This window comes from Anabas testudineus, chromosome 12, assembly GCF_900324465.2.
Source record: "Anabas testudineus chromosome 12, fAnaTes1.2, whole genome shotgun sequence".
In the NCBI taxonomy this organism is placed as follows: domain Eukaryota; kingdom Metazoa; phylum Chordata; class Actinopteri; order Anabantiformes; family Anabantidae; genus Anabas; species Anabas testudineus.
The window spans coordinates 10,252,406-10,395,508 of record NC_046621.1 but is presented as its reverse complement, the minus strand read 5'-3'; the positions used below and the strand labels follow the sequence as shown (position 1 = coordinate 10,395,508).

At 41.8% G+C, this 143,103-nt stretch overlaps 6 protein-coding genes and 1 long non-coding RNA gene across 17 annotated transcripts in view; 4 read left to right on the top strand and 3 right to left on the bottom strand.

The window, feature by feature from the left end:
* ktn1 (kinectin 1) overlaps positions 1-18,604 on the bottom strand; it is an 18,680-nt gene extending 76 nt beyond the window's left edge. Inside the window, exons 1-36 of one of the 4 annotated variants that reach the window (XM_026354584.1) lie at positions 18,448-18,604; positions 13,493-14,175; positions 13,126-13,284; positions 12,891-13,007; positions 12,661-12,791; positions 12,446-12,550; positions 12,171-12,311; positions 11,948-12,054; positions 11,571-11,715; positions 10,335-10,431; positions 10,039-10,223; positions 9,742-9,810; positions 9,622-9,659; positions 9,444-9,534; positions 9,199-9,267; positions 9,045-9,082; positions 8,821-8,911; positions 8,560-8,628; positions 8,423-8,460; positions 8,032-8,122; positions 7,790-7,902; positions 7,611-7,707; positions 7,246-7,286; positions 7,043-7,133; positions 6,194-6,280; positions 4,602-4,691; positions 4,382-4,468; positions 4,204-4,293; positions 3,983-4,075; positions 3,802-3,870; positions 3,592-3,675; positions 3,042-3,125; positions 1,442-1,525; positions 1,261-1,353; positions 1,039-1,149; positions 1-938 (exon numbers count right to left, since the gene is read on the bottom strand). The exon at positions 1-938 is cut by the window's left edge and continues 76 nt beyond it. In XM_026354584.1, coding sequence (XP_026210369.1) covers positions 909-938; positions 1,039-1,149; positions 1,261-1,353; positions 1,442-1,525; positions 3,042-3,125; positions 3,592-3,675; positions 3,802-3,870; positions 3,983-4,075; positions 4,204-4,293; positions 4,382-4,468; positions 4,602-4,691; positions 6,194-6,280; positions 7,043-7,133; positions 7,246-7,286; positions 7,611-7,707; positions 7,790-7,902; positions 8,032-8,122; positions 8,423-8,460; positions 8,560-8,628; positions 8,821-8,911; positions 9,045-9,082; positions 9,199-9,267; positions 9,444-9,534; positions 9,622-9,659; positions 9,742-9,810; positions 10,039-10,223; positions 10,335-10,431; positions 11,571-11,715; positions 11,948-12,054; positions 12,171-12,311; positions 12,446-12,550; positions 12,661-12,791; positions 12,891-13,007; positions 13,126-13,284; positions 13,493-14,174 — 3,807 coding nt within the window. In that variant the 5' untranslated portion in view covers position 14,175; positions 18,448-18,604 and the 3' untranslated portion in view covers positions 1-908. The remainder of the gene's footprint in view (positions 939-1,038; positions 1,150-1,260; positions 1,354-1,441; positions 1,526-3,041; positions 3,126-3,591; positions 3,676-3,801; positions 3,871-3,982; positions 4,076-4,203; positions 4,294-4,381; positions 4,469-4,601; positions 4,692-6,193; positions 6,281-7,042; positions 7,134-7,245; positions 7,287-7,610; positions 7,708-7,789; positions 7,903-8,031; positions 8,123-8,422; positions 8,461-8,559; positions 8,629-8,820; positions 8,912-9,044; positions 9,083-9,198; positions 9,268-9,443; positions 9,535-9,621; positions 9,660-9,741; positions 9,811-10,038; positions 10,224-10,334; positions 10,432-11,570; positions 11,716-11,947; positions 12,055-12,170; positions 12,312-12,445; positions 12,551-12,660; positions 12,792-12,890; positions 13,008-13,125; positions 13,285-13,492; positions 14,176-18,447) is intronic. The other 3 variants (XM_026354585.1, XM_026354586.1, XM_026354587.1) reach the window with 3 other exon arrangements.
* Positions 18,605-18,987: 383 nt separating this feature from the next.
* On the bottom strand, positions 18,988-25,158 carry msh4 (mutS homolog 4). Of its 4 annotated transcripts, none has more exons than XM_026355351.2 (20): positions 24,756-25,158; positions 24,439-24,585; positions 24,194-24,357; positions 23,997-24,107; positions 23,685-23,800; positions 23,423-23,596; positions 23,141-23,313; positions 22,961-23,028; positions 22,713-22,787; positions 22,498-22,562; positions 22,237-22,406; positions 22,010-22,146; positions 21,789-21,892; positions 21,458-21,582; positions 20,567-20,767; positions 20,341-20,459; positions 20,126-20,254; positions 19,754-19,928; positions 19,590-19,678; positions 18,988-19,396 (listed from the first exon to the last, which is right to left on the bottom strand). In XM_026355351.2, the coding sequence occupies exons 1-20, from the start codon at positions 24,811-24,813 to the stop codon at positions 19,199-19,201; spliced, it is 2,598 nt and encodes an 865-aa protein (XP_026211136.1). In that variant the 5' UTR covers positions 24,814-25,158; the 3' UTR covers positions 18,988-19,198. The 4 variants fall into 4 exon arrangements, with proteins under 4 accessions (XP_026211136.1, XP_026211137.1, XP_026211138.1 ...); XM_026355352.2 differs by having other exon boundaries at positions 24,835-25,158; XM_026355353.2 differs by lacking the exons at positions 23,997-24,107; positions 24,194-24,357 and having other exon boundaries at positions 24,410-24,585.
* A 397-nt stretch (positions 25,159-25,555) lies between these two features.
* vcpkmt (valosin containing protein lysine (K) methyltransferase) lies at positions 25,556-27,807 on the top strand. Its single transcript, XM_026353907.1, has 5 exons — positions 25,556-25,815; positions 25,912-26,025; positions 26,154-26,226; positions 26,325-26,444; positions 26,524-27,807. Exons 1-5 carry the CDS (start codon positions 25,559-25,561, stop codon positions 26,626-26,628), a joined length of 669 nt encoding a protein of 222 aa, XP_026209692.1. The 5' UTR covers positions 25,556-25,558; the 3' UTR covers positions 26,629-27,807.
* A 6,110-nt stretch (positions 27,808-33,917) lies between these two features.
* Positions 33,918-36,545, bottom strand: arf6b (ADP-ribosylation factor 6b). Its single transcript, XM_026356354.2, has 2 exons — positions 36,394-36,545; positions 33,918-36,136 (listed from the first exon to the last, which is right to left on the bottom strand). The coding sequence occupies exon 2, from the start codon at positions 35,469-35,471 to the stop codon at positions 34,944-34,946; it is 528 nt and encodes a 175-aa protein (XP_026212139.1). The 5' UTR covers positions 35,472-36,136; positions 36,394-36,545; the 3' UTR covers positions 33,918-34,943.
* A 1,320-nt stretch (positions 36,546-37,865) lies between these two features.
* Positions 37,866-52,163, top strand: aspg (asparaginase homolog (S. cerevisiae)). Of its 5 annotated transcripts, none has more exons than XM_026355378.1 (17): positions 37,866-38,070; positions 38,357-38,472; positions 38,595-38,927; positions 40,246-40,372; positions 43,473-43,584; positions 43,869-43,994; positions 44,112-44,195; positions 44,805-44,931; positions 45,022-45,134; positions 46,310-46,495; positions 46,592-46,705; positions 46,860-46,979; positions 47,139-47,234; positions 48,086-48,249; positions 49,620-49,706; positions 50,203-50,302; positions 50,394-50,654. In XM_026355378.1, the coding sequence occupies exons 3-17, from the start codon at positions 38,681-38,683 to the stop codon at positions 50,556-50,558; spliced, it is 1,968 nt and encodes a 655-aa protein (XP_026211163.1). In that variant the 5' UTR covers positions 37,866-38,070; positions 38,357-38,472; positions 38,595-38,680; the 3' UTR covers positions 50,559-50,654. The 5 variants fall into 5 exon arrangements, with proteins under 5 accessions (XP_026211163.1, XP_026211162.1, XP_026211161.1 ...); XM_026355380.1 differs by lacking the exon at positions 37,866-38,070 and adding an exon at positions 51,487-52,163 and having other exon boundaries at positions 38,269-38,927; positions 50,394-50,459; positions 50,609-50,656; XM_026355377.1 differs by having other exon boundaries at positions 38,357-38,927.
* Positions 52,164-54,099: 1,936 nt separating this feature from the next.
* On the top strand, positions 54,100-54,785 carry LOC113159358. The gene is made up of 2 exons (XR_003298617.1): positions 54,100-54,140; positions 54,302-54,785. It is a non-coding gene; the product is annotated as an uncharacterized LOC113159358 (long non-coding RNA).
* A 1,937-nt stretch (positions 54,786-56,722) lies between these two features.
* Positions 56,723-120,344, top strand: kif26ab (kinesin family member 26Ab). The gene is given in 17 exon segments (XM_026355501.1): positions 56,723-57,155; positions 59,062-59,145; positions 59,147-59,281; positions 82,200-82,664; positions 86,673-86,899; positions 103,995-104,178; positions 106,698-106,910; positions 107,905-107,998; positions 108,593-108,855; positions 109,737-109,920; positions 111,049-111,208; positions 111,539-111,701; positions 112,528-115,798; positions 116,455-116,648; positions 117,604-117,627; positions 117,816-117,966; positions 118,309-120,344. Coding segments are annotated over 17 exon segments (6,129 nt in total). The 5' UTR covers positions 56,723-57,020; the 3' UTR covers positions 118,491-120,344.
* The last annotated feature ends 22,759 nt before the right edge of the window (positions 120,345-143,103 follow it).

The following is a 143,103-nucleotide window of genomic DNA, read 5'->3' as shown; positions in this document are numbered from 1 at the left end:
CAACAATATAGCGAGTGTTGATTACAGATGATATAGGACGCTTATTCCTAGTAGTTGCAGTAGGATTAAAAGTCTCTACACTGTTGACCTCGCCTCAATGCACAGCCAGGGTCACAGACTCCTTTCTTTCTGGAGCTGCAGTGCAAACTTGACTACAGTATGTCCATTCATCTCCATAGTTAGTCACGTAGTGACCCTTCTGATACTCTGAGACCCCTTCTGATCTCCCTTCTCACACCCAATACTAAGCCACGGTATACATGGAGCTATGAATTCATGTGATGCACAGTTTGTGATAGTTTTCTGGTCAGGAGGCGAACAAATCAACAACATAGTGTATTTCAGCAGGACGTAACTCGTACATTTAAACAATACATATCTTTAAGTTATGAAAAAAAAAGGCTGAAAACCCCAAGTTTCTTTAGTCAAGTCGGAAATTTGTATCACTGCCCTCTTGAGACAAATAAAAACTACTGAAGTATTCAAAGAGGATATCAATGAAAAATACAGGTGTTTTAAACAGAGGAATGGTTGCCACACAGTTTTGATTAAACTGGATGTAATCTTTAAGTTTAGAATAAAAAATAACTGGTGATGCTGCTGAAGGTGAGGAATGTGGTGGGAGTGGAGCAGTATGTATTTTGGTACAGTGACTGGAGTGTTTGGAATTAACAGTAACCTCTGCCTACTCCCTTGTGTCCTATTGAGAGACAGGGAGTGGTTTGCCAGTGCCTCTGCCACAGTTAGTTAGAGGCTGCTTACAGCACAGGTGATGTGAGGGAGGTAAAGAGGAAGGAGGTGGCTGGGTGTGACAGTATGGTGTAATGGTGGTAGGGATGACACCAAAGGTCAAATGTAGTCTCTGTAGTGCAGCCGGGGTGGCTGCGTGGGAGTCCATCTACCTCTCACTATACCCTGGGCAGATCTTTGTCAGCCTCCTGGAGAAAATAACAAAGGTGCCATTTCCAGAGTTTACACACAAAGCACTTTGGTTCTATGTGATAGTACTTGGTGGCAAGAACAGCACTCCAGCCTTACCGCTTCCTGTGCCTTGGTGAGTTGCCGGCTGACGGCTTGTAGCAGCTGCTGCAGTTCTCTAACAGTTTGGTTCAGTCCTGCCGTAACTTTCTCCTTCCTGTCAATCTCCTCCTGTCTCAGACAAAATGTCTGGTTCAGAGCTCAGCGTAAGCACCTAATTACCATGCATGCAAAGCTGTACATTACAAATGTGACAACACCCATATTGCTCCAGACGCTTACCCTCTGTGACGATAGGCTGCTATTTTCTATCAGGTCATCAGTGTTGGTGACTTTTGAGAGCTCCCCCTGGATCAGATCAAGGGACTGTTGGGCCTGTTGAAGGAGCAATTACAATTGTTAACAGTGTGGCCTGAAGTTGGACTTGTGTCAACAGTAATAAAATGTAAAAAATCACACTTACTTTGTACAAGTCACCAGCCACGTTTTGCCTCTCGTTCTCTTCTGCCTCCAGCTTGGACAAAGTCTCAGTGAGCTGAGTTTTCAGCTGAAATCAGAACAAGCATTCAGCACATGCTCTACATCATATGACAGCTTTCCAAGGACACATTCCTGCTGATAATTCACTGGCATTATTTGGAAGTTATGCATGTCATGTTGCAAAAGGACATTTGTTCAAAGTCTCCTTCCAACATTGCTTACATTAAATTCCTTCAGAGAATCAGCAGTTTTTGCTTGTCCTACTATGGTCATGATCAAATTGAAAAGGGTGTTTTGTAGGGTGCAAATGGCTGCACATATTTAGAGGCTTATCCAACAAACTGACACTGATACTTCTGAAAACATGGTTTAACAACTGTGGCATCTCTGCTGCAGTCATTTTTCCATAAACAATATAATTTAGTCACCCAGTCAGTTGCAGCAAAAGCTTGACAACTATGAGGTTGCCTGGGTGAAGTTACTGTAATTAAGCAGGAGGCCATGTTTTTGATGGTGCTGTCTGAACTAGTGGCTAAAATGTGCATGAAAGAAGTTTTCTCCAGTGACTTTATGGCAAGACAGAGACAATGAGAAAAAACAAACAAGGTTTGGATGAGGCTTAAGAGAGACTCTAGGTGTAGATAGGTATAGGTAGGTAGCTAGGTAGGCTTCTACAGAAGGAGTGCATGTTGACTATTAAGCCATTTGTTAGATGCCAGAAAACGACGAAGTGGAGTGCCAGTGCTGAGAGAGAATCATTAGTTCTGTAAGTACCCGTGAGTGTGAAGCAAGTCATCATTCACAACATCGGATTTTTGCTAGTAACCAGCCAAATGATTGGTTGATTAATTGGGCTGATGTTTGACATCTCAAATTAATTGGCATTGGACGATGTCTGTGCTAATGCAGGTCAATTAACTAAAGAATGTATGTAGATGAATCTACAGTCTACTTTGGGAGAACTTCACGTGCCTGAAAATTACTGCACATGAATGTGAAATTTTCTTTTGATCACATCAGTGCGAGTGACTCACTGGGATGCATTTTATTAGCACTTTAAAAGAGCAGTGAGTGAGATTAACAGTTTCAGTGTCTATGCTGCAGCCTCTCCCCTTTGTGAGTGTGGGCAGGGCTCAACTCCTCCACATAGAGGACAGCAGCAAAGGGAAAAGATAGAGAAAAATAATTGATTTTTAGTCACGGAGTACACCCATGAATGACCATTTCTCACAGCTGCAGGAATGGGGAGGTCTTCAGGGACAGTAGAATGTAGACAGCTGTGTTTCAAAAACTTATTTTTTTATTTTCACTCAACACTTAAAATAATTAAAGGGGAGTCAAACCACCAATCTAGGGTTGGTAGACAAGTGCCCTACTAACTGCTACTTGACAAAGTCACAGTTCTAGGTTGTAAATCTGGGAAATTAGAGGTTGAAAAAGTATGTTGACTAGGTTATGGATGATGACCCACAGTTGCAGAAGGTGGAGAACCCTGTCCTTTGGTATTAAATGTAGACCCACTGCCGAGTGCGATAATGACAGGTTTCAAAAGGAGCTCTAGCTAGAGGGTTAGCAGCTCTTACCAAATTCAGCTCCTCATTCTGTCTGATAGCCTCTGTATATGAGCCATCAAGCCTGGTCTGCAATTCAGTCAACAGATCTTTGAGCTGAAATTAAGTTCGAGATCATGTGTTTAATTGGAGTCTGGAAGTTTATTCAAGACAACATCACTAACACAAGGTCTATGGTGAGCAGTTCAAGCAGTAAGGCCTCTATAAAAGGTGAATTTGTACTATTCAGCAGATCAATTTAGTTATAAATAAGGCATAGGATCTGCAGTGCATAACTGTAAATTACCAAAGGCAGTTTATTAAGTTAGTCTTGACTAAGTAATTGCTAGAGCAATGTGAAGCATGGGTATAACTAGTTCACCAAAATGTAAGGTCTGTGATATGTGGATTTAATATGCCCCAAATAAATAGTGTAGAGGATGTCAAATATCTTAACAGAAAAAACACAGCATGAACAAAAATTGACATAACAGAGCTCATCCTTTTACCACAGGAGGAGGAGCACTATGAAATGTCTGAGGATCCAAGTAAGACGGTAGGAAGTCGATCAGTTTCTGCTCACCTCTCTGACCTCCGTCACATAGGTGGCACTCTCGCGCTCCGCCCTCTCCAACTCAGACTCCAAGTGCTGCTTTTCTCTTTTCAGCTACAGTACAAAACAGAGTCAGATATATTTATCTCTGAGATAAACCTAGGTTAAACATGGTAGAATGTTTGAGATTTGAAGGACAAATCTAAGTGTTAATTAGGGATGTGTTTCAAGAGGACTAACATTTTCCAACTCTGCTCCATCAGTTAGTCTCTCAACCTCCTGCTCCAGAGCTGTGACTTTCTGGCTCATCTAATAAAAAGAGGGAGTTAAATGATGCAATTAATGAAGCACAGGTGCATTGAGATAGCACTTCACTGATATAAAGTCTTGGAGTGGTTTCCTGATAAACCAAAATACGTACTTCTCTGAGCTCTCCCTGTGATACCTCCAGCTTCACCCTCCAACGAGACTCCTCCTGCTCCACGCTGCTTTGAAGGCGCTGCAAGATGCCCTCCTGTGGACACAGTGGGAATGTCAGTCCAGTTCTGACATACTTTAAAACAGTGCAACTATAAATACACACAGACAAAAAAACAAAACAAAACCCCAAAACAAAACAAAAAAAAAAAAACACTATCTCACCGTCTCTGCCAAAACCTTCTTGTACGTCTCACAGTCTTTCTGTAGAATCCTTTGAGTTTCCTCCGCATCTTTCAGCTTATCAGCCAATTCCTGTTAAGAACAGCATTTGATGTTGACCTCGGTTTAAAATAACAAAAACAAAAACATAATATTCAATTTAACATTTAGATATATTTACCTCAGAGTCCCCTGATGCAGGGGTGGATTGCACAGCTGCATTTTCAGCTACTGACCTCTCAAATCTGTGAAGCCACTCTTGATGGTTCTAGTAGGAAGGGGAGGTGGTAAAGATTATAGAGAAACTTTAGTGAAGCAATATGACCCATGAGATGAGTGTGATGGAGTAATGGTATTTAAAAACAATTTGCATGGAGGTAAAAACTCTGTATCGTCCTTACCTGTTCAGCAGGCAGAGGCACATGGGGCAAAAGTCTGTGCAGAACATCTCGACACTCAGCCTGACACACTGCCAGTGCTGTCTGATTCTCCTAAAAGGTAAGTGGAAGACAGTGATGGAAAAGATTGAGAACCGACTCAAATAAGAATATGTCAATTCGAAGACATGACCCAGTAGTCATGTCAGAGGATACAGTATGACCACAACCTTTTCATCTTCCTCGTACTAACATACAGTTTTTCCACTTTAAACCGGTAATCACTTCATTTGTCAAGTCACAGGAATGATTCTTTGAGCATTTAAAACTCATACCTGTAGGGCATCAGAGATAAACACATAGTTTACACAAACAGTCAGCATCTTAAAACAGGCCACACCTACACCAAGTGTCAGTCACAGTAACACATGCTAAAATCCTTCTAAAGCCACAAATACATCAATCTGCATTTCATGAAATTGTATAAAATACCTTAAAACTACTCAAATGAAAAGGTAGCATTCAGCCTTCCCACAATAGGACACCATCACACAACTGTCATTCTGAGGCCTGAAGGGAGAATGTATGCCAAGTACTAGCCAGCTGGCACTGTAAGCACTATTCATATTAACGCACTGTGTCACAAGGCAGCTCTGAAATTAGTTGAATATAACCAGCATGCATTGACAGTGCACAACAACTGCCAAGGAACTCCCTGGCTCAGCTCTGAGAAGGTGCTTTCTACTGTACTCATATGGCAGAAGAGCAGCTGCTGTGCTGATGGTTCAGCATGTAACCTTCTCTACTGTAGGGGCGAGACAGCAAAAATACACTCATGTCACTGGAACTGTGACTACAACAGCTATCTGGTAGCCCACTATATCTACACAAAATTACCTGCAAGTGCATCCAATATACTGTGTATTTGGCTTTACATTAAGTTACACATGTTCTTCTTGGTGATGCACAAATATGTTTTAATTGTAAATACAGAGCACTGAGAAACATGGAAACAAGGAGAGCTGTATATTCATTACGAGTTTAGACTGATCACACCTACTTGCAAAGAATATATTGGATTCAAATCAGAGTGAATTTTTTATGATTTTCACTGAACTGATCATATTGACAGTATGGATGTCACAAAGCTGAATGAAGGGAAAAACATGCTAGAAATGAGTCACATGACAGAAAGACAGGAAACTGCAAAATGATTACCATGAATCTCAATCTAATGACGTCTAGTGAAATCATTTCTAGGTCACTGCACACTCATTTCCAAGCATCAAGCCGAGTTTTAAGCAAGGAGAATTCTTTCATATCTCAGAGTTTAAAGCAAAACTGAATCTGCCAAAGAAACCAATATTTGTTAAACTAACAAAGTCTGTGAGTCCCAAAGGGAGTAGCATAGTTCAGCAGCTCAGCACGCAGCCAATTTAAAGCTTGAGGCCAAACAAACAGGAAAGGGGCAAGAGTGAGGTAAATGAGTATGCAGCTTGTTATGGATGATGGTGGAAAAGAAATCTCACTGGGTCAATTATGGCAGCATTTTTTTGGGAGGGGTGGGTGCATCAGATTGGAACTAGAGTGAAGCAGACTGAGGTGGGGTGTCGAACCTTGACAGCTTTGCTGAGTTTCCCTTGAAGCATGGACTCGGTGGCTGACAAAGCTTCCATTGCACTCCAGTTTTTCTCCCGAAGCTCCTGTTTTGGTCAGTTCCAGAGAGATACTACTTTCAGTTCGGCCTCAGGGATAATGCATTCATGACCCTCAAATACAAACTGGTAGAGTAAAAACAAACCGAATGCATTTCTCATTTTAAAATTACTACACTCTGCTTTTAACCCATGCTCCAATCGCTAAAAATAAATATGTGCCTACTGCCTTCAGAGTTTCTGGCTTGCACATTGTGTAGGTAAAAGCAAATTCAAATTAAGGTAATACTGTTTTGAGACATTTAATTAATGTATAGAAGTGAAAATTGTCCAAATCCATATGCTTTTTGAATCAAATAGTCCTCACTCGAAAATAAAAGCTAGGTGAGTTTTTTTTTTTTTTTACTCTGAATCAAGACCACAAGCTTGCTGAAACAGTCATGGCCAACAGCGAGCATAACAAGAGTAGGCTGGAAGCCCTGTTATGCAATGCTCAGCTTAAGCAATCCAAATCAAAACAGACATCTGTACTGATGTGTATAAACACAACCTTAGCTAGAGAAAAATGTCTCTCTCTCTTTTTTTTTTTTTTTATTAATCTGCTTTGTTAAAGGGCAAAAAGCAAAGCAAGTGAGGCTAAGTGGAAGTGGGCAACAGGGAATATGGAGTATGCAGTGTGTGACTCCAGTGTGAGGGGAGCGTTTTTGTGTGCCACACAAGGGAGGTGGAGAGGGAGATGATGTCTCGCAGGGCTAGATCAGAGCAGTTACTGGAATTATATAGTTCAGTTCATCACTGTAGAAAACCTACATTGTTCTTCTTCCTATGAAGATCCAGGGAGTCCCTCAGCTCAGCCAGCTCACCCTGCAGATCTGAGACCTGCCTCTCCTTCTCAGACAACCTGACAGATAAAAACACTTGTTATGACCATAACTATGTATTTAAGGGGGCTGTAAAAAGGAATTGTGTGCAAAAAATATGCATATTATGATAAAGCATGCAACACTACTCACGCTGTAAGCAGCTCTGGGCTTGGCACTGCTGTGTGCAACTGCTATGTGAGCAGGGGAAAGAAAGACAATTGAAATTGGGACTCAGTAATATGAATTTAATCTCTTATTAATCTACCAACAAGACAAAGATTTAAATTTACATACTTTTTAAATTAAAGTTCAGTATCAGCCAATTCAATATATCAGACATTATGTGTACAGCTCATACATTACATACATAAATACACAATTTAAGCGTTACAATATCACCCTGTCATTTAAATAATAAATTTATAGTTCAAATTATTTATATTAATTTTAAATAATAATTTGGACAAAATATTACATTTATTTAATTTATCCTTCCTTCCCATTTAGATCCTCACCTGTTGCTGAGCCTGCACCATCTTTTCATTCAGTTCTTTACTCTTTGTCTCCAACTCAGCCCGCAGTGTCTGAATCTCCTGTTTTTTTGTCGCCAGCCTGTAGGTCAGATATGCTCATCATTAGCCTGAAAAAAAGGGCTAAGCTGGAGAAATGTATAAAGACATGTTAGCTCACTCACTGAGCCTGGAGTTCTTGGAGCTGGGCAGCAGAACGGGTCAACTCTTCAGGGTTTTCCTTCTGCTTCAGGTGCTCCATGTCTGCCTTCATGGCAGCCAATTGCAGTTCCAGAGCCTTTGAAACAAAAACTGCTTTAGCCAAGAGTTCAAAGTAGGACAGTACAATGTTAAAAAGGCAAGTAAAGCATCTGAGCTCTTGTGAAATGTGCAACTCAGTAATTCATTGATTCAGAAAAGCCCAGACCTCAACTGTCTTCTCTTTGGCAGAGCTGCTGTCTTGTGCAGCCTGTAAACTCTGTTCCATTGATTTGAGCTTCACATCCTTCTCCTGGATTCTACAGTACAGAGAAACAAGGGTTTATTACTCAGAACTGCATAAAGTCACACAAATGTGTTGTTATTGACAGTTACAAATAAGTAGTAACCTTTGTTTCCATAACATGTAATTATGACTTGCATTTTTTATTTTCCCATATCAGATAGATGACAAAACTGCTGCCATTTATGAGTAGAGTTAGAGAAACTGAAGTCAAGTGACTACGATTTCTAATGGACATTAAAAAATCCTTAGTGTGTTGTGAACTATGAACATTATCATAATCTATAAATGGCAAAGTCAAGTTGACTGATCTTACTTGCTCTGGAGTTCCTCCACTATTGATGCTGATGTTGCCTGTAATGAGAAAATAAAATAAATGAAAACAAATGAACACAGAATAAAATGCAAAACTCAGGGGACTTTTGTTTTAAAACAAATATTGGACCAACTCACCTGTTCTGCTTCTTTTCTCTTAAGATCCACCATTTCTTGTTTTAGTGCCTCGTTCTCTCGTCTTACAGCCTGGATAAGGGAAATAAATGACTTCAACACTTTAGTCCAGTAGGGATTGTGATTACACAGACAGTGAAATGCCGAGTCACTGAGAGGATGCTGATATCAGTCAAATGTGTGCGAGTGTCTGAGAGAGAGTGTTTTTTTCCCCCAGCATTTGCTACCCTTGCTTGTCTTTTTCAAATCAGAGAAAGCAGATACCTTGAGTTCCTCTTCCTTGTTGGCCACCTCAATCAACCCCTTCTCCAACAGACCTTCTACTGTTTTCATATTCTCCTCTTTCTCTTGAACACTGACAGGGAAGAAAGCAATGTTTAATAAATGTTAGTGACACTTACTGTTTACGGACTATTAGTATTGTGGACATGGTGTAACAAGCCTAACCGGCAGATGTATTCAAACTATGTTCCAGCTTTCACACCCACCTCTTCTGGTACTGGTCCAAAGCCAGCTGAGAGGCAGTCTGCATGGGAGAGTCAAAGGCAGATAGTAAGAGACAGCGAGCAGTCAAACCGAAAAACACACAAATACATAGAAGCCTTTTTTGTGGAAAACCAGCTTAAAAGGAACACAGCTAACCTGATCAGAAATCTGTGCCTGCAGTTTCTGAACATCTGCCTTCAGTGACAAATTATCATTGTGCAAGGCCTGCAGTGGAGAAAAGACAGGAATAATGTCATAATATTGACATGAATTATATTCATTTAGTATTTGACCCCAAGGTATCTGCACATGTATCATGTTTCTCTTTATGGGAGAATTGCTGTCAATCCATATTGAAGCACAATGAGTTGTTGTATTGCAGATAAAACATGTGACTATACCTGCATGTTAGTTTCTCTACTGGCCCCGCTACTCCTCTCAGCATTTAAAGAATCCTCCAGACTCTTCCTCTGCAATTCCTTTTCAGACAATCTGGACGGGACAGGGGAGAGTTGTGAGTTGTATTGTCAGCAATTTACAAATTACATTTTGTGAATAGGTAAAAAAAATATTTCTTACAGCTTCTGAAGCTCTTCTATGTGGGAGACATGATTGGCCTAAATGGGAAGACAAGAAATGTCATTAGCCTACAGTGACACTTATTCTGCATCTTATTCCGAGTGAGGTTGACCCATATACCTGTGAAGAGATCTGGCCTTGCAGTTTGTCATTCTGGACCTGAAGACTTTTATTTTCATTCATAAGTTCCTGTTAAAAACAAACAGTTAGTGAATCCAAGAGGTGTGTGTTGCTCTGTTTCAGAGAAATTGATTTTGCAACATGAAATCAACACTACAGTACTAAAATGTGTTTTAAGAAGTCCATCCATTTAATATAATCCACCCAATCCAGCTACATTTCTGAATCAAGAGGAGATACACATTGTCATGGACTCTCATTCGTGATTCTCAACTACTTTAAGTAGTTGTGCCTCACCTGAACCTGGGCCTGCAGTGAGTCATCAGGCATACTGTGCTTGGACATCTCCATAAGCTCCAATACTCTCTGCTCCAGACGCTCCTTAGAGACCACGGTTTCAGCCAGGCTGCTGTGTAGTGTCTGAATCTCCTTATTCTTGTTGTTCATCTCAGTCTCTATCGCCAGCAGCTGGCTGTGAAGCTCTACACCCACACATACACAAATATTAATTTGTTGAAGATTTTAAAAACAAACACCTTTATTTTGTTAGGATCTACAAGATAATGTTTCAGTTTTATCTTATCTTTCTTTACCTTGCTTTGAGGCTTGCATCTTCTCCCTCTCAGTGTTGACACTGTGGATATAGCTCTGCAGTTCTTCCCAGCGTCGCTTAGCATCCTGCAGTTGGGCCTTAGGATTCAGAGGTACAGGCAACTTTGTGAACGCACTTCTCCCACACATGATACTAGTACAGAAGGTTTATAACATTTTAGCATATATTGTCTGAAAGGGAATTAGAACACCCTAAGCCCAGTAGTGTTAAATAAAACCACTACTTCACTAGTACTTGAGCTTGAGCTTCTAGAAACGACAAACAAATCACTTCCCCCAGAATTCACCCAGCTATAAGCAGGGCGAGTCTAAAGTGCTAAAGCTGCTAAAGCTTTTCTAGACTGTACATCTCTAAAGCCCCCCGCCCCCGGCAGCAATAACCTCAACCAGGTGCTTTGTGTAGCTGTGGATTAGACCAGCACATCGTTCAGGAGGAATTTTAGCCCATTCTTCCAGGCAAAACTGCTTTAGCTCTGCCATATTCTTTGGACGTCTCGTGTGTGTGGCTCTCTTAAAGGCATTCACTAGCATCTTTATTGGGTTGAGGTCTGGGCTCTGACTTGACTCCAAAAGGCAAAAGGATTTTTTTCTGAAGCCATTCTATTGTGTGTTTTGGGTCATTGTCCTGTTGCACCACCCAACTTCTAGTCCACTCCTCCAAACTAATTTTCTTATCTAATGCTAACACCTGACTTCAAGCTTAGCTTCCTTAGCTTTTTGAGGTCATTAATAAAAGGGTTCACACTCTTTTTCCAGTTTCAATGTGAGGTTTTTACTTTAGGCACATTATATTGGTTAATACTCTTGACTTAGATAAAGATCAGAGCACATTTTGTGACAAATGAACCCAAAAACCTGAAATTCCAAAAAGGTTCACATAAATTTCTTGGCACTGTATTTCCATCGCTGATTGTGGTCAATGAAAAGACAGGAAAGGCTGATCTGAGTGTCTAAGTATTGTTTATACACAGCACAAAGCCTCAAACATTCCAACCTCCCAAGCCAATACAGTCCTCCCAGCCCAGTTTCTATTCTCCACAATCCTCTCTAGGCAATACAATATATTATCACTTCCTTAGTAATGCTGCCACACCCACTAACCAGATTTGAAGCTGTGTGGAATGTCCAGGTTTTGTAGAGCTCAGTTAATTTTTGTTTCAGCTGGGGAAACCCAGGCATAGCCTAAATAAACACATTGTGCATCTGGATTAGCGTACCTCCAGCTGGGACACGTTCTGCTTGTAGCTGACCTCCAGTGACTTCCTCTGGTGCTCCTCCTGCTGCAGCTTGCTGTTGTTATCTGCCAGCTCTTTCATCAGACCGGCGTACTCAGACCGCAGTTTGTTTAGCTCTGCTGAATTCCTATCAAAAGACACATGCACATGAGCACAAATGAGTGATGCGAGAGAGGTTGACAGAAGATTATTGTGGGAAATGTTAATAAATTAAACTACAAGTAGCTTTTACAGGGCATTTCACATTGCACAAAGAGCTGCATCTCTCCTTTACTGTGGACCACAAATGCAGAAATACAGAATAATGTCATAATTGGGAAGTCTGAGTAAAAATGACAGTAAACTGAAATAGCACTGACTTGCTCTCCATCTGGTTGGTGGCAGAGCTGACCGCGTCCCTTAAAATGCTGTTCTCCTGCTGCAGTCGACTGACCTGGGCATCATGCTGCTCCCTCACTTGTTGAAACTATATAAAAACGATAGGATTAAGTATCAGGGCAGCCTTGAGAAGAGCTCTTAATTTTTTCATTTCAATTCATCATCATCATCATCAGTACTTAGGTAAGAAATAGAAGCCCACACCTTTATCTGCATGTTCTGGAGCTCCTGGAAGCTGCCTTGTGCTTTGGCTTGCATGTTCCCCAGTTCTTTCTCCATGGCTCCACGTTGCTCTCTCATCATGGCCTCCACTCGGCCTGTCTTTTGCTTCTCAACCTGAAGCTCCTAAAACACAAGTTCACACAAAAACACAAGGCAGGTAAGACCTTTGCTGTAGCAAAAAGATTAGCACCTGAGGTATGGAGAATAAGATGTAAACAAAGCTTATTAATAATTAGGCAAAACACTGAAATTCAGACCTGGCTGAGCTGTTTCACTTTGTCTTTAGCAATGGAGGCCTCTTCCTGAAGAGTTGTAAGAAGTCGTTCACGTTCCTGGGCAGCTGGGTCAGGGCTGGCTGCAGACTGGTGGTGAAACATATATTAAGAACTACAACTACAAATAACAGGTTTCCTATATAACAGTGTGATATACCACTTGTAACACCTTATTCAGAATATGAGTAATCTCTTACTTTGTGCCAGGAATCCAAGACATTAGGACTTTTCTGTCGGAGGAGGGACATCACACTGACAGCCTCAGCATCTGACAGAGGAAGGGTGGACAGTCCGGACAAGAGCTCCTTCAGTTTCACCTCAGTATTCTCTGTTAAAACAAGATCAGAGATGCAACCTAACATGTTACTATATTGTTATACAATAGATATAGGAAGACTGGATCAAGCAATGCTACATGCAGCTATACCTTTGTCAGTCTCATTCTTCTGTTTCTTGCCAGACCCTTTGGATGGTACACCATCGTTATGAGCTGCCTGGTGGTTGGCAGAAGCTGCTGAGTCAGCTACAACTCGGGCTTCATCTACTGGATAAAAAAAAAAAAAAAAGGTGATTAAAAAGTGCAAGGCTTGGTATGGGCACATAATCTGATATAAAGAAATCAAGTTAAAATTTAGCATGTGGGATAATTATATTATTAATACCAGGCTCCGTCTTCTGCTTCTTGGCAGAGTTCTTCTTTTTGCCACTGGTAACAACTGGGGTTGCACCATCCAGAACTTTGGTTTCAGCCACAACAGGAGCTTCCTTTTTAACTGGTGCAGGAGCCTGCACTGCTTTAACCTCTGGCTGCTGGTCATCCACTGGAAAGGAACATGTAACGTGAGAACATCAGTTTCAGCCAGCCTGCCTTGTGAGTGATGAAAATATTGTATTCAATCATCATTCAGACTATTGGGCTACATTTCTAAGCTTCATGCAACATCTGATCTCACTGTAAGTAAGTATTTTCATTGCTGAAGCAAACACAAAGCAACATACCCATTTTAAACTGTACACTAGGTTACTCACCGGAATCTGCTTTTTGTTTCCTTTTCTCTTTTTTCTTCCCAGAGATCTGAGGAGGTGCCTGGGGTGGTGCCTGGAGAGGAGCCTGGGAGACTTGGACCTGGACTTGAACCTCAAGTTGTGGAGAGGGCAGACTGGACTGTTTGCTCACAGAGAGAGCTGGCTCTGCCTTGTGGCTGACTGGCTTGGAACCATTTACTTCTGGTTCCTCAGAGAGGCTAGAGATAGCTGTAGCTGTAGCGGCAGCAGCCTTGGTGGCCTTTTTCTCCTTCTTCTTTCTCTCCCTCAGACTGGTGGGAGCCTCAGTTGACACTAAAACAGGTACATAAGGAGTAGGCGTAGATGGAGCAGGATCTGATGTAGCCACTGGTGCAGGTTCCTCCTCTACCTCCAGAGCGGAGCTGTTGGCAACATCGGCCAAATCAAATTCCCTTAGGTCCTCTTCAGACTCTGCACCACCTCCACCTCCACTGACACTCTCTTTCTTCTTGCTTTTCTTCTTTTCATTCTTCTTACGAGTGTCTGGCTTGGATGATGGCAGCTTAAGGTCACGTTTCTGCCTGGCCAAGACTTCATCATAGGAGGTTTCCTTCATGAAAAGCCAGAAGAAGAGGAACATAAGGGCGATGACCAGGGAAGGGGCCAGGATGAGCAGGTACTGAGAGTCATAGATATCCATTGCCATTCTGAAACACATAAGAAAGATGTATCAAGCACTTAGCATACAGTTAACAGCAACAGCTAGAAACCAGACATTCCTGATTTCACATCATAAGATATATCTGCCAACATTTTTTTACAACATGCCAACACTGTATATGTGAGACTTTATGATAACTTATTAATACTAATGTAGACAACTGGCAAAAGCTACTCAAATCCAGAGCTCACGAGGATATAAGAGCTTCAACTGTTATTTCGGCTTGTGGCTCATATCTATACAGTAAAAGTCCTTCTGATCACCCTTGGGCTCCAAAGACAATAGTAATGTGCAGGTCAACGACTGCTCTTAACCATGAGTGCTACAGTGTAATGTGTAAACTGGTGAAAGTATAAAATATGGGTGGTGGAGGTGTTAGTACATCAATAGTGCTGAGAGTGCATTTGTAGGAGGACTCCTGCTAACACCCTGTTCTCTCTTAGTAATATGATCCAATTAGACAACTCTACCCCAGCTGCATCAGCTTATCATCTTCTTTACATCTAGATACGTTCATGGAGGATAAGACACAACTACTTGAAACATGGTGTGGTAAGAACCAAAATAAAGAATAAAAAGTCATCAAATATTTTCACATCAGTTTAAAGTGGCAAAAATTACAGAAGGTAAAGGCCATCAGAGAAATGACTGGGCAAAAAAAAAAAAAAAAAAGTCTCATCTGATCACTTCCTTCCCTCAGCCCCCACAAGGAGGTGGTGTTCTGAACTCATATCAGGATGGATTTGCAAGAGGCAAAAATACACCCACATGAAGTGCCACCTGCTGAGGTCTGCTGCAGCTGCAGTTTGGCCCCTATCTGCTTCAAGCCAAGAGATAAGACAAGAGATCCCAAGTTAAGTTTATCGAGTCAAGCGGTTTTGAGACTTCAGTTTAACATCTGGTAAACATATTCTTAGAAACTACAGTATGTTTCTCCTCTATACTATATGAATGAAGTGCTGAATCAATGGAAATAGAGCCATAATAATTTTAATCTCAAATTAAACTATCTTTAGGGACTAGTCATCAAATGTAATTATAAATTCTATCCTAGCTGTTTGATACAAGGAGCTTTTCCATTCTACTTTGTATGTATGCATTAACAGTATTTTTATTATAAATCCTTATAAAGTTAATATCTAGGATGTGTGCGATAATGACTCGAGTGCGGAAAAATCAGTTAATCTAGAGACTATGTCTTGCAAACTAACACACAACAATCCCTTATTAGATCTATTACAAAACCTGAGGACCTCTTAGTACTAAATAACAGTAATAATGTGTTGCCAACAATAAGGAGTACTGAGGGGCAGTGAGTGGCATCAAGTTCAGCAATACCCAAGATCTGTGTCAGTAATGTAGTGTAGTACTCAGCGTCGTAGATCAGACCTCTTTAGTAATTTAGATTAAAGAGATTACCCATGATAATACATTCAAGAATAACTTTCCACTGCAGAGCTTCCTGGGGATTGGCAAGTAGTGTAAAATTGTCGCTGTACTACTGCCACCTCAAAAACCTCTCATCACATCTTCCACTGCCCACAAAATATAAACCAAACTGGTTTTGATTGTTAATAACTGACAAATTATCTTAAAAAATGTTGCCCTTTAAGCACCAAGATTTCCCTCTGAGAATAAATTTAAAGGTCTGGATTGTATAACATTTTGAAACTATTTTACTGGAGTTTATTATATAAACATTTTCAAAGAGCTTTCACAATTTTAGCTGATCTTACTAGTAGATTCAAGAATTCTTCTCTAAAACATATATCCACTACAATTCTAGGCGTTTAACAAAAGTCATGAGAAACACACTTAAAAAATCAGACCCTAATTTAAAAACTATAGTTATAGTGGTATAGTTTTCATATTTTTCTATGCTTCATATCAGATAGCCTCATGCTGTATCTGTGCAAAAACCACGTCTGAGCAAAAACATGTAAAATATACAGGCTAGTTCGAGATTTTATAAAACAATCCCACAGATTGAAAGAAATTACCATCAACAAACAGCAAAGACATAAAGAAACTATGGTGCACTAAGGACTACATAGTCACACCATGTGTGCAATGAGTAACAAGTGGTTAAGAAATCAGAAAATTATTTTTATGTCACATTCATTGCATGTTACAGGAAACTCTGGTGTCAGGCCAAATAAAGCTGCGAAATAAAGCAACATTGCTTCTTGGCATATAAAGCATGGGTGGAGTAGGTGGTGTAAAAACCTGAGGCCTGTTTGCTTTTTTTTTTTTTTTTTTTTTTTTTAAACTTTCAGGCCTCAGAATGGAAGGTGCATGAATTTTCTTGTGCAGCAAGAGCCTGTCCCAGCATCAAAATAATCCTGGAGGACAAAGCCTTTTCGGGCAGTTGGCTCCCAGGAATCTAGTCACTTGGCTGGGCAGGCCTGCTGATTTGGCAGACATGGACAGAGATGGAGCTCTTGATAACTATCAGACCCCAAAAGCAGCGAGACAGTTGCTGAAACCAGGTCATGCAGCACTCAAGACTTAAGATTTTTTTTTACTTGCCAATGTGCTAAAAACACAGCCATGTCCCAGGAAAGCACAGATGCATGTGCACAATCTCTCCAGTAAATAGGATCAGTTGTAATTTGTAAGGTGTTTGTAACAAACACATCGTAGGAACAGTTTTACACACAAATTAAGAAAGCAGTAATAAATGCAAAGATGACAGTCACTCTATGCCTATACTGGGACAACTGGGAGATCAGATTATGGAGCAACTATTACTTACTAATGGCATCATATTTGATAAAGAAAGATTTATTTGTTGTAAATAAAAATAATGTAGTTCAGAGCAATTCAAATGGATGATGGCTCTTTCAACAGAAGAGCTACATTGTAAAGGTAACAAAATCATAATTCACCATTATCAGTACTTGGGAATGTATCAAAGTGCACAGTAGTGCATGGGCAGCTGGAAAACATTAACAAATAGGATCCTGGTCAGATTGTAACAAGCCCAGAAAGAAACTCGAGAGAGAATGTTACATATAATATACCAGGTAAAACCAAGATGGCCTTGATAAGAGCTTATCTACAAATATACTTAGCAGGGCTTGGCTCAAATCATGGTAGCAGCTGTCTCTCAACATACTTCAAGGAAGTAGGCAACCCTGACAGAACAGAACTGACATCTTGACATGACAGAGGGTCTCAGGGGTACCTTTCTGGACTTCAACCTATAGTTTCTCTATTGGTTGCACCTCGACTTGAGATTGTTTGATTGAAAAATACATTCTTAGGTTGACTTTAAAGACAGTTTAGCAAACTAAATGAGACAGTTATACATGCAGTCACATATTTAGTCACTCCCTTACTGCAGTTGTCAAGACACGTGTTTATTTTAAGTATCAGTAATAAGAAACAGACTTTCTACTTATTTTTGAGATACAGGGATATTCATCAAGTCACTTCACTATTTATTAAGTGCATTCACTAAATAGCTGGGTACTACATGTCCCAGCAGGCTAGGTCATGTCTAATCGTGGGCCTTGAACCAAAATACGCAATGGCAGCTGATATTACAGCAAGAAAGGGTTGTTTGCAGATACACCCTGTAATCACAGAAAAAGCAGATGTGATCTAATCATCCACGCTAAGTTAGTCCGTCTTCATGCTAAGTCACACGTTATAATGACATCAACCATGAAAGCGAAAGAAGAGGAACACATGTCGACGTCAAGCTCACTTCACCGACATCACTAGAAAAAAATGTTTCACCATGAGGTTCAACTGTGGTCTGGATGTGTCTACAACAGCTGAAACAATACAGAAAACGGCACGGTTGTCTGTCTGAGTGGCTACAGTCCGGGCTCTGACACAGATATATACACGTGTAACTATATATGTAAGGGGCTTTGTGAATGAGCTAGCTAACACAAACGTTAGCCAACTGCCGTTAGCCGGCCGATCCAACTGTTCGCACAGACGAAGTCCTCAGCCGTACAAGTGACCCACACACATGCGGACTGTAACGCCCAAGTTTGCGGCTCTTTCGCGGACTCTCAGCGCATTTGGAGGCGTGGACGTCCGACCCAACGAGCCTCGGTCTCGCTGATGACCCGGCCTCCCTCTCTCCTGAAATCTCGACTCGGTCTGTCGCTCCGTTCTTCCGGTTAGTCCGGAGGGCCGTTCCCAGGCCCGGGTAAAGAGCTTAGCTACTCTAACAGCGGGACAAGCAGCTTTGGACAAGAAATAAACACAATATTAGCGAAAACCGTAGCTTGCAACATACCTGTAGCTTCACTTTGATGTTTCCTCAGCTATTAATGAAATGGCGTTGTTCTGCGTTGACTCTGGCAGACTCCCGACTTCCCAGGGAAGCTCCAACCCGCTGTCTTCTGCGCTATCCGTCAGACTATCTGCTGTTTCTGGTTCGCGGGGGCGGGTCATAGTGAGGCTGCTGAGGGACGCTTGTTTTGCGTCACCAGACACTCCGAGTGGCACGGTCGTCACGCCACACCCGACAACAAGCAGCCCCGCCTTTTCGAGACATCCTTGGTGAATTAATCTGTAAACTGTAGAGAAAAGCAACCAGGGGAGTGGTCACTGCACTTCCCCAAAGTCCTTAGCTACAGGACATGAGTACGAGCAATTTTTATTTCTGAGGGGAGTTCCAGTGTATATATATATGTATGTATATATATATATATATATATATATATATATATATATGGTTTATAATGACCTAACCATCATCTATGGTATCAGGCTAATATTCTTTTCAGTGGTAAAAAAAAATCTGTTACCATTTACATAGACTCATTTTATAAAATCAATGTTGTATTAGAATGTTTTTAATTGTAAGATAAGCCAAAAGACATGAACATCAGGAATCAAGCAATACAATTCTATAACAATAAGTGTAAACGCAATAGAAGAAGAAGTCAAGCCAATCTATAAACACAGTATGCCCAGTAATAGTCATCAGTTTCTGATCCTTCGTTGTTGAATTACTGTCCATCCCCACTGTGAGGCTGAGTCAGTTATTCCTCCTCTGTGTCCATTGACGTTTGCTGGCCTATGGCCTGCAGTGCTGCCTCATACTGCTTCCTCAGGCCTTTCAGATACATACGCAAGCTGTCTGGGTCCAGTCTGGAGTTCCTGGCGGTCTGCAGGAGACGAGTGGCCAGGTGATACACAGCTCTCTGTCTTTGATTTTCTGGATCACTGTGATGTTTGGCCTGAAAGAATAATAAAACCCAGAGCCTTGGCTTTTTATCCAGCTCTTCTCTTACATAAACCTGGATTATTTATGGGACAAAAATATATGTGCTATCTCTGTCTAAGCAATTTAATGGTAACAGGAGGTAAACACAGATGTTCAAGGGGGGAAAACAGTTGGAAAAGGCTAAATCATATATTTATGAAACATACCAAAAGCTGCTGGCTAACTTTGGAGGCAACTGTCTTTGCCTCCTGTATTATTGTTGAAGGTAGGGAAGTCATTTCTGCTGCTCTCAGACCTAAAAGACAAGCATTGTAACCACTTTCACAGCCAATTTCAACAGGACTGTACTTAGATTTCACTGACTCTGTACCATAGTTTCTATCCTCAGAGCATCCCCGTTTCAGCAAGTATGTATACACCACACTCTCAGCACCAGTGTCATTGCTGCGTGTATGTTGAACCTCCAGGTGCTGGTTCTCCACATTGGGATAAAGAGACTCTAGTTGGCACAGTTCAAGAAAGTGTGTTGCAAATAGGGTGAATGCCTGCATACAAAAGGCGAACAATACACACCTTAGCAATTAAAAGACTGGAAAGCATGTGCTATATTATTATACAGCTTTAACCTTGACCTTAAAGGTGTACCACAACCACAAACAACTAATGCAATGTAGGAATCTTATTTATCTTGAATATTAGAGAGAGGAGTGGCGGTGCATGATCCTATTGGTGTATCCTTTACCTGTAGGCTAAGGAGGAATTCACAAACAGAATGGCAGATGCCGATGCCTTCCTCAGCACTGGTTCCACGCCCAAGCTCATCTATGATGATTAGGGACCTATCACTCACATTGTGGATTATGTAAGAGATCTTTAGGGAAGAAATATAATCAATAATAATTTAATGTTCTTTCCACAAGACAAAAATAGTTAAATACAAACAGATAGAAAACATACCTCTTTCATTTCCAGCATGAAGGTTGAAGAGTTAGTTTCAAAATCATCATCCACACCAATTCTGGTGAAAATCTGATCAGCCACACGGAAAGAGGCATACTCAGCAGGGACAAAAGAGCCTGAAATAATAATGCAGGGTTTTACTCAAAAATCAAGGCAAATCAAGGCAGAGCTCTGCACAGCTTGCACTTCAAATTCATGTAGGGCTGAAAGGTTTGCTGCTGACCTATCTGACCCATGATCTGACACATTGCCACCTGTTTGAGGTAGGTTGACTTGCCGCTCATATTGGGTCCAGTGATGATGACAAAGTTGCTACCCTCGGAAATGTAGGCATTGTTTGATATAGGCTGCTGTCCAGACATTCGCTCCAGAATGGGGTGGCGACCCTGCTTGATGGCCAGTGTGTCTGTAAACTCAGGACGCACTAACAGATACAGCAGAAAAGGCAACAGAGACAATAAAAAAATACCTTGATTTGTTAGTATTTTGTGTATAGAATAACTCATTCACACGACAATCCCAAAGTAATAAATTATGGCTACATAGTATGAGGAAGTGCTTGGCAAATTGGTGAGTCATTGTTACCAATGCTTTGTACATTTCATATCAAATGTATTGTATAGTTAATTATATAATTAAATTCTTATGTAACTAATTACTAGTTTGTTGGCAGAAAGGGATGGTATAATCTAATACAGATTTTTGAAAAAGGTTTTGTGCAGTGGTTAAAGGCAACTAGCTCCTCTGGTAGAGAGATCTGTCTCAGTAAATACAGCGCACCAGTGCACACTTATGTAACAAGGGTAATCTGAGTACAAGCCGGCAGGGATAGAACAGGGCAGGCAGTCAGCACGTGTCTATGGAGAGACACTTTCAGACAGCTGAGGGCCATTGCCCACGTGGCTGATTGTTCTGGTGCTGCCCACCACCCACACAAAAAGAACTGAGGCCAGCAGATCTGCCACCTCAGTAGAGCTTTCTGGCTGTAATGTGTGACGTTGACTGGGTACTGCCTTCTGTGTATACAGCACTCCCTCAGACAACAGATCACACCTCATCAGTATTAATTTGACAGTCTCACAGACGGGGAAGTGACAGTGTTGTTCATATTTACCATAGTCTGAGATAGTGCATGCATTTGCAAGTGACAGCAGCATGTCCAGCATCGATACAGCATCAGACAGCTTATAAAGGCAGTGGATGTGCTCATGGATAGTGCGCAGCAGTTGACATATCACCCTGTTTGCGGATGCAAGAGAAAAAGACTGGAGGAAAATTATGGCTATTAAATACCACCATCTAGTGGAAAAAAGGGTGAAAATGCTGTAGATCTTTTGGTCTAAATCAGCTGTACAGATTTTCAAGTCAACACAATAATCACATTCATCCATGCAAGGAAAATAACAGCACACAAATAAACGATGAGAGGATTATAATCTCCTCACACATAGGACATGTGAAAGATCTCCCTCAGGGCCTCATCACAGCGGTCATTCATCTTTACCAGGTCTGCCGTTGTGAAGCCATAGTTGTTCTTGTACTTGGTTACCTGAGGTGACAGATGTTTACACACAGTTTTTCTTTTCATTCAGCAATTCAAACATTATTGTAGGTAGGCAATTTAGCTTCCTTCATTCAAATCTGATTTGATTCCAGTGGACCACACCTTAATGAACTCTGAGGGGAGTTTCCCTTCAGGTAAGACCACACCTTCAAGTTTCAACTGGATAAAGAAACCTCTAGCTGTGCTGAAGCTGGTACGCATTGGCAAGCCATATTTCTCTCCCATCTGGTTTACTAGCCCTGTGCAACACAAAAGCATTCAGCAAGTCTTGCTATATTAACACAACAGCTGTAAGCTAGAAACATTTATTCAACAGCCGCAATTGCCACCTGCAATGTCGTCCACTATCTCAGTGTAAGCTCTCCGGGCAATGTCGAGGAACTCATTGATGTTGGGGCGCACGGCATAACACTTCTGGGTGCGCATGTTCAGGCTCCCCTTCAGGTAGGTAGTGTCATCATTAATTACTGTCTTGATCTGCTCCAGAATCATGTCAAACCTGAAGTGGACACGAATACACAATAGAAGAAAACTGCACACAGCAAAAATAGTAAATTTGCTTAATCCATCATAGACACTCGGCTAAGTACCTCTTATCTTCCAGTGAAGCACTGTATGCCTTGAGCAGTGCTGTGTTGCAGTTAGTCAATACCATCTGTTTATAAATTGTAATGTTTGAAAGATTTAACATTTTCACTAAATAACACTTAGAACAGTGCTCCTGCAAAGTCAAATACTATTATTGTTTTATCCATGACTACAGGATGATTCTGAATTAATGTAATGCATATCTCCAGACACAGACCCTCAACCTTGGCACCAAATCCAATGTGTGTTTTAGCTGAATGACACGTGTGATCTTTGCTTCAGCAACTTGAACCTATAAAAAAAACATACAGTAAATACAGAGTTGAAAGGTGGTCAGAAAACTAGTAAGAACAATATTTCACATGGCATTTAACCATAGTTAAACACATGAATTCACTTAATGTCAAGACATTCCACTGGAATAAATTTTTATACAATTACAAATAGTAAAAGAACTGTACACACTGTTTCCAGCTTTGGGATTTGGACAAGAACAGAGAGCAGCTGGTCAATGTCAAGAAAATGACCTATGGCTAACGAGGGAAAAAGAACAGATATTCAAATACATGCAGTGTGTCATGGTCTGATCATTAGTTCATGCAATATTGAATGTGTTGTTAAAAAGTGTGTGTGCTTTCTCGTCACCATTCTTCAGGCCAAAGAAGAGCTCCTCGTCCTGTAGCAGCTCTTGTATGGTGTCCAAGCGTATGTTGATGGTGTCCACGTCAAGCAGGGGCTCCAGAATATTGGAACGCAACCTTCTAGCACCACCAGGTGTCTTTGTGTGGTTAAGTACCCCTAACAGAGTATGTTCACTCCTATACGAAGAAAAGCAGCAACAAAGGCAGACTGGACACATCTATCACTCTACAAGCACAACATACAAAGGTGATGCTTTCATGGTCTTGCCCTTGCGTTCCCCCTTACCTATGGTCTCTATTATTTACCACCAACTCCAAGTTAGTGGCTGATGCTGAGTCAATCATAGCTGTCTGTTCACTCCCTTTAAAAATCACTTTAAGAGACTTGGCAGCGTAGACAGAGTTCTGGATGAACTCTAGGTACTTCAGCAAAGCAGCTGCTGTAGCCAGGCAATAATATCTGAGCAAATTGTGCCATTAGATTATAAAAATGCACTATGGTGCTTCGGAATATCTATTTCTATACATCATTGCACTCAGTGGCATACTTAGCTTGTACTTCCATGAGAACAGTGCCAAATTCCGGAGCACACAGCTGCTGAATGTACTCCAGTCCTTTCCTCTCATTAAAGTACTTCCTTTGGATCTTAGTGAAAGCTACACCCTAACAACAAATAAACCAAGCAAACAAACCAAATATTACCTCACACTAACAGTTAAAAAAGACACAAGATGTCAACATTTTCCCAGATAAGATTTCTAACCAAGACATAAAAATGAATGAAAAAGTAGAAGTGTGCTACATTGTGCTTTACAATTGGTACTCGTTTGGAAGAACTGTGTTTATTCTGCACTGGTACCGGGAAATTCTCAGTGATGAGGTTGAACAACTTTGTTCCTTTCCCCTTCTCGCTGGATGTGTCTGGCATCAGTATTTCCAGAGGCACCAAGATGTGAATCTTGGTTATAACCTTTAGAACAGTAATATATAACTGAGACATGTGTTTCCTGCATTTCACTATTTCTTCTGAGTGACTTCGTAAAATGGATTAGCTACCTTGGCATAAGTCCCAGTGTCTGCAAACTGTGACAGTACAAGCTCTGGACATTTCAAGTTGATACTAGCCATGCCAATCTCTCCCCTGGCCAAACCGCGCCCCTCAACTACTGCCACAATCACAGAGGCACCCGAGGTTGTATGTGCAGAGGAGGAACTTGTTGCTGCACAAAAGAGAAACCTAAATGAGAAATTCTGCCTCAGCTGTTTTTATACCTTATTTACATTATTTGAGGTTGAAGTACCAATGTGATCCGTCAGAGGCATCCGTGCGGACCCTGGGGTCTTCCTGGGTCCTGGTGTTCCTCTATGGCTGGGGATGAAGGAACTATCTGAACCAGATGCAAGTAATGGTAGATTCGTCCTGCCTAACATGACGTTGTGGAACTGACCTTCAACACAAACATGACAAGATTTAATACCACTGCAGTGCCCCGCCCTGACATAAGCTCTGTAAATATTATATATATATATATAAATATATATCTTCTATTATACACTTTCAAAACAAACTGATACAGTTGAGAATATTTGAAATGTCATCGTTATTATTGTCTCTAACCTTTTTGTGTATAACCCCATCCCTTCAGGAGACCCAATGCTAGTGTTAGCTGTAACATTTCTAGCTATCCTAACATCACCTGAGGCGGCTCGGGGTAATACCGGACCATGGCTGGATTTCCTACCGCCTTCATCTACACTTAGGTGGGATGACCGGGAGGAGGCTGAACCGTACGAGGTCGTTTGGTTTTGTCCACTTCCGGTCCACTGGGGACACCTCCCAGGTTGGTCCACATTCGGAGGTTTTACTGCTGGTTGTTAATACTTCTGTGCTGCTATGAAACATATTAAAACCGCCAAACCCAGGTGCACATCTGTAAAATTCAGTAGATTTTCTTAACAAAGTGAAGTCTGATGTCTACAGGACAGAGGTGGAAGACAGGAAGTGGGTCAGGAAAACAAACTCAGCTGGCTGCTGCTGTCTGCGCATGTCTAAAATTGTAGTTTTCACTACAGGAGGATGACACCTTATCTATTTAGAAATGGTTAATAAAGCATCTTCTAAACCTTTAAATAGCGGTTACATATATTTAAAAAGTACAACTTTTGTGTTTCCATATATATATATTTAACTCTTTAAATGTCTAAAATCTATCATTTTAATAGGGAATAGCACTGAACAATAAAGCTGCGTGAGGTTTTCTACTCAATATGTAATTTGTTTATAATCTGTCATAAAACAGACTCTACATTGACTATAAAATCTAATATCTATGGTTATATCTAAGGTAATAGCCCTTACTTGTAGAGGTCAGGCTTTTATTCTGAAAAACAATAAGCGCTCTTCTTCCGGTCGGGGCCAAGATGGCGGCTGACGCAGATGAGAGTAAATATTTTGTGAGAGGAATTGAGAAAAACAGCGGCTGCGTCTTAAAAATGAATCAGTGCTATTTGGGAGACGTTGGTTGTGTGGTTTGGGATGCAGCTATCGTTCTTGCTAAATATTTAGAGACGAAAACGTTTTATGATCCGTCCACGGGAGTGAACATGTGGGCTGGCAGGAGAGTGTTGGAGTTAGGAGCTGGGACAGGAGTTGTTGGTCTGATGGCAGCAACACTGGGGTGAGATGAGTAGTTACTACATCCGTGTAGATAGTTAGCTATATTTATATAGTTTTTAATTAAGTAGTTTTCATTTTTGTGTAATATTTACCACAGAGCTGAAGTTACTGTGACAGACCTGGAGAATCTGCAGACCCTCCTTAAAGTGAACATCCAGGACAATCAGGCACTTATAAACAGTGGATCTATAACTGCCAAGGTACTGAAATGGTTTGTACCTAAATTACTTACTTTTTATATATTGTTGAATTGAGTTCAGTTGCATATTCCAGCTGCATGATCAGCATGTAGCAAAACATGTTGAAATGACACCTGATTGATTTCCCCTCTTCTTAAAGGGGCGAGGATGTGTCAGAGTTCTTGCCTCCTCCACATTTTGTTCTCATGGCAGACTGCATCTATTATGAGCAGGTATTTCACTGTATTTCTCTACTTACACTTCCAATCAGACATGCCTATTTGAGTGTTGATGTATTTCTCATTATGCGTCATCACATATTTCCACACAGTCAATTGTTCCACTTTTGGAAACCTTGAAGCTGCTCTCTGGGCCAGAGACCTGCATTATTTGCTGCTACGAGCAGCGCACTGAGGGCGTCAACCCTAAAGTAGAAAAGCAGTTTTTTGAGGTTAGATTCCAACCTTTTATCTAGTTGCACGACCTCTCAACCGTCACTTATTCGCTATGATCTGTCTGGTTTCTTTTAGTTGCTGCAGGAAAACTTCAACTGTGAGAAGATCCCTGAAGAAAAACAAGACCCAGAATTTAGAAGTCCAGACATCCACATCCTGCACATCCGAAGAAAACCCTGAGTTTGTGTAATCAAAAAATATTTTGAAGTCTGTAATTTTGTGTGTAGAAAAGTCAATCTTTCTTTACTTCAGCACTTTTATACATTGGAAAAATAAATAAATATATTTTGTAGTATATCAATAAGACTGAGAAAAGTGATGCTTAAAAAGTAAACTACCGGTACTCACTTTTTTGCTCATGTATTGAAAATGTTGAAAATGTGCAAAGCAGTCAAGCAAATGTGGAAATCCAGAGTTTACACCTCAGTTAACGTCAGAAACTACAAACATTGTACATTGCACATATTTTTTTAACACAACAATAAGTTTTGCAGTAGTATAACAGGATTTCTAGTAATTGTGAATGAGGTATGTAAATTCAGACATTGCACGTTTAGAGCACTAGAGGGCAACAGTTGCTTAAAATACAAAGAAGTGTTAAACTGTGTGTTAGTGTTAAATCTGTTTAGCACTACTACAATTATTTTATTAAACTGGAGCCAAACTAGTTATGTCAGAACTGCATTTTAAATTGTAGTGAACTACAAACCTTTCTGCACTTAAATTCTTTATGTAGTTTACTCTGTTTTTTACATAAAAACCAACATAATGTATGCCATCTTTTGCCCCCCACGGAAGGGGAATTCCACCCCAAGCCTCAGATTAGCAGGAAGATTACGGCTCTTTATCAAGCATAAACCACGAGGTACGCCCCATACTCCCACAGGCATGCAGGGGCCCCTCACAGCCTTTCATGCTGCTTACTGTTTACACAGTGGTGCTTGAGTGTAGTAAGCAGGGTGGCCTCCAGTGCTCAGACCAAATAAAAATGTTTATGCCAATAACACTGAAGGCTCCACTGAATACTTAAATAACTTTTAAAGAAGAATACAATGGGAAGCGAGTTTGATTATTATTAGTAAGATGCTCATGCTGTTAGTTCTCTATAGGGACTCAGGAGAAGCTAGCTGGCTTCCCTGAAATCTGCTGATGTTGCACAGCAGAAACATCTGTGATAGCATTCTGCCTCAGACCCATACATTTTCCTAAATTTAATAGGATCAAGTATCTTTTTATAATCCAAAGGTATTGCAGAAAGTTTGGATTTGTTTATAGAGTCGCATAATTCAAAATCACCAGTCAGATACACTGTAAGAGCTTTTGTCACATGTTAATTCTTTTAAAAATACATAAACATTAATTATCAACCAATGTAAAATGTTTCAATGTGTGTATAGTGGAAAAAGAAGTGTATTTAGATTGTATCATACTTCAACAATCTGACCCTGTAGACCTTGGGTGATGATAATACCTATCATAGGAGCAATAGAGTGGGATTAATCACCTTTTTTGTTATTCAATTGCTATAAATAACTACCTCGGCTCATTTAAGATAATAGCCTCTCGTGGCCTGCTTCGGCCCTCTCACTGCTGCCTGGGGCAGCTGGATAGTGAGATTCAGATTCAGCCTACTACTTAGATCTACTTTGACCAGAACATGTCCAGCTAATTTACTTCGCTGGTATTAAGCCTGTGACCCCCATTGTAGTGGGGACCCGCAGGGGTTATTGGGATGATTAGGAAGGAGCTCCACCGTTTTATGTCAACATTTTATCCCCCTGCCTCCCCATAGTTTTCCAGTCAAATCATTTTGAATATGTTTTGCTGTGTCTCTGTTCTCTTTTTCTTAAATGTTAACCACAAATTTAAAAAGTGCAGTCATAGCCTTTTTGTGGTTGGCTAATTAGGAGAATACGTGGAGTTTCACAGTAAATGAGGACAGCCCACAGTGGAGCGGTGGTGCCACTGTACTCTGTTATCATATACACATTACTGTTTATTCTGGTGACAGTAAACATTCATTACTAAACATGTGATACACATGCTGCATGCAAGAAGACAGAACGTGTTCTGCCAACAGATGGTGCTATTACTGGAAGTAACTCTTCACTGTCTGGAAAACCTGCAGTAGGAATAAAATAATTCAAACCTCATAACGAACCGAATAATAATTCAAGCTGCACTGCTGGAACACTGTGCATGATGTTACACTTGCCTTCTTTGCGTTTGATAATTAAATTTATGTGCAATTCAACCCCCCAGGCCAGTCTTCCCTTTTTACCTATAAAATATATTTAAAAACATCTGCACTCGCAAATCCCCCTGGTTCTTTTACAAGAACATAACACGAGGGAGCAGAGCAGGGCTCCTCCAAACCAGATGGATGGAGGAGAGGCTGACTCCAGCAGCCAGTGTGCCGTGCTCCACTCTGCTGCATCACAGCCAAGTGACACAGAGGATCCTTTGTGTCACCATCATCATGCTGCCTGGAGCCAAGAGACACTGTTCCAGAAAAGAAGACTCATTTTCTCACTAACTATTAGGGAGTGGCTCAAGAATAGACATCAAACTGGGCTGATTAAAAATAGAAGAATGGCTGCATGAATGTGTGACTCCTCTGATTCTGCTTCCAAACACACACACACACACACACACACACACAGACAGACAGGTCACCTTTCTTTCTTTCACATGACAAACCGGGCCTACTGAACTTTCAACTCCACAAAGAGACAATAGGCCAGATCTCCATTCTAAAACACACCACGTGTCTAGTCTTGCTTTTCAGCTCCACACTAATAATTTGTGTTGCTCTTGTTCGGTGGTTTTGAGAGCAAGAGGCGGTGTGTATATGGTGGCAGTGTAGCAAAGCCTGACAGGACAACTATTTTATAGAAACACAATGCCGACTCCACCCTCCACCCCAACCGCCGCCGCCACCTCCTGCAGGGAACTGGAGGAGGGCGGGATGTTGTTAAGACAGCTGTGCTGCAGTTGAGAGGGGACACAAACCTAGTACTGTGGGAATATTGCGCACACTTGCCCCCTTTTTCCATTCCAGTATTCCAGTTAATACAACCATGTCAGCACCGTCTGTAATTATCTGCAACAAATCAAAGCTTTTAAAAGAAAGTTATAAGAAAGTATTGCATGCATGGTGTGTCTGTCAGTGAGGGGTGAACTCCAACATCACAGTAAGAATGTGATATAATAGTCTATTGATCCCTTTTCCTGAAATACCACAGATTTTGTGAAGGCTTGACTCTCTGCGATTGTTGTCTCTGTGGTATATAGTGCTATGATGTATTTGTCATCATCAGGATGTGTGGCGGTCCAGCACTGAAGGGGAGAACTGAGGAGGGAAGGGGCATATGTGTATGTATGTAGTGTTTCCCTGAGTCATTACCTCCCAGCAGTCTGAATCTGGACTGTGTATGTGAGCAGCAGCGTCTATGATTTGCCATAGATCTGATATCTCCTCGCGGCCCCAAAACTGTTGTCTAATCCAAACTAGCTGTCACTCAAAACACTGACTCTTCTGTAATTACAGTGATCTTGTCAGACACACAGATGTAGTCAGTCATGGAGTGTGACAGTGTGGTGGAAAGCTGCTGGAGGAAGCCTTTGAGCTTGCTTTGTGCGGATCTTCATCATTCTGTCAGTGAGTGAGTGGAAGCTGTGAGTAAATCCATGTGGCTGGTGAATACTGCTCCTGTCTACACTGCTGTACAGCTTGATATAAAAATCACCCGTAGGTGTTGAAGAGGTTATGTAAAACCAAATTACAGATGCCACATGTCATAGGTCAGTGCTGTGTATTATAAGAATAAGCGTTTGGCATTCAATGATTTCATTTAGCTTCAGAAACAGATTCACGATTGTTTTTCCTTCGTGCCAAGATAGCACATGCTGCAGTGCCATCCATAATGCCTGCCCCTCTGTCTCTAAACCGTAGCACTGCTTAAAGCTAAAGGAAAGATGCTTAACACTCAGCTAGGAACCTTTTTACTCCTTGTGCGTTGCAGCTGGAAAAACGCAGCATATGATTCCAGGGACAAACTGGTTCACACTCTCACACAGCTGCGTTAGACATCTGCAATCCTCAAGTCCAAATGTGGACAAATTTCAGGTTTTTTTCGCATAATGGAAATTAAATAGAGGCTCTGATGCTTGAAAATGTAATGGGACTTAGATTAAAGTGGAAAAACAAACATGATTATAGGCCAGTGAAACTGTAGCAACAAAACATAATTAGTGGCTTAAATTATGTAGTTAATGCTTGTATGAGCACTGTAAGAATCCTTTAGAAATGGGTAATGCTATATGAAAGTATAACACTTATAATAACAATTTTCTGGTTCCTGAATTTGTAATTTCACCACTACAACTAACCTTCAGTTGCAGATATGACTGGAATGTGTTTTGGACCAATGCCCAGAGTGCACCTAGGACTTCACAGCCTGACATTTTCAACCTTGTTTAGCTGCTTTACACCACAGCATGACCTCTATTAAAACCACAACACTTTATTAGACCGTTTGTTGTTTATTGTCAAACAATCTCAAGTCATACATACAGTATAGACAGGAAAGAGCACATGTCTGTAAAGACAAGCAGGGGTGTGCATTTTTCTATGGCGCTGAAGACCGTTAACCTTGGCAGGAAACCTGAAACAACTTTCTGCCACTTCCGGACCTGTTTCAAACTGAGCTCAGTGTGAATTCATTATTAACAGCTCACTCAAGGAGAGATATTGTAAGCAAAGATGCAGTTTTACTATCTTTGAGGAGAAGCAGTCACTGAAACAAGCTGAACTGCGGCTTGAACTAGGGGTTTCCTGTTACCATTTGCCAGATGAATAAACTGCTTTAATAACGGTGTTCACCGAGGTTCACAGCTAAGTCTGTGTCGGCATGCATCGCAAATCCTACAGTGATTATTCAGCTGGGTGTGCCTGTCGAACTCGAGGCCGACATTAAGCTGACAATGACTATATTCACAACCCACAGCCAGATATTTATGTTATCTTACAGCTACCTGCGCAAATGTGACTTTGTAGCTCAAGTTAAGAGGAAGTTAAAACAAGTGAGATACCACACCTCTGTGAACCACAAACACAATTCTGGTTTGAGGGCCCGTCAGGAGTGCAGCTGTGTTATCACTCACAGCTGTTACTTCTGAGCTGTTTCCGAGCAAAATCTAGTTGACTAATAAAGGGCAAGCTGCCATTCTGGCAATGGGAAAACAAGTGTACCTTCCAATATTGCAGAGCTTTGGTCACAGGGGAGTGGGGTCTCTTTCGATTTCTTCCCACTCTTCCTCTTTCCATGCAGAATAGGGAAACCGAATGGAAAGTTGCAGCACGGTCAGCCACCTAACTGATACCAAAAACACCAGGCACACTTGCAGAGATCCCATCAGGCCGTCGTCATAGGAACTATCCCAACAAACACGCATTCTGGCCGCCTAAGACGAATCTGTCATACACATTCTTGTGCAAACCACTGAAAGTATTTAAGCAGTTTGCCTTCAAATTTGGAGAATTATGAAACGACTGGAGTCTGTGAAACAAGTGCTCAATGTCCCATCCGCTTCACTGGTGAGATGCTTTACGTAGCTATTACTAAACTTTTCTTTGCTCCCTAAAAACCTATTGCTAACTTTTCCTCACAGTGAGTGTAAGGAATTTCAGCTGGGCACAGATAGAGCTGACATAAGGGCCAGGAGGTCTCATCTTTAAAGAGGAGAGGTCATAAAAACTTGCTTACAGTCTCTGTCCTCGCCCCAAGGGCCTCAGTGTTTCACCAATAAAGCTGTGAGGATCACATGGTTGTAATGAAGTGGTGAGAACTGAAGTGGCCATTACAGCCCAATTAAACTGCCATCAGTGTCTAATGGAGGCCCCTCGACTGCTGCTTGAAGCAAGAAATTGCAAATAGCCTCAAAGGATCGGATATGCGTATGATCAGCAGTGTTAGAGCTGATCATTTCAATGAATACCTCTGTTTTTAATGGAACATTTAAAATCACAGCTGCATGAGATGTGTGGGTTTGTGCGAAACATGTTCTGTAGCAGTCATGTAGGAGTCATATCTGTCTGTGTCACCTGACCTGTCTGACGGAAACCTCTGTGGTGCTAAAGCAAACATCCTGAGGCCTCTGTAGCTACAATTTGCTAAGTACCAGATTTTCCACACAGCAAATGCCACCATCATTCAAAAGCAAAACATTTGAGGATGCAGACATGTGTATGTGAGAAAACAGAGTTTGGTTGTAAGGGATTGCTACAAACAATCTGCTTCTACTCTGCTTGGGAGACAAAGAAAGTGCACCCCATTCTTAAAGGCCAAAAAAAAAAAAAGAAAAAAAAAAGAAGCAAACTCTGCAAGTTATTTATGTGGATGTGTAAAACAGAAAAAAACTCAGCACCCTCCAGTATGCTGAGCAAAAGAATCCTTGGAAATCTGTGGAGTAATACTAACTAATCTTTTGTAGCCCTATACACAGTAGTCAGACCATTTGTCGCCATCAATCCTGTCTTTGTCAGGAGTGAAAACACTCGTTAATCAGCTTTTATGGAAACTGAAACATTCTTCCCCTGTGACTCAGTGTACTGTCTCTGAGACATGTAGTAGCAGTGAATAGACATATTCAAATACTAAAATACTTAATATATAAACCTTGAACTTGTTTTTTGCAGTGAACTGTGATGCAGTTACTGCATTTAGGACCAAACTAGAAATATATGACTAGCAGCAATAGTACAGAGAGGTAGACAGGAGAAATTAAAGATGAATAATCAGTCTCACTTTTGGGAGATTTACACAAAGACTATTAATATAAGAACTATGCTTTGTACACATTTATTAGGAGCATTATTATGTGGGCAGGTTGCTTTTATTTTCACAGTCGTGAATGGCTCGTTTTTTAGAGCAGAGGTTTATTACACACAGAAGGATTTTTTTAAATTGATGCATTTTCTGCACACCAGCAGCCCATTAGTCAACTTGAACAGACTCTAGTTTCTTCAAATAAAAGCTAACGAGACTTGCTTTTTAATTCCAGTCCCGACCAAAAGAAAGCTAAGCCAACTGCTCACAACTGCCACGCAACATTCAAAGAGAATTCACAATTCAGCTGTATGTCGCCACTGCCCCTTGAACTTTTATGCAAACGATCATGTGGCTCTTGTTGTTCCTAAAAGACCAGAAGTTGGACTTCCTGTTTTGTACATTTTCCCATTTACTGGCAGAGGAACTGAGGCTAGCAACTTAGTCTGACTGTGGACATAAATCCTTTTATAAGGATTCTGGCCAATGGGACTAAAACCTATGAACTATGTGCATTCTTAAGTCTATCCTATGGTTAAAAAATCTAAGCTAAATAAATACTACTTTTTACAGTCAATGATTTCATGACTTACAGGCCTAAGCACAAACTTACTTTAATCCTTAAAAAAAGAGACATACCAAGATTTAAAATCACTTTTTTAATAAGACATTACAATGACATTGTTCTGTACATGGTTCCCCCAGTCAAAATAGGAGTAAGAGCTGCACCACAAGATGTCTTTCAACACTTCATCAGTAAACAGCTCCCTCTGACTGCCCAACAGATGGACTCTGATGTAGGGTTACTGTTCTTTCGTACTCATGCTACAGATATAGGCTATCATATAATGTCCCAATACTGAGACTAATCAACTGTGGTATCAGATTGAGAGAACTCAGAGCTGAATGACATTCCTTTGGAAAGACTGAGTTGACAGACTACGTTACCCGAAATTAAAAATGCATCCCGACAAGCATCTGTAGGCCTATTTTGTTGAATATTCAGCACATTTAAGAATCAAGACATGACACAAAAGGTCAATTGCTTATCTATATAGCCCACATAAGGGTATTGGGAGAGTCACTTTTTCTCTGGTGTCAAGACTGTTGACAATGAAATGTAAGTAATGGTGATTTTTTTTTTTTTTCGTTTTCTTTTTTCTTGCAGCAGTCAATATCTTTGAGAAGAAACACTTTTCATCACAGTACTGTGTTAAAAGGTCCAAGTCCTTCCAAGTAGGCTACATGACATTAAAACTGTCCCCTTAGAGAAAAAAAGATCCAAGTTCAATGCAACTGAGACAGATAAACATTGAAACAAGCTTCAGTCCAAAAATGAAGATAAAAACCTCAGCTTCATTAGAAAAAAATTATATAAAACAGGAAAAATAACAGGCAAAGGCGGTGATCTCTGTGGCTTTAACATTAGGACTAATTCAATATTCATCAAGCCCCAAAGTAAAGCATGTGACACGGGCCTGCTACAGAGTACAAGCAAACTGTAAGCCAGCAAACCCAGTTAAAGATAAATTAGTCATGGGGTAAACGTAGTATTAAAAATAAATGGGAGATAATCAACTTTTTCTTAACCATATTCATTTTGAGAAATTATTTGTTACTTGCAACTTTATTATAGTTTGACCTAGAACAGTCAGCAATCAATCATTAAGATTTGTAATTTGAGGTTAGCCATGTCAAGCCTTCATACAGTCCATCACCTGTGGTCGCACAAGAGGGCTGAACATACCAATTCCTATCTCTGATGCGGGTCAATCCGAGCTTCTCTTGGATTTCATGTGGCTTCATGGCATCCGGAAGGTCTTGCTTATTGGCGAATATTAAGATGATGGCATCCCTCATCTCTCGGTCATTAATGATGCGGTGAAGTTCCTGCCTTGCCTCGTCGATGCGATCCCTGTCCGCGCAATCCACCACGAAAATTAACCCTTGGGTGCCTGTGTAATAGTGTCGCCACAGAGGACGAATCTTATCCTGGCCTCCGACATCCCACACGTTGAACTTCACATTTTTGTAGGTGACAGTTTCCACATTGAAACCGACTGTGGGGATTGTGGTGACAGACTGTCCGAGTTTCAGTTTGTAAAGGATTGTTGTCTTCCCTGCAGCATCAAGTCCAAGCATCAGTATCCTCATCTCCTTGTTGCCAAATATTTTTGATAGCATTTTCCCCATTTTGAACTCTTGTGCATAAATACTTTGCTCCTAGCGAGAAATTGCCCGACACAGTGGCGATGATTATTCACTTTGACTACAAATTCTGTTTTCTTATGGGCTTACCTGTGAAAACATGACTCAACAAGGAGCATATATTAAAGAAAAAGTCAAAACTGCCCCCTCATGTTTAAAATGCAAAAAATAAAAAACAACAGCACTTAGTGGCTTTTTACTTCAGAGTCTTTGCGTCAGGATCCTGTCATATACAGGGACATTTATGTTCAGAGTATCACAACGTTTTCTGGGCCTATGCACAACATGGCACGGTTAAACTTGGCAGCAGTTGTTGCAGGACGTGCATTGTGTTGCCCAAGTCAGCAAAGAGCTGTGGGACAGAACGGGCTGTAGAAAATGCACAGAGCAGACACGTTGTATTTATAAGGAGCCGAAAAAGCCGCGGCACTTCTAAGTTCCTGCTGGTGTTTGTGTCTGGCAGCCCTCCTCGCCGGGTGCGCCCTTGTTCTCTTCGCCGCTACCAGGGCAGAAAGGCGGCTTTCTGCGGCTATTCCATCAAGTGTTCCGCCGGGTAACTTCACAGTCCTGGAACGGACCACTTCGAAATAACAATCCTTTGTGATGCAGCAACACATGCATCCACTCACGAAACTCCACTTCTTGTCCCCCTGAAACGAGATTTCGGAGGAGGGTCAGACATGCCAAGTTAGCAAGCTACCGCTCACGGCTGCTAACGACAGCTAGTAAGCTAGCATTAGCTCGTTTGTTGCATAGTAAGCTAACTGTTAGCCTTAAGCTAACTGGCTAACGGCAATTAGCTTGTGCAAACTAATCATACGTGAATGTAAACCGCGTGAAAAAATGACAAATTGTTTGTGTCAAATCTCGCGGAGATGAATAGTCATATTAAATATAAGCAATTTACCTCCTATCTCCCCCTCCTGTCTCGATAAATACACCCAGTTCTCGCCTTTCTCCTTTAAGTCGAGCTGATCGCAATGCTGCTACACCGGAAAGGTGTGGAGCTGCATTAACCGCCACTTCCTCCCGTCGACTTGATTCAACTTCTGCTGTCGAGTGCGGCTCTTACTGTCTGGAGCATGAACGACTCAGGTTCAACAGTTAACCCCCACACCCCCGAACTGTCACCACACACCGTGTAGCATATTTCTGCACCATGGAGCCAGTTTTAGTTTATCATTACACATTATAGCTGTTAAAACATATCATTACGTTTTATTATATATATATATATATGTATATAACGCACCGACGACACAAGCAGGCCACGTTTTCTTTTAGATCTATTAGACACGACATGAGAACTTTTTGATTTACATATTGATATGAATAAATAAAATAGATAATGTGTATAATACAGTCTATCTCATAGTCTCATCTGTCTAGTACTCAGAAGGTTAATAACACCCCCTTGTGGTGTTTGTTGTGCATCGGCTGTTTTGTTGAACGGCATTAAAATACTACACAAACTCAGAATAAGTACTAAAACTACAAAAGTACAAGTATTCCACTAAGAAAACAATGTATTTTAGACATTTTGATGATTTTGATGCTGTTGATAATATGATTTGTTAATGGCAAAGACATTTTCTAGTAGCCTATTTAAGAAATCTATGTTACAATAGAGAAACAAAAACAGCATCTGGTAGACGTGCAGACAGAAGATTAATTAATTCATCATTTAATATCATTATATGTTTTTATTAAGAATCTTCATCTTCATCTTCATCATCAACAAAAAACAACTAAAACTAAATCTGTTAAATAAAGGTAGTGGAGTAAACAAACAATATGTCCCTCTGAATTGTGATGGAGTAAAAGTATTAGCCTATACAACAGACATACTCCAGTAAAGTGCCTCAAGCTTGTGCTTAGTAGAATGGGGAGAATACAGACCCCAGAAAATGTGGACCACACATCTCCATTGGATATGTTCCTTCCTGCTACTGTCTCTCTTCTTGACTGAACAAAGTGTATATCTGCCTTAGCTACTAAAACAAAATAAGGTGGCCAAAAAAACTCAGCACATTTAGGTTTTATTTATAGTACAAATCTAACTGTATCATAATTGAGGAATTGTTATTTTGTGTTGCATCATGATAACACACCATAAAAGACTTCATCTGTGCATTTGACACAGCAAACTGTGACTGAGGGTATAATAATTAATTGAACCCAAAATTTATATTTCACTTCTACCAAACCAACATAGTGCATTGTGGAAAACATTTAGAAACTATAGGCACAGCATTATTTCACCTTTAAAATAATACAAAATCTAACTCATTTACATAAAAATACATGCACTTTTACTTTGTGTTTAAAGAACGTAAAGAGTTCAAACAACAACAAACGACAACAACGAAACAGTTGCAACAGTTGAGGCGTGTGTAAATATTTGAACAATTTGAAAAGTCAATGTATGTTTTCTGCAGAGCTTGTACTTTAAACTAAATCAACACAATGTGTAATTTGACTAGAGGTGCCTAAACATTTACCTACAACTGTAGGTAGACACAACAAACTTTTGGCTATCAGCTTAGTGCAGAAGGAAGGTTAAAACCAGAAGACTACACACAAGGTCAGATCTAAATCAGTGTCTATTTATGTGTTTATACATGTGTATATTTATATATTTTTTCAGTTTATACTTGGAATTTTTGTCTTCCTCTTCTATTCTCATAGATTATTTAGTATAAAACATCCAATTCCAGTAGGTGCCACAAATTTTCCCTAGTTCAGACTTGGAAAGCAAATCTTTCCAAGTGCAGACCTGATCGAGGTTCACCTGTAGTGGAGTAGTGTTAATGTGAGTGTATTTTCTCTTGTGTGTGCATCCTGCTTGTGCTTCCTCTGAGGAACCCCAGTGAATCCTGCAGAGGGTCATGTGTGCAGGTCGTCAGGTGTTTCTGGTCACGCCCATTTCTGCTGACGTCAGAGTGGATACGGTCCATCGGCATTTCAAGGACAAATTTACACAGAGGTTAGGAATTAAAACTGTCACCACCTGTTGTTGACTACTTAGAAATGCAAATAAAGCGACGGGCCTGCCTTCTGCTTATTACATAATATTATTATAATGGAAACTGGCTTTCTCCCCCTAAGGCGGGAAAAACTGCAGCACTTGAAGATCACCACGGGCTCAACGAGCGGTTTTTAAAGGAGCAGCTCCGCCTGACTTTAAATTCATCATGGCGGATTCCAGCTTCGATAACATGACATCCCTAGCCCGGGCTCTGTCTCAGCCGAAGCTAGACCTGATAGAAACAAACGACATTCATCCTCCGAGAAATGTCCAGCTGCATCAGTGCCGGAGGAGAAAGTTGTCGAGCTGCAACTCGTTGGAGTGTGTGGAGCCGGTAACATCACCGTGTGCCGAGGCTCGGGTCCTGGTCATCAACACCGGAGGAACCATCGGGATGACACTTCACGATAACGGTGGTATTAGCTGAACGAGCTCATAGTTATCTTTCTGACCTGTGTCGTGAGGAAGCTGTTGTGTGACTGTTAGCTAGCACGTCAGGTTAGCTGGTTGGGGGCGAGTTGCATCATGTTGCTGTGAACATGAGGCTCGGAGCAGCCTGCGTGACAGTAACGTTATGCAAGTGCACCCGAAAATAGTCCCTCAGAGAGCTTAACACGGTGAAGGGGAGATTACAGCAGCACCCTGACCTAGTCTCTTGAAGTTAAATGCAGCATGTGAAGCTTTAAAACTGTGATCACAAGTTCCTACCTTCACCTATTACAGGAAATGGCCAGTCAAAGTTAGACAGAGCTAAATCACTACTGTACAAGCTGGTTCCAGTGATTACAGATTCACTCAATGAATAACTAGATGTTGACATGAACTGTTGGGCAACATCTGCAGCATAAAGTGAGACAGAATGACATTCAGATGTCCCACTAGCGCTTTACGCCCATACCTCTCCCAGGTCATTCATCCCTGGTTCACATCCTGTATTAAACCACAACCTTCTAACTTTGTGGGATCCACTCATGTCATGAAGCCAGTTCTTCCGACAGGTGCCATATAGTACAATTTTATTGTTAATCTTGTTTGTAAGGGTTAGGATGAGATTAAACACAGCTTGCTTTGTGCAAATTTGTATGTTTAAATGTGTGTATGAAAGTCTTAACACACCCATAAAGTATCTTCCTTTTCTTAAGTGTAAATTATTAATCTTTAACTTCGTGTGACCGTGTCAGTCACCCAGAATGAAATTTTAAACATCAGTTGAGAATGAAATATTTGGACAAATGTCAAACCTAGACTGCAGTTAATGAAATACTACTTTGTACCTTTATGTGTTTTCCTCTGGTCAACATCCCTTCAGTCTTTCTGTCTTGATTTGTGGAAACAGCTTTCTTACTGTGCTGTGAGCCGCCACGTGTCATCTCTAGTTTAAAGTGTAGTATGAAATTTCTGCTGGCGTTCATCCATAGTGCACTAAACAACCCTGTAGCATTGGCGCTGCTAACAACGCTTAACCGAGTTTAATTATATATCTCATAATACTGCCAAGTACAATAGATAGAAAGCTATAAACTCAGTAAATAACATAAATTGATTTTTTGGAGCACCTGTTAAAATGCCATTCCTTACAGTTACCACTAGGGTTCAGTATGAGACTGATGTGTGACGTTGAGCTAGTGATACATTTTCTGCACAGTCCTCTCCTCTGTTTAACATTAATCCCACAGAGCAAAATATAAAATATTGAAATAACCCCCCTTTTGCTATTTCTGTAACCTACAGTGCTTGCACCAAAAGCCAATGCCTTTGTGAAGAGTCTGCGCAAACTTCCCATTCTCCACGATGAGATGTATGCCCAGCAGACCTCCCTGTATGAATACTACGGCTCTGACAACACCCTAGTCCTGCCGTAAGTTCACCCAGAATCCCCTTTTATTTACAACATAATCTAACTGTAGCTTCCTCCTGAAAAGTACAATGCACCACACTGTACTTTTCATATCCATGGGCCTCTTCGTGGTCAAAATATATACTATACTATACTACGTATCCAGGGCTTGACATTAACACCCGCCAAACAACACCCAGGTGTATTTCAGCTGTAATGGGTAACAAAGTCACTTCCAATAGCCCCTTTGGCAGATTCAGTTTATAGTCTTTTCAAAAAGCATCTGAAATAATGAACTAATTGCAACGTGACACTTCAACACGACATGCAGGGGGGGATGCAGTGACACAGCTGAGATGTGTCTTGATTCTGGTAATTACAGTGGTTATTTACATTTAAAAGCGTTGTAAATCTATTCAAAAGTACATTTTAGAACGCTATAGTCAACTTTAATCATATAAGCCGTGATTTCACAGCAACAAAATTGTTGCCTGTTAAAAGCTGAGGGGCTATTAACTTTAGAAAACAACTAGCCAGCGTGACTGGGGAGCAAGTTAATGTCAAGCCCTGAATTGGCTCTTTTTATAGATGCAACACATAAAATTCCTATTTTTAATATAGGTCAGCTTTTCCATTTGCAAACATTCAGGACACTGAATTCTTATTTAAAGTAAAGTTTAAGGTCATTGTAATCCCTGAGACAGTGTTAGTAGCTGTACGTGGGAACGTCCAATAAAATCAGTGAACAGCAGCTTATCCACTATTTATCATTTTATTTTTGTCTGTTGAGTTTCATCTATAAAGGAAATAAACAATATATATGTAATTAAGGAGGCCCAGCACATTCCACTTGACTTGCTGTGTCTTCCGTCCTTTTAATGAGAAAAAATACATTTCATGCAGTGTAATTTTATTGTTTCAGACAGCTAACTCTGTGTTTGAGAGAACCTTAACAGGCCTTAATCATACAGATATTTAGTGTGTGTAAACCATTACAAATAGAATAAAATATTTCATATATTTGTCAGGAAAGTTTTTGGGGGGTTAGAATGAATAAACACTGCACCTTATCATCTTTAAAAATAGTTTATTACACAATGGAAGATACATGTTTGTCATTTAAGAAGCATAGATTGATTGAAAAAAACTCACTGCTGCGCTAAGAATAGCAGTTGTTGTAATGACTTTGAATTGCTTTCTTTGCTTTAACAGGAAGCCAACGTTTCATTCGGCCGAGCCATTTCATGGGTGCTGTAGTACTGGTAGCATTGCCTGTACTGTGTTTGAGTGGTTTGATGTCTCCTTTGGCCTCAAGATCAAATGTTAGGGTGTGCTTGCTTGGACGGAAATGCATGACAATGTGGCCTTTGGCAACAATAACTGGAAGGATACAGGTGCATGCAGTAGTGTATTGCTTACTTGCTAATGTCACCTCTCCACATTTCCCGCAGTACCTCATCTGGCATAGTCTAATGTTTGTTGGAGGCTTTTTATTTATCTACTCAATTCCATATGTGCTTTTGTTGTCTTATTGTCATGGTGCCTGTGCTGTAGGGCAATGAGAGTGGAGCCCATTGTGACAGGCTTCCAGCTGATCAACAACCTCTGTGGGATCTTCATTGTCAGTGATAGTTTAGGTGTCTGTGCCACAAACATACCATCTCTCAATAATTTGCATACCTCCTTCATGTTGACTGCAGCTGTGAAAGTCGGCTGAGCGGCAGTGTGGAGTGGGATGTATGGTACATATAACAGCTCTAGACATTATTCCAGACGGGTTTGTGAACCTTGAGGTTGGGGGCATGGTGGCAAACTGTTTATTTGTTTAAGTGTATTTACTTTAGGTGACAGTGGAGTTTTAGTGCTCTGCACGTACCAACTTTCCAGTACTCATTCACCTGCCTTTTAGCTTATTCAGTGTTTTAAGTAATTTATTTAGGCTATCACCATAACTAATATTTGCTAATCTGTGAGTTTATACAGTGTTAATATAACGTTAATATCCCCTACAGTAAGTGCTTATGTGAGTGTAATAAGTTTACAGTTAATAATATACAGCTGTCTAACATATGTTGAATCCTTCTGACAAGGGAATTGGTTTCATTTGTTGAAAAACTTTATTAGTCTGAGACTGAGAGATGAAGCCATTGACCACATACACATTCATTATTTTGAGGCAATGAAGCATGCTGGCACCAAATATGTAGCTGTGCAAAACCTTACACTGCCTACACTGATGATTTGAATAGTGTTATCTGGCTTCGTGTTTATTAGCAACATATGTTTTAGGGTCATGTGTGGACTAAAGACTAATTAGAAGAATGTCTGTAGCACCCGTGGCTGGGTGAACCATGGCTTGCCTGTTCTTCCCCCTGCTGTTCCATTCAGCTCCTATCTCCATGTTATAAGGCTGCCCTATGGTAATGTGGGGGGTGCTGTGCTGTGTTTCTTTAAAAGGGAGATTAAAAAGAAAATCTGTCTATGGCTGTTTATCCAGACATGCTGCCTTACACAGAGTGTCGCAGGTGGGGCCATGGGACGCCCGAGTTAAACTCCACTTAGAGGCGACATAAATATGCATTGATGCAAGGCTCCCTCCCCTGTTATTCGAATAAAAAAAGAAACGCAGGCTTCTGCCCTGACGTGAAATGACTCAAATAACCCTCAAGATATATCACCTTATGCCCCTCAGCTTCCTTGAATTTACAAATCGTGTTAGTAAGACACCACAGAATATTCTACTATAGTGGAAAAGATAAGACTGCTCTTTCTACCAGGGTCCTTACCATTACCTTCCCTTGTACATTTCCAAAAGTGTCTCCGTCTCTAAAACTGGTTTTGGCACCCTGCTGCTGAGACAGAAGGCCCAGTTAAATAGATTTTGTCTTGCTTCACAAAGTCAGCACAGTTTCTTGCATTCCCCTATCTTTCCCTAAAATGCGTTCTTAATACGAACACAATAATTATTAGCTTAACCATGCATCCTTTACAGCTGGAGTAAACCTCACTAAAAGCACTGATTTATTTTGGGCTGTTTGTTCTGTCTGCATTCAGTTTTTGTGGATACCATTATTGTGTTTTGTGCATGACTGGAACTCATCATTACATTTCTGTCTTCCAGACTGAGCGAAAACAATAAGAGGATAGTCTACAATGTGTTAGAGTATAACCCTTTGCTGGATTCATCCAATATGACCACTGATGACTGGGGTAGAATTGGAAAGGACATTGAGGTATTTGCTGCTCAGTTATTTTAATTATTATACAATGGATTCAGTTTCTTTCTTTTATAATATAGCACCCCACAATTTTTGCTTTGAAACGGTAGACACTCATCCAAATTCTCACTCATACATTGTACCATAGAATATGAAAGAGCAAATTATGATGTTTGAATTTTGGTTTAATTTTTACTTTATTCAACAGTTATAACAATAAATCTAACAAACAAACAAACAAACAAACAAAAATAATCCATTTTGTGCAATTAGATTTTTTTTTTCTTTTCTCAATCCAGAGAAATTATGAAAGCTACGATGGTTTTGTGATCCTACATGGCACAGACACCATGGCTTACACAGCCTCTGCCCTGTCCTTCATGTGTGAACATTTGGGAAAACCAATCATCCTCACTGGCTCACAGGTAAGAGCTGCTGCTTCAACAGAGCATTGCAAATCAAAACATAAAATGTCTTTGTTGTGTTTTCAGTTATTACTCTATTCTTTAGATATACAATAAGTTAACACTTTCTGTGTTCAGGTGCCCATCTATGAGATGAGGAATGATGGCAGAGACAACCTGCTGGGGGCGCTGCTGATTGCTGGTCAGTTTGTTATTCCTGAGGTAAGAGAACTGAGATGGCACCTATAGACTAAATGTAAAAATGTCCTTAATTTAACAGTTTCAAAGAAGGAAAGTTAAGAGTTGCTGTATTTTAAAACGTGATAGAGATGCTTGTGGTGACTTCGTAATCTTTATTTATTTTTATATTTTTTAATCTTTATTTATTACATTAGTTTTTGTGTGTCAGAGGCTGATGCATGAAATAAAGTCATTCAACAATGTAAAAATATTTTTCAACATTTTGAAAATGTGTGAGCACTGCTGGCAAGCAAAAGGTAACAAAAGCTCTCCTAAACAACTCGTCCGATGAGAAAGCTTTCTAACTGCAGCGAGATATGTTTCGCAATACTAAACGACAACAATTATCAAAACGGGAAAAACACTGTCGAGTCTTATCAACGTAATCTATAAATGACCGAAGAGCACCGAAAATTGTTGTTTCTAATTGACTTTACCACACTAAAGCACAACACCTTGCACTAATTGTAATATTTTCATTGGCTGATAGTTTGTACTGAGCTCATGACAAATTTATGCCTTCTTCGCCATCACATAGGTAGACGGGTTTCCATGTTCCGTGTCATTAAACACACCACTATCTCTGTTCAGGTATGCCTGTATTTTTACAACAAACTCTACAGAGGGAATCGTGTCACCAAGGTGGATGCTGGGAGTTTTAATGCATTCTCCTCTCCTAATTTGCCTCCACTGGCCACTGCTGAAGTGGACATTAGAAGTAAGCCAGTGATGTACAGTAATGGTCCTGTATTCATGTGGGTAATGATGGATAAAACCAGTTCATTTGTTTCCTGTGTCTTTTCCACAGTAAACTGGGATACAGTTTGGAGGGCAAACACCACAGCAAAGTTTCAAGTCAGTACTGAGCTGAACAGGAATGTAGGCCTGCTCAGGCTGTTCCCAGGAATCACTGCTGCTACTGTAAGTGTAATAGAAATATTGAGTAAAAGTGTTTTTGTAACTGGAAGTCACTCCCTGAAATATAGTATAGCGCTGGTGGTACAGAGAGTTGACTGATGTATCCAGACGTTTCATAGTGCACTCGTCTACAAATTGGTTTATATTTAGGATTATTAGCACAGTCCTAAATTTGATTACATGTCTCCCAAATATGATCCTATGTCCATTTGTGGGTAATTGCACAATTTCAGATCAACGCCAGATTATCAATAATGAGAGAATTAACTTAACTTAACCGGCGTGGTGCAAGACTTGTAGCCAAGAATGTTTTCCCTTCTCAGAGGTATTAAATGTAATTGAAAATGTTCTTTAAAGGTAACAGACTGTGCAAAAACTGTTGCTTTGTCTAACTGCAATAAAATATAGTTAACTTTGATTTAATTGTGCCATTACCCGTCTTCCGTTACTCTCCTGGTGATGTAACTGCCATCCAAAGCTCAGCCCAGAGAAAGATGAGAACGACTTATGGCCCATGACCAATCACCCTATAAAGAGGGAGGATTGGTATAGATACTGTAACATTTAGCTGCACCTCCCCCTTGCAGAGGCTGCTGGGAGAGTGACTTTACTGTCTCAATCTGCTCCTACTGCCCAGTTCCGCTATCAAGACTTCTTTACAGCTTTTAACAGCCTTTATGAGGCACCATTTTGATTAGACACCAGGCCCTAATGTGCGCCCTGTCTGTGCTCTTCATTGGTAACCTGTGTCAAACATTTCTTGTCAAACTGCTTATCACATCAAAAAAAATGCTTTTCATGTCACCTCCTTTTCACCTTTTATGGTAAACTGCTGTGATCTTGCCAAGTGACTTTATGCTTTCTAACACCTTCAGATTAATTGCTCTCCTTCCTGCCATTTCAGTCATCTGTCATTGAGTCATATGCTGTGGCTAATGATGTGGTATAAGGCCTTCCAGTGCCAGCCAACCAGTGACTGAGATGCTGGTTGTGTAGAGTGCACCAGATGGGCTTTTAGGAGAGTGGATGGTCTCAATACATTGGAGTGAAAGGGGCTGCAGGAAAAGTAACATGGAATACTAATTCCTCAATTAGATTCTACACAGTTGAGCAGCCACTTTCATTTACTCATAAATTGTGGGTGTTTATAAACAGTCTGTGTTTGTATCTGTGTTCAGGTGAGAGCTTTCCTGCAACCGCCCATGGAGGGGGTCGTCCTAGAGACCTACGGCAGTGGCAATGCTCCTGATAACCGTCCTGACCTGTTAAAAGAGCTGAAGAAGGCCACTGACTCTGGCGTCATCATTATGAACTGCACCCAGTGTCTAAGGGGGACTGTTTCTACATCTTACGCTACTGGAAAAGTAACTCTTGTCTTTCTCTCTGAATAATTTCCCAAATTAAAAAGGAGAGGCTGGTCAGTTAAATCTGTCAAATCATATGTATCTATGACTTCTTAGGTGTTGATGGATGCAGGGCTCATAGCTGGTGGTGACATGACTCCAGAGGCCGCCCTGTCAAAGTTATCTTACGTGTTGGCAAAGAAGGATCTTGTTTTTAATGCTAAGAAAAAGGTTGGTATCTATCTCCAATAAGTGATTATGCCTTCTCCTTTCTAGAGGAGATGCAGAGAGATGCAGTAACAGTATTCAGATAGTTCATGGAGAAAATACTAGGTATAACAATAGGGAAGCAAACCTGTGTTTTGTGTGTGTGACCCTCTCCCAGATGATGGGCCAGAACTTAAGAGGTGAGATGAGTTCTGACTTAGCAGGTGCTAAGCTGTGTCTGACGGACAGCCGCTTCATCCAGGTCATTGCCAAATCTCTGAGCATCAGCTGCAAGGAGGTGAGGGCACCAACAGCTCACACAGCAAACACTCTGCCTACCACTTTGTATATTCCAAACATTTCTTTAATGTTTTCTGACATTTACTAATGCAACTTATATGTGGGGTATGTATAAAAAAGTTCTAGTATGATTGATTAAAGTCTGTGATGTCTACAGGAGCTGGAAGCCATCCGTGATGCTCTGAGTCCCCCACTGGCATGCGCTGCTGCTAAGATTGGAGACATAGAAGCTTTAGAAGCCTTAAAAGAGATGGTATGTAACATTACAATCACGAGCAAGACAAGATGTTTAACTTAATAACCTTTTTATACACACATCTTGGGATTTTTATGGTTTGTTCTATTTTCCTGTGGGCACATTAAGAATTTCCTACGAGCTTTGCTATGTTCTGCTCAGAGTGGCCCTGTCTTACTTTGATTATGTTTGGTTTGTAAGGTCAGAGTTTGCAATTGAAGTGATGCTTCTGGGGTCATCAGTCTCATATTAGTGGGCTGTAGGAAACGTAAGCTTATAAAGACAAACAAAACACGAGATCTGACTGGTAAAACAGGCCTAGAGTTGCCGCAGCTGTCACATGTTTGTATGTGGGTTGAATAGTATGTAGCTGGTTCTTTGATTACCTTCCAAGACAAATGCAGTGTTATCTGTATGTGGGAGAAGTGTACAATGCTCAAACCTACAGTTGAAGTTTTATTTTTTGTCCCTGGCAGTGGTGAAATAAGGTACATAAAGATGATAATAGAACTTGTAATGTCTAATAAAGGATATAAAAACAATCTCATAAAAAGACCAAAACTAACAACATGTCCATCTCCAGATTAAGTACACAATTAAGTATTTACAACAGCAGGATGTGTGCGGGTTGGACTCATTTTAAACAACAGTGTCCGTGTTTATTGTAACAAATAACTTTTGGACAATAATAAAGTTTCATCTAAAAGAGGCGAAAGCTTATAGAAGGTAAATAAGCTTTCTTATTAGTAAGATCAGGTGGTTGTTTTAGTCCTTTTTTTTTTTTTATTTGTTCATAATAAATTTAATAGACCAGTACCTAAAGCACCAGGTAAAATACATTGATGGTTTCATGTTTTTCTTTGTCACAGGGCAGTAACCTTAGTCTGGGTGACTATGATGGACGTACACCCCTACATATTGCTGCCAGTGAGGGACACCTCAAAATGGTGCAGTACCTTCTGAGACATGGAGCGACAGTTTATGCTAAAGATCGCTATGGGGATACACCCCTATGTAATGCTGTGCGCTTCAGGTAAACCTTTTTTTTTTTTTAAGCCATAATGGCAGATGTGTTTGTTTTTTATCTTTCTCCTAATATAATTACTGAAGCTGCAAACACAACATTTAAAATCCCCCTTTTGGCCATTGTTATTCCTCATAGCCATTTAAGTTGTTTCCTGTAAAAATGTTGTAAATAGCTGCTGTAGAGCAAAATTAAATGAACTGCTGCAAGGTAGGAAATCTGGATCTGCTTAAATGACAGGAAGAGAGCAGAGGCTGTGTGGGGTGGGGGGGGGGGGTGAAACCAGGGGAGCTACTCATAATGGAGTTTAGAGGCCAGGCAATAATTATAAACTAATTAGGCTAATTGTCATCTGAACATTTAGAATGTGTTTATTTTTACCAAAGCTGATTTTTAATTCTCGTCATTCGTTGACATTGCTCTAAATGTCTGTCGGGGAAAAGCAGCGCTTAATGTGTCTGTGTTAGTAGCTATGTTGGGCCTCAGGGTGAAAACGTTGCATGTTTCGAAGCTGTGCCAAATGGCTGTTGTCCTATTTTAACGGTTGGCACTGCAAGTGTGGACTTGTTACCTTTGTGTTCATCATGGTGGAGTGATGCACTGGAGCTCCAACACCTGTCATTACACTTCTTATAGCATGCTGCACACCTTGACTTACTGTACTCTACCTGAATGTATTTATTGAAATCACAGTAATACAACTGGAGTTTTGATTTACTCTCAGGAAATGTCAGCATGTCTGACACACTTCTCATTAACATTTCAATGGTGTTGCTGCACGATGTCCATAAAAGGAGTGGTAGAGAGAAAGAAGGTTTAAAGAACAAAAATGGGGAGTGTCCCCTGAACAGGTCCTACCAGCCTGCTCCCAGTTTCACAGATGAGAGATACTGGCTAACATGCTACAGGAAATGTTCTATGTCTTTTCAGTAGTCTCTTTGGCTCTAACTTTACATTATGTCTTAACAATTAAACAAAATCTATCAAATAGACCTCTTAGATTACTGTCACATAATCCTTCCTTCACATAAAAAGCTTTAAAAACTCAGCAGCTCAGTGTTGAACCGTTTGTGCCTTTTGTTTTAATGTTTATTCTTGCCACAGCAAATGTCACCGCATGTGACTTATGTGTGGGTGGTTCATTGTGGGGGATAAGGAACTTGTTCTTACTTGCCACTACTTCAATTTCTTTGTCTCTCAAAGTAAAAAAAAGAAGTTCGGAATAAACTTAATAAATTAAAATGTGTAAACGTTTTAACGTTGTTAATTTCAGTTTTGATTGATTTTTATCAGTGATGTAATTTGCATCTGTATATCTGCTGTTAGCAACATAAAGTCCTAATTGTATTTTATTGTTACATGTCATATAACTAACTTAGGCACAAGGAAGTTGTGAAGCTCCTGAGAAAGACTGGCGCCCACTTCTCCAGAGATGAGTTGGAGGAAGCAGGGACAGAACTGTGCAGGTGAGACGCACACAAAGCATTTCTTCAACAAATGCACACATACAGTCACTAACCTTTGAGCTGCTCAGCCATTTACAGTGACCCATCCTACATAGCTGTCACAAGTACAACCAGTTGTCCCACTGTTACACAAACTGTAGGAATGCTCCCTGGCAGCATAGCTTAGGATCTGTTCTGCATCTCTAGTGTTGGCAACACTAAAATGGCACACTTGCTGGCCAATGTTATTTAGATTTTGTTGAGACACTTCCAATTTACAGTTTCAGAATCACACCTTTTGTGAGGCTCGATTAGCATGGCTCATCTCACTGTTGGGATAAAACATACATCTATCTTAAATCTATCATAAAGCCTAACATTATTTACTTTCCATGCTGGTTTTGTTTCTTTATGCAGCTCATCTCTCTCCCTGTGTCTGATTGTGTTTATTGTACTGATTTTAGCTAACTGAGCCCTTTTCTGTAATAACCCCCCCTTTTTTTTTGCTGTGTGTCAGTCTGGCAGCCAGTGGTGATATGGAAGGGCTGGAAATCTGGAGCCTAGCTGGAGCAGATCTGAATAAACCAGGCTATGATGGACAGACAGCAATTCAAGTGGTGGGTTTTAGGGACACCTTTTGCACCGTAATAACACTTACATTCTTAAAGTAAACCCCTCTTATTTATTCTTATTGCTCACCTGTAAAAGGCCCGGGCTGTTGGCAAAAAGGAGGCAGTGGCATTTTTAGCCCAGCACGTAAGCAATAAACACAAGGTAACAACTGTTTCCTCTGTTCTGTATCTATTTTTTTCATGCCTAACAACCACAGCTTTAACTTCTTCTGCATGCTGGCTAACACTCAGTTTAGTATAATTGTGTCTATAATTGCCTTTCGATTACATGTTTGTGTTGTTTAATTCCAGACAGTATTTGGTGAATTTAATGAATATGATGATGATGATGATGACGAGGTAAACAAAAATGTGGTCATAGTGTGTGTTATAAATATGCATATTTCCCATTTTAAGCATGAGACCCCCCCTCCCCTCCTTTCCTCCCCTCCTTCCCTCCCCTTAGCATGTTTGTTTAAACTTCCCTTTTTCTTTGTGTGGATCATCTTGTGGATACTACCCACGCTGACATTCATGGTTTTGTAAACTGCTCATCCTGATTTTAAGATGCATATTGGCACATAAATATTATTTTACTATGTGTGTTAAGATACACATGAAAAATGTGTCTTTTAAATAATTTTAAAAAGTGGAACAGCAGATCATTTGTGTTTAGAATTTAGTTGAAATTAGCCATCAATTGATAGATTAACCTAGAATAGGTGTGGGAATTGTTCACTGCCTTTACATGCAGGATTATAAACTCAGTAGGTTCTCTGGGTGTTACGGAAAAATCTCACTTTGTGCTCTGGGAGGTGTTCAGTTAATATGTAATTTAAATAATTGAATTAATTTATTAATTAATTATAAGTTGCAGTCTTGTTTGAATTTTCTTTTTTTTTTTTCATTATTTTGAGAATAAAAATAATGACTTGCAACCCCTGTTTTAAAAAAAACAAGCATGGCTTTTGAATTAGAGAAATTCTTGATTATAGATCAAATCTGATGATGTGTGTACCTTGTGAATGCCGTCCCATGAATGCTGAACCTGTGCGTCCTGTTTTACTCTTGGTTGGCCTGTTTGTGTTTGTGTTTGTGTGCGTGTGCACACTAGTAGTGAAGGTGTTGAAAGACCTCTCCCCCCACCAGTGCTTTCATATTAATCCTGTCTCTTCGTGCATGTGTGACAGAGCGGAGTGATCGAGTTCACCGCCACGCCATCAGACCTGTGAGCTGACTCTACCTCATCCACCAGGAATTCTCCTGTGTTTGTGTCAATTTCCTCCCAAGCGATCATCATCAAACCGTCCACCATCTTGTTGAGTTGCTCTAACTCTGAATGTCTGCATAATGGTAATATTTGAAAAGCAATCAGAGTCTTTCCATCCAAATCTATGAAAAGCACAACACTGTGTAACCACTGCTTTGAGTGGAGTGTCTAGAAGGGGCAATACTTTGTATGTATATATTTGACTGTTACATGGTATTTAATGTATGAGTAAGCATTTTAATGCTGAATGGTTTTAATCAAATGCTTGATTTATTTCTTTTGTTTGGACAACAGACTCAGTTATATCGTAGTGCCCAGTCAGGGAAAAAGAGTTGATTTTACACACAAAACATTGTTGCTGATATTCTATTTTAAAAAAAGGGGTTAAAGAGTTCTGAATGGATGCAAACTTTTCATCTTTAAGAGAAACTTAGTTATGTTCAGAAAGGTCAATCGTGTGAATCCTATAAATCCACAACAAAAACAATTTCAAATCCAAATGATCAGTTTTACTTATTAAAATCTCACAGTTAAATTTTTATTCATAACATGCCTATAAATCAATTATCAACTTTTAGTCATTCAGTATTTAAATCAGGTTTTAGAAAAAATGGTGTAGGTTGTTTATGTGTAGATACATATGTACTCAAGGTCTGATGTCTTCTGCTGCTACATATACACAGTATATTTATTTTTGCTATATGTGCTCAGCATTTTTAACAAATATTTTTGGTTGAATTAAGTTCAATGCGATCTCATTGTTGGGTTGTAGCTCTAGGTTATGAACCTTTATCAGGCCGTTCCTCAACACACTTTAATCAAGCTACAGATTTTTAACCTTTATTCATAAGTGTTGCACATAAGTAGATTTGTAGGAGGAGAGGATTGAAATTATAAATAAGCACATTCACTACTTTATTCTGATTGCAGAAATATAGCTTTTTTTTTTTTCTTTTCATTTATTGATGCCAGTGCCACAGGAACTAAAGGTCAGTTTAGAGGCGTGTCATCATTTGGATCATTTCTCCTGTTACTTGCTGTGTTTTAAGCCATGATGCCATTGATTTCTAAGGCTGTTTATTTTCTTGTCACATTATCCCCTTTGTGGATCCTCACTATCCTGGGTGAATTTCACCCAAGCTGTTTAACATGAAATGATGATGGTTATATTGTGTTTAATACCCAAATGGTTCAAGGGATCTGAGTACTACACCATTACCGTCAGGTAGTAGAAGTAATGCTGTGTATTCCTATAGCAATAGATTCATATCTGGAAATACAGGGTACATCACAGATTTTATTTTTATGCTTATTTTTATAGAGAGATGCTGTGAAGTATCATATAAACTAATGAAAGTAAGCTTGTGTATTTATGATCTGGGATGTGATCCAACTTTAGCACTTGTCCACTTTGGTCCAGAGCACACCTCAACCCCCCCCCCCGGAAGGAGAGATTTTAAATTTCTCCCTGCTCAAGCAGGAATTCAGAAACCTGCAGTTACTTTTCAGACTCATCCAGCCTGTTTCTTGTGCTGACTGTCGAGCTGGAAGAGTCACATATCTGTCACTTTGTAATGGATCAGGGGGAATTCAAACTGTTGTGCGAGCCAGATAAAGACTTAAAACTTCCGTGGTTTCTGTTCTTTTTATATTGTGTGCATCCGTGTTCACAAAATTTCCTCTTGCGTTCTTTGTTTTGCAAGAACTACAACACCATTGTTACACATTATTATAAGTTTCTTTAATATAATTTACTTTTTACACCAGTCAGGTTGAGAAACTCTCATGTTATTACATGTAAAACATGTTAAGTACTTGAAGTTTATCCAATTGTTTCCTGTGCTGTTACTGTCTCACTCTTCTATCCAAAAGGTGTGTGTGTGTGTGTGTTTAAGTGATTCAGTGTTGTGCTTCATCTGTGGAAAATGCAACAGAAATAAATCTTTTGTTTCAAAGCACTGCCTCTGGTGATTGCTCCTGTGTTTCACTAAACCCCGAAACTCACGTGAAACTGTACGTGTACAGCTCCTGGCTAAAGATTCCTAAGCAATTTCCAATTTGACATGGTTTTCTGTATGAATTGGTGCATGTGTGCCCAATTGTTGGAGGTCATTTCTAATAGTGTGCAGACTTCTTTTGTGCTCTCTTCAGAAATGTGTTCTGAATAATAATTGGATTCATTGTGACTGCAGTAGGCCTTTAGGAAAAATACTACATCAGACCTAAACTGACGCTTTTTGTGTTGGATATTACTACCCCAGATACATTAACCAAACCCAATTGAAACAGAAGTAGAAGACATGTAAAATTAAATTCCTTATGTCCGTGTAACATCTCAGTGTAGAATGGCTGGTATTTGTTACCTCTGTCTTCAGGGTGGCTGCTTAGACGTGCTCCTCACTGGTAGGACCCAGCTCATCCGGTTGAACCAGCATGGGCCTCATTCCTGCCTGAATGAGAGGCTTGTATGAGCCTAGCCCCAAAACACTATATAAAGACCAGTATCTGTGCAGTCAGTCAGTCTGGGTACGGATGACACCAAGGAAGCACCATTGCTAGGAAAGCAGGCTCCAGGTAAGCGCTCGGACACAGGACTGTGGCTTGTCTTTGGTTTTCGTGGATTTATTCTGTAGCAGGTTGGGTGAGAAGTCTTGTGTTAATAATGTGATTGCTTGTGTCTCAGCCAGCGGAGAACCTCAGTATCTAATCGAACTCACTGTTTCTCCTCTCACTAGTGGAATCAGCTGTTTTTAAGACCAGACTTTGCCCTGAAGACGTGTGCGGTCGGTCTGATTAAGTGGTTCTCAACAGTTCAACAGTTCTTTAACAAAATTGTGAAATGTTTAGGACCACTTGACCAGTCAGACAAATGCTGCCAACGTCTGAGTGCGGATCTCTAAAAAACGCCGACCGTGTCAGAAGGTCTGACCTCCAGTGAACAACTGCCTGATTTCCTGCTTTCCTTCAAGTCTCACTGTCATGTCTCTCCTCTTCTTCTCTCACTGTGCCCCCTTGTGTTACAGTGACGACTGCAGTCTAGGAGCTGAAATGTGGGCTGTAAAAAATCACCAGCCTTCAGTAATTTCATTCTGTTGGCACCCGGACACATTTTTAACAGCTCTACTGCTGCAGTAACACTAGTCTTTCTTTTTTTTTTTTTTAACCTCTTTACTGTTTGCTTCTATTCAGAGGTACTGATTAAAACAAGTCAATAAAGAATCCCTTGTCTCTGTTGAGTCTTTGTGGGCTGATGGTCGCTGTCCAAAGTACTGAAACCTGCTGCTGTGATAAATTTGGCAAAATCACTGCATCTGCTGTGATTTCCCATCTAATATTACAAGCAAGTGCAGGTGTTGGCTCTATTTTAGTCTTACTCCATGTTGTATTGATTTAACCACCTATTATTTCAGTGTCTGGACTATTAATGGCTCAGTCAATTTTGAATGCAAAGTTCATTCTCAGATCCTTTATTGTCAGGATTAGTTTGATGTGAAAACCGGACACTTGCAAGAAAATCCAAATGCTTGTTCCCAAGGACCAGGCTACTTTCTATTGTATGAATCATTCATGACAGCGCTGTGATTATTCCCCCTTGTCCTCTTTAGACAGCCCCACTCTCCTCTTCCCTTTGATCTCCTCCGTGCACCGAGAACTATCAATATTTGCTAAACGTTTCTCACAAAGCACCAGGAGAAGCTGAGGCTCACACGAGTCTCGCAGGCTGGGGATAAGACGCAGGAGAGGCGTTAATGAGATGCCCAGAGCGATCCCCCCTGTACGTGCGCAAGGGCAGCAGATGTAGCAGCACATGCGGTCCCAGGGGGGATCCCGTCCCCGGAATTTCATCAGCGGCCACAGAAAACCCAACCCAGACCTCCTTCAGCTGGGGAGAGCCGGGTGACGTCCGTGGTAAATCGTCTTTGCAATGGATTGCAATTATCGGTGTAGTGACAACCGCTGTCACCGTCCTATCACCAAAAATGAGTGAGAGGAGGGAGGTGTGATGCGCTGCGTGTTTTCTGAGGTGTTTGTGGGATCGAAAATAATTTATTCATCCCAGGAATATTTATTATTTAAAACCTCTCTGCTCAGCTGCCGCTTGACAATCTAAATCTTGATTTGTGCCCGGGAGCAACTCAACTTTTCTTCTGTCCCAAGGAACCTGCAGCTTTAACTTTGGAGACCACAACAGTATCAAACATAAATTAGTAGAGTGAACTTGAAGCGCCAAAGTATTAATTGTCATCAACATTAGTAGTAATCCTGTGAAAATAGCTTTATTATATCTTCTGTGATTTTGGAGGCAGTTTCCTGTTGTTAAAAATGACTCTCATGATATCATAATGATGTCATCAAGCTACAATGGAGTTTGAATAAGGGTAGTTGCCAGACAAGGTCCAAGATAACATCTTGTTGCACTATGGGAAATGTAGGATTCATTGGGGCTTGATGCACACCAGTGATAAGAAGTCACCATATCCACTTTATGAATTTTGAATTTATAGAAATGTTAAATTACAAAATGATTCATTTCATCCAAAGACACAAAATAAAGACAGGTTCATCCTGTTTTTGAGCCTTCGCATTAAAATTGAGTTCCCAGCTGTGAATAATAAAGTCTCTATAAGTGCTGGCAACCTCTTCACAGCTCTATCTGAATGACATCATCACTGTGTTTGTCTGCTGTCCAGCTTCAGCAGAAACTGGTTCAGTTTATAAATCAAATCTGAGCTCAGCTGAGTTTCTTTTAGATTCAATTTTCTTACTGAAACCTATAAACTGTATTGACATATTGTGAAATAAACAAGCTGTAACTAATAGGATTCTGCAGCACTATAAACCCACATACAGTACAAGAAAGAACAAACACCATAAAGTAGGCCGTGGTGAGGTCACTGCGTGCACAGGCACATTGTAAGATCCTTCATTACAGAGAACCTGTCGTTAGAGGTGACTGGCAGGGGTCTCATTGTGTCTTGCATCTTTGTGTGAGAGCTGAAAACGATGCAACAGCAAATCGGGAGGGGAGAGCAGGTCATCAGTGTCTGACAGGAAGACTGAGAGAGAGAGAGAGAGGGAGTGAGGGGGGGAGTGAGAGGCTGGAGAACAGAGAGCAGCACATCCACGAGGTGCTCCATCGCTCACAGACCTGCAGCAGCAGCAGCTCAAACATCAGCCCTGACCTGCTTCGAGATGGCTTAAGAAGTAGCTCACCGGACGGAAGCCTCTCTGCCTGGATGGATTGTATTGCTTTCTCATTTTCCAGGACCACTGGAAATCTGTGAGGTTATTTTACGCACACGTGCGAGCGCTCCTAGTGAGTCACTGGATGTCCGGATTAAAAAACCTGGCGGATCTTTATGGAGGATACGAGAGATATGAATTAGATGGATGTCCTAATCGAATAGGTTTCCCGAGGAGTGGAATATTTTTAAGGCTAAACTTGCAGCCCACATGGCTTTACCAAACTCATCGGGGTCTCCCGGAGCCGGGAAGCCCAACCCCGGCGTCATAGACCTGGGGACAATCATCGTGGACTCCGACATCATCTTCGGGTTTACAAGTCACCTGCTGAAGAGAAAAACAAAGGTAAGTGTGTGCAGGTGGGCTGACGGACACACGTTTCCTCAGTGGTGTCCCACGCTTGATCTAAAACAAGTGGGAAATAGAGGCGGACCGGACAAATGATGCTGTCCGGGTTTCAGGACCTTGAACAGCACCGTGCAGTCGCCTCTATTCTTTATTTTTGCTTTAAAGCGTCATCATTGGATTTCACTCATTATTAGTTGGGCTTATTCAACACTTCAGCTGCGTTTTGCAGCAAATCAAAGTATTTTAACTTTTCTTCCCATTAAATAACTGCGTAGAGCAAATGGTCAAATATCTTCTAGAGCTCTGATAGAATTGGGATGATCAAATTAGAAGCTTCTGTCGTTTGACGTAACATTTACCAGATGCACAATACGTCGTATTTAATTTGCAACTAATTCTGCAGCCAAAGAACAAAAGCCTGTGCGCGTCCCTGAACGCGTCTTTAGGTGGCACGGAAAAGAGAAACCGGTTGAGATCCTGAGTGCAGCAGCAGCTTGTGGTCACTGTCGCTTACATCACCCGCATGAAATATTCAACTTTACCAAATAAATATTTAACCTCGGTGCACCCCCCACCCCAACCCTTCAGGTTGGAGAGATGCTGTTCTGCGCTTGCGCCGGAGGATGGCGCCAGAGTAACACTAACAACACACAGAGGCGGTTCAGAGGAGAGGCAACAGTTGCTGATGTGCTCTGAAAGTCAGGGTTACAGCTGAAATCAAATCCTCAAAGGGAAGACATGCCTTAAAGCCTTAAACATGTACCAACCAACCAATCTAACGAGCAAACACAACATTAAACACGCATATTCTGTTCTTTGTGGTACCCTGATGAATGGCACTTAATTGGCAGTGATATAAACACAAAACACCCCAAAATTAATTTACCTTTCCCTGTGTTAAAAACCAGAAAGCCCTAACAAAGTGTATAGTATCAGTTTACAGTGCATTTTTTTTTTCTGAAGACATGAAGTTCGGTGGTTTGATAAAGATGATCGAACAAGAACCTAGAGATCCACACACCTTAATACTAACTCATGTTGTGCAAACAGTCTTTGATTAAGCCAAACTTAATTTAAGTTATATATTTCTGAGTAGCCTATCATTTTGAGTAATGGATAAAAAATGACGCACAAGCAATTTAGAACCTAGAATCTAAAAAGAGTGACCGACGGTGGAATAATAGAAATATGTAGGAAGATGTGCTTCAAGCTTTCGTCTACTATTTACCCTTTCAGCAAATCAACAGTTCAGACTGATCCGCGGTATAATAGCAGCCCTGAGCCCTCATTTCGCCCCCCTCCACCCAGTGGAGGAAAGTTTTCCTCCACCCTCCCATTCCAGGAGTAACACCGCCTCCTGCGCGCTCCGAGCAGCCTCCTGTCCGACAACTCCTCCGCTTGTCCTAAACTTATGGGGCACACTCACCAGTTGCCTTCGACCAGCAACTACTGGTCCGGGACAGTCTGACAGATGACTGGTAACCTTCAGTCGGGTCCACGGTCCAGCCTATGGCTCTGCTTCGCGTTTTTCAGCGACACAACCTTTGAATTTGCTGTTTCACGAAGACGCTCTCCTGACGCTGTAACCTTCATCTGGGAGAATGAGCTCTTTGGGGGGCACTTCAGCTCCTGATGGATTGGACCCTAGCAACCGCATGTTTGTAAGTGTCTCACAACACATGGCGTGGAGTGGAGTGTAAAAAAAAAGGGTGTTCTGCTTTTACTGGTGCTGCTTGTTTCGCCTTCACCTCACACAGTGAAGCGCACAACCTGCATCCTATAGTGCGCACTTGGACAGGTGCTCTGTATTCACGCGTTGTCAAGGCACAGACAAACAGCTTCACCCCAACAAACGCGTGCGTGCCATCAACAAGTTAACCAAAACTTTTCTCTTATGCTTCAGGTGGAAGGATGTCCGAGTGGAGATTCACCGGTGACCCCAAGGAAAAGGCTTCACTCCACGGAGGACGCGCGGTGCAGTAGCCGGCCCCCCCCCTGAGGGCGCAGGGTCGGTTTCCATCTCCGAGTTGGAGGAGAAAGGGGGCTTTTGCCAGCAATGTCAGAAGAAAGTGTCAGAGTTGAAGAAACAAGCACTTGCCCTGGCTGACCAGAATTCACTGAAGGTTTGTGAAATCATCTTGTTAATTAAAATATTCTTAATAAAACTCACATTAGGTCAAAAGTATCTACAGCTGAGCATTTTATTGTTCTTGTCAACTCAGGAATCAGCCTCTCAGTCTGAGCTGCTGTTACATTTCTACAGAGCTGCCCGTATCTTTTGTCTTTCATTGCCCACCTGCACCTGCTGATATCTACAATGAAATGTGATCCTTTTGATAGTGTCGAACTAAACCAAGAAAGCTCTCACCATCCACTTGTAAAGTTGTTTGTTGCTGTACTTGACTTCAAATGCTGGCCTTGGATGTGAAAATGGAAGCTTTGAAATGCCCCATTGTTTGGCCAAACAATGCTTATCTCTTTATTTTGCTGTTGGGTGTGTGTGGTGGGGGGGTCGAGGGTTTGAAATGAGCGAGCAGCTCATGCTGGAGACTGAGGAGGAAGTTAAGTCCCAGTTGACCTTCGCTGTGCATTGAAAGTGTTCCTGTATGGCTGCTCTCACAATTCCCACAGCTGTTAAATATAGGCCAAGACCGCTGTTGTCGTGGCGGGCTGGGTTTGCCCCCTCGTTCGTCCGCCTTTGTTGTCCCGTTTTGGAGAGAGAGCCTCAAAGTCGGATTGGATTACAGCTCTTCAAGGTACACCCCGAATCTCAAAGCACATGATTTTCAAACAGGAAGAGGTATACAGGGGACAAAGGGGCATTTCTGAAGCACCTGTGCTGTCGTTGTCAGACATCTGTATGTGTGGTCTAAACTATATCAGATCTATATTCAGGTATCAGGTAAATCCACCCAGTAAACACATTAAGCTTATCCCTTACTGTCATTATCCACCATGGGAACTCACCTCCCCTTTTTAGTGCGGGACCCTCCAGCAATACTTTATGGGCTTCACCAGGTGCTCTGTGCTGTAGAAAGAGATGAGAACAGCCCCTTCCCCCCTTTTTTTGCGCTTGTTGATGGCTAAATTGGGCTTTAATTCCAGGGTGGCTAACAGTGATGGCAGCCTGCTGCTGTTGTACTGGGGTTATGGTATGGACGACTCCACCTGAAGGATAATAAACCCATTGTCTTTTGTGAGTTTGAGCTGCTCACCTGTTCGGCCTCTTAGGATGGACACAGTAATGGATGATTGCTTTCAAATTGCTTCCTCCATAGAGGGAATAGGGTCACTGGGATAACTCACGTGGCCTGGTGATCACACTACCTGCCATGGTTCAGCCAGTGTTGTGTCTGCTGCTGTCATGAGAAAAAACAAGAGCTCAGACTGTTTACCCGAGGTCGCACTTCCCCTGCCTCCCCATCCGCCTGCCGTCCCGTTTTTTAGTCGAGAGGAAGTCGGCTTGGTCCCCAGACATCCCTCTCCCCCCTCACCCTGCGTGTAGACTTATTGTTCGAATACAGTAGTAGTAGTGAGTAGATAAAAATTCAAGGAAGAGTGTTTGGGTTGAGCAAATGTGCTTTCACACACGAAGCCTACTAGAAGGAAAGTCCTGTGTTCACTGCTTGTCCTGCTGTCCAGACAGCTTTTGTATTTTCCTGTTTGGGGCTGAAGGAACCTGCTACAGTATGGCCTACAAGGAATTTATGGAAGCAAAGGACTTTTTTCCTCCACACTGTGATTCAGTACAGTGTTGTGGCAAAGGCGGTTCAGTACACTGAGCCCTGTTGTAAGGGGTCCAGTGGACAATAGCAGCAATGCAATTACATTTGTTCACAGAAGTCACTGAGCCAGCTTGGAAAACATCTTTATTAAACTTTTTTCTCTATGCATCCATATCCACTGGCAGCAATTAACTATTTTTTATGCTTTCTGCTCTTGAGCACCTATCTAATTTCCAAAGCAACAGTGGTGTTTGACAACTTTTAAAAGCCATTTAAACGCCACACATCATAATATTGCCCTTTACGCACGTAATTTATAGTACTTTTCTAATTAGAAATATTTTACGACATTTTGTTGAAGGGCTTAACCTTAAATTAACTTTGCTGAAATTATGTCTGTGAGCTAACATCCTTAAGTTTTATGGTATTCAGACAGCAGATCATTTAAAATGAAAAAAACCCTGGGGAAAATGCCCTTATGCCATAAGGACAGGCAGAGACAGCAGAGACAGCAGAGGCACAGACAACCTCCAGACTTATTCTATTAAAAGGAATTCACCTACTTGCATAATTAAAACCTTTAGTAAGTAATGACTTCAGTAGTGAATAGCAGACAGTCTGGATTCAATAATTGTAGAGTGTGCTTATTGTGGCTGGACATAGTGGCTAGGTGAGGTTTGATATAAAGAAAGATGATCACTTCAATCTCAACTTCAAAGTAACCAGCTAGCTCCTTACTGTAATGAGAGGATCTGTCAACAGACAGATAGGGGCCACGAAGCTAGATTAGACCACTCTCAGCTCATAAATGCTAACTCTCATCGTCTTTTAGTGAGCCTGTGAGGATATCTAATATCTCGGTCATGTGTGCTGATGAAATGAAGGAGAAGTGTACTTTGTACCTGTGCCATCAAGCGTTTGATGAAAAACTAAAGAGATTATCAGTGACAACAATAGGTGATTAGGTTTGTATGGAGCCAGTAGCCTTGAGTTATTGAGACCTGTAAGGACTAATATGGCCAGGCTGCAGAGGCTCAGACCCCTTAGTCACTTGATATGTGTTTTATAACATGAACCAGCTATCTTAGCTTATTGTCTTTGTTGCTGGGAATTACACGAGAAGACATTTTTGTCAACTGTCGAGCCACAATTCTTTGTTTGCTTTGCATGTTGCAGAGACTACAGGTCAATTATAAAGTCATCAAGGCTAAGACCTGAATATAAATATTTATAATGAATATAAAAGCAAGCCTGGACTTCATGAGCTTGACTTGTGCAATGAATGATTAACAGAAAATGTGTGGTTGTGGAGGGCTGGAGAGTTGGATTAAATTGAGCTGTCAGTTGCAGCCAGGTCTTACCTTTCTGAATAGCATTGCCTTTTTAGTAAGAGGAAACTGAATTCAGGACCACCAGCTAATCAGATCACCACGGGTTTTCAGATGTACTGTAATAAAGTTAAATCTGTGTTTCTGCTCATCAAGCACGCCGCCAGCTAATGACGACTGCACTTCTGATGTATGCACAGTGTGTTCCAGCCTATTATGGATGGCGTGTGCGAGTGTGACTATGAATGTGGCTGCAGGATTTAGTTTGTGCCATGAGGGTATTTGCCAGTTTTTCTATGTTGAATTAATCAATTATGGGAATAGCAGTGCTCACAAATGGCTCTGTTGTATTCGTGTTTGATTTGTTTCTGCTTTGTTCCTCGTTTGACCCTTCAACCACTTAAAGAGCTGTTTGTGAATCAGGTTTTGTTTCCCGAAGCACTGAGGGAAATAAAAATCAATGAATGTTTCTGGGACAAAACTCAGAGACATTGTAGGACCTGAGTTTTGTTTAACTTTGCTATTTGCGGAAACACAGCCACGATACATGTACGTGAATTGGGTGTATTAACTGCATGTTGCTTGCTTTCTGCTCATTTTCCAATTCATCTGTGCACCTTTGGATTTGTGAAACCGACAAAGAAGAAGTGGGGCAGAGTGTTCAGCTGCCAAGACCAGGGAGCCAGCAGGAACAGCTTTGTTGATTCTGTGCATAGGAGAGTGTGTGTTTACATGTCAGTGTGGGAGAAATGAGTTGAGGAGAGAGGGTGAAGAAATACGGGCTGGTGAATAAATGCAGAACAACCTACCTGGATACTGTTTCTCGGCTGAGTGGGGGGTGTATTACCTCTCCTTTGGTGGCTGACCTCTGAAATTTCTGTCGGTTTTCCCAGTTTTTATGATGGGTTAGGGTTTCAAGGGGCTGACCTGGGCAGGAACAGGTGTATGCTGCCAGGTTTGCTGCAGGTTTTCCTGCGTTTTTTCCCACTGGTGAAACTTGAGCTAAAGCAAAGTTAAAACGCACTATGGCCATATAATTCTTCTATTCACCTCTAAGCACCTGAGCCCCTGAGGGTCTCTGGGATGTGTGTGTGTGTATGTGTGTGTGTGTTGTGTGTCTGCTCAGCAGTGCATGCACTCGGGAGAGCCTGCGAGGAGATGAAAGACGAGACCGCAGAATACAGGAGACTCTTGGCTGTGCCTTCCCGTCGTTTCATCCCTGCATGCAGTGTGACTTCTGCTTTATGGCATGTGGCTGTATTAAACCGCAAGGCAATAATCTGGTGTCAAGTGGTGCAGAGACCACAGACATCAGTCATGGTGCTACCGTGCTGTACTGTGAGCCTCTGCAGCACGCAGCTGTTCACTGCCACTTTACCTCAGGTCTCCACAGCTTCTTTCATTCACCTTTTCAGCTGCTGTCAGCCACCTCTTAATATGACAAATATGTTTGATGTTTGCGTGCATGAGGTTACCTTCTTTTATACGTACTCCAAGGGAAGTATTAAAAACTGGTATAGAAGGATTGAAATCATTCTATTTTTAGTCACTAATGGGCCAAGTGGCACAGAACAAAAAGAACCGTTCATATATTGGAAGTTTTTCTTCACTTTCCAGCCTTTCTATCCATCTGTGAGCTACACAGTGCAGCCAAAACCCTTTAAATGTGGACAGTGGAACAACCTCATCAGTAGTTAAGGGAGTATAAAGAGTTTCTCATTCACTTTCCTCCCTCCAGATTTTCACAGCTGGTTCTGCTTTTCAAAGCACTTTTATTGGCCCAAAAACCCTTTTCCATCCTTCAGGCAACTCTGGAATGAAGGCTACATCTTCACTGTGTCTGCTGCAGTTTCATTTTACATCTTTAATTTGGTGAGCTGAAAGTGAATTGACCTCAATTGTTGCTGCCCAGTCCGCTACTTATCACAATCACAGGGGTAAATTGCTACAGGACAGAGTGCAGGAAATGGGTTTGCGCTGCGCAGATGCAAGAGCTGATGGATCTGGATGGTAAACTGAGCTGCAGTGATGCTGATGCTCATCACCTTTCATCAGCAGCACAGTGAAGGAATCTGTTGGAGAAGGTTGAGAAGTTCTTCACCTGGAATAACTGCCATTCCTTACGTCTGCACTATGTTGCTTGGCTGCACACAGGAAAGATAAAACAGGAGCTGACTGAAGCACACACACACACACCTGTATTCACAGAGTTTACCTGAATATGTCCTCTTTGGCCATCTGGCTCTTTCCGATGTGGCTGCATGCCACTATAACGTCTACAGAGAGCTGTCCAGATGTTCCTTCAGTTACCTGTCAAGGTGAGTGGAGCTATTTAGAGCTGCTTAGACCTGGGGATTAACTCTGAAGTCTAAAGTCAGCCTATTATCCTTAATAACAGCTCTTCAGTAAAGATGTTCAATCAAAGTGTGACTTAGTATTAGCCTGAAGTGGCCTGTTGCATTTAGAAAAAGCTGTATTCTTAAAATAGATCACAAAATAAGGCTTTTTTATATAAATAAAGTAATACTATATACTGTATATAAGTATATATTGGGAAAATATACTGTATTGGTCAGTTTGATTTGCAGACTTAGATAAGAATTGCATTCCCACTCTAACTTTCATCTGCACCTCTAAAACTCCTCTTTGCCTAATTCATGTCTTCTGACAATAATTTGACATATCAAGTGAGTAATTTCCCCAAATATCAAACTATTCCTTTGCTGCTTTACACATATATGGTTTATGCTATATTTTGAGAGACTGGGATGTCATTTAAAGTCCCTGTTAAAAGCACAGATGTGCATTCTCTAGGCATTTTAGTTCATATGTGGTGCAGTCAGGCAATCAAAGCCAAGATCTGTTTTTATTATTGTTATTATTATTTAATTTCTTTATTTGTGCTCATTTAGACAGACGTCTTTGAATTGAAGCAGCTGTTACTGCTGACAACACCTATATATTCTTAATCAGTGTATTTGGAGAGTAACCGCTGTGCATAATAGTCCGTGTTTGAATGGGTTTGCTGCTGTTTGGTGAAGGATAATTTGTTACAATAAGCCAGACTGAAATGAAACAATGGATCTGCAGTCTAAGCTGACAGGACGATGTGTTACAGCACAGGTCTGCAGAACATGAGAACAGAGCAACAAAGGCAAAAATGTCAATGAGCAAAGAACACAAATAGAACACGAATGGTAGCCAGTGGGAATTAATCAGTTTGACTTGTTAATTTAGGGCGAGCCGCCTGTGTGACGATGTGATTTCGAGTACTGTATGTATGTTTGTTTTACGCTGTCTGGGGGCTTCTACTGCTCGGCTCCATATGTTATGGTGAAGTGAGACGTGCACAATCCAAGCAGACTGCAGTCCATTATTGAGTCTGATTCGGAGTACTGGAAAAAAAACATAGTTGTTGAGATAAATTTTCAAGACGGTACACAGACACTGAGGAGCACTGACTTGGAGGTAATCTCCTGCTGGCTCTGTAAAACGCACTCAATTGACAGCAGGCCTTGTGGTAGCAGACAAATCGCCTGGCTTATGGCAATGTGCTGAAAGAGAATGCCAGTGCTGTGTATCCTTGCCAAGATGGATATGCAGACAGCAAACTCCAGGCTGTTTGGGCGTGGCTCACTTGCTCACAGCAAACAGTGGATCAGTGTAGAGTATGGTGCCTAAGTTGGACTTGACTTTGCATTGTTTGTTTACCTCTTTGGCAGATGTAAATGGAGCTTACACTTCTCACCTAGTTCAGAAAGCTGCGAGTGTTTGGCCTCTTTGGCAATATTTACTCTCAGAGAGTGCATTGAGTGTAGCCTAGATGTTAGAAAAAGTGGGTTCATAAAATCTGTGACAAATGTTTACAGGGAATGAGCAATGCCTGTCAAAGTGCCAGGAGCACAGCACTTTTTTTTTTTTTTCAGGAATTGTAATTTTTTTTTCTCCAAACAAACAAAGTGAAATAGAGCTCAGAGTCGAGCACTAGCTCCTTTTACACATGACGTTTGACGAAAATATCAATTTGAGGAGATCTTACAAGTGCAACTCTTTCAGCACAACTAGTTTGTGAGTAAAGAGATCTAATTTTTCCTCGATGTCTGAGGAAGCCATACTAAAAGGTAAAAATACTACAGTACATTATACTCATACAATGCAGTGCAGTGTTAGAAAGTAATTCTCCTCATTGAGGATTTTTTTTATTTGGTACTACTGGTTACACTTTACCTGTATAGTTGGTTGGGGTTTGCAGCTGCTGCATGAATGCACTGCTGTGTTCATGTCATATTTTCTATATACAATCTGTCTGTGTGACGGCGTGCATGCATCTCTGTGTGATTCTATTTGTGTAGGCGTAATAGCTGATGCATTGTGATGAGTTGTGGTGGGATTGGTATATGGGTTGTGTTAACCCGTTTTACTGTGCTTCCCAGATATGCGTTGGGCTATTCTTTACTGTCAGGAGCTCATTCAGATACGTATATAGTGCTCTATAAATCCTGGTGCAGTGTGAAAATGCCAGTCAAAGTTCACGCAGCTCATGTTCATTTCATGCTTGAGAGTCCAGCCCCGTGAGCGAGGATGAGTGTGTGTATTGATGATGTTCGAATGTGCGTGTAAGCACCGGAGGAAAATGAACGAGATGAAGCACATTCAGAGTCTCTCCATCCTTTCCACTTTGCCGCAGGAGTCATCCATCTTTCTGAACTTAACTGCTACCAATTTATGATTGCATTATTACAGTCTGTATTTTTTCCTCAACACACAGGCCTGGTGCTGATGTGGTTAATGGAGAAGGTGAAGGAGAAGGTGACTGTCCAGTGCCATTATCCTGGAACTTGGTGGATTTAGTTTTAGAGTGAATATAATGAAAATAAATGTTCTTTTGAGCTGAGCTTTTAGCTAAAGAGCAGCTGACTGATCGTGAGGTGGGTTTAACATGCAACTGATCATGTACAGTTTAACTGTTACTACAGGTATTAGCTTCATTGTTGTCCTGTATCATTATGTCACGAAGTAAATATCCAAAAGCTAAGCTTTGCACCAAAACATGCATCCATTTTGAATACAGACTAAACTGTGCATGTTTAAATGTACATCCGTTTTTCATTATCGGAACAACTTGACTTAGCGGTTTGCCTGCTGACATTTTAAATGAAATTGCATCGCAAAGCAAGTTGCTTTTATTCCCATGGAAAACAGTGTTGCTGATCTTCTCAATAAGTGGAACACTGAAAAGGTCAAACTCAGCTGTATGGATCTGTATGATGGATTTTCCCCAGTAAAAGTCAATCAAGTTACAGTAGCATTGCTCGCCTGTGATTGGCAGGTGGAGTCTGTTTCCTCAGACTGAGACAATTTTGTACATTTGAGAAGCTTCCAAACCATAGAAGACCAAAATAAATGGTGTTTTTTTGTTTTGCTTTTGTAGAGCTTGAAGACAGATCCTTAGCAAACAAAATCAAAATCAATATTTTCATCCTTTTCAGCAGTAGTGTTTAGTAGTGAGCTTTCAAGTACTACAAAAAAAAACCCCTTGCTTTATGTCTACCTGTGATTCTCTCAGTTAAAAGTGGTAAAAATGAGGCAGCAGCCTGTCCAACACATCCCACTTGTTAATTCTCCTCAAAGTTGATCAAAGACATACATTGTGCTTTGAAAAGCCAGGTCCTCCTGACTGGCCGGCCTCACTGTTATTTGTACAGTGACATACATTTTGTCCACATACACACTCACTGTAATCACAATGCTTTAGAGGTGACTAGTGTTCAGGCACAAAATATATAATTAGATTCATATTTAGATCAGCAGAGATTTACTGTACTATCTTGAGAAATGATGCTGTCTTGAGCTTGTCATTACTCCCAGAGGATGTTTGTGGAGTAAACCTTTCCCTGCTTTTCTCCCCATGAACCAACTGCCATTAATAAATCCGTCCCTTATGCTTCCCCTCCTGTTACTGCTGCTCTATTTTATGATGTCACTCTCTCTGTTGAAGAGCTCTGGGCTGTTTTATCTCCTTCGTGTGTGTCGGGCACTTAAACTTAAACCTCTCTGTTTATGAGTCCCAAACTGCCTCTCCATCCTCTGCGTTTGCTGCTGAGTATCAGTTCAGCATCTTCTATAAAAGCCGAACCCTTCCTTTCAGTTCTGGGAACTTGCTGTTGGTCGTCATAGTGCAAACATCTGGGTGCCTGACTCCCATGGAGGGGCGTGAGGACGAGCCTTTCAAGGAGTGTCTGGACAAGCTGGCATATCCCTTTTCTTATATGATCTCAGGACAATGTCTGCAGAATCTATTCATACCCTTTCAAGCAGCACGCAACAGGAGATGTCAGAAGTAATCTCACCTGTTGGGTTTAGTTTAGATGACATTTGGCATCTGGGTAAAGTGTGTGAGAGGGGGGATATGATGCTAAGTGCACTTTGGAAATCATACAGTGCACATGGAACCAGTACCAGTCACATGATAGCAGTGTAATCAGCATGTGCTTTGAACTCTCTGGACTTTTACCTGCTCTATTCACACATGGGCTCAATTAGACATTAAACAAACTTTGTACTGGGTTCCTCTCGCTTTTGTCTAGATAAGTTCAGGTTTGCAGTGAATGTCAGAAAACAGCTTTGTCGCTCCCCATAAGGTCTCACGGACACAAGGTGTTCTTTACACACAAACATTCAACAAAACAATCACAGATACTTGAACAGGATAACTGATACTTGACAGCAGTTACAAGCTTATTATGTCTTTGCAAGTATACAAGTCTATTCATATCAACTGTTCACTGTATTCTTATTTCTGCTTTTAGTTTTGTGTGATATTGACAGCGGTTTTGTGCCATAATTGCTGCTGTCTGGCCTAATTGAATACTGTTAGACTGCTTCGCCATTTCACTTTAGAGTGTAGCTGCTAAGTTAGTATTTTATTCCTACATAATGTTGTTGTTTTTTTTTCTGATGTTGTCAGTGTCAGTGTGTTTCAGGTGCTCATCTGCTCATCATTTGCCACAGGCTGTTTGGCAGCAGTTCACCCCTGGTGCCTCTCTAAGAACCATTTAAATCAACATGATTGTAGCTGTTGTTTACTGCTCTGAATTCACGCATCAAACACAAACATTGCTGGAATGCCTTAGAACGTGTCTGTGCAACAAGGAAATGCTTCCCTCCCTCAGATGCCCATTAAGGAGGGAAGCTCTTGGGGAGCACACCTGTGTCTTTGACTTTGGTACATTTCCGCATAGCTTTACTGTTCAGAGCAGGAGCTCACCTCCCCCTCTAAGTCCTCCAAGACATCTCGAATGTCCACTTCAAGTTTTTTAAATTAAAATATATTCAATTAAATGGATTTGATCAACATGTTAAATTATTCTTGGAGCGCCTTCATAGCCGTTGTTACAGTGCATACCACACAACCACAGCGTCCCCGATTTGAGTCCAGCTGGGGATCTTTATTGCATATTGTGCACCCTCTCATCTTACATCTCTCCATACTAAAATAAAGGCAAACATATCTATAAAACACATTTAGTGTTCTCTTGACGTCCCCTTGTCCAGTGCTCGGTTTTGATCATGTCTTTATCTCTATGTGAGCGATAGGCTGTTATAGCTGTGGCATCTAGTGGGGGGTGAAGCCGGGCCACACTTGAACTCCCACAGAAATGGCCACTGCAGACCACATTTGAACTCGATTTGACCTGTCCCACTCTACCTGATTTGTGCAACATAATCTCTTTTGTTCCCTTCTTACATGCACTTACATCAAGGCAGTGTCACAACGTGCACATTTGTAGCCAGTGTTGATCAGAGATTTTGTTCCCAGACCAGAAAACAGCCAAGAAAGTGATTCCTGTTTGAGTTGTTAAGTTATAGAGCGTGTTGTAAAAGCCCTACAGTAGCCATTGAAAGTCATGGTGGCGCTGTGGGGATGGAAGGGTCGAGGCTCCTACAGCTTCTGAACAATGCTTAATTAGCTCATAAACAAAGGCTAGCGGGGGATCAGAAAGGGCAATCAAAGTGTCCTGTTCCTTTGAGCTTGTCTCACCATCAACAAAGCCTCTCTAATGACCCTGTCACTCCACTTGTTGTGTCTCACCGTGGTGGTGCTTCCTGACAACATAAAAGGCTCACATTCCAAAAAGAGTCACGGACAAGAGACGCTACCCATCCACACCTCCCTTGGCCTTCAAAGCAATACCCCCACACCAGCCCCGATGCCAGTGCCCCTCCACACCCTTCCTGTCTCGGCTAGATATTGACGTCGCTTCTCCGCTCACCGCAGTAGTGTATGTCTGGTTCCCCGTGGCGACCGCTGCAGCTTTCATCTCTCCTCTTTCAGTCTTGTGTCTGTGACTCTGGTGGTCTGTTTTATTGCGTTCCTTTTGTTTGACACTGTGCTGGCATACTGTTTTTCTTTTTTTTTTTTTTTTTTTGCGCGTTTGGACACGAGACTCTCTAAAGAAAACAGACGTCCTCTGCCACACGAGGACAGCCTGGCAGCAGGTTGCAGGCAACCTCTGCTTGTTTGTGCGACTGTGTTATCATCTCCTGTTTCCTGTCAAAACAGGAAAAGACAAGGGCGAAAATCGAGGCTTGGAAAGTGCTGCCTTGATGTGTATTGGCTGGAGGTCCAGCTCTGCCTGACAGTGACCCTCCTGGCCAGGAAAAACAGAACAGTTCAGGGAGTAACCCATGGCGGGATACTTCATAGTGTTATTTTTATCACTTTCACAAAGCACAGAGGGATACTTTTTGCAGCTGTTGACACAGGTCTGGGTCATTTTTGTCTCCAAAACAGTGCAGCAGAAAAGAGAGGGAGATGTCCCATCTGGCCGTTCCCCTTTGGCTGACAGCCTCATATAAATGTAGTCTGTTTAGGAAGGGAAATCCGTTTCTATATTTTGTTAATCATGAAAGCAAGACACTCCTTTTCTTCAGATGATCCCTAGACCTCCAACACAATAACTTTTCCGTTTGGCTGGAGTGGTCATGTGATTTTATCCATCCATCACACGTATTTGTTAATTCTTAACAACAAGATGACTCTCTCTCCCTTTCTCTCTCTCTCTCTCTCACACACACACACACACACACACACACACACACACACACACACACACACACACACACACACACACAGACCTGGTGAATGTGCTTTTATGGGCACAACTACAAGTAGAGTACATTCCAGACAGAAGAGTCAGCTATCAGCGGGGTTCATGGGCTGGATTCCTGCTGATGGCAACACAGGTAAACGCTCTGGCGTCTGTCGTGATGCGGCTAAATGAGAAAGCACGGACAGGCGCTCTGCACGAACAGCTGATTAGGGAGTCAGCTAATTATTGACTGGTGAAAATGATAAGCATCTCTCTGTTCTGCTTAGGGAGTCACTCTGTTAAGCTGAGAGTCGCTCTCGGGAATTCCAGGAGTTTGAAGGCAGAGCTAAGTTGGGCTCTTTATGGGGTCTCTAAAAAAAGAAAGAGCTGCCTGCACAAGAATGCTATTGTTAGATTGACCAGATTGCACTAAACAGGCTTTTCTGTTTTTGTTTTCCCAGTGATGTGTGTGTGTGCACTCTACTGAGTAACCACACATTTTTATTTATGTTACTGGAGGACCAATAGACCACTACCACTGTTTCACAAGCCACGTTTGACCTCAGAGATTTGTTTTATTTGTGATATTTAATGAGGAACCGAACATGAAACCAGACAGGCAAACATCAGTGATAGCTCCTTCAGCACGTAGCGTGTGGATTGGCAGCAGTGGTCTGCTCCTTTTACCATGACCTAGATTAAGATGTGGCGTGTGCTTGGTGACTGGGGTCGATGTCATCAGCAGGGAGGTCGGAGTTCATTTGTCTTTCCTGACAAACCTTCAGGTGGTGTTCCAATGCTGTGGCAGAAGGCCACACCACTGCTGACCTCCATGAATTGCGCAATTAGTTACCCTTTAACCCTCCAGTCCCACAATCAAACCCTGAGCACGGACCGAGCATGCTGCTGCATCTCGACATCCACTTTACGTATGACTCTGTAACCGTGTGTGTGTGTGTGTGTGTGTGTGTTTGTGTGTGTGCGTTTGCAGCTTGAAAAGGCAGTGATCCAGGATGTAATTCAGTCAGGCATGATGTAATAGCTCTAAAGTCCTCCTTCTTGTTTCAGTGTGCTTAATCAACTTAACAAAACAAAACAATTGGAGCCATGCATAAAATTTTACATCCCCAACTTAATGATATTTTTGGCTTCTTTCCATTATCCTACTCATAAATATACTGCATAAAAGATCCATTAACCTGCATCTGTCTGCTGCAGACTGAACAGCTCTTCCCTCCTTGAGTGACTATTGTTATTTAACTACTCATAACTGCGTGTTTCTCATCCTCTTACATGCAGTGCATCACTCAGGACTTATGCAGCCAGACAGACTGAGATGAATACCAGCATGTCTTCGACCTAAAAGTACGAATCTCATAGCAAGCTAAAGATTTTTATTTTCATTAGTAAAACAAGAACATGGAAATTTTTCTTGTGTAGAGAGAAGACTAGTTTGGGATTTTTCTGCAGTTGTGATTTGTCCAGCCTCTGAGTCGTGTATAGACTTGTTCAAACAGGTGGAAAATTTACAAAGCCCTCACATGTTAGCCTGCTTTCTCCTGCATCTGCTGGCATGTGTCTGAGTGTTACTTCTGTTTCTTAGTGATGACAATGATGGTGAGACAGCTGATCAGTCTGCTGGTTCACAAATATACTAAATATAGTGTATTATTGGATGGATTGCCATAACATTTTGTACAGACACTGAATTCTGCTGGTTTTGGAGATCCCCTGACTTTTGCTATAGCTCCTCCAGCAGGGTGACATCTTTTGCTTCTAGTGACATGACTGCCATGACCTTTTCTGAGATTCATGGTTCCCCAGGGATGAATCCTTAAGACTAGGTTGATCCTCTGACATTTTCCTGCAGCATAACCAGCAACCAATGTTTTGCTCGTTCTGTGAAATATCTTGATGTGATATACTGTATGTACATGTAAACTACTGATTTTTCAAGGTAGTTTTTGCTGGAGAGAAGACCGTTTGCTCTTCCATGTAAACTTGAAAACAGGTTTCTAATTGGCTTTTTACAAGAGAGCATGTGCATAACAAAGGCTGCAGACACTCACCACTCTACTACTAAGAAAGGTCGCCAAAGCTGTCTAAATAAGCAATGTTTATTTCATTGTAATAAACCAGATTACACTTTACCTGCTTGTACACACAGATTTCCAGTAATCAGGTTTCTTGAGTCCCTTAGCCTAGTTCCAGTTTGCTCAGTATTACAACAGTGATATGTTTTATTTAACTTCAAGGCTACACAAAAATTATGAAATAAATCAGATGTTACTGTATATTTCATGTGAACTATCAAAGTGAAAAACAAATATTATTCAGGAAGAAGATTTTGCTTTGGGTCTAGCCAGTGCTCATCACCTCATTTGAATGTTAAGCACAATGGTTGGAGGAGCTTTGTGTTGTGGGCCACAGGGCCATTTGCAGGATGCTATTGTTACTAAAAGACAAAGTGGTAAAATGTGCATGTGAAAAAAAATTGATAAGCCAAGCATTTTCTAGAATGGTGAATGAAAATCCTTCAGACTCAGTAAGTGGATTAGTATGCGCTCTTTTCCAACAAGATAGTTCAGCCTACTTCCTTATCTTGGTGAGATTCAATAGAATGTGTCTAGACATCTCAATTAGCAAGAAAAAAAAAACAGATACTGGTTAGTGCTTATCTCATTGTGTTTTTCTATCAGCACTCCCACCAGCTTTCAGTGTCTAGTTCTCATAAACAGACAACAGTTTTCTATTACTATAACGCTCCCTGGCTGAAAGCCCTGAGCTGATGTTTAAATTTCTATTATAAGTGATAATTGTGTTCTCTGAGAAGTCATTGGCATGGTAATGACATCTTTCATGATAAATTAGTATTTCACCCCTCTCTGCTGTACCTACATGAGGCTGTTGCACCAGACTGATTCTGCCACTCGCAACTCTGCTGCTCCATTGTTCTGCCGACACGCAGCAGCTTTGTGCAACACAAAGCATGTCACTCTCTGAGATAATGCTCTGCAGTTTCGGGAGTGGATGGGACAAGGATGCTCAGCACAGCTCACCTTGGCGCCGAATGATTTGTACTTTAGTGTTTGAACACTACCAAGAAGCCAAAAATGGTAACTAACCTATAGCTCGTTCTACAGCCCCTACAGCTTTGTGATTTTGATCAGTAGCATGTAAGCTGTTGAATTAAAATAGAGATATCTGCAAAAGAGAAGTGCCATGCTCAACCATCACCACTCATTGGACCTCATTATGTGCATTCTCCTCACACGCTGAATCTATAGAGTCACTCCATGTGGAGAAAGAGAGAGTTGCTCCAGCAGTGGCAGCGGAAAACTTGAATATTTATCCACATGGCAGCTTGCCAGCATGATTACTGTCCTATCCATTCCAAGGGGAAAGTGCAGAGAATAATTGTTGTAGCATACTCTACATTTCACCCTGTCATCACTTTCATTCTGCTTTATTTTACTCACTGGGAGTATGTGAGCTTTGCACTATTGTACAAGGAGCCTCTGATGAAATATTACAATGTGTCTATGTTAATGTGCTCTGTAACTCTTCTGCTTGGCATGAAAACCTATTTAAATGTTGATCTAAAAATGATGAATTCTAATGATGTTGTTTATGTGCCGACTGAGGTTGTTGATAAAGATACCGTATGCAATTACTTCTATTTGTGCATGAGTAAGTATCTTTGCATTTCTTTTTAATTAACCACTCACATGCAAACTTTGAAAACTCATCACATTTTATCCTCTGTACAGCGGAGGCAGTCCTGGGATGGATATTAGTTGCCATAAGCTTTAGCAATAACCTGCAGGGAGCGGGGAGTGCTTAGTTTTCCAGTCAAGATCCCCCCAAAAAAATCCTCTCGTAGAACGAACTGCAGTGAATACAGCTCTCTCAGTGTGACACTTCAGACAGAGGAGAAGCAGGTGGCTGTCATCACTGTCTATAGACTGAAAAGGGATTTGAAATACTAGTGATGTAGTGGTTTGGGCTGTTGGAACGAACTATTGTATCAGGCTCCTCTGCCTGTGGTGGGTGTTTTAGAGTGGGCTCTTGAACAAAAATAGATATCTCAATGAGCTGCAGTGGATGGTCGGGAATACCAAATAATGTTAATGAGGACTGTGCAAATGTATGGAGCAAAGTAAAAATTTTAATTCTGATAAGTGGGGATATATTTTTTTACATGTCCTTGTCCAAATACTATACTCTTTCTCCCAGGTCTGAGAACATGCCAGGTGATTTTTAACCTTCTGCTCCTCTCCTCCCCTTTAATTCCCCACATCCCCCCCTTCTGTCCTCGCTTTCACCTGCAGTTTACAGCAACACCTGGCTCCTGCCTTTCCAGCTTGCCTGCTGAATTTTTCATTATGTACTCATTTTAGTTTAGTTCCATATCTGAGCCCGGCTGGGGAAAAAGACAAACTACCTCTAGAACATCTCGAAGCCAAAAATCAGCCATTCTAATTAGAAGAGCACAAATGTTGGGGCGAGTGTACATAAACACAATCCACTGCATCTCTGGTGAGGACAGCATAACAAGCAGCCCTGCTGCTTTGGGCAGGGAAGTGGAAGAATATTTGAGGATGAGAAAACTAGTTTCTAAATTATCTGGTAATGCAACTCACCTTACTTTTTTTTTTCACCAATGAGAAAACTTTAGTTCACGTTACGCTGTCTGTCTGTCTGCCAAAGCTGATGAAAGCTTAAGAGATCTGAGACAGTTAAGACGTCCTAGAGTCCACTGAGGAGGGAAAGAGATGGAAAGGGAGGGGAGGGAGAATGAAGTCTGTCCAAATAGTCTGAAAGAGGCTTGTTTCTTTATGTGCGTGAGTGAACAGGAAAAGGTAATTAACTAGCCAAGTGGTGAAAGGCTGGAGTGATGGATGGGTGGGGGACAGCCACACAAGCAGAAACACACACATACACACACGCACACAAGCAAGCTTGCATTTCGCCCATTTCTCCTGTCACATAAAGCCTGGTTTCACGAACCTTTTGTGTAATTACACTTTTAAAAAAACATGCATGTAAGTGTCATCGTACCCCTCAGTATGCCGAGCTACAAGCACGCTGATAAATGGGTCGACCATATGGAGTGGCGACACATAATTATATGAGGTCATTAATGGTTGCTGGGTAGTTTGGCGATGACTGGCGAGTGATTACATCTGACTCTTATCTATGTTTAACCTAAGGGTCAACAGGATCTATGGCCTTTTTATTTTTGATGGACAGCGACATGTGTTTTTATGGATGACACGAGGAGCTGTAGGCTGGAGTGTGGTGTACATTGAGCTGTATCATAGTGCTAGGAAGTCCAAAACAAAGATATGTCACACCAGATCTTATCAAGATCTTCTAAAATAAAAAAGGTCTCAAGAACATAATCCCCATTGCAGACTATAATTGCTTGATTCTGCAGTCGTTCTTCTGAGATAATATTCTGGACAGGTGGCGCTATCATGTGTTGAAAGTGTCACCAAGGGGTAAAGCCTATTTGCATTTTCTGTCGGCAGTTTACTGACAGATAAAGTGAGGAAAGGGCTAAATCACACAGGGCAGGCAGACTGACATCTGCCTCTGTAAGCTCCTTGTGAACAGATGCTTGATGCAAGGAGACTTTGCTGATCATTTTAAGGGAATAGTAATGCATAAATCTGATGCACGTCTTTAAATAAGGTAATCATCTTTTTGGTCTAAGTAAGGGTGAGTTTATTCATTAATACATACCATTTTAATTTAAAGTTTGTCTTCAAGGCAGTTGCAGGATTTGGTTATACTAGGTATCTTAAGAGAACCTATGTAAGTGATGTGTGTGAGGTCTTTGTGTTTAGAAATGCTTTTGAGAGTCAGAGAGAAAGAAGAGAAATGAGAATGAGACAGTAGCCATTGAAAAGCAAGAGAAGACTCAATTTTGAAACTGTATTTCTCACAAAGGCTGAAAGTCAGATAATGGGCTAAGAGCCTAAATGTAACCTCACATTTTCAGGAGGCTTTTCATTGTTTGAATCTGATTGCGCCTGAATAAAAATTCCGAAGAGTGACTGAAAAAATGAGGCAGAGTATTTCACACAGCACGGAGGATGAATGAATTCATTAACCTGGAGGTGTGTGGCTTTGTCTGAGAGAGTGTGATCAGGTGGCTAATGACAGTGTACTTCTGTTGCTGCAGATACTGTTGCTTTGTTTGGAAAGAGCTTTTATTGCAGGTTTGTTTAATCTTGTCAAGTCAGCAGACAGGCACAAACATCTGTTGGATGTGATTTGGCGAGCCTTTCCATTTTGTGTCCCACCAACGGCATACTCACAGAGTGAAATAGCATGCCAGTGTGACATCCTGAGTCATTGTCTTTTCTGCCTCGGAGCAGGCAGTGGTTAAATTTAATGGTCTGTGTCCCAGACTACTGTGGCACTAAAGGTTCCACCTGATATCTCATCAGAGTCACAGGCCTTCCAGTTCTGCGCTCCTTCAGGGGATTTGAGTCAAGTCGGCTGGCTGGGAGAGGGGGTCAGAGAGGTGGAGGTGGTTGGGATGGTTTGGAAGGAGCAGAGGGCAGAGAGGGGATTACACCACTGGATGCGTTGCTTTTATCCTGGGAATGTAATCTGCCTTAATGCCCTGTGCGCACCCGGGGCAAGGCCAGCAGCTGTGCTCATTTTTCTTCGACTTTGCTGTCAAAAAGAGCCAGGCTACCTGTGGGAAAGCAGTACTGCTGGAAGCTCTCGTCCTCACCCTGGGATCTGGACGAGGCCCCTGCAGTTTATTGTGGGCCAGTCCCTTTGAAATCTATGGACACAGTGTGTGGTTAAGGTCAACACTGTCTCAGCCCAAGTAAACAGTGATGGCTCAGTCGCATCCTTACACGGAAGCAGAGGAAGGGAAAGTTAGTGGAAGCTGCATTAGGTTTGGCAGCTGCTGTGTGGTCTTGATTTTACAAGAAATGCAGTCATAGGAAGTACTTAAGAATTGCAACGTGTTAACTGGACTGCTGTTGGTGAGAACAAAGTTGTAGTGAGGACAGATATAAAGCAGCGTGGCGTGGAACTGACTCATTGTGAGGAATGTTTCTGTGCTAGGAGAATAATAAAATAGAAACCTAGATGAGGAAGGAAGGAAAGGAAAACAGCGTGAGCAATTTATTCTTACCACCTTTCAGGAGTTAGTCTTGTGTTATGTTTACAGTGAACAGAGAGGATCGAGGAACACTGTTAATGTTTTATTGCTGCCTCTCTTTTCAGCAAAATGCACTATGACTGATCATTAAAAAAAAGCAGGCAAAGAACAGGACAACATGCTACAGAGCACAGGCATCTCTAAGACAGTTCAGATATGGGCTGATGAACGTTTGACTTTATTTCTTTCTCCTCAGTGTTTGTTCATCGATACAGCTTTGCTTCATTTCTCTTTCTGTCACTGCTGCAATGTGTCACGGGGTGCTTCTGTGTTTAGCAAATATCTGTTGGGCTCAACTGGAATAGAAAATGTAGTTTCCCGGAGTATTTTACTCTCAATGGAGCGTGTCTAAAAGTCCCTCCGCTAGCGAGGGGGTCTTATGCATTTCAAATCACTATGACCTTCCCCTGATTTGAGTCAGCTTGCTGCATCTGACCCAGTGCTCCACATCAGAGGTACATCAGGAGCTGAACAGTCTGATGGCAGTTTCACTTTGTCTGGTTAGAGAAAAGGTGCACCGACGGGAAAAAGGTAAATGAGCTGCGATTTTAGAAAAAAATCTTTTGGTGTGACTTTGCCTGTTTCCGTTTGCGCCTAAGGAGGCATGGAAGAGAAATCAAGCACATCTTTCTCCCTGTCCCCTCACCCATAAGTGGTTATGGCTGAGCTTGTTTCCATCAGCCTCTAGGCATTAGCTGTCTGTGATGACACTCTCCATCAGCCCGCAGAGACAGTCCGTTAGTTGGGTGGCTCTCTCTCCTGCTGCTGCCCTGGTTTTTATCACAGTTACTGTGAGGGACAGAGACAAACTTAAGTCTCTAAGGACTGTGAAGGGCTCATTCCACAGCCAGGGCTTTTTCTCCCCGGTATACTTGGCACACCTTCTTTCCATAATAAGACCATAGCATCTGACTACATTTGTCCCCAGAGTTTAATAAAGATCAGTGCTGACAGGCAGTAAACCAACACAACCACCCACAAGCCTCCAGGCAAGGGCCACAACCTCGGCCTGTCTCCTCCCACCCCTCTTTCTGCCACAGTGCCTTTATCCTCGCTCGTGCAGTTTCGTTCTCTCTATGGATAGACACCGGGTTGAAAACCAAAACCATCTCCCACTTGTCCAGAACAATGGCTGAGAAGTCAGAGCCCTGAAGTAGCTCCACGCCTCCTCACTGATGGGAATGCTTTGAACATTTGGATTGTGTTGATGCTGTGCATTACATACTTCTCTGAAGCTGTGCTACTCTTCACACCCACTTGCACCTGTCAGCAATAGATCATATGGATAATAAAAGAAACGATATGGCTTCAGGGCCGGGTGCACTCATGCATTATGTGTTTCATGTTTTCCACTTTATGCTTATGCACAAGCTCTCAAGCAGTTAGCTTGAATGTGATAACACAAACTTAAGGGTCAACTGTTAAAGCTTGTAACTACAAGGCGAGGTTTCAGCTGGCTTTGCTGTGTCAAATTTATATATTTTTATATCCTTGCTCATTCTCTGCGCCGTGTGTGAAATATCTACCAGTCACGATCTCCTATTTCCGCCGGCTCTACTCCACCTCTTATGTGCCCTATAAAAATGGACTCTGTGGCCTTCAATTTCATCACGTCGTTCTCCTCCACATCCCTAACATCATCATCATCCTCATCATCAGTGCCATCATCCTTATAAGCATTGTGGCCATGACCCTTTTATTCACTCCACTGGGCATAAAGCTTACAGACAGTTTTACAGGAGAAGCCCGCTCTCTAACCTCCAGAATCCTAACTGAATAGCAGATGGGCTCAGCTTTGTGTGTCTTTTTATTAGCTCCCCTAAATCAACACCTAACAATGCATGGAGAGAGAGAGGAAATTGATTTCTTCTATCTACCAGTGCCCTGAGGTGGGTAAGGGGTGGTCGGAGGGTAAAGGGTGAGGGGTGATGGAAGGGCGGAGCTGACTGGTTATGACTTCGCTTCACTGTCTCGAAGGCATGCATATGAAGCTACACCAGACTGTGAAAATAGCAACCGGTGCTGTGTTCTTTAACTCTGTTTCACATTTCACATTTGTCACGGGTTGTTTCATTATATTTCAGCGATACTGTGCTGTCTTGTGGAGACATATCCTGCCTGAATGCAACTGTAGAGGCCGGTAATGTTTCAACATCAAGCGCTTTAGTTATCATCTTTCTATGTGTCTTACAGTACATTTAAACCCATTCCTCATTTGGATACACACATACTGTACTCAATCTACCCATCAATCCCCATGAATCCCCAGCTACAGTGAGATACAGTATGTGGTAGTTAGTGTATTTCTTGTGCCTGCATTCTGTCTGTGTCTGTTCATGTGTAAAGTAAATAACCGGTCTATAGTAAGCAATAAACTACTTTGTTAACATCAGTCTAATCCATTCACAGTCTTATGTATGACTGTCCTTTCAATAAAGTGGCGATATGGAGATTATACCTATCTGCTAAGGTACTGTGTGCACAGTATAATTTAGTGAACACTGCTTTTTGAAAGCAGAAAAATGTTCAGATGATAAAAAATGCTCCATTTTCTGTGATCCTGTGCTAAGGTCGTGTGATCATACGATTCATGTGCGCAGAGAAAGGCTGTCTCAAAGTCTTTCTATTGAGCTGCTTTTATGGGATGGAGATTTAGAGTCCTTCGACCTGCCTTTGTGGTCTCTAGGTCTATTGGGTTAGCTGTATTAAGTGACACTGCATTAGGGCAGTGGATTGTTGTTTCCCCACTGCTTCACTCCTCTTGATCACCTCGGAGGTTCCACGGAGCAAAGGCCTCATAAACATTTATGTATGGGCTGTGGGCTCCTGTCTTAGGCCGTGACTCCACTGGGCACAAGCCTAGTGCCCCTTTATGCCTCTTAAGAGACTGTCTTGTCTGTGTGTGTAGTGCAGTGTTTGTATGATTGTTTATTTCAGTAAAATACAAAGTTATGTTCCGCTCTCACTTAGGATTTGAATAGTTCCCTGATAGCTCTGTGTGCCCGCAGCTTTCTGAAGGATGTAGTTATTTTCACATTTGGGAGCTTATCGTATCTTTTCATGCTGGGACACTTATGTATATTACATACATCATATGTAAATTGTATAGCTTTGGGCACAAGAGACCCCTCAGACTTTGTTTTATTTTGCCATGCCTGCCGAGCAAGCTGCACACTCCAGGGAGCCTTTTAGTGATGAAGTGAAAGGACAAAACTCTACTGGACATCGTCTCTAAAAGCTGTAATAAGCTGAAAATGTCGCTGTGGTTTTTTTTCTTCTACAGCTTAAAAAATAAATATAAGACGTGTTTCCACTGTAGGATCATTTACTAATCCTTGTGAGCCTCATTTCTGAGTTGTCTCCTTACGTTTGATCTGTTTGGCAAAAGATCCGCAGCAGACAGTGTGAAATGAGTACATGCCCAGTCAACCTTAGCAGCAGTTTTAAGTTGCATGCAGGCAAAGCATCTAAGTCTAAACAAACAAAAAGGAAGTGGTTAAGTCCAGGGAGTGAGTGTCCCAAAGGGCAACTAGAGACCACATTATTGGTGGACCACTGACGCACATGGAAAATGTGAACCACACACAGGAAATCCTTTCAAAGAGCCAATGAGATATGATTATAAATGAACATGTTACATGCATTAAGTGTGTGTATGGACATATTGTACATGAAGTTAATATCCTGTCTTTCTGTCACTGCAGGACCCTGAATATGCAACTTTTCTGTTTGAGCAACTCCAAACACCTGGGGGCCATGAAGCCGGTGTCAGCTGCTGCCAAGTGTGCTCCACACCTCTCCACCAACTGAGGAAGGAGGCGTTGCAGGTGCTGCATGCGCCTGTCCTCACCTTCACCTCAGACATGGCAGCCCTGCCCACTACATCATTTTTGCCACAGCCTTCTAGATTCACAGTGTCATCCTCCAGTGTCCATGCAAAACAGTCGTCCAAAGGACAAACCCACAGTGTCCTTGGAGAGCGGCATAGGGTGACAGGCTGGTCACAAAGTACTTTGGACTGTTCAGGACCTAAGACCAGTGTCCAGGTGACCGTGGCAGGAGGGCAGGTCACTGGCTCCCTGAGCTCCGTCACCATCCAAGCCCAGCAGTACCTGGAAGGCGTGTGGAGCATCTCCAGGGTCAACAACTATCTTCCCCAACCTAAACCGGTATGCACCCATACTCACCATTATATCTCATTTTGTGCATCAAGACTGTTTGATAATGGAAAAGTCTTATTGTTTTAGAGCGAATTAAACATTTATATCGTTTTCATTTTAATGTAGGTTATATTAATTACTACAATCTGCAGCTGTTGAGATTAAACTATTAGTTGTTGGGCTCTTACCTGACTGACAAACCTCTGTGATATTCTACATGAGGCACACTCAGTGTACCATCTAGTCCTTACACTTATTACACTTATTTCCCCTTCAAATTTTTTTCTGTTCTGTGTTGTAAACTGTCTGTGACGGGCCTTGGCACTGTTAGTCCTTCCTTTCTGCTTGGAAAATTGAAGACACATTTTCTCTCCTCCTTTTTACGTCAACAAGTGCCCATAGAGATGGTTTATGGGAGGCCATCAAAAGCTTTTAACTGCATGTATGCAATCTAGGGCAAATCAAACAGCCTGGCACAGAAGGGAGCGGCTGACTTGTGTTCTCCATCTATGTGTCTAAAAGCAATTAGTGGCCCTTGGAGCTGAGATGAGTTGCTCAATGCCACATAGCTGAGGCTAGGGCCCTCCTTGGACAGAGAGAAATGTCCCTTCAGGATATGAAGTTACAAACACAGCAGAAATCTGTGTTTCTTTCATTAAAACCAGATCCTTCAGAATGACAAAAACCCACACCAGCTCTCAAGCAGTGGGAGTTACACTGCGCTGAAAGGCACACATTGAATTCATGATTCCCTCATGGTTTCTCTGTGGGGAAAGTCGTGCAGTGTTGCTTAGACAAAACAGCAGAGATGGACTATGTGTGTGTAAAACAGAAATCCGTCAGAATGTGTCAACTTAGGAGCCTGGGGCACTCCCACACACATCCCATTATAGGGCACCTTGAATCTCCCATTTGGGAAAAGGCTCTGGTTAACATCTGGAATGATGTTTGTGGTCTCTGGTATTTAAACTATCTGGCTTCCTCTTTGTAATTGGCTGACCCTGGTTCATATAAGTATACTGCACTGAATAGAACAAATGCATAAAAAGCACCTTTTCTGTTGTTGGTGTTATTGGCTACTGTCAGTTAAGGTAGTTACAGAAACCACATTACACGCAGTGTTATACTGCTATTCAAAACAAGAAACTGACTGACCCAAGTCTACATTTCTCCCTTTGCTCCTTAAAATCCACAAACATATGTGTGCTAATCTACAACGACCAAGTGCTCTCAACTCAAGATGGTTTCCGTTATTGGCCCCGTGGTTGAATTTAGCATTGCCTGCTTCATTGCCACCAATGTGAAGCACAGTAGATGATATTGGCTGCTACTGCTTTGGTGCAGCTGGGCTTGCATGGCAAAGTGCCACAGAAAACGACGATGAAAAGAGAAGAAAAGGATGCAGGAAGGAACGGGAAGGACAATTCTCACTTATGCCAAATTGGAAATCAATTAAAAATGTGTGCAGTGATGTCCCGGTATTTGCATAAAGACAAATAACATACTAGGAGTAATTACAGTTTTCTGTAAGAACTAAATATGATGGTGTTTAGGTTTGGTTCTTTTAGAGTATAGTATTGCTCTCACCCGAATTACTTAGTTTCTGTTGATTACAGAGGCCAGCTAACAGCTGACAGACAGATTAACACAAAGGTCTTTTTCACCTCAGCAGTAAGCGTCTGTTGACTGCTGGGATCAAAGGTCACAGGGAATCCTGGTAGTCTGGGGGGAAGATGGTCAGCTGATAGGATGCCGGCTTGCTCTGCTCACTTCAGACTTCACCTTTTCTCTCTTCCCACTCTCTTCTCCACTCTTTCCATTATGTTTAAAGCACTCTCATTTTGTCTCTCCCCCTTGCCTTTCCAGTCTTTTCTTTCCAGCCGCAAAACAAGGCGAAGGGATCAGGGAGCACTGGGGGTTAAAGGGTGGAAGGCCAGCTCATTACTGGCTGTCTGTGCAAACGGCTGAGCACACATAGCTTCACTGACAAAGCCTAATTACCTGACCAGGGGATAGATTGTACTGTTCAACCAGAAGGCCAGTCCAGGTCCAAGGCTACAGTGCACAGCTTGGCTCCTGTAATATGCTGCCACTTGATTTTAAAACTGACACTACAGTGGCTCAGTCAGTGACAGCATTGATGAGCTATACACATCAGCTTCCTGCGTGTCTGCATGTGAAGTGCTCTAGTCTTTCATGCCAAATTGTAATGGGTGTACTTCCCTGGTATGTGCAGAGTTCATAAGCTGTCACCAACACCAGCGTGGTGTGACGCTTTCCGCTCTGGTGGCTGCATAAGGAGCTGTATTAGGCTCATTGGAGTTTGCAGCCAATTCTTCAACGGTGTACTTCTCAAGTCATAACTTTACACACAGCAGCTTGATATCTGACTCAGCTTCCATGATGAAGTCTCAAGAGAGCAAAGCCAGACCCAAAGCAAGCATGTTGATTTTTAACTCTGATAACAAGCTCAAAGGGAAGATAGAAAACATGTGCCGAAGTTTTAATATAGTAACAAATTTAAATACATATAAAGCGAACAGTGTAACGGCCAAGCCTCTCATGTGAATATCAGAATGTAAGTATGTCCTCACATCCTGATGTACAGCATTCACGTGTCAGGCTTGACATATAAATAGTTCAGCTGTCAGCCTGAGTTGACAAATGGCACATGTTGGAAGCCCCCACACTTTATGAAAAATATCGTAAAGGATGTTATTTTAGTTGCCAAACATGAATCTAGGACGAGCACCTTGATGGTAAATATGCATAAGGTCGGAGCTGTGTTTATAATACATATCCTGTCAAATGGCACCGAGGCTACAGCACTGCTCACTTCAAGGTCGTTGCTGATTATGCAATGTTCATGTGTCAGTGTCATAAATGTTTTCAGGGAAATCTGGGCTTTTTTTTTTTTATTTAATTTTCGATGCAGAAAACCCCCAGAACAGGATCTTGTCAGATGCTATTGATCATTGCCTTCTAGGATAAACTAGTGGCTCCAGTGGGGATTAACCTTTTGTCATTAAGGTGACTCCAGTGCAGTCTCACAGTTGCCTTTTGCCTTGTGTAATTAGCTCCCTGTGCTTATTGTGTTGTATTGTTAATAATCAGTGAAAGCTTCAGAGAACTGAACTGAACTGTTGCCGTCTTCAGCAACGTTAAACAGAAACTAGAAAACTAGAAGCTTAGAAGTGGTTTCTACTTTGTCTAGACTGTACATCTGTGGTTGTGTTAAACTCTTACTCTATCAGGATGACATTACCATGACGCAAATATTGTGCCGATTCACTTTTAACAATGTACTTCATTAACAAGCTATTATTTAAACCGACAGCCACAGAAAATTAGAAGTTGCAGCTGTTTGTCAATGACATGCTACAGCCCATATATGATATATGTGACAAATATGAGCACATACAGGTGCACTGTGTAGCTTTAGCATTAGTAACTAAAGCCCTTGGGCTATGACAGAGGCATCTCTTTCAGTTCCAAAACTTCCAGAGCAGGGTGTGCGCATATAGGCATAATTTAGATACCTCATAAACCTTTAAGCTATAAACAAATCTTTCCCATGATTGTTGAATGTTTATTCCCTCTGAAACTCTTAGGTGGTCTCATTCAATCTGCATGATGACTCGTTTCTCATTCCTGATGAGTAAAGTGCCAAATTAGCCATGGAGGTATAGATATAATCAGGAGCACAGAGAAGTAAATCGCTGGTGGTTTAATTACTAATTAAATGTTGGTTATCACTTAATTACAAGAGGCTATAGCCAGGGCAACCTTTAGTGTGTTGCCAGAATCAATGAATGGTGTAGGATCCTTGCTGTTCCACGAGGAGTTCTCTGCTGTGGATACTGCTGACTGCTGCTAACTGGTGCGGTCTACAGCAGCTGCCCGTCCATCTGTGCCAGAGGAGAAGTAAATGGAGTGGAAGAAAGGTGGGCAGTAGCTGTAAAACCTGCAAGTGATGGTTGTGATCTTATCTCGCTGTCTGTGTGTCAACATGCTCAGAGTTTAACGTGGGATGCAGACAGGGATGTCACAACCTCAGAGGCCCCAGTCACCACCATGACCGCCACCACCACCACCACCAGCAGCAGCGGCGGCGGCAGCAACAGCGGCATCCAGACGCCCTGCAGACTGAGGAGCTCCAGTCAACCCGGGCTCCCAGCACCTGTCAGTAACACCTCCACCTCCAACTCTCCTTCCTCATCTGCAGCGGCCTCCTTCTTCATTAGGTAAGCACCTCCCCCACTCTGTCAAAGCACACTCATTAGAGAGGTTAGATTGAGCTGTTGTGTTTAGTGTTTGTATGAACTTGCATACACACCTGCATGCATTCAAGCTCCACTGTATATAGGCGTAAAGTTTATGAAGATAGGTAAAGAGGAGATATGCACAGACTCGCCCTCAAATGTCAGCTGAAGGTCGTGGTTCATGGTGTTAACTTCCATGTGGGGCACTTATTTCACAGTGTTGTTGTTCTTGCCATGGTTGAATTAGAACATGCCTTGGGATACACACCATCATGAAACCAAGTGAACCTTTATTTACAGGCACCAGTGCTCATGAATGGATAATAGAATAACATAATTCAGTACGAAAAATGAGTGTCTCACGAAGGGGTTTAGGTTCAATCTGAGTTTTGTTCTTAGGTATTCCATGTTTATTTTATTTTATTTATTTATTTTTTAGTTAAAACAGCTAACCTGATTTTTTAGTCTTAGACAGCTGCACATTAGATGCTATTCCAGCCACATTGCAGTGCTCTCATTTTGTAATTCAGTGCAACCATTTGGTCCCTGAGTATCTTAGGCTGAAGGAGGCTTTTTCAGCACTGCTTGGCTCTGGTCTTTTTGTTGCCCCGGAGAGTACTTCACCCTGTCCAAACGGGTGGATGGCTGGTGCAATGTGCTATATTGTCATTGATAGATTCCCTGGCAAGCTGGTCAGTGCATACATTCCCAGCCTCTACTCTCCAAGGAGTGCTATGCCATAATGAATTTTGGCAAAAGGGAAGCTGGCTAAGAATGATGTATAGGACCACTGAAGCTCTGCACCACAGGAGGTGAAGGGACTTGTGGAGTGTGACAGGAAACCCATGGGGGATCATTGTATAGCTTAGGTTTTCTCCAAACACCTCAAATGGGGTTTGTCTTGCCAGCTTTCACAGGATCAGCGTATATCAGTGGGACCATAAGGCCTCTCCCTTGGCTATGGGGACATTCCAGATCCTCCACTAAATATGCAACTTCCTGTGCATCTTGCTTCCCGTCACAAGATCAGTGGCTCTGCATAACGGTGAGGTGTGGCTGTGTTCTGCACAGGGTTAATTTCTGACACTGATTTATTAGCTCTCATGTTTACTTTGGACTTGGCTCAAAAAGAGTAGCATGAAGCCCCGTGTCTAGGCAGCCAATGTGGGTTGAGTACAGGGAAAAACAGGGAGGTGGACTTGTTTTTTCCCCTGTAGCAGGACCTGGTGGGGCAGAGGAGGTGTAGGTGGAAGTACGGTAAAGGGTTCCACCTTTCATTTCATCCCAAATATAATTTGCTGCCAAGAACGTCGTGTTTTACTTGGCCCAGTGAAACACAATGATAATGGGCCGGCTTTAAACAGCATCGCATTCCACAGATACAGAAAAGTGTGGTAGTGATACGCTGCTTGATTTTGAGGAACACCCCCTTCCTGACTCTGCAGCTGTTGCTTGCAACAGGAATATCATCATCACATTGTCATTATTATTAATACTACTGTGCTCATTTAATCTTTTATATACCTCTGCTGATTGAAATGTAAGTCATCCCGTAAAAAGGAACAAAATCATTCGACAGATTTTCCGGTTTTCATTCTGCTGCCGTGGTGCTGTAGTTGGAAAAAAAACAAAGTGGTGAAATTAGTGTCCTTCATGTTTTAGACTTGATTGAGAACTCATATCTGATTAGTATTCCCTTTTGTTCTCGAAAGATACAATTAGAGGGATGCATGTGGAAATCCTGAGAGCCTAGGATGCAGGAGCAGAATAACCAAACAGCCCTTTCTACCCCAGTGGAGTGGAGAAGGCTCCTTAGACACTTGTCTGACATTCACTAACACCGTTCCACTCAGAGATGAAATTTTAATTAGAATGCAATTAGTTGGAGTCTAGCTGCACTAGCTAGTTGGCTGCTGTGAGGAAAGAAGAGCGTGATGAACAAAAAGCGACTCATTGTTTAATTTTTCATTGGAAAAATAAGTCAACCGTTAAACTGCTTTAAAAAAAAAAGCCTTTAATTTGTTTCATTTAAGATGTCTACTGGCCTGAAAAATCATTTCAGTATAAATGTACAATTTGACGACCACACAACACAGCGGGTCACAGCCATTTTTTTGACATATACTGTGGATGAATCAGTAATGTGTCCACTTAGATTAATTATTTGTGCTCCAGACTTACTAAATTGTGCCTTTAAATAATTAATTCCTTTAAAACAGGCTAATAGTGACAAGTTAAAGGTTGTTTTGGTTAGTTAGTGGTAAAATTACCTACTCCCTCATATTATTAGTGTTAAATGAATGCATTCATTTCAGCACTTACATGACAACTGAATATGTGTCTACATATTAATAACTAGGGAGAGCAAATTACTCATTTGTAGGTAGTGGTTATTAATTCAAGCAACAAATTACTAATATAAGAATTATTAACCCTAATGCCTGCCAGGCTGTAAAGATGCAGTCAATATGAAGTGATCTTAGCCTCTATGTTGATGCACAATTCATTTTTGAAATTCCATTTATAAAATCAATCTGTTGCCTGACTTTCTGTCTCTGGTAATTATGGAAAGTAGCCTGAAACAAAGACGACCCCAGGGTCAGTGATGACCTGTTGGCAATTAGACTGATGATACAGTTGTTGAGAGCCAGAAAGAGTCAGAGGTCAAACTCTGACTGACTGGATAGTGTGTGTGCATAATGTTATAGTTTATGTGTATGCGTAGGCTACGTCAGTGAATTACTGGGGGTGGAGGGTGGATAATGACTTTAGATCCACACGCTCAGCTGACTGGCACGTTAAGCACTGATTGCCTTGTGACACAGCATATGATTAGTGTATTGACACAGCGTTTTATAATGAAACCAGACGGGGCTCCCAGCAGGAGCTACGCAGTGTAGAAAACCACTGCCTTACAGATCATCCCACCCATCTCCGTGTTCTATTAACACCTGCTGATTGTGACGATGTGTTTATCACCCGTCGGGCCAAGGGACATCTCACTGCAAACTGCTGGGATGAGTCAACTGCTCAGTTTGCAATCTACTTCCCAGTGTGCTCATTTCTGCGTAGCAGCATGACACAGTCTTCATTGTCTGTTGTTAGTCCTGAGTTTGTGTTTGTTTGGATGGGTGCGAGTCACTTTGTGAACTTGCGCTAATCATACTCGGGACAGTGAGTATTTATTCACGCTAAAGACTCAGTGAGGTAATAAATAGAAGAGACAAGTCAGTAGAAGATCCAGGGAGGGATGTTGCAGACGTCAGAGGTGGCACACAGGCTGGCGAGTGAGCTGTTGCAGGGGCAGGGCGGACAGCTGTTTGCTGGAATGCGGCCCTGGAGGAGTGTCAGAAGGAAGTGGTTTTATGGTCATCCATCGCCGCCCTGCAGCTGCTGCCCAGGTGAGTGTTTGTGCAGTAATGACTGTGATTGTGCAGAAGGAATTCTCCTGTAATTGTGGCAGCAGGGCCATTTAGCCTTGGTTCTCCGGCACACACAAGACCCTGCCTTTGTATCAGCACAACACTCACTCTGCCCTTCATCCCCAGGCTGCTCTGAGTAACCATAGAAACAAGTCATTAGCTTGTGGGAATAAAATGTGACTGATTTTTCTTTCAAAAGTGGAGATTGGAAATCAGGAAGTTGAAAAAGCCCTCTCTACTCCACTGGACTATAATTTAGTCATGAGGAGGAACAAGCTTCTCTTCAATAATGAGCCCTGTGTGTTCCAAAGTGGAAGCAGTGCAGGATCACAAGTGCTTGTTCTTGTTCTGAATAACATATGGGATCACTTGCTAAAGTCCACTGTACAATCATGAATATAATGGGATTATTTATGAAGTTTCCATAAGCCACTCAGCCCATCTTATTTGTAAAGGAGGCAGTGATGGTAGCATATGTTGCTGGGGAAAATACAGGAGTTCTAACTTCTTTCACAGGGCGAGGTGAGCCATACAGAGAGGCTCAAGGCAGACAAAGCCTGGCTGTGCTGTGCTGAGCTGGGTTTGGTTGGCTGTGCTGTGATTGACAGCAGAGATCTTTGTCATTGACAAATAGGCAGGACAGACAGTGTGGAGCAGAGGGGTCTGCGGAGCACAGTGGCCCACGTGGCTGAGGAATAAAGATACTGAGCAGGACAGGAGCTGCGTGGAAAGATGTGCTTGTAAATGTTGTCATTCAGAAGGTGTGCTCCAGCTGATGCTCCAGCCTGACAGCTTCAAGGACAGCTGGTCTGTGCCTGTGGAGGAGAATATTGGATTCACTACCATGGGAGTCAAGTAAGTTATGTTGTTCACAGACAACACTGAGCTCAGCTGCGTGTGTGATTCTCTTCTTCTGTATGTGTTTGTGTTTTAACACAAACTGAAGACATGTTTGTGAGTTACTTTTACATTCTCCATGGTGTGCTGTGGTGCAGTTTTCTTTGCTTTCTCGGACTTTTCTCTCTCTTGCTTTATCTATCTTCCTGTGTTGCTCTCTGTTTTCTGCTTGATGGAATGTACAGTTTGGTTGTAGTTGGAGTTGGACTCCGTGCTCCCCGGAGGTGCAGGGGGTAATGCTTGTGTTGTCAAGCTACAGTGAGATAGATTCCTCCACCAAAGTGAGCGTGTGACGAGAATGTATAGCAGGCTACAAAACATATTGCTGAATTGCTGGCTCCATTTTGAGGAAACAGTCACAGTGGAACTTAAATGTTAATACTACCTCTACCTCCAATGCCTGACAAATGAGAATTGATTCATATCAGTCTGTTGAATTTGAGCAACACATGCCCAGGGCAGCAAATGGCTCATCAGAAGCATTGAGTGGGTGGTAGCTGGGATGGTTGAGCTGCTCTGTGGTATTTGTCTTTTTTCACTGTTGGATAAAACACCAGCTGGTATTTTCCTACCGTAATCAGGCTGATGGGACTAATAGCTGCCTCTGTGCCACCAGCTGAGGCCACGAAGGGGCTGTAGCCTGTAGATAAGCCCAGGTGTGAATTTATCCAAGGCCTGTTGAGCACCTCCAAGGCTGAGGTGTTGATGGAGATCCAGCCTTACCTTGTGGCCTCAGGGATCTACAGCAGGTAGTACACTACTAATACTACCTTCATGCTCCTTCTTAACCACCCTCAAACAAGAAAGTGCTGTCTAATCCTGTACTATATTAACCTTTTGCATAGTACAGACAATGTTTAGATAGACTGAGTGACACTTAATTCATATCCTGCAAGGTGTACAAGAGTATATTCTGAATATTGTGTGAAATCTGTGAATTACTGATCTCACTGTGGTTGATTCCCTTGCCTCTCTCTGGGTCTGTTTTCCTTCCCTGGAATATGTTAACATGGTATGATACTGTGTTCCCTGCAGCTCCAGGGTGATGGGCACTATTGTGACGGGCAGTGTAGAATCACTTGTGGCTGTCATCATGAATGGCAAACAGCTCCAGTGATAAGGAATAGGAAAGCAGAGAGTTTGTTGCAGCCTAAGTGAGGAATAACCTAGTGCCCTTTTCGCTGTTCCCCCAAATAAATCCCTGAGTCAGGAAGTCTGTCTGGCCCACTCACATAGCCTGCAGGGGGTCAGTGGAGGGGGGCCTGACTAACAAAGAGCTGAAGTGCTGACTTAAGCCTGCGCTCTCACCCTGGGTCCATGTGTAATAAGCCCGGTGAGGAAAGGGGAAAGCACTGCCATCCCCTCCTGACAGATGCCTTTCACATGTAGAGAAATGAGAGGAAGTGGAACCCAGACCTCTGTCTTGTAGACTTCTCATATAAAACAGGGCTTTGTCTCTCAAAATGCTGGTATGGGAGATCGAAAAGGCAAGGTTGCGTGCAACTAGTTGCATGTGGGTAGAAGAGGTCTTGGCCTTAATATCAATCCATTTCCAGCTCTGTTTGCCTGCCCACACTGAGCATTCCACATTTAACTGTGTAACGACACCGATACTGTATTTGCCCACAGGGCGCCATGATCACTGCATTAGTGTTTAGTTATCATGCTTTATTCTGTAAAATTTTGTAACCCCAGCTCGTTCAATTGATATTATGCATCATGCTTGTGGGGGCTGAGGGATGCCATCTAAACCTCTTTAATGCCCCTCAGTGAAAGGCGTCATGCAAATGGAGTCTATTATCTTTGTCATTACATCCACAGTCACTTCTGCATTGTGGCTGAGACACAGTGTGAGAGTGTGGCAGAAGCAGAAAGAATGAATTCAATCGCTGGTGGCAGGGAATATGTGTTAAGGAATTTTATGACCTATTGTGTGCAGATGCAGAATAAAGCCCATGGCCTGTGCTCCCATGAGGTACCTTTATGTCTTACAATCCACAGCAGTAAAGATGGCTCCCGGTGCGACTTCACAGGCATCAGTGCTCCTTAGATTCAGCCACACTATGGCCTTCAATCCAGATGAATAACTAATAGCTGCTTAATCAGTAGTAGGAAGTTGATTTCCCCAAACACTAATGCTTTACTTTTTCTGAGGCACACACATACTGCACCCCCATCCTCCTGTTTGTCAAGGGGAAGGGCCCAGCTTTTAACTGATAAAGCTCAGATTACTATTGAGGATAAGGCCATTGTCCGGACAGGTGGTTTGCTATTTACCTCATCACCCACAGGCTCAGTAGCTCAACCATTTTACCATGATCACCCTGTCTTCTTTGTTTATTCTCTGTCGAGGGGTAGCTTGGGAGCCAAGAGTATGAATATTGTTTAGAATAAATACATAATAAACACATCAGCAGTTTACACTCTGTAGGACATTATGTCACTGACATTTGACATTGAGGAGCAAAATGAGCAAATGGGTATTTTGCCTTGTTTTTTCTTTGACATCTTGCAGATATGTGAGTCATAAAGTCCTTGGTCTAACTTTGTCAAACAAACTAAACTAAAAAAGACTTTCTTTTTATGTTATGCATGAGGCAGGGCAGCAATTCATGTAGCAGACGTGGATCTCTGCCACGTCTGCCTGACAATGCTTTCTACATGCTCATCGTCCTGGCTGGAGAGGATTATAGTCTGTAATGAGTTCACAGCCTAACGCATGACAGCCAGTTGCAGTGTGCTAAAGATGCCATTATCCCCTTACTCTCTATGTGGCCCAGTGAGTGTGTTTCTGTGGTTGAATTTATGAGTGTGTGATACAGGATAAACTGCTTAGCTTGAATAATGTGGTTGTACAGTACTCACTAACGTCTCAGTGGCTGTTCTCTGGGACATTTTCTCATGCGGTTATATCAGTATTTTTCTTTCTGTGTGTGTCTGATGTGTTTATTGATCAGTCTGATCCATTCACATCATCCACTACTCCTTCATCAACTATCATCACTATCTCACTGACAATATAGCTAATTTCATCTGATTTGGACCCCCTCTAGTTTTTGTGATGTTGCCTATTGACTTGAATATAGATGAAAGATTAAGAAACACGTGTTACTCCCCTCCCCCTGCGTTTTGTCTCTCTGGACAGCCTGCTGATTAATCACCCCAAATGTTCTCAGCAGCCCACAGGCCTGTTTGTTGTGATAGCCTCTGTGTGGAGAAGTGCAAATAAATAATCGCTAGGTGTCTTACTCTGGCAGCAAGTGATTAATGAAGCATAGAAGTGGAGCAGAAGTGTGTTGGCTTTCTTCATTTCTGTCTATCCCTCTGTTGCATCTCCTGCACTCATCAAGCTCTTAAATTATTGTCCAATCTGATATCATGTTATGTATTAATCTAGGAAACCCTTATATTTTATCTGCTAGGCACCCCGTGTAAATAATAGTCCTCATTTGTTTCTTGCATATCCAAAATCCTGCCTCCATTGTGTGTGTGAAGTGTTTTCTAAAACAGGAAATGTCACTCAGTCAGTGATGACTTGATGTGAATGCCAAGACTTTTCCCTGCATGCCCTGAGCCAAACAGCGATCCTGAGGTTTTCAAGGGAAGACGTGGGTGGGATGGTGGGTGAATCAGAGTTCAACATGTGCATTGAGAGTGGGAAGTTATTCCAAATTCTCTGCAGCCTTGGAGGGGAGCACAGCAGAATACCTGAAGCAGTGTCTGAGAAGCAGACTAAAAATGCACTGGAAGAGATGAAAGGAGCTGTTAATCTTTGTCAGCAGTGCCAAGGGTGGGGAAGCTGCAGTCTGCAGAGCAGCGAAGAGCACGTCTTCATTATCATCTGTCACCCATCAGCTGAAATGCGAATTTTCTTCCGAGACTTTTATTTTTGCTGCCTGAACAAAATTTGACGTAATTATTGGACATTTTCCCTGTTTGCATCTAAAGCTGTTGTTTCCTACAAGCCTTTGGTGAATAGTTACAGATTGACTCATGTCACAGGTATTTTCAAATCTTTCCTGAAGGGGCCTCTTTATCTTACTGACTCATAATTAGGCCCTGCTGAGCTAATGTCCTGTCCTTTGTTCACCTCTCCATGGCCTAATGTTGAGGCTAATAAGACCATATTAGCAAGCTGGGATTTCGAATGCTAGGACCAACAATAAAATGAGCCATAAATAGCCCCTGACTTTTACACTTGATTTCTTTCCTTTAGTTTTCTTAAGTCATTCAATTCCGATCTTTGCAAGAGAGCTTTGTTGCTTTTCTGTGTGGGGATGGTAGAATTGGTAGGGAATTGGGCTGGTGGGTGTTGGGTGCCTTGAGACAAAATGCCTTTTGGGTAAGGCGTCTAACACAGAAACACTTGAAGACAGTGATACTGCATGAAGGGCTGGCCACACCCTTGTCTGGAGTGTTACGGTGCCAAAAATATATCCTCCTTATTAAGGGGTTAATCTTGGCTTAGACACAGTGCAGCTATTTGCACAGTCTTTTGGGAAGTGAGGGTCTCTTGGCATGAGTCTGTTCTTCTTGAACTGATGTCCAAAGGCACAGAAGAAGAGTCTGCTTAATGCAGCTCCCTTGATATTGCGCCCCAAAATCAGAGTAAAATGAACAAAGATGTTGCTGTTACCTCTGGTGATACAAGCCAGTGCTTAAATCCACTGTTGCTTATGCTGATGTACATGTAGTGTAGCACCAAAGCAGGCTTTCTTGAATATTGATGAGTTTTTTCACTTTTTGACGCCAACTGTTCCATTTATTCTTGGCCGTCTGGGGATTCCCATCTTTGGGAATAAACCAATTCCACGCAGGCTGTGGCATAGCCCCAACAATCATTTTTGTTCTGCTTCTTTCTCAGGCAGAAAATGATTTACCTCCTCATGGACAGTGCATCACTGGCACGGAGCCAGTTCCACTGATCAAAGTGACGACCTGGCTATGCACTGTGCTGCTCTGTCTCTCACTGCCTAGTTTTTTTTCTGTTTCACCTACATCTTCTTATTATTGTCTAGCTTTGAGATGATTTCTTCCACTCATCTCAGTCATATCAAATTTTTTCATCGCCGTCTCTCGAATGCTTTTTCCCGATTTCCCACTTGCATTGCCTCTTTTTCTTCCCTTGTGTTTCAAGAGACCCTCCGTTATTCAAGCTATTCTCCGGAGGATGCTCTAATCCCTCGTTTTCCACCTCAGTCCACAGACCATTTCAAAAGAGTTCTAGCGAGACTGTAACAGAACACATTTGCTTTTTTAGGATTAATTTATGGAAAGCGACGTGCTTCTCTCTTGCTCTAACCTCTTTAAGTGAACATTACGACATGAGAAGTTTGCTGGATAATACAACATTAGTTTTCGTCAGAAATCTTTCCTTTTCTATGACAGCACATTGTAGTCACAGATGTTACTTGAATGCATTTGGCCTTACCTAATTGGACGGGGATCTGTGCAGTGAAGATGTGTGTGCAGCCTTGGGCTGTCAGCAGTCAGCACACAAATGATGTCCCATTTGGTATTCTGTGTCCAAGGCCAGACACTGCAGGAACAAAAGGCTTGTTGAACACCTTGTTGGAACAAAGAGCTTTTCTAAAAGGAATTGCTCCAATGTGTCTAGAACATGCCAAGCAGGATATTGTTCAGTTAACTGGCCATCACATCCATTGCTGTCTGGTTTAGTTAGGATCCATTTATCTATTTCTAAGGATTTATAGAAAGTCTATAAATCCTAGCCTGGAGCTGTTTGGCCACTTCCTACAAACTGCTGCTGTGTAAACTGACACAGGAGACAGGAGTCCTACGTTAAGACTACCATTAAAAAGATTTTAGTTCAAAGCAACAGAGCTTTGGATTGATAATATTCAGCTGACACCCAGATTAGCCTGTTAGTTTCCTCTTTCATTTTAATATTTGTCGAACTGTAGAAGGAGAGTGGACACACATTTTTCAAAATTGCTGGGTTTTTGTTGACGTGAATCAGAATGATAAGATAAGGGAACATCTGGTTCAGTAACTCCAGGTGGAAGCTTTTTTTTTTTTTTTGGCAGATTCTGTGAAGTAAAAGGGCAAATGTTTTCCACAGTTAACATTTGTTGAACCACATTCTAAAATTAATCACTGTATTCAGGATGTCGCAGCCTCAGGCATTAGTTGTTTTGAGTGATTTAGGATCGAGGGAGAGGAAGTGAGAAAAAAACGAAATGAATGTTTATAACAGTGCTCCTTTGATTGAGGTAGACTTTGAAAAAAAGACAGGCTCATTACCAGTCTAAACCTCAGTGCCACACAGGAGGCTTGGATCACTTTTGTCATGCAAACAAACGCTTGTTCCTTCATTATTGTCCCTATTTGCCTAGTGTCACGTCTCATGTAACCTAAATCCAAATACTTTTTTCATTATTTTAAGAGCACACCATTTGTCCCCCTCAGCTTTTACTGTTGGGGCAATGCATATATTTGTACTTGAAAGGCCATACATCTGGAGGCTGCTGACATCCACAGCAAACAGTCTCTGACCCAATGAGACACAGCTACAGTGGTTGAGGCATTGGTCTCATACTTAATGATCAGCATCCTAACCTCACTAGTAAATCTTGTCTGGGTGGGCCTTCTTGCTGCCAGGTCTGGTTGGTAGAGTATGACATCATCTCCTCTTGGCTGTGCACCATATGAATGAGCGTGTGTCTGTGTGTGTTCACAGGCTGATGTCATGGTCGTTTAATCAGCACCGAAGCTCAACAGTGGCTGGGTCAGGCTATAGGTGCTCTGAGACTATAGCCATTGAGGCAAGCATAAAAATGCAATTTTCAGTTCCACCCAAATTTGGCAAGTCAGGCAGCAACATCCAGCTGCACTGCAGTGTCTAAACGTTAGTTTGATGCTCTTGCTTTAACTCTCATCTGTATTTCTCCTATGCTCGAGCTGAGTTGGTAGATTTATGTTATTGCCCCACACCTGTGGTGCAGAGGGCTGTTTGATTGTTTCAAGGGCAGCCCATCAATAAGACTATGTGTACTGATTTCAGCTCTGGGGACTTTTCTTATTGATCATCTTTTGACACAAAAACATAGCATCTCACCTGATAGACCAACACACATTCAGCCCAATCAATCATGAGCATCTGCTGATGTGGCATGTTGGGATTGGCAATGTCTTCAGGGCACGAACGACATGACTCAATGCACCCATGGCCACTCAAAAAAAATCTCGCAAATGCTTTTACTACTGAGTCCAGGACATTTTTTCATGTATCCAGCAGTGAGCGAGCCTGACTCATTGTGCTGCAGTCATTATCACTCTATGGTGTTGAGGCTGGCTGGAGCCCAGTATTCCTCTCTCCATTGATGAAGAGAAATGCTGTCCTGCTAATCAGCAGCAGTGTGAGTGTGGGGGGGGGGGATAAAGCAGTTTGATATCAGACCCAGTGATCTGATCCCTGCATGAATGGCCAGAGTAGCCTTATCTTGTCTGTAGAGGGAAAAAAGGAAAAACACAGAAAGGAAATGTCAAGGATAGTAAATGTGGTCAACATAGTAATTAGCCACAGAAAAGAGCTACCTAAAGAGCTCTATAGCCGACCTGAAGAACAGAGACAAATTTGCACAAACAAGCGAATGGGTGCGCCAGCTAATGATTCTCTGGGGCAGAGGAATTTCTCTTGTTAATTTGACAAAGCCTGAAAAGAAGGCTGGGCCAGTTATTGACAGCAGGCCAAAATGAAGCTTTGAAAGCAGCAGGCAAACACAGCTTCTCCACGCTCTCTGTTCTCCAGTCATTGACCTCCTCTTCTCCTCCCTCGCCGTCACTCCCTTCACCTGTAAAGGACAAAATCTAGATGTCCTTTCTCAAACAAAGGCATCGGGGAGACCTTTTATTTCAAATGGTACTTAAATTTGCATCTGTCTTGCTTTGGCTCATTTATATATATTACAGTCATTATCTGTCTGTTCACAAGGAGACAGTGATGGAGCTGAAAGACTATCAGGACAGTTCCAACTGTGGCTTTTCGCTATTATTACGTCATTTTGATGTATAACACTGAAAACCACACAGAGGGAAGCAGCAATGGGCATGAGACTAATGACTGGTTGCATTGTCAGCGTGACCAATGCCCACATTAGTATTGTCTTCTATTCACTGACCGTTACCAGTCATGATTTAAAGGGATTCGGCACGTGACAAAGATCCAGGAGAAGGTCCCTGCTCTTTAAAATAAGCCCACCTCAGGCAAATTAATTTGGATACGCTGCAGAAAGGCAGAGGTAAGCGTGCTGTGGCAACAAGGGAGGTAAAGGTTATGTGATATATCAAACTGCTTCATTACTATACTCTATTCACCTAACAGATACTGTCGGCAGTAGTGGGTTTTATTTTTCTGTTTTTTTGCCTCCAAATTTAATCCAGTAGAGTTCATATAAGGGGCACTGTGTCAGAAGGAGAGAGGCATAGTGAGCTTAGTGTGTGTCTGTACTGAATGTACTTTCATCTGGCAAGTCTCACACCCACTCTGTCTGCCGATATGTTGTAGTAGGCACTCTGCAGCCAAAGCAGCCTTTCAAACAAGACTGGCTGGTCGGGGGCCGAGAGGGCTTACTGGTAAATTGGCAGCCCAGGGAATACAGGGTACTCTCACCCCGTCGCTCACCCACTCACATTCTTTCATTCCCCCTTTTACGCTTGACCATTGACTGACTGCACTTTTTCTCAGTGGCCAGCAAAAATCTGCCTTTCTAGGATGTCATCTGTTCATTGTCTGTCCTCTCCCTCTCTCGTCTCTTTCTTAGCTTCCCAACTGAGTCAGAACATCGCTCATTTAAGCAATCCATCTCTTCTTAAGTATATCCTCCCTTATCTGTGTGTCACTCCTCATGATTAATAACACTCTCATTCATGTGGCTAATTACATTTTTCAGCAAAGAAGAAATACAAATGTGCAGAAGTGTAAACCCACTACCCATACAAACAGAGACACACACATACACACTCGCACTCATGCATGCATGCACTGTAGGCATACTAACCAAATCTGTTTGAAGTGTGGGACCCTAAAAGAAGAGAGGGCTCCTGTATGCATTAAGTATTCATGTGATGTGTGATGGGGTGCATATGTGTGCGCGTTTGTGTGCAGAGGTTCATATGAGACAGTGTGAGTGTGTGTGTGTGTGTGTGTGCGTGCGCGCGCGTGTGGGTAAAGAGAGAAAGAGAGTACTTGCAAATTGCGCCGCGAGCAGCCAGCAATCGAGCGCTGACACCTCGTCTGGCAGTCGGAGGCAAAAGGGGCTGGGCTGAGGAAAGAAAAAGAGAGAGGGAGAGGAGGGAGGTAGGGAGAGAGGAGGGAGTGTGTTTGAGTGTGTGTGTGTGTATGAGAGAGAGAGAGAGAGGCAGGCAGCGAGAGAGAGACACGGCAGGACAGCTGCCAGCATTTCTCTGATAGCAGGAGAAGGACTGAGAGGCGGAACAGGAGTAGGAATTCTCCTTATTCTCAGCCACGCAAGAAAATCTTCCAGCCCAGCCAGGCGTGCTGATTCTCTCCCCCCCCCCCTCCTGTCTGTGAAGCGAAGAGACTCGGAGAAGGACTTGGGCATCAGGACCTGCAGCCACTCACAGCAGACTCACCACAGTGGATTAACGGAATGAGAAAAAACTATGCAGCCTGTGGGATGAATCCAGAATTGGATGTGGAAAGAGGAGCTGAGTTGTAGAGGAAGCTGTTGAAGTGTTTTTTTTCATCTCTGAAGTGACACTGAACTTTTGCTGGTGAAGAGGCATGCAGAGAGTTGGAGGTGCTTTAGTGGCGGTGCTTTAGAGGTGGTGCTTAGAGGTGGTGCTCCTTCTCATCCTGATTTCCTCATTCCCTCTTTCTAAGAAGCTCTCCGGATTACCTGCTAACCCTAAACCCCTCTCTGTGAACCTCTACCCCTTATCCTGCAGGGTGCTCGTCCGCCTGCACACCTCCACCCTGCCCCACCTAGCACTTGTTTCATTAAGTTGCTATGACGCGCACGCCGCCCCCTCCTCCTCTTCCCTCTGCCCCTCCAGCTTCTTACAAACCTCTGTGAAATCAAGCGGAACCTCGATGATTGCAATCGGAGCAAAGAGAACCCCAGTGCCCACACTGCCGAGGAGCCCCGCCTCGGTCTGTCCACATCGACTGTGCCAGCGTATCAAATGTGCAAGTAATGGAGAACAGCGACAACACAGACATGGGCCACAAAGTTGAACTCTATCAGTTGCCTGTTTTTTGACTATGACCATAAACTAGATAATGGATTGGAAAGAGCTGTAAGTAACCACCAGAGCATTTTCTTGTCGGTGCATGTTGGAAGAAAAACCTTTGGTTTAGTTTGTGTAGCGCTCTGCAGAGCACACATGAACACAGTGTAGATGAGCAGTTTCTGTCCTGAGAATTTAGAAGTTTTGTAAAGAAACAGCTTCATTACCTCGGTGGAGTGAACAGGTGGACAAGCTGTTGTGGGTGAAGAAATCTGAGCCTCTTCCCACAGCCTACTTTCCATTGGCTGATCATATAGTTGGATGAAGCACAGAGAGGAAGAGAGGAGGGAGAGGTAGGGAGTGAAAGTGACAAGCAATTAATTTCCCCTGTGTATGTGTGGTTGTGGTGGGAAAAAAAAACAGCAATATCATCCTTTTTCTCACCTTCCATTCGAGATTGTGCACAGATTGTCATTGTGCAGCATGAATTACACCTCAAGGTTACAGTACTCTTTGCTGGTCAAGACAATTATAAAGCAGAGCAGTGCCCTTGCCAGCCTTTTTTATCCTGTGTGGTGTCTTATGGTGACTCTGGGCACTTGATTTATCTCTTTGCTAGAAGAGGGAACAGACGGACTAATGTGAGAGAGAGGCAGGTAGAGAGAGAAGCAGAATACATTTATCCTGAATGAATGGGCTGCGGATACCTCTCATAAAGGTGCACACACACTCACATGGCCGCGTGCACACACATAGTCACACACGGCCACGTGTAGTTTCCCCTTTCTTTCTCTCTATCGCACATTCATCTTTTCCATCTAATTTTTTTTTTTCCGTCACACGATCTGTCTCACATGCTATCACACATAGGCAGCTCCCCGGGGAGAGCCTTCTCCTGTAGCCTTCTTGCATGCAATAATTATTCCATCAGCCGGCAGTGTGTTCCCTGATTGTGCTCTTGGGCTGTCGCTGCAGGGGGTGTGCAGTGGAGAGGGGAGTGCTGAGAAGAGGAGGGGGGGCTGGTTGTCACACAAGGGAGATGGGAGGGAAGGGGGTGGTGTTTTTGGCAGCAGCCCACCCACTCTTGTCCTGAGGAGCCCAGAACAGGACTAATGAGCTCAGGCTGGTCTCTTAGAAAACTGCTGATCACCTGGGCACACATGGATCTGCTGTTGTGTGCTCTCTCCTGCTAACTCTTTTCACAGTCTCTGCTTCTTTCATTAAAGGATCCTGAGTCTCAGACCCTAACAAATAAAATGAACTTTGCTTGTCTTTTAACCTCTCAGTCCGATGTTTTTTTCATCCTCCTCTCCACTCGTTCATTCGTGTTGACAACTGACACTTTGTCTTTCCTTAATTTCTCTGAAATCCTGCCACTTGAGTGAAAACCAATTGAGTGCATTTGAATTGCCAGAGGGTATCACTTTCCTCCCTGACCTTGAATATCCAGCGGAGGTGCAGTGTTAACTGATCTAGGACGATGCTGTACCTGGAACCACTTTAGGTCTGGCCAGATTCCCTGCAGAGACGCCAGAGATATTTAGCGCTGTTCTTTTAGTACTGTTGCAGGAGACAGGAGACAGAAAAGGAGTGCATGTGCCTGACTCAGTTGGCCGTGGGACCAATCTGTGTCTCCTCACTGCTGTCTCTGCGAGACAAGATGCCAGGATTAAAGTGGATTTTAATTAGAGGAGTGTCAAAAAGTTGGATTCAGTTACAGTAGAGGTTCTGTTAGATGCCAGTGTAGCAGAACTGCTCAGACAGCCATTTGTCTGTTTACATAGAACTGAATTAGAGAAGAGAGTTAGTTTTACCCACCTGTATTAATGTATGTGCAACTGTTGACTAGCTTATATCTAAATCTAAACACACACCAGACTGACATTGACAACATTCACTTAAATGATGTGTATTCTATTTCATAATGGTTTAGCTTTGGTAATAGAGATCGACGTGACCAAATCTCAGAGGGCAGTATTTCAGCAGTTCTCGTCTGTCATCTCTATGACGTGTTGGTTTTTGTGTTTGATCAAGATAAATATATGCTTTTACTGTGCTTTTCTGCTATGACAGCCTATATTTAGTGCCTGACAGGGGGAGATCCATGGCTGGTATAATTTTTTTTATGCATTTGCAGATTTTTTAGTTAAAAAATAACAAATACAAGAGGCTTCTACCAGCTGTAGTGCCGAGAGCTGAAAGCATTTTGTTTCTTGTTAGAGGAGAATGAGGTGGAGGTTAGAAGAAAGCAATTTTTAAAGTGGGGAAAGGGGCGGGAGTAACAGCACAGCTCTCCTGCTGATTTCGTTTACTTTGGAAAACTAAAAGGAGCTTGGTGACCTTTATGTTACAGTTTCTAAAGGTTTTGCAATACACCTGTAAAAATTGTCAAGGTAGATATTTAAGATCAATGAGCTTTTGTCTGGGTCTCACGCAGGAGAAAAACATCACTCGAGGAAAAAAAGTAGATTTGTTCGTTTATGAACATCTTGGTTTTCTACGTTTAGCTTCAACCTCCAGGTGTTTTGCTTTTTTTCATCTTCCAGGGCAGCTCAGAAGCTGAACCTGTCCTCCAAGCGGAAGAAGCACCAACCCTCACTGCTCCATCCACAGGAGCCCTCCATCTACCCCACCAACTTCAGCGGCATCCTGCAGGTCTCGCCACCCCCTGCTCCACCATGCCTGCTCCGAGCCGTGTCCAAAGTGAAAGAGAACCCAGGGATAGGAAAGGTGAGCACGGACATATACATATACATTAAATTATGAGAGACCAGCATTTCTCTTTTTGAGCACAGAAGGACAGTAAAAGCTATAATTCACATACATGCATACATGTTCACAGTAACAGCAGGATTTCTAATTCCATTTTAAGTACAATGTGTGATGATGAAAGTGAGGCTGGCAGCAATAGGACAGTCATTAAACAAAGCTGTATAAACATATCGCTCTTCCTTTGTGGTTCATTGGGTATTGTTTGTCTGAACTGGCGTCCTGTATTTATAAAGCAGAAGAAGTCCCCTAACAAGATTAGATCCCACCTGGATAGGAAGTGCTCGTTTCTGTTGCCAGGTATCCAGACGGTTGAGATTTTACCACACATTGTAAATCTCCCATGGACACACACACACACACACTTCATACGAAAACCTGTGTTATTAACAGGCATCCTCAAACTCACACCTGACGTATATTGTACATCTGTGCAGGTACATGAGCTGGTTTTTAAGCGGAAATCAAGATTTATGGCGTCGTTCCCGGCACATCAGACCAGATTTTCAGGTTTTCTTATTGTAAAGCACGCGAGAGAGCTCTTTTTTATCCTTGTCTGACTATTAGTTGTAATGTCAGAGTTGCAATAATATTTTCAGTAGCCTGCGTGGCTTTGACCTTTCTTGCTGCTGGTTCATATTAATCCAACCTACTGTAAGACTTGGATGAATGTCTTGTTTCCATCAACCGTATGTAGGTCACTACCACTTCTCCCCTTTTGACCGAGACCTGGTTCTTTCAGTTGAGTGGATCGAGGAATGCCAAGCAACACTAATGGATTTTGTGGGGGATCAAGGGACAGGGAAACAGGGGCCATTAGCACAGAGTCTGAGGTGTGAAAATACTGTAGCCAATCCTCTGTGACCTCTAGTATATGAACTCCTCCAACGCAAATAAAACTGAGACATTAGCTTGCGTGTGCTCCGTCTCTGACTGGTAGATAGAGACTCGGCAGTCATACAGTATGTGGAAGCCAAGTTTAAATGTCATAGCAAATGTAATTTACTCAACATATGCACATGTCAGTCATGATAACTGCCCCCTGCAGAGTATAAAGAGATTTTGCACTTGGCCTGTGGAATCCATGATGAATTCACTTACTGAAAGAACGGGATTTCCAATGGCATTGTTTCAGCGCGCTGGAGCCTGGACCTATAGCAGTATTTATATACTAGTCAGGCAGAGAATGCGGCTTTGCAGGCATGAGGACAGCGGAGAGTCCTGGACTAAGCAACAGACAGCACTCTGTCAAATGGAAGGGAGTTTGCTATATTTAAGGTTTTTATTTCAGTGCCTACGAGGCATCATAGGTACATTTTCAAGAGGCTTTGAAATGGCTCAGGGTTGAGTTCCCTATCATATATACTGCAGGAAATAGAAACTGTTCAGTTGATGTAATGCTAGGCGTAACACTAAACACTCAGGGAGTTGACAGGGACTCCAAACACTGCTATACATATCCCAAGAGCTGTTTATGTCTCCTGCCACTCACAGATATATTTCCACGGTGCCTTTGGAGAAATAGTGAAGGTGTATTTCTGACCATCAGATTGTAAAGCATTGTAGAGTTGTCAGAAAAGGTGACTGTAAATGGTGGTGTCATATAGCCTGACACGCACAAACACGACCACACCCACGCAAACCACACACAGCGCTTCTATACAGTAGAGCAGAGGCGGGAAATGGTGAAATTGCTATTGTTGTGCCATCATATACAACTGACAATATTACTTTACTCCTATATCCAGTGCAATAACATTAGACATGAATAGGCTTGTCAGAACCGCGCTGAATCAGCACCATAAGATATAAGCTATAATCCCATTTGGCTTACCATACAGACATGATGAACCATACCATGACCTGTGGAATGTGTTAAAACTATATAAGCTTGCTTGATTAATGTAAACCTGCAGAGTGCAACAAGGTGAGTTTCAAGCTGCCACTTTCCAGGCAATACAGGAGGAAGGAGAGGAGAAGGAGGAAAAGTGAGTAGGTGGGATAAGAGGGGGGGCCATATGCTCCCGCACTCCCATGCTGGTGAGCTGCTTCTAGTCCAGAAAAACAACCCACCGGTGGGATAATCCCCCAGCGTGGTGCTTCACACACATTAATTTCTACCATTTTCTGCTATGACTTTCAATGCGCTCCTTGCTGCCTTTTACTGACACCATTAGGCAACGTGTTGACCCATCAAGTTTGCGTGAGTTTCCACGGCAACCTTCTGTTTCCATCAACTCAGACATAGAGAAGCTGATGTTAATGTGTAACACTGAGGTATGCTGTCAGTTTGGATGCTAAGAGTGCCCACAATACATTTCTTTTCTTTCTTGTGTAAGTAGAAGATGTTAAGCTTAGTCTGAAATATTTTCATCCTCCGTGCTGAACCTGTAAAATGCATTTTTGCAACTCCCCATGAGTCCATCTCACCACTTTTTTCTAACATATTTACTGCTTATCTGTCCCACTCTGTGGTTTAGGTGAAAGTGATGATGCGTATCTGTCCATCTCTGGAGGCTGCAGACTCCTCAGAGTCTCAGTCTTTCTTGAAAGTGGACAGCAGGAAGAAGCAGCTGACCCTCTACGATCCTGCATCCAGCCCGCACTCCAGTTCAGGACACAGGAGATCCGCAACAGTGGCTGTGCCAAAGATATTTGCCTTTGACGCTGTTTTTACCCAGGATGCCTCACAAGTAAGAGCTCCTCTATGAGCTTGTGTGTGTTTTCTTTAAACGTGTAGTGTGGGGGTTCAGTCTCTCAAGGGCAAAGCTAGTTCTTTATGCTGGCAGGGTGTGGCCAGGGGCTTAGAGAAAAATGTCTGTCTTGGGTCAGGGGGCATTCTTACCAGTGTGGTCCTAACAGCTGGGACTTTTAAGCCCCCTGGGGAATGATTTGAATCCACTACAGTTATATCTAACCTCTCCTTTCATAGTACAGCTATATCTAACCTCAGTCCTCTACAGCACACAGCAGGCATACCCACTCAGATCAAACACAGAGGTCAGATACATGTTTATGATTTGGTGACACATGAGCAGACCAGTTTTATTCTCACAGAACAGATAACATAACAGACAGTGCAGGAACAGTGACTGCAAGAATTCCTAAAAATCTGCAGTCATGTATTTTATGTTTCCCACTAGTGCAGCAAACTGAACAGTTATTATGAGCATGATGAACAGAGGAGACTGTCATCACTGTGTAGGACTGTGTTTCCATAGTGGTGAGAGAATCAGATCGTCTATCATACCACCTACTTTGAGCAAAAACGGAAATGTTGCTACTGAAGAACTGAGGCCAGGCTGCTGGATTGTGCCACTGGGACAGCACCGCTGGTGACTAACAGTAACTGCAAGCTGTTCTGCTGTAGGAGGTCTTGTTTGCAGTGTGATGTATGGGAAGGGGCCTCTGCTGCAGAAGCATTGCCCCAGAGGACCCATGCTGAAACAGATTGCAAAAATGATCCGCGCGTTGCAGCACACACCAACACGCATAAACACGCGCAGTCATAAATGATGAAAAATACTGAAACCATTAATATAGTGTGGTGTAACCGATGCCAAATAATTGTTTGGTTTAAGATTTTGAATTTATCATTCTTAGTATTCCTGTGAGACAGTAATTCTTGAATGTGGCAGAATTGTAAATTGACTGCGACGGGTCTTTCCCTTTGTGTTTTTTTCACAGGCTGAGGTGTGCTCAGGAACAGTAGCTGAGGTCATCCAGTCTGTGGTGAACGGTGCAGACGGGTGCATCTTCTGCTTCGGCCAAGTCAAGCTCGGTAAGCTCCTTCACTGTCAGGAGATTAGACAAAAGCCTTTGTTAGCTAAAGAAAGCTCTCATTGCTCTTTGTTAGCTACACTTGATGTCCACATTTGGCTTAGTGGTGCACTGGGGTGAGTCGAGGAATGGGAAATTGGAGGAAAGGAATGGGTAGTGAGCCTGGAGTGGGGGTGAGGGGTAAAGTGCTGCATCCAGGCTTCAGGGCTCGGTCTGTAATTAAAATCCTAGTAATTGGCCTGGCCAGTGATCTTAGGGCTTGCTTTCCTCATGCTGCTGTTTCCACAATCTGCAATTCTCTACAGAAGGACTACTTCTGAAATAGGTCCTTGGATTAGCATTTGATTTTGATTTGGCATGTACTGGATATTACCTCCGATCCCCCACATCAGCTATTATTAATTTTTTTCATCAGCAGTTGTTAAGCACAATAACCTTTAGAAATACCCAATGTTGGTGTCTATTCCTTTGTCAACTTTCCTCCCTTTCCAGACGGCTTGATGAAAGAAGTAATTTTAGTTTGAACATGAGCTGGCTTCCAAACACAGGGCAATAATTCCATTTCCACCCCACTCTGTCTTTCACACATCCCCAGGCAAAACATACACCATGATTGGCAAAGACAGCTCCACTCAGAGTCTAGGCATTGTGCCCTGTGCCATTTCCTGGCTCTTCAAGCTCATCAATGAGCGCAAGGAGAAGACGGGCACGCGCTTCTCTGTCCGCGTGTCCGCGGTGGAGATCTTCGGGAAAGATGAGGAGCTTAAGGATTTGCTGTCTGAGGTGTCAACGGGCAGCTTGCAGGATGGCCAGTCGATGGGCATTCACCTGAGAGAGGATCCCATCTGTGGCACTCAGGTGAGAAGGAGCACTGCACTTCTCCACTCTTTCTGTGTTTGCTCATGCTCTTATTCTCTCTAGAGGTTATGAAGTATTAGTCTGTCTGAGTATTGATCTTTTTCTGTCTGATCTACCTTTTCCACTCCCAGAGATGTTTGACTTTCTCTTGTGAGTGTGTGTGTGCCTTTATGTATGTTTTTATCTCTCAGGATATCCTAGTCCGTCTTGCGCGGTTCTACGTGCTTCTAAAATCCTTTCTTTATTTTTACACCAAATCCATCTATGGTATTGATGGCTTTCTTCTTACCTTCATGTTGACTGTCCTGTCAGCCTCCATCAGCATCTATTACCCATGTGTTAGTGCTAGCCCTCTACAGCACAAAAGAATTATTATTGGGGGATGGTGGAAGACTTTTGGTTTGAAGGCACTCACAGGTGTTGCTGTCAGATGTTGTTTTTTGGGGATCTGTATGGACTCTGACTTCAAAGGCTGTTCAAAGGCTGTTCACTTCTATGAAGCTTCTTCTTTCTCTCTTCCTCTCAGGAGCCACGCGTGGGTTCCCTTCATGAAGCCCCCACCTTTTCTCTCTTTTCTATTTCCTCTTCTCCCCTCCTCTTTCTGTGCGTCTTACCAACACCATCATCACATCCATGGCGAAGGAAGTGCCCCTGCCTCCTGCTCCACCATTACCTCTCCTAATCCTCCTCCCTCCATGTGCATATCTGCTGTTTTAATTGCCCCCGAGACCCAGTCTAATGGGCAAGAAATATGTGCTGGGGTCCAATTAACTGGCTCCTCTCTCTTACATTTTCCTCTCTTCCCCGGTATCCACTTTCGCAAGCCCTATGTGGTCTCCTATGCTCATCCTAACCCTCTCCTCTGTCCCTTCCCCCTTCAGCTCCAGAATCAGAGTGAGCTTCGTGCCCCAACAGCTGAGAAAGCTGCCTTCTTCCTGGATGCAGCCATTGCTGCACGAAGCACCAGCAAGCCCAATGCAGATGAGGAAGAGCGACGAAACTCCCACATGCTGTTCACATTGCACATTTACCAGTACCGCATGGAGAAGAGTGGCAAGGGAGGAAGTTAGTAATATTACATTCCTATTTCTACAACTCTGTAGCAGTGAATCTACACTCACGTACTGTAAAAGTATAGTATAGAGTTAAAGAGTGAAGCAACAAGGGCCCATATTTACGTATGGACATATTTACAGGCATCTCATAAGTAGGGATTCAGGTATTCTAGAGATGGCATTTAGACAGTAACATATAGATATACTCTGTGGGAGAACAGAGCTTATTAAGAGACAGTATTTCAAGATGCACTTATTTCATCCACATGAATAACTTTTTGCTATCATCAACTGTATTTTACAGAAAATACAGCTTTCAATAGTCATGATTTGAGTCTGTTGCAACCAACAATTTCTTCATGCATTTATGCAAGTTTTCTGCATATATTTCTAAAATCTCTATATGACGCTATAGTTTAAACTCAGGAGGTAGGAGTGGATATAGGTGCAACATTGGTAGGTGTCTAAGGTTAACATTCGGCCTGCCTCCAAGGAATGTTTCTGAGATAGTATATTCACATCATATTTCCCCTCATAAATATAGCTATACAAAAGTGACCTGTCTTTCACATTGAAAGGGGGTTCAGTTGGGATCAAGAGGGCAGAAAATTGCATACTAAGAGTGGGTGGAACACCAGACTACTCCCTTATTTGCAGTGTTTATGAATCAGTTAACTCTAGCTCCTAGAAGACAGAAATTTGTTTGTATACAGGAATTGTACTTTGTTCAGGAGTGAATGAATATTTGCAGCTTTTCTGACAAGAGTTTTGTATTTTGCTGCTGCTGTAGTAATGATCTCAGTCACCCATATATCAATGTGCAGGCTGTGATTCACTCTAGCAGCATTTTATATCAATCTGAATTAAAGTGGATTCTTTGAATTTTTTTATATGTCTAATCATTGCAGCCTCCACAAGTTGCACATCTGGTGGGAGTTTACTAGCCTTGCTGCAATTTGAATAATTTCACTGTGGGAAACTTACTCATAAATAAATCAAACAGTTCTGACAGTCACTAGTCTAGTTTGGGCTGTACTGCGCCACTCCTATCATCATGCCACTGTGCGTAAGGAGCTGACTTCAGAAGGGTGTGTCTGCACTGTGATCACCTGCTTTTTCTTCTTTGTTTTTGGCAAAGTGTCAGGAGGAAGGAGCAGGCTGCACCTAATTGACCTGGGGAGCTGTGAAAAGGTCCTAAGTAAAACCAGAGACGGAGGGGGAGGCTTGTGTCTTTCTCTAAATGCTTTGGGAAATGTCATCATGGCTTTAACAAATGGAGCAAAACATGTACCTTACAGGTAAGAACCATCTGCAGTAATCTTTTACTATGTTACAGCATCTGTGAAGTTGTATCTGTAAGTGTGACAGGCAAGTCACTGCGTGTTGTCATTCTTGCAGGTTTTCTTTGTTGCTATTTATTTACTTCGTTTAGATAGCCTTGTATAATAGCTTTCACCGGTGTTGCACAATATTATTTTGTAGCTACTCAGTTATGAGAAGATTAATGGCCCGTACTTCAACTCAGAGAATCTAAAATGGCTTCTCCTGGGATCATGTCAGCTAACTTTATTATCATTTTGAAATATTAGTGTCTAGTTTCCTAATATCAATATAAATGCACCCTGTAGGGACAACAAACTGACAATGTTGTTGAGGGAGTCCCTTGGCAACATCAACTGCAGAACCACCATGATCGCCCACATCTCCGACTCCCCGGCCAACTATGCTGACTCACTCAACACTATCCAGCTGGCATCACGCATTCATCGCATGAGGAAGAAGAAATCGAAGGTACACCTAATTAGTACTGATACACATATCCAGGATTAAACTAATAATAATACGTAATCTATAAAAATCCAGCAACAGAGGTAATGAAACATTAACAATACAATTTAACAACATTTCTATTAAGCAATTTGAATTACTCATAAGTAATGATTCCTGTAATAATTGGGCTCTGTTCAGCGGTGCTCATTGTTTATAAATGATAAATGCAGAGCATGATTAATTATTTTAAAGTATTACTGGTATAACAGTTACATTCCAAATGTATGTACATATGCAAATTTGATTCCATTTATATTCCATAACTAAAGTCCTTTTTGGAGATTTTAAGCAAATTAATGTGAGAACATTTCTGCAAATGAAAGATTATTATTGCAATAACTCAGGCTGGCTCATCTTCTCAACAGATGTAATCAATATCACTGCCAAATGAAATTCAGATTGGGGAAATATATGTTTCAGATAATTAGGTGAAATGACAGCATATATTTCTCCGCTATTGGTCCCAAGCATTATTATAATGCAGAGCACATACAGTTGGTCATATTATTGACATTATTTCTTTGTGACTATTGATGTGCACTTTTAACCTTTAGACAAATATCAACTGATAATTTCAGAGGAATTATCATTTGCCTTGTAATTTATTTTACTATGAAACTGGAGAAATAGAGTAGACATTAATTTCCTGTAATTTATGTTTTAAAATGGTTTTGTAAAATGGCAGGATTGTTACATTTATATTTTAGGAATACATATTAATGTATCACCTAATGAGATCATTTTAAATCCGCATTCACTTCACTTCTACTTTAACTCTGCTTTGCAGTATGCATCCAGTTCCTCTGGAGGGGAAAGTTCTTGTGAGGAAGGGAGGATCCGCCGGCCTTCCCACCTTAGGCCCTTCCACCCTCGGACCGTAGCCCTGGACCCGGACCTTCCTTCTTTGCTCAGTGACCCAGAATACTCTTCCAGTAGCGAGCAGTCCTGTGATACTGTCATTTACGTGGGCCCTGGAGGAACTGCAATCTCGGACAGGGAGCTCAGTGACAATGAAGGCCCGCCTGCCTTTGTTCCAATCATCCCATCCCTGAACAAAAAGAAATCTTCAAAAGAAGGTTCTCTTGACAGAGACCAGTTCTTTAAATGTAACACATTTGCTGAGCTGCAGGAAAGATTAGAGTGTATAGATGGCAGTGAAGAACCCACTGCCTTTGTTGGAGAGAGCAAGAGAAACCCGGCTAGCCCTAAGATTGACAAATCTAAGGAGAGCCAAGGCTCTGTTTCACCAAAGACTGTAGCAAATATTTCTTACACCCAAGAGGGCATCTCACCCAAACAATCTCCTAAATCTATTGCCACACAATCATTCTCTAGCCCCAACACTAAATTGAATCTGGATAGTACCAAGAGGCAATGTTTACCTGCAGAAAGGGCACCATCAGAGACTGTTCCAAATGTATGCAGAACGAGTGCTGATGGCAAGAAGGCTTTGGTTTCAGAAAGCCAGGTCATGACAAACAAAGGGGCAACCAGTGCAGTGGCAAATTCTGAGCCTGTCGTGAGGGAGAAGGTTTACTTCAACAAGAAAGCCCTGCCAAAGCCAGCCCCACCCCCTTCACAGCAGAGAGAAAATGCAGACCATGAAGAAAGATCTAGCACCAGAATGCCACCTGTGGGAATGAGCCACCAAGCTCTGAAAAGGAGGGATCCATGCGCTTCACCTTTGCTCAGAGCTCCAGTGGAAGTATGCCAGGTGCGCTCTACCTTGAGGGAAAGGTGTCTGGATCGGGATATCCTTAGAGCCACTGTCACCTTGCAGCAGCCTGTGGAGCTGAATGGAGAGGATGAACTGGTGTTCACGGTGGTGGAGGAGCTATCTATAGGCAGTATTGTAGACAAGGGTCGACCATCCAGCATTATCAGCTTTAACAGTGACTGCTCCCTGCAGGCTCTAGCCTCTGGTTCCCGGCCTGTCAGCATAATCAGCAGCATCAATGATGAATTTGATGCCTATACATCAGCCATGGGAGGATCCGAGGTGAACATTTCAGTGGTCACACCCCTTCAGGAGGGAGCCATGGAATGCATAGATAGCAGGGGTTCATCTATAAGCTCTTGGTTGAGTGAGGTTAGTGTCTGCACCTTAGAGAGCGAAGGGGCTCATTCTTCGGAAGTCTTTCTTCCACAGGCCAAACACATGGGACCAGAGGCAACCTTTTACTTTGATCAACTGGATATGTTCCATTGTGTATCCTCTCCTAGGGATGCTAAGAACTCCTTAAATGACAGTGGATTTAGTTTCTCTGAACAAGACAGCGATAGTGCCACCTCAAGCAAACTGTCTTTGACAAAGTGCCCCCCATCTCCAGAATCAGCCAAAGGCTCCCTCAAATTCACATCTAAAATAACAAAAGCTCACTCTCTAAGCTCCTCTCAACTTCCACAGGGCTTCTCCAGAGTCCACTCCAGTCTTCCCAGGAAGATCAAGCCTACCTCATCCATATCTCATAGCAGTAGCAGTAGCAGCAGCAGCAGCAGTAGAGAGCCACAAAAGCAAGAGCCTAAGCAGGAAGATCCTTGGCAGCGTGTTGAAAACCATTCAGAACCTCAGTTTGCTGACTCCAGCACTACCAGCAAGTTTGTCAAAAATCCCCACAGTGTCAACCCTTCCAGCAAAACATCTAACAACAGCAACAGTGTACCTCGCCCACCCAAGGTGCTGGGGTCTACCTCATCCCAGAGGGTGGTCGATGGCTGTGAGAAGTCAGCCAGTAAAATCCCACCCAGCAAAATGCCTCAGCTGAGACGTGGTGCTACAACTCTGGGAACAGTTCCCGTCATCCACTCCTCCTCAGACTACAAGGGAGCCCAAGATCTTCATGCATCTACCATGAGCCTTAAATTCTCCTCTCTGGGGAAAAACAACAAGGCTAACTCACAGAAAACAAGTAATATTCCTAAACCTGGTTGCACCTCGCCTCCTCCTCCACCAGTGAGAAAGTCCAGTCTAGACCATAAGACTAGGACCCTGCTGCCCCAAAGTGCCTTAAAGTCACCATATGGGGAGGCAGGAAGGTTCTCTGGAGCAAGGGCAGCTGTGTCAGAGGATGAGCTTGAGGTACATCACAGAGGTGACGCTACCAGTTTCAAGACCTCCAGCCTCAATGCAGCCAAAGTTACCTCTAGCTTGAAGGTTAGAGGGCCTAAAGGAGACACTGGGCAGCATTATGGCAGTCAAATGTCACTGGAAAGGTGTGAAAGCCTGTCGTTATCAGGGTCCAGAGCTGTGCTTAGTCGCGAGAATAGTGGAGCAAGTCTGGGGAGCAACAGCAGCAAATCTAGCAAGTCCATTCCAAGATTTGGTATTCCTAATTCTTCCAGCTCTCCTATAGCTACCTGCCCATCATCCCCAAGTGGAGGAAATATTAACAAACCTGGCCAGGTAAAAGCTTCTGTAAATCCCAGACCAGTAGGAGCAGTGAGTGGTAGTAAGGCACGCTCACTGTCAGCCAACAACTCCAAGGGCCTAAGCTCCTCCACCAAATCTCTGGCCACTCCCATTACCAGAAATACCAACGCCAACCTCCCTCCATCCGGACGCACATCAGCTCCTCGGACCCCAACTGCTGTCAGCAGTAAGCCTGGTAGAGGAACTATCATGGGCACAAAACAGGCCATGAGGGCTGCCAATAGTCGTGTTAGTGAACTGGCGACAGGCAACATATCGGGCAAACACATGAGAGGTTCAGGAGACTCAGACAGCGGGAATGACAGTGGGGCAAACGTGAGTGATGACAAATCCCCCATAGCTGTGCTGCCTTCTCCCTACAGCAAGATTACAGCACCCAGACGGCCTCAACGCTACAGCAGTGGCCATGGCAGTGACAACAGCAGTGTGTTGAGTGGGGAACTGCCTCCAGCTATGGGGCGCACAGCTCTGTTCTACCACAGCGGTGGCAGCAGCGGATATGAAAGCATGATTCGTGACAGTGAAGCCACAGGCAGTGCTTCCTCTGCCCACGATTCTATGAGCGAGAGCGGCATGTCAACATCAGGCAGAACAAGAAGCTCCAAGTATCCCAAGAAGAGAGCAAATGGTGAGAAACTAATTTGGGATTTGGGTTTTTACACATACCAATGAAGGAACAAGTCATATTTATGAATATTATGAATATATAATGGTGACAGTTGCAGAGTATGTTAGATCTATCAAACACTTCATGCCCATGAAACTTTACACTTTGAAAGAGCATCAAGAAATGAATGCTCTCTCCTTGGAAATTAACCATACAATATACAGTAGGTTCTCAAACTTTATTAACCCATTCTTATTACATTCATGAACTGGTACATCATTCATTTTCTTTCCTCCTGAAACAGCAACATACATTATTCATATATCTATGGAAAAATGATAATGATGTTTTAAACCAGACTACTTCCACATGTGCCATCATCAAATAAGATGAATTGAACATGAGTGGCAGTGACCTGGTTCTGAATTTTGTAACCCTGTATACATAACCATTTAAATTTGTGCATTAAACCAACATTTTGAATTTATTCAGGCGGTTGCAGAATAGTAACTCATGAAACCCTCATAAATATGCAATCACCTCAACTCGGTTGTCCTATGTAAAGCTTCACAGGTCTTTACATTTGAGAGTGAAACTCATACATATTTACTAATGTATCCCATCAAATGCCACTATTGTATGTCACTGCCTGTCTGACTGTATGCGTGGCTTTGTAGGCTTTCAGAGAAGACGGCTGATCCCAGCACCTCTGCCAGACACCTCTTCCCTGGGGAAGAAGGTGAGCTCGGCAGGTCAGTGGGTGGACTTGCCTCCTATGTCTGGACCACTGAAGGAGCCTTTTGAGATCAAGGTGTATGAGATTGACGATGTTGAACGGCTTCAGCGGCGGCGTCAAGAGGAAACTACAGAGGTGAGCAGGAGGTCACCCCCCAACTTGTTCTGTGTGGTGCTTCATCTTGCTAAACTTGTTTGAGATAATGTAATGCCTGGGTCTAGGGCTTGTCAATCCAACTTGCTAAGCCTCAGAAATATTTTGCATGTACAAAATATTGATGCCACACATGCTCAAGATGTGCCAAATTGCCTTATGTTGTGGGAATGTCTTAGCTCACTTCTTCCCAGCTTCTTTTTAAAGAACAGGGCACAAATAATTTGTCTCAGACGTCTGACCTTCAGTCAGCTCAGTAGCAAATCCCGTAGTTAAAATGTCTGTATCCCGATTCCCAGAGCTTGGTATTTTGGTAGTGCTCCTCAGGAATGTCAAGAGTTCAGGAGACAATTACTGACGGGGGTTAATTGGTTTGGATATGAGTGATGACTCTGCTTACTGCTGACGATAGTGGTGGTGATACAGGGGGTATAAGAAAGAAAGAGAAGATGGTATGAAAAGATTAAACAGGGAATGTGTGATGAATGCAACAGTACCCTGCACCATCCCAAATCAACTCACCGCTAGTACCCATCACCGGCTGCCTGATGGTTTTTTATAGCTGACTCCTCTTCTGTGGATCATTAACTGCTCCCACAAGTTTGGCACAGTCACACAGGGATTTATTAAGCGAAGATATTAAATCAGATAAATGGTAGTTTGACTTACTTTCAATTAAGAAAAATAATCTTTAATTTCTGTCTTCCAATCATCACTGCCTGAATGTCAAGTAATTAATTACTCTTCCGTGGCTTTCTTTGGCTATTTTGAAAATCGCTGTTGAAATCTTGCACATGCATAAATAGCTTGTATGTACAGTATTTTAACATACTGTTCACATGGAGAGCGTCGGTGTACCATATGCTGTATTCATGCCTAAGACAGACTGTCTTGTTCAAAGTGCTGACTTGTTTTATCTGTTTTATCTTGTCTTCAGCAGCCATTCCAGGATGTTGACCAGGTAAGCAAAACATTTATGATGACCAAGGTTTTTACCTAAGAGGGTCTGGGTTATATTAGCTACTAGTATGTTTACTACTTTATGCTGTATAACATTTAACTTTTTTTAGTTGTTAAGTTCAGTTGACTTACTTCAGTCAACAACAAGCAAACGTTTACTGTAGTTCATAATCTTTCTTTTTCTCTCAGGGCCTGCTATATTTTAATAGTAAGCTGAAGATGCTTGAGAGGAGGCAACAACAAGTGAAGGAACTAAGAGCAAAGCATGAAGTGTTGTTGGAAGAGCTGGAAGGCACGAAGGCCCGATTGATGATGGATCCCAGCAAGTGGATAGGAGAATGTAAGTAACAGGCAGAGACACAAAATGCTGACGTCCAAGAACTAGTGGCGATAAAGGCCAACTGTGATGTCGCTAAAAGCAAATTGTGATAATTTGTATTCATCCCTCAAAAAGTAGAAGATCTGAAACTGTAAATATACAAACTGAAGAACCACTGGTGCAAAAGCTAGTGTGAGGCTAACTGATGGCCCGACATTATTTCTGCTGTCAGCTTGGTGTATCACTGGCTTTAAGAGTTCTTTAAAGTTAGATCCAATTCCAATATATTTAATTGGAATAAAGTAATCTTTTATATCAAACCATCTAATGTTTAACTTTTAATTAATGTCTCTTTTTCAACAGTTGAGGTGGACCAGAATTTGGATAAGGAGTCTCCAGAGTACCTGGAGGCCCTGGCACAGGCCACAGAGGAGCTAGAGTTCTGTGTCAACCTCTGCAAGTCCCGTGTAATGATGGTGACCTGCTTTGACATCAGCATGCCGACGTCTGGCATTCAGGAGGGGCTGCGTGAAGTTGAAGTCTGAGGACAAAAGAAAGTTGAGGTGAAGAAATGAGGAAGTGCAAAGAAGGATGATGAAATGTAGCTGCCAGGTAATAGATACTACTGGAATGAAGAACAAGTGACAGAGATGAGACGGGAGTGGATCTTTGCATGAGAACAAGGGAAATCTTAACCACCGAGCTACAGTGCCTCGCTGTCCTGGACATGGATTTAATGGCAGAGAAATGAAATGTGAGCACAAATGCTGTTGCCTGTATGGCAAAGAAGTGGCCATCACTTACCCAAGAGTCAATGAACAACACCTGGAAGTGCCTTTTTTATTGTTTTGTGTTGAGTCATTATTTTTCATATGGTGCAGGTATCTTAAGCATACCTAAGCAAACCCTGAACATATTGCTTTTAAGAAAAAATATTTTATATTGCATTGTATAGTGTATTTATATGATTATGTTGTGTGTACAAATATCCTTTTAAGGGAAAAAATAAAGAGGAAAAAGAAAAAGCAATAAGCTAATGTTATTGCGCTCCTAGACTTTGCCTTTTCTCTTGTTTCAGACCTCAGTCAGCATTTATCCATACTCATTCCACCTCTTGCGCCTTATGTTTGCTCTCTGGTTATGTAGTTTTCTAGATTTTCCGAGTTAGACTATGTTATCTTGTCAACAGCTGCATTTGCTGTTGTCACTCACAGCCTGCCAGCTGGCCTGTGAAAGCTTGCGTGGTTGAGTGATTTTTTTTACCCTCCAGTTGCCTTGATCTCAGTGGATGCACTGAGGTAGCGCATCCGTTATGTTAGGGGACGGAGGGCTTATTCAAGCTGTGCTTGCCCACGTTTAACGTTCTGAAAATGAGAGATTAAGCCAAAACATATCAGAGGGCCACTGTGATGGATAGTGAGTGATTCTTCTTGATTTAGCCATTCTCTCTGCTGATTTTGTATGTGGTCATGCAACCATGAGAGACTTAACCTTCTCTACACCAGTCTATGAGGATAGCATGATAAATGCTTACACTGACAGCAGTGCTCATCAAAGAGTCTAATTTCTCTCTAAATAAGTCTGGACTAGCAGCTCTGTATATACTGCAAAACAACAAGTCAGTGACGAGATAGCACAGGTCAATCTCATCATACTTCTACAGTACCTTTGAGCACCACCAAGCCTCAGCTCTATGCATTCCAAAACCTTTACTGCAACTACTGTAACAACCTCAATATGACTCAAGGGCAACACCACAGTTTGGCCTCTTACGTCCCCTGCCTTTTTATTTTTTTTATTTTTTAATAGGCAAATCAACAAAATGGATCCAGTGTCTTAAAGCAAGACTCAAGAATTGTTAGTTTCCTGTAAAATGATGCCGTGAATAAGTGGAACTGATTGTGACATTGTTTGGCAAAAATCAATCATTAGATCAGCTCTTTTTAAGTGGCAGAATGTGCTTGTGATGAATCAACCGGCTGACACAGAGACAACAAAGATGATCGGTGAAAAATGATAAAACAAACTGGCTTTGTTATATTTGGGGTGTGTTTGATTCTATATCTATGACAAACATGACTTGGTTTTCTTTCTTTTACAAAGATGTACCCTCTCAGGCCCTCTCTGAAGATGCTGCATGAGATTTTTAAACCATTTTTAAGGATGATTTCTACTCCATTTTTACCATTCTGATTTTTTACAATAATTTCACTTTTCACTAATGTGGGGTAAGGCTCATAACTTAAATACCTATTACCAAACCAAGACCTTTTTTCAAGAAAATGATTATATGTAAGGTCATGTTTCATATCAAAACCCATATTTTCGAATATCTTTGTTTTTGTATAGGATTTTCAAACCCTGTATATAAATGTATGATATGGCAGCTTGTGTTTTACTTTTACAGTACTTGTGAATAAAATGTTTCTTTCTTCAGTTTGTGTTCTCCTCGTTATTACATTCGTAGCATAGTTTCCCGAGACCACTGCAAAAAAGTATAGTTTACACAAGCACGCAGAGCAACAGTAACCATAGGACCACATAACTATGTTAAGGTGAAAATCATTCAATCTATCTATCTATCTATACTATAGTAACCTAAATGAGATGAACAGAGATGTTGCAGGCCCAGACTGACTAATTACTCCATGTTTCAAAAGGGACTTGTGCTCAATATGATACATGAAGTCCTGTTGAGTCATTTACTGTAGATGTGTAGATGTGTTCGGCTAGAAATGAAAACCTGCTGTGCAGTAACATCTTGCCGCCGCCTTGTTAATTCTGTTTTGATGAAGAACACAAGAGGTTAATTTGACTGCCTGGCACGACCAGCTGGCCACTGTATGTCACATCAGATTCATCAGATAGGTTTTTCTGTCTGGCTTAGTGGCTTTTGGTGCTTCTTTAAACACAGTCCACTGAATGCTGAGAAATATACCTTTTTTAAAAATTCAGTTAATCGTCAGCCTGAAGTGATTTGGCAACAAGTTAAAGCCTTCTGACAAATCACCCAAGAGCCTGTCAGCTCAGACTGTACCTCGTTTCTTTTAGGAAGTCTCTGTCTGAGTGGAAACAGTTGGCCAAGGCTGCTGCAGACGTCTGCTGGCTGCTGAGCGCTGTCAGACATGTGAATCCCAGCCCACTTTGCCTCAGGGCTCTCATCATTAGCAGGCAGTTGGGTGTTGTATGAGAATAGAAATGAGTTCACTGGAAAGTCAGGAGTTGTCCCACCACCCCGTTCCTTCACTCCAACCCAGCACTGACCCTGTGCTGGAACTCGACAAGCTCCTCTCTGGGAGGTTTAATCCAAATGCGATCCAATCCACTCCAACTCTCGGTCCATTTTATATCTTTCTCTTTCTTCATGTCTTGTCTTTTAGTTATATTTCAATGTCTGAACTGTTCCTGCAAACTGAATCACAGCATTTGTTGTTATGTTCCCTTTTGCCTATGTTGTTTCAGACACTTTGAAATCCTGCAAATTCCATTTGCATTTATATCTTCATTTCTTTAATAGTCTGTAACTTTATTTTACTTTGTGGCTTCTCATTAGCCTGAATGTCTACTGTGTTCAAAGAAAAGGAAAGTAAGCTGTACAAACCCTCTCCCCACTTTGCCTGCCCACAACTGCCCAGGGCAGTGTTAGTTGTAGTAGTTGCTCAGTTTTGGATTTACAACTCTGCAGTCCCACAGATTGGTCTGTCTAAAGCAAGCTTGCTCTTTGAAGAAGACCCATAAACCTGACCAAATGCTGCCACTTATTCCCAGTAATTAAAACAAGCTGGCGCAGAGAAAAGTCCTTAAATTATTAGAGGCCAGCCAAGATGTAAGGCTCACACACAGTGTCTGGTTTTGCTCCGGGGGGTCGTAACTATTGACATCTCTATCCCTAAAACAGATTGCATTTGTGGGAAATATTGCACCAAGTCAGAAAACTTTAAGTGGTATAGTCCTAAAGGCTTTTCCCCCATATGTACTGTAAATACTTTCAGGATGGGTGGCCGTACTAGTCTAACAACATGCCACTGAGCTTACACTACAAAGTAAGTCAAACTAATACATTTAGGAATGTGGAAGTAAAATAATTAGCCATTTAGAGACAACATGAAATGTTTGGTATGTGGCAAAGCGAAGGTGGAAGAAAGGATAAGGAAACAAATATCAAGTGAGAAAGCATTGCCATTATTAGTTGTAATGATTTGGATGATACACGACTAATAGTTTACCATACTGGTGCTAATTGTAATTTGAATTATGTCCCTTTTTATTACCTGTATTGGACTTCCTGAGTCTGTATCATGTACATCTGGACAGTAATGAGGAGCAGGATGGGGGTCATGAGTTCAAACAGCCTGTTGTGTGTTGACCTGCAAGCTGACAGTGTAATGAGTATCTAGGTGATAAAGATGCACGCACACACACACACACACACACACACCCACACAGTCTCTGATGCTGTCTGACAGTGAGTTGGCAGCGTTGTCCTCTTTATTATGCAGTCCAGACAATCCGACAATCCTGGCAGGAGGAGGAATTAGTCATAGGAGAGGCGGATGTTTAATATTTTTTCAAAGATAAAATGTTTTTATGCTTATGTCATTTTCTCTGTCGTTGCACAGGGGCTGACTACAGGATTGACTGCAGTATGCTGTTCAGCAAGCTAGTAATTCATGCATTGGTTTATCATGTTTGGTCAGTACATAAAGCACTGACCTTGTCAAGGAATGGTGAGAACTCTTTTCTCTGCAACATGCTTTGACCTTGTTTTATCTGTGGTCTTGTAGTCCCTTGGTCCAGATTGCTTGTAGATAACTAGTGATTTACATACAGCCTTTGTTTAGCAATACTGTTTTAAAATGCTTTTAGTATACTGAATTAATGTGCAATGAATATTCATGATTTTAAAAAAGAGACTACACAATTGAGGCAAAAGAGTGGAAACAGTTGGCCGGGACGGCAGTAAAGTCCTTGATTACATCTATTGTTCGGTGGATTGTTGTAGGCTGCAGTCAGGTTAATGTCTTTGTGTTCTCTAAAGGTTTTTTAAAGGTTTTTTAAAGTTTTGTTTTTATTAAAGAGTTTCAAATTGTACTCAGGAGATCGCTGGCCATAAAGAAATTCATTATTCTCACAGAAGATGCAAAATAATTGAATTCCAGGAAAGTGCTCACTGAGATATTGCTGTAAAATGCACAGTTGAACCGTGTAGCCGGTACCGTCCAGGTTGTGCTCTCTTAACAGATGGGCAGGCGTGATGAAAAAAGGCATTTTTAATTAGCCTGTCTGAAATTGTTTCTTCATAACCGACACACCCCTCTACGTTTAAGTTTCACTGGCCACCAGACAGGCTCTTAGCTGGCTCCCAGCAGCAACCATCTGGTGGACAGCAGAACCCGGACTACAGGGTGGCTCCCTACTCCAGTGAACCGACACATAGCCCAAGGACACAGGCAAAAAGCTCATTCTGATGGGTCTTTACTCTGTTTAATCTGCTACCTTTGGGATCGGAAGGCACACCAACAAACCAAGCTTGTGATGTGGGTGAGCCAGAATGCAGTGATTGTTGATGCCATAAAGGCTAAATGGAATTAATCACATCTATGTTGACTGTTAAGTATCGCATGTCTTATTCATTGCAGCCATTCAAATGAACCTTAACCTGCAAAAGTGAGATTTATAATTACAAACCATACAGTAAGTATTAATCTCCTCTACACACATCTAAATGGTTCTTTAGTGACTCTCTATTAATAAAACCATGCAGTATACTCTGTCATGAAGGTAAAAGAGGTGTTGTTTATGTAATGAGACCATGGGTTAAAGCTGACCCATGTTGTTTCCTCCCAGATTGCTTTTGTTTTTTGAGTATTGTAAAGTATAGGCAGGATAATTTCACATTCAGTTGAGTTTATTCATCTTGCGTCCTGTCCTTTTGATGGTTACACTAACATGTTTAAATGGGATTGAATTTTAAAACATCACAATTTCCATTTTTTTCCAGGATGAGCTGTTGTTGCTCATAAAATGCAAACGCTAATGTAGTTTCAAGTGTGTCTGTTCTGGCTTCTGATGAAATGAATTAGATTTTCTGTCTTCAGAGGAAGGCAGAATTGTTTGTGTTGTTCTCTTCTTACCAGAAATAATCATTTTGTGTGTCTTGCTGTAAAAAAAAACGTGTTGATTTTTCAGAGCTTTGATTTTTCTCTCAGAATCATTTATACGTTGGATCAAGCTGCCCGCCTCTGAAAACTCATGTTCTGCACACAAACTAGCTTCAACTGTGACAACGCATGCTCTTTTGATGTACTTACTTTGGATTCTTGGTACAGTTTGTTGAAAAAAAGATGCACTAAGCTTTTAACAGTGTTGTTGGTTCTTATTTTGACATGTTCTGTTCACTCCTTTTATATTTGCCATTTACTATTTTATCTCTATCTGTATTGCATTCACAGTTTGCATGTTTACCATCACTAAATATGATAATCACACTGTCACGGTCCAACCCCTGGGTTAATCCACCAATCAGACAAAGTCTTGTTTTATGCACCATGCTTTCGTCTGCCCCTCACTCACACCTTTTGATTATGTGTGCTGTTTTCATTTGCACGTGATGATGATTATCGCTGTGAAGCTTTTTTTTTTTTCCCCTTCATTGTGTGTTTCTACTGCAGCAGTAAGGAGCCTTCTTTGTCAACACTGAGACACTGCGCATTGTCTCATCAGACAGTTTCAGGTGCAGCACAAGGGTGACAGCCCAAACACTGTCTTTGTATTCCCTCTCTGTCTCCCAGATGAGAGCCTTGATTGGTGCAGGTTGCTGACAGGAGGCTGTCACTCATCGTGATGTCTGAAGTGGAATATGTGCTGGTGAAGAGGTTAATTACACAACATTTAAGACCCTTCTTTGCCTCATCACTCATACTGCAGCCAATCATGTCCAAGACACTCACTAATCAAATGTGGGCTGGCAGCTCTGTGCCGTGGCAACAGTTGCTGTGATGGTGGCTTGTCTGGCAGGAGGAACGCGTCCTGCTGTTTGCCCGTTTGAGCTGGCTGGCAGGCGTGTGCAATCCCTCTCTCGTTTGCTGCTGTTCATTCAAAGAAGGTGGAGAACAAATGAGTTGTCTGGATTACTGATAAACTGGATCATTCTTAATTGTGTCTATTTTGTACTTCATTAGAGCTATCAGTCATGTAAAAGTAGAAACAAACTGTTCAATTAAACTACACAGTAGAACATTGTTTTGCTATTTACAGCAGCTATTATCACAGTAATCATTCATATTGATGTATATGATACCATTAATGAGGAACTAGGCACATTCAACATGTTTGATAAAACTAAAGAATACAAACTCTACTTTCTTATCAAGAGGTATATATTGAGCTTTAGAAATTTCCATCTCTGATGTAGTTTGACTTTTCTTTGCCAGTTTCCTTGTCCTGTGTGATTGCTCTTGACCACGGCGACAGTGAGATCTCTCACTCTTGACTGCCTCCCCCTGTGCTGACACTTCAGCATTAAGTCTCTTGTCCACAGCTTGAAACATATGGCTGCCGCCAGCCGCTTCATGCCAACATTGTCGTCACTCTGCTGCCTGTACTTGCAACCTTATCTTCTCCAGTTCACTTTAAAGTACGACCTCTTCAGCCTCTTCAGAGACACACACATCTTCTCTTGTCACACCCTCATTTTAGGACATCTCACCACTATGATAATGAGCATATCGAGTGAAGTGCAATATAGTTTTCTGAATGAGAGTGACTCTATTCCATGTATCATACAGTATGTTCATAGGTCATTGAGTACTATACTCAAAGCTTCAACTTCAATAATGAACAACCTATTACAAATACATGCCTGTGTGCAGTGATCTTTGAATATAAAAAGATTTACAGATAACTTTCATCCTAAAGGATAAAGCTATTAATATTATAACATAAATGATCTGTAGTGCCCCCGTAATGAAACTGGATGGAAACCCTTTAGAGGGTAAAGCTCAGCATTTTTCTTTTCTAATTGAATCAACAAAACTTTGTTCAAAATAGCAGCAGTGAGATAATTTCTGGTACCAAATTCCCCAAGGCAATGTTCATTGTGTTTTACTATATGTTGTACCATAGCAACCAAGATGAAATGGTTTTATTGATTTTGCTCAGCAGCAAATTAGGCCTCACCCTGGAGTAACCGTGCTTTTCACTCAGCACTGCCTCCACTGTGCCATGAACAACCTTCAACAGATATTTCTTCCTCCTCTTTAATTACCACGGGTTACCTGAATGGCATGGCACACAGACAACTACCCTTGTAATAAGCTGTCAGCTGTTTTAAGGCACAGCTCATTGATTAGATCATGATCACTAATAGGACGTGAAATCTTGCTGCCACCCCTATTGATATGGACGACAATGAATGGAGGTTTTAAATTGCTGCCAGACCTCAGTGTTAAGTACTTGAATAGGCAGCGGCATAATAACAGTATTTTACAGTCACATTGGAGTTATTAACATTTTTAGTGCACATTCGTTTTCATCAGCTTGTCTGAATTAACTACAGACTTCATATTGTAATGTATGAAGTCAGCGGTTCTATCAAAGTACTTTCCGTAAGTAGAAAAAAATGGTGATTGAGCCGAGGAAGCCCAGTGAGGAATTTATGAGATGTTTTTTTTATATACTGCTTCAATTTGGCCAATCCACTGCAATGAAATGCAGCTGGTTCATGGTCCCCCAGTTGGACGACAGAAATCTTTCAGACATTTTTCTTAGGCTTCATTCAGACAAATGGCCTTTTAATACGGTACTTTGGATTAGAAGAGTATGTTTATAAAGCTTGTTAGAGGCCAAAATGCAGCCCAGTCATTTTCACAGAGAGGACTGCTTCAACACTGGTCTTGATCTCCAGAAAAGCGACAGAAAAAAAGGCACATTACACACGTTACAAACTAATCCGCCAAGAATGCACACTTGCATGCATGTGATTGGTCAGCGCAGCGCCTTGCAGGATGAAGTCTCATTGATTTTCTTTTCACACAATGAACTGTCTGGACACAGCCTTACTGTTGAAAAGGATGGCTGTAACATATTATGATTAAATCTCCCTACACTACAGCAGCATGTTATTTACCGCATGTCTTTTGGATTCCATATGTTTGTTTACAGAACAAATATGCAAAAGAACAGATTTTTAAGCAGCTTTTTTACACATTTCTTTGATGCATCCTTCTTTCTGTTTCAAAAAGACACGTCACTGCAGGTTACAGGATCCTCATGTTACATGCATGACTCCAAAAATGCTTTTGTTACTACCAAGTGGAGAGGAAAATGCAGACTAACTGCTTATTATGCCCTCTAGAGTTCCTCTAAATAAACATGACTAAAATACTGGGATTTTTTTTTAATAAGTTAAAATAATTAGCAACCCATAACATGAACTATTATAGCTATTAGATTAAGCAAGTAGTCACCATTCAATGTTAAAGTAAGCAGTTGCACATTCAACATCCAGATCTCTGCCTGTGGTTTCTTTGTTCATTCGTGATGTGCGATTCCTCCCTGCGAATGTGACTAGCCTGGATGAGCAGGTGGGCCGATGCCTGCAGGCACGTGAACTCTTCAGCAGCTCCACCATCCAGACTTTGTGCTCGGAAGACTTTTGGCGGACGTGTGGTGGTCCCTCCTCCTCCTCCTTCTATCTCCACAGCTCCCCAAACACAGTTGTTCATGAATATGGATGGCAGGCAAGGCTCCCTGGCATCATTAATGTGCCACAAGCCCATATAAATCACATCACCATAAAACCTCCAAATGCTCTGATAAAGAAGGTAACATGATAACAACCGGCAGAAGTCAAGAAGACAAACAGTTATTGAGAAGCGAAACCCACTGTGGATCTTGGTTAGTTGCTTGTTCTGTGCTTTGATGGGGTCCTGTATTACTCTCCAGTTGTGTACTAGTGTTGTGTAGGAGTGTTAACAGCCTCTAACATCTCATGTGACAAGGCTGGTTGCAGTTACATGCAGACGCAGTTTATCTTGGCTGAGATGTTGACAGGCACTCATGCACAGCTGCAGCAGACATGAACCCTAAGAAGACTCTTGGTTCTCAGCACAGGGAAGAAAAGTCCTGACATCTTTTTTGATAAATGAGAGCACATATTAAACACTCATAGTAGCCGCTTTTGTTGTTGCAGATGTTCGTGTATCATTGTCAAACTCCACAGAAATATAATATGATTGGATCTCAGAAAAATGGAAAAAGTCGACAGATCCAGACTATATTGAGAATATCTGTTTTCAAATTAATTTGTTTTGGCTCATTCATCTGAACAATTGTGTTGATTTTAACTTATACTGGTCTTGTAAATCTTAAATCCTAAGTCTTAACTTAAAAATCATTTTCATACATCTCACACTTTCTCTGTGAAAATAATGAATAATGGTAAAAGCAAACCATTTATACATTTTAATGACACCATCAGCAGCTGGTCTCAGCACTGAGGGCATTTTGAATATCTTTTGCCAACCAGCCTCCTCCCATTCGTCCTGAGACGGGAATTCATGTTTTTTTTTTTTTTGTATTTATTATATCAAATTTCTATGAGCATGCAGATATTTCCAATTCAGTCTGCACCTCACAGTTCATTAAAAATAAACACAGAAGAGAGCAACACCAAAGATGATAACGAATGGAGAGACGTGAAAGATGCAGATTTGGTCGACATTTAGTGTACGGGGAATCTTCTGTACAGTCCAAAGTGGAGGGATCAAATCATAACGAAACAATTTTGAGGAAGTAGAGCAATTTGAATTCAGCACAAATTAGGTGTTGTTGCTGCTGCTGTTTGCTCATGGATCATATTTTAGCTTAATTTGTACATGTGGCAGTGCAGGACCACAATGATATTTGTATATATTTGTCTAGGGTTTTACAAACTTTAAAAAATGTATTATTAATTGCTCTGCATGGGGAATACTAGTGCACATCTCTTGGCAGCTTGGCAGAACACATTTAGCTAAATTTGGCAGGAAGCCACATGATTTGAATTTAAATTTTACAAACTGCCAAATAAAAACTTTTACCACTTGTATGCCTTTTCAAAAAATCAAGTGATTGTTCAATTGTTTGACCAAAATCACACACCCAGAGCTCTGTTCTCCTATGCTGGAGGTTTTTTATGGGGATGTAACAACAGGGAGACTAATTCTCTGCACCATAAAACAGAACACAGCAGTGTTCCTACCACCAAACAGGCCTCAATATTCAAAAAACAGAAAGTGCTTTGCATTCAACTTTTTTGCTACAGTATGTTTGATGAGCGAAATCCCCCCAATCAGCACATGAATATGGAGCAGCGGAGCCTCGATGAGGCAGGCATCTCCTCTCTTCTCGGAGTAACTTCAGACAGGGTTCCTTGCGGGGGGTCTGGAGTGGATTCTGGGGGGCAGTACAATGCCAGCCTTCTTCACAAACCTGACGCTTTTGTCTTTGGAGAGAAGCCATGCAACATTTTTGTTTCTTGGTTTTCACCCTGCAAAGGCAGAAGATGGATAAATATATAATAAACATATGTGTAAGAAGAAGAAGAGAGGATTGCTTTGTGTTGGAACCAGTATTTTCTTACTCTCATGGCAAAGCAAGGCGCTGTGTGATTCAGATACACTGTAGTGATCCTCTCCTTAATCAGGTAAAGTGAGATGGTGAATTATTCAATAAGGTTGTACAGTACATGATTGAACATATGGCTTCATCACTCTGATGTTTCATGAGCTGATTCATACAAGTGGAAGTCAAGGTGTTACAACATTATTTCCTTAAAGCTACTCTGGCTTTACTTTTAAATCAGGATTTTAAACTTTAGAAATAACAACTGATCAGAAGTGAAATTAAAATTATTAAAATAAATATTTTCCTACTCCATAGAATCATATTGAAAAACAAGTAATAGACTCATGGTCAGATATTGAATGGAGCTACAGTTACTTATCAAACATGAGAAAACAGGAAGTTCTAAATAGACTTTTAATACTATTCGCAAATGTCTTTTTGTATCTCATAGAAAATGAGTATTGATGATGTGGATACATATTCATTATACGTGTCAAATAACTTCAAAGTGGAATGGTGGAGCCTTGTATTACAACATCATCATCATCATCATGTAGCCACTACATCCTTAAAAATGTCTATTGAACTTCTCTATATGAAGCATTTCATTTTCATAATTCCATTGTAAAGCAGTTGTAAAACCATTAATGTTTAATGTTTTATTTTGTCACTTTAGCGTCATGTCTGATCAGGGTCTGACTTCCTTGGGGATTTTCCGCACCAGAAAAACATCCATTTAGAGAAAATTTGCAGAAAATGATATGCTGTAACTCAATTAAGACAACTTTAGAGCAATGCTCCCCTCTTCAGACAGAATTAGATTAACAGCAGCCGAATGCTGATATTAACCAAGTGATGTAATTACAACTACAGGTTGGGCGCTAACGCAGTTATACAGCTGAGAGAATATTTCCAAATCACATTAGAATGCTGAACTTCAACCTTTCTGGTCGATATAAGCCATAATTATGTGAAGAGCATGGCCACACCTCTCTTTGCCTTTGACTTGTCTTCTGAAGTAAGTTTCATATTCAGATAACTGTCATGACCTCCATTTAAACCTACTTTTGTCCCAACATTAACTCACCTGCTATATTTACACCTCTTTTTGCAAAACACTTCCTGTAGGTGACTCATGGCAGGATTTGGACCTGATCCAGATTTAGGGGAACAAAATTATAATTAAGTATTGCACTGTTGCATTTTCAGGAATGAGACGTTGCATTTGGAAGAGGTGAGGGAATTCTTGTTTTGGGGCTAACGGCTGGTGGCCCTTTGGACGCAGGTCATTATTATTGCCCCAGGTTAGGATTATGGAAAAGCTCATGCTAAGATATGCAGCGGGATGGAGATGCGGGTAGTGGAGGGCTGAGCATGGATTGACTCCTTAATGTAATTACACCCACTCTGGGGAGAAAAGCAGACAGAAGTGGGCTGGGGATTTGAGAGAGGCATGTGACAGCCTCACAATAGAGAGCTGAGGAGTGTCAGAGGACCTGTCTCTCAAGGTTGAGGGTCGACCACATGGCCTCAGGCCAGGCATAAGATATTAAAACATCCTGCCTGTAGGCCCTGGAATCAGCACCCCAAACACAGGACACACGAGCTGAAATGAGAATAATAAGACACGGGGATGATGCATATAATTCATTGTTGCTCCTGTGCTCTGTCTTTGCATGAAGCACATTCACTCACACAAATGCTTTATTCTATTTTGCTGGACTAATTTTAAGCAGAAACGTCAATATGAAAGTGTGTGATTGATGTTTTCTAAGACTTAGGGTTTGTTATTTCTGCGATTTCCAGCATAGACAATGTAGCTTTTACTTCTTGACATGCAATCACAGAATGGATTGGCCACTCTGGAGCTGGCACTCCCTCACACAGAGAAAGAAAGAGAAGGGGGGAAAGAAAGGCCCTTTGATAAAAGGACTGAACCCAGCCCCCACTTGCACTTTTTCCCTCCCTGTTTTTTCCCTTGCCCTGTGGAGTTAATCTGGCAAAGAGGAGGCAGCATCAGCCAATTTACACAAGCAGCAGCAGCTTTTTGTGTTCTGTGCCTTCTCCTTCGCTCGCCTTGTCTGTGTTTCCACCCCCATTCACCCCTCTGTTCTTTGTGTGCAGACTTGTTTGCCCATGTTTGTGTGTATGGTGTTTGTGTTGTTCTGCATGCTTTGAGTGGTGGAATAATATCCTGTACAGTGAGGTGGTTCGACCCCTGAGGCTGGAAACACCTGCCTCATACAGGATGTGCAGCTAAGGTGTCATGGCACAGGTATCGCCACCTATCCTCATTTCCCCCCCACTTTTTGTGCGGTCTATTACCTCTCGTACCCACCTACCCCAGATTGTCTTTGTTTCTATTATGTCTCCATACTGTTAAAGCCTTTGAAGTACATTTGAACAAAGGAAGGAGTTCTTCCTGACAGAGCTCCAGCCTCTCACTTTACCTCCAAAAACCCACACACAGACACGCACTGGTGTCAGATGAAAACCCCTTCTGTGCAACTATGCATATCAGTTGTGCCGCAGGAAAACAGGCAAGAATTTGACAAAACATGTTTAAATTACCAGTGGGGGGTGGATGGCAGTCAAATTAATAGCGTGAACGAGGCAGTGTGTTTTATCCACTTCGTAGGAGATGAATGGAAGTATTAATCAACAGTGTTTACTCTGTCCATCACTCTGTCTACCTAAACACAAACTATGCAGGGGTTTTAGTCATGCTGGACAGGAATGCTTGTTTCTGTTTCCTGCTGTAATGTGCTCAATAAATCCTCTGGACACAATGATTCTCTTGCAGTTTGGAAGCAAATCCAAACATTGTGGCCCATCAATTTTTCCTCCACCAGGCTTGCCCAGATCAATTAAATCAAAGTTCATCTCAGACGGACATTACGTTAATTATTTAATGAATGGCATCTGGATCTGGTGTGGCTGTGCATACATCGAAGCTGTGATGGGAATGGAAGATGAAGGCATGTGGGAATTCCCCCTTTCTCTCTTATATTTCTAAGCTAATATTTCTCAGTGCAGGAATTTGTGTATTGTTTAAATAAATTATCCCAATAACAGTTGCCCAGGAAACTGCCTGTGAGGTCAGTTTCTTAATTACAATGTGTTAAAGTCACTGTGCAGATTTGTTTGGTATTCTCTTTTTTGCTTGGTACTTGGTTGTATTATTTCTGGTAAGCTGAGAATTACATTTTTTTTAGTTAAGAGTCAAGACACCGAATTCTCTTGAATTTTCTCGGGCGGCTTCTTCTAAGCTGTTGGTCAAAGGTGAAGGAGATCAGTCTTCCTCATTTACACAATGATGCTTCAGCAGTTTATGTGCCCCGGGTCAATGTAAGTCTGCCAGCACCTCGTGCAGCCTGTCAGAGTCAATAGACTGGCTGACATGACGTCCTGCACCAGTGATTGAATTACTGGCCATTTGTCTACCATGATTGTCTTGCTGTCATATCAGCGTTAATCTTGTTATGGCCATAGTCTGCATGTTTATCAGATGTGACAAATGAATGAAAGAACATTTTGTAGTAATATTTTTCTTTGTTGCAGGATAAATAGATTTTAAAGACTTTTGGAATTCATACACATCCTTGTGACCTATCAAGATGTATATTTACACTTTCATCGTGCCTGAAAATCTTAAAAATACAAATCTCCAATGTGTAGCGTTTTGTCATCATAAATGACAAAGAAGAGAAGGTTTTTGTGGCTGTGCAGCAAGATGGGCTCATCAAAATACCCACACACAACAACATGCAGTATAAATATATGCCATTGTATACATACGGTATTTATACAAGTACTGGTTCATGTGTTCCGGCTGCTGCACCACATTTCAGTAAATTAATTACCCACAATGTGCAGTATGTAGTAATTGCTACGGAGGAGTGGCAGGGACTGAATTATGATTTGCATGAGTAATTAAATAAAGTGTCACTGAGGATTAAGTATCAAATGGAAGGAATGCTCCCAGAATATTTGGTATTTACATTAAACCCGGGTGTTGGCCAAAGATAAACAAACTATTAAATGTACTGGTAAATATGTTCACTCCAGTCTAGTCCAATTGTTCATTTAAAATATCACAGCCTCTATAAAATTAATTTTAATTCCATAACAAGTGTTGCTTTTGCACTCTCACATTCCTGACATCACTCTTTCCAACAATACTAAGACAAACCCTAGTTGTGTTAATAATTCAAACATAGTGGAATATGCATGCTTTCCTCTATCCTAGACTACTTAAGATGCACAGACTGAGACTCTTCAAATATAGATTTTCTCCCTCTCTCCAGTTGTGGTTTTATGCAGCGAATCTCTGATTTAGCTTTTAGGTGACATATGAAATAAAGCAGTATAAGAAGGTACAGTAGTTAAGCTATAAAAATAAGATTCTAACCCAGTCTTCATCTGCTGCCTTCTTATAGCTGAGGATTTCATATGACAATTCCTACATTTGATAATTGTGTGGTGTTCTGTATTATAAAAACACATTTCACCTAACAGGAATACACAGCTCACTAATCGAACCACTGTAACTGCCTTAACTCCCTAAATTTCTTTTTACAGCCTGTCAGGCCTTGGCAAGACACGCGATGGCACAACTTCAGAGAAACTGCTTGATGGCTGTAATTCATCTGCTGCAGTTTTCCTCATAGTTCACCTTGCTCCTCTGATCTGGACCCTGCTCAGACATTTATTATTTAACAGGGAGATGAATGGCCGATTGGGTGTTGCTCATGTGTCATGGCGTGAGTCATGATAAATAACCGGAGTAGACTGATAGGACACAGGACAGTAAAGAGTAGAGATGTCAACATCAACACAGGCTCAACCATCCGCAGTGTAATTTTGCAAGTCATTAAATCACTGCCAGAGAAATATGAGTCCAAGGTTATTGTGCACAGTGCGACTGATGGTGGCTTCGAGTGGTCAAGTGCTGAAGTTGTTGTGCAAATTCGATTTAGGCGCCTGGCATGCAGGGGGAAGACCAAACCTGAGCAGAACTAAACGTTATCTGTTGGTGCAAAGATTGAGATGCTGAGTGCACTATAATGGTAGGAATTACAGAATGAAATGGACTCATTTTAACTGGAATGAGTCAACTGTAATGCATTGCTACTGCTGCAACAGGACATGTTTTTTTTTACTTAAAAGGTCTGTCTATCAGAACATACCCATCTAGTGCAAAATACAGGAGGAGAAGGGGAAAAAAGAGTGAGGTGATAGAGGTTGAAGATGTGAGGCAGAGGGGGGTAGACGGGGTACATCATCCAATTTGTGATGGACCAGATGCTGTACCCTGAAGCGAGGTATTTTACCCCGAACGGTACCTGTAAAAACTCCATCTGTTGAAATGGGCTCTGGAATATGTCAGCACTAGCTGAAGGCTCTCTTGCTGTGCTTGAGCTGGCTGTCTGGCTCAGAGGACCACGTGCTGTCAGCTGTACCCCATGGGTTAAAAGAGGGAGAGGGATGCTGCTGTGGCAGCCTGACAGCAGGGCTGTGGCAGCCGCAGCCTGTACCATCTCTCTAAGAGCCCAAGAGAGGGAAGAAAGAGATTATATCATAACATAGAACCCATGCTGTTGAATGTCAGTGTGGTGGGATTGCAAATTACCTCTTTTTCTGAATGTCACAAAAGGTGGTGAATGCATACAGATGCAACATTTGCTCTCTTGGATAAAAACAATAACGGTCAGCGAGCTGGTGGACAGATGTGTCACCAGCTTATCTATGCTCTGATGTAAGATAAAAACCAAAGTCAGCAGGTTCAAAGGCCATAAGGCTTTTACAGTTACAGTAAATTGGTTTATGTGTTTGCGCAGGCTTATGTATTCAAATTGGCCTACACGTTGTGAATTGTTTTTCAGCCTTTAAATCAGCCATTCAGTGTGGTTATGAGGTAACAGTAATTCAAAGAGCACAAGCCCTGCAGCTCGCTCAAAGGATGCCTCAGGCATATTCGCATATTGTATGATAATTTGAACTCTTGTAAACCGCAGTAAATAGAAATAAACCCCCATTTGGAAATGCAACCGTCTACTGTCCATATGGAGAGTTTGAATATTTGATTAGTAGTATAACAGTAAAGGGCCTTAAGGTGAGGCTGAAAACAAGAACCAGTTTGTTCAGTTACTTCAAATTCAGCGGAAGCACTGCTGAATGATTATAAGTCATACTCCCTCTGCACCGGGAGGAAAAACATTGCCTGCAGTTTTTCACACAGTTTAACCTTGCAATTTAATTCTGGTTCAAAATGTTTTAAAGGACTATGGATGGAACTTAGTCTTTGGGTCCTGCCCGTCACCTCGCATGTGGCAAGTAAAATAGCTGCATGTGTGGGGAAATTATGGTTTCTCCCCATGAATGATGTCGTAAACTGGTAATCTATGTTGGTGGATGTGCTGTGGTTTCAGTCCCCGCAGTGATCCAGGGCTAAGACTGTGGTTATAACCAGACATCTGTCCTCTGTCTGCACTTAGAGGACATTTATACCCACTAGCAGCAACAACAGTACAATGATTCATTTGCAAACGAGACCCACAATATCTATATTTCACTTTCATTTAATCCGAATAAAGGTTTTGTTTCCTGATTCCTACAATACAAACCCTTCTTCTCATTAAAACTAGTTTTTCACACCAGCAGCAGTTCTGTGTGTATTTGTGTGTGTGTGTCTGTGTGAGTTGGGAAATAATCAATCCCCATAGCAGTAATCAATGAGGAGAGAAGTATGCAGTAATTTAGTTAATTAAAAGCTTGGGGGCATCAGACAAGACTGGGCGTTAGATCTCCATTTTAGAGGTGGCATAATTATGCGCTATACTTTATAAAATGGCTGATAGGGATTTCCTGGGCAAAAGAACTTTGAATATTCATCAGGCATTGTTAAATGGTATTTGTAAACATTTTACCACTCCGGGAGATGTACTCTTGCTCCTCAGTTACTCACTGGAAGAAGCATTAATAGAAAGAAAATCAGAGTTAAACGCAGTACAGTGTTGTGTGTGCATTTTACCAACTGAAACAGAGGCGCATCTTGCAGACATTTAAACAGCAAGAAATGAAACATGATCAAGCTGTTTGGCAGCCGTCCTGACAAGCAAAAAAACACCAATTAGCAGCGATCTTTTGAAGCTAAGTGGACTTAGAGTGAAAGCTCAAATCAAATAGGAACACAAGGGATGAATTATCTCTAATCTGAAGTCTTTTTGATGGGCAACCTGAGCACAGTGGAGCATATGGCAGACAATGCATCTGTGTTTTGATAGTGTTCATAAACTGAGACCATTGCCATGCATCATTTCAACCCAAGTGCACTTTGTTAAAGATAAATGCAGCATAGAAAGATGAGAGGGTGTAAATTGGTCCGTAATTGCATTCTCCAGAGAAAAACCTTCGCACAAATATTGTCCCATATGGACTTGTGTTACACCTACACATGTTTGCAAGTTAGAACATTTGCATTTGAGCAATTTCATGCAAATATCTGCTCATCTATCTCACCTCTTAAAGTCGGCTGATGAGTAACTGAAAAGCAAGCAGAATAAATGGTATTTAGTGCCTGAAAATGGCTTGCACAGAGATTGTATACTTACCAAGTGTCTGCCTTTAACGCACTTTAACTACACCATCCAGTGATGCTGCTCTGATGATGCTCGTTGATTTTATGAATTATTTATTTGGTGTTTTTCTATGTTTTTTTTCCGCTGAAGCCCAAATTGCACTGAAATGCTGAATTGCTTTCCTCAGGTGAGATGTCTGTTCTCTCTTCAAATGGAAACCTGATGCTCAGCGACATGAAAATTGAACATTGAACACTGAATGTTTTTTTTTATTGTGGCTTCAGTTGCTTGGATCTGCCCTTGAGACAGTTTCAACTGCACCCTTCTGTGGAACTAACTTAGACTTGTCTAATAAGGCCTTGTTTACAGCTATAACTGGTTCTCGAATGTACTGTAATTATGTATTAATATAACTACATAGATTTTTTTAAAGACATTTATACCAATGAGCAAACAGATGTTATGCTGTTTCTGTGGCTGATTGAGGGTGTTCCCTATCTACAAAGGGAGCAGAGAGCCATAGGGCATGCCAGCGTGACTCCACATGTGGCCGTCTCTTTCTATTTGAAGTGTCCGTAAATCAAGATGGATATTATGGTTCTTCTGTCTTTTTGATGGTCGACAAGGACCCAGTGCTAAAAGATTCACAGAAATTTGTGTGTATTTTCTTGCTGTACATTACAAGCAATCAGAGCATCATGATTCTTTTTTCCCTGACACATTTTTTGTTTGTTTGCCTGTGTACTGAGTTTTGGTCGACCTCTGGGCCACAGCTGTATCTCACTCTGCAGTGAACTGCTTGTACATTGTCTCCTCTTATCTCATCTTTGCCAGGCTGTGGGAATCCACTTTGGCTTGATACTGGGCTCGACCTGCTTGTCTGAAGGAGATGGGGTTGTTACACGCATGGTGTGATCTTGTACAGTGTTTTAATTAAAAGACCTGCTTCTGAGGAGGGAGGCTCAGAGTGTGAGAGGTGGACCATGGGGTGAGGGACATCTGCCCTCACAAGCACCAAGACAGATGGACGCTTTCATGGGATCTTTTAATACTAGACATTATGAAGATGAGAATGTTTCTTCTGTGGCCTGAAGGATTAAAGTGTATGATGTTCAGTTCTTGTGTGGTAACGTTCTGTCTTTTTGTAATTTATGAACAATCCCATGAAAATAACAAAACCCACAATGTGTAAAAGGTAGTTGAAGATGGATAGGCGGCGATTTGTGAAGGTAAACATGAACAAGTGAGGAACTAGTTAATCCTGCTTCTGAGGAAAGAGGTGTGTTGCTGTTTAGTGCTGAAAACATTGATGATGATAGTGATGTTTGTGTCCTACGGCTCTGTCAGTTGCAGTCAGTTGTTCACAATCTTCAACTTGTTCTTGACTTGTTCATTAAATATTATAATCATCTAAGGAAAAAGACAATCTTTGTGATTTTCCTGTGTTTTTCCTGCTCGTGGTGTAAAACGTATGTGGGAGATTATGTGATAGTTAATTCATGAGATCTTCAGATGAATAATAGATGATGTCCTTTGAGACCAGTGCCCTTGTGCCTACCCTTGTTATTAAGAGAATAGGAGATCATATCTGGCCGCCCCTGTTTCCCTTCGTGTCCAGCTGGAAAGTCTTTTTCAGAACTGGCCACTGATCCATCATTTTGCCTTGGTATTCCACATATCATATATCAATACATGATATTGTATAGTTTCTGCCCCTGGCTGCTGTAATATAGGAGTTTGGCATCTTTTATACTGCTGGGCTATGTGTTGCTGGCCTGGATTGCCATTTCAGAGCCAGATATGAATTTGTATTAACAAAAGGAAGAGGAGAATCAGTATTCAGTTCTCTGCAGCAAGATAAAATTAATTCAGGGTCTTTCCACTGTGTGATGAGTAATGATTTAGATAAACACTTTACAGTTGTACATTTAAATTACTTGTATAAATAATTACTCGGTTTGTGTGAAATGTGTGATTATCATACTTTGTAATATTGAAACGATGCACTCTTTATTATGTTCTTGTGTTTAAACATCTTCCACATTTCAATTATTTCCACTTGTGGGTAAGAACGGCCCCAAGCAAACGAGAGGCTGTGCCCTATGCATCTTGGGTATGAGATCCTGAATAATTGAGATAATTATCTCCCTTAGCAACAAGTTTTTTCCCCCCAAAGGAATTAACATAACACATTTCTAATTTTAATGGGATACCTAATGCAACTCAAATTATTGCAAGATGGGAGGAGAGTGGTGACTTGGAGGAAGGCTTGAATCATTCACCCCCATTAAGAGGAAGAGAAGGGGGAGGAGACAGTTGTTTGTATACCAAAAGGTGGAGTCGGATCTATTGCCAGTAATTGATTCTACTGAAAGGCTGTATAACAGGTAATATGGGTCAGTGAGTACAATCAGGTGATTAGTCCTGTGATAATTGAGCATCTATACTATTATGAGCTATTTTCAAATGTTTTGTGATTAGATTTGTAGAAATTGCATCATTTTCTAAATTAATCCATCCAGTTTTTTTTTCCTTCTCTTTTGCCTACACATACACACAAAGTGTGTGTAAACGCACACACGGCCAAAAAGGTCAAGCAATTAATCTAACCATAAACCACGATAAATTACAAAGGCCAATTTTACAGAATAATCCATAACAATATCAGTGCAGGGTGGCCAGGCAGTAAATACAGATGTTGGATGCTGTGATGCATGGCTGCTGAAAATAAACTCTCAGCGATGCTCCTCGATGAATAAACCAAATCCAGGGTAAAGTTGTTGTTCTCATTCCCTCCTCTCTTTCTTGCTGTCAGTTGGTTTCTGATGATTTGTTGGATTTATGTTTTGTGACATGTAGTGCTAACTGAATCCCTTTTGTTTTTCCCCTTCCTCTCTGTTCCATGTGAACGGTGCTCAGGCTCTCAAGGCAATGATAAACAGCTCAGCTGCACATACTACACTGGATCTTTTCACCCTGAAGAGAATTTGCCCCAGACTGGGGCAGGATGCTGATTTTACGTGCCATCTTCTTTCAGCTTGCTTGCTATTTAAGCACAGTAAACCACTCATAATGTTTTTTCACTAGATCAAAAGTCATCAGGGAACTAGTCACTCATGGCTGACAGACCTGATTTTCAGTGAATGTGAGTTCTGTGCATGAGACAAGCTCCCAATGCTGCCATTTCAGTGCCAAACGCATAGTATCAGTTCACCCCTTAATGAAGCTGCTGTAATCACACTTGCACAGGACAGTCGTCTCTCATTAGCACGGTTGGAGGAATGTGCGGAGACTCTTTGATGTTGTCAAAGATTCTCACCACCGTGTTCAGAACAAAGAGCGTCTTCCTCCAAGATGAGGGGAGGAGGACGCTTCCTTCTGTTCAGCTGAGGATGTCAGGAAACTGTGTGAGTTGGGAAACCCTTTGTTTTTCTTCCAAATCCTATTCTGAAAAAAATGGCCTATTATTATAATTTGTTCTAGGGAGCCTAATTTGAGAGAGTGAATCCTAACTAAATGGAAAAACATGGTGTTTTTAAATAAAGAGGAAAATACAGTGCTGTGGCAACAAAATTAATTCTTGTTGGAATTACCTGAATTATTGTAAACATCAGTTTTTATTGTGTTCAGATCTTTGTATGAAATTAAATTATTAAAAAACTTGATCTGTCTTGTTTATGTTCACAATTAATACTGAATTCAAACACTCAGTGTAGGTTGGCAATTGTTTGTGAAGCCTAAGGCTAACAACATCAACAACAGCTCATGAACAACAGGAGTTGGCAAACGTGTAGTCCAGACAATGAAACTGCTGGAGGTGTGGAGAACTGCTACTTTGAGTTAGAAAAAATATTCATAAAACAACAGGTTAAGATCTCTCTTAAAACCATTAGGCAGCATTATGTATTGTGTAATCAAGGACACTGCATGCCAACATGAAAACATCATCATAAATGTGGCCGATGCTGCCTATAGGGTCTGGACCAACCTGGTTGATTTTAGGTTGTCTAATCTATAGCAACAGTTTTTTTGATGTTTCCAACCTATTTGAGGCATCTGAAGCATGCCTGATATTTGATTTGCAGTCTATTTCTAGGTTGTTTTTCTGACAGGATCTTCTGTTTTGTACACATTGGCACTAGTGCAGTTGCTAGAGCTGCTGGCTGGAGATAACTCTAAGGTTTGCCACTGAACAACTGGAAAAAAGCTAATAAATGGTATAAAGCAGGGAGAAGCAAAACAGTGAGATTGTGAGTATGGTTGAAAGCAAGGAGCTAACACGTATTCTCCGTGGCTCATTTTAGTTTGTCTGCAGGGTTTTGGTCACACATGGGGGCTTCCTATGTTGGTGCTGATTAAAAGGCACCACCACTCTCCTGCCCTCAGCAGAACAGCTGCAGGGAATAATACCAAACAGAGAGGGTTTCCTAATTGTCTGCACACCTATTGGGCAGTGTAAACTAGAGCTAGCCACACACTGTTTAGTCACTATGTATTAAAGGAAAGGATTAAAAAGAAAAAAACAAAGATTAGTGAAATTTAGTACGTAACATCAGCATGTTTGAACAAACACAAAAATGTAAACTTTATTATAAAAACTTATTTTCAGTGACTTCTTCCTCATAAGAGCTCAGGTTTCTCAATCCGGTTCAACATTATCGGGATCACCAAAATCAGAAGTCGTCATCCCTGAACGACAAGCTCCTCTTCACATCTTTTCGTGTAAATATTATTTACTTCTAGGTCCATTAGTGACTGTACATTAGAGGTTGGCATCAGCTGTTTTGATGTAAACCAATGTAATGAATGCTCTAGGCTTCAAGGGTTAAGGATCAATGATCTCCGGATAGATCATCTGCCAATGTCCAAACACACCAGTGCACACATTAGACCGTCATAATTATACCAGGAGGAAATCAACCCTGTGCTGAGGGAAATCAAGGTTTTAATTTAATTAAAGACAAGACTGCACACAGAGGATTGCAGCGTGTAAGTCTTTTGGTTTTACAAGCTGGTGGCCCAGGCTTGGCAGCTCTCTAGAGGAAAATTAAACACTGACTGCTCTACTAAACATGGAAATCTATGGGCTGTGTCACATAGTAGAGTTACAGTGTCATCATTTATGAGCAGTATAGTGTTCAATGGCAAAATAACTGTCTTTAAATTATCAGATGAACATAATCAGCATTTGGAGTTGGACTGTTGTCGAACTGTATCCCCTACATTTATCTTCCTTCAGAATTTCAACCACACGGACGAGCTTCAGACTGACTGACTGACTCAGAATAGCTCTCCTGACAGATGGTAGGCCTAAGACCTGCTGTGAACAGAAACAATCATTACATCCCTGTGGAAAAAAGTCTAATTTAAATCTTTTTGCTTTCTTCCTCCTGCTGTGTTCCACTCAGGCAGAAATGCATTAAACACATTCACAAACACACACACATATGAGCACATAGGCGAAACCTACTGTCATGTTAGTGTTGGAGTGTTTGGATTGACTGTTTCACACCTCTTAAAAGTCTGTTAAACTGTATTTTTTCCAGTGTATATCAAAGCTCTGATTAATGCCATTTCATCAACAGAATTTGAATCTTTACCATCTGGATCGTTTTTAGCACTGGAGCGGTAAGACACTTATGTGTAGCAGTGATGCTACATTAGTATGAGAACCTTTGCAGCTTTGTGGTGCTGTAACTTAGCTTTCTGCTACTATAACAGACCTTTAGCAGCAGAGTGCAGCTTTAGATTTTACAGCTCTCAGTAGACAAGCAGACTATCGACAGTGAGCAGGAGACTCCTCTGAATTCTGATTACTGGCCTTTTGTGACACCTGGGGGACTGAGAGAGATGTCTTTAAACCATCATAAACATTCACAGCAAACTTAATTGTGCGTGCTAAAGGATATAAAGATGCAGGAGCGTCGCTCTTCTGGGGAATTTATGCTACAGAACTGAACACTTTGGCACA

Bases quoted from the DNA above. Each gene is read 5' to 3' on its own strand.
- arf6b (XM_026356354.2), bottom strand. From the start codon at position 35,471: ATGGGGAAAATGCTATCAAAAATATTTGGCAACAAGGAGATGAGGATA.
- aspg (XM_026355378.1), top strand. From the start codon at position 38,681: ATGGCGGATTCCAGCTTCGATAACATGACATCCCTAGCCCGGGCTCTG. The intron at 40,373-43,472 runs GTAAGTTCACCC...TCTGTCTTCCAG, and splicing joins GACAACACCCTAGTCCTGCC to ACTGAGCGAAAACAATAAGA. The intron at 47,235-48,085 runs GTATGTAACATT...TCTTTGTCACAG, and splicing joins TAGAAGCCTTAAAAGAGATG to GGCAGTAACCTTAGTCTGGG.
- msh4 (XM_026355351.2), bottom strand. From the start codon at position 24,813: ATGTTACAGCTAACACTAGCATTGGGTCTCCTGAAGGGATGGGGTTAT. The intron at 23,029-23,140 runs GTGACGAGAAAG...TTCCCTCGTTAG, and splicing joins CTTCTTTGGCCTGAAGAATG to CCATAGGTCATTTTCTTGAC. The intron at 22,147-22,236 runs GTGGCAATTGCG...TGTGTTGCACAG, and splicing joins GATAGTGGACGACATTGCAG to GGCTAGTAAACCAGATGGGA.
- vcpkmt (XM_026353907.1), top strand. From the start codon at position 25,559: ATGGCGGCTGACGCAGATGAGAGTAAATATTTTGTGAGAGGAATTGAG. The intron at 25,816-25,911 runs GTGAGATGAGTA...TATTTACCACAG, and splicing joins CTGATGGCAGCAACACTGGG to AGCTGAAGTTACTGTGACAG. The intron at 26,445-26,523 runs GTTAGATTCCAA...GGTTTCTTTTAG, and splicing joins TAGAAAAGCAGTTTTTTGAG to TTGCTGCAGGAAAACTTCAA.